The following is a 144,179-nucleotide window of genomic DNA, read 5'->3' as shown; positions in this document are numbered from 1 at the left end:
AGGGGGCGCTATTGAGCTGACTTGCCACTAGCCCCTCAAAAACACTGTTTGTCATGGCGAAGAATGCGTCGCCACGGCAATGGCCTTTCACGAAACAAAAAACTTTGAGTACGTTTTCATCACAAACGTCTTTAAATTGTACTAACCAAATTTGAAGTTGATTCGATTAATTCCCCAGTTCGTTAAATTACAGCGCCTGGAAATAACAAAAACGACACTAGAAATTCATTCAAAATTCAAAATGGCTGACTTACAGTTGGATTCAGAGCATGGTCCCCAGACACTTTTTTTAAGTCTTCATGTGATACATGTTTCTACCAAATTTCATACTGCGAGGGCTGCTTTGTCTAAATTTTGTAGGGGGCACTATCGAGCCTAATTTCCAATCTGAAGCAATAAAACTATACTACCTGACAGTTCAATTCAACCAGGTGACATGGAGGGGGGCCGTGTCGGAACCATGCATGCTAACTACGGGGGTTCCACAAAGTTCCGTTCTGGGCCCCCTTCTCTTCTCACTCTACACAACATCTCTGGGCTCTGTTATTCGCTCGCATGACTTCTCTTACCATTTTTATCACCCTGGACGACCAACTGTCTTCCGCAGCAAACATTGCATTGGTTACACGCTCCTGCAGAGTCCTTCTTTACAACATCAGGAGGATTCGCCCCTTCCTCACTGACGAGACGGCGCAGGTGCTCATTCAGGCTCTTGTCATCTCCTGGACTAGTGAAACTCACTACTTGCCTGAGCACCGGCGTCGGCCATCAGACCTCTGGAGCTTGTCCAGAAAGCTGCAGCTCGTCTGGTGTTCAATCGCAGTTCTCCCAAACAACTTCCCTTCTCCGTTCTCTACACTGGCTACCTGTAAGGGCTCGCATCCAGTTTAAGACTGGTGCTAGCCTACAGGGCAGTGAAAGGAACAGCTACTGCCCATCTCCAGGCCATGGTCAAGCCCTACACCCCCGCCCGACCACTTCACTCTGCTGCCTCGAGGCGATTGGTTGCCCCATCGCTCAGAGGTCCCTGCGGCCGATCGACCCAGTCACGGCTTTTTTCCGTCCTGGCCCCACAGTGGTGGAATGAACTCCCAACTGACGTGAGGACAGCAGAGTTGCTGCCCATCTTTTGGCGCAGGCTAAAAACTCGCCTCTTCAAGAAGTACTACCCTGAGCCTTCCACTTAGCACTTATTGTAGTCATATTAGTTTGTTTGTTGTTTCTGCACTGTACCTTTGCTCTGGTTTATGCTCTTTAAAAAGGAGATGCACTTATGACTTCTGGTGACAAAATTAGCATTAATAAGAAAAGGAAAGTCCTCCGTTTTGTGCCTGTCCTCCTCAAAGCCGCAAACCGTGACTTCAGACAGCCAATGGACACGCCGCTCGCTAATCGCTACAATAACAGCTGCTTCCTCCGCAAAAATGCAGACTTTAACTGGACAACAGCTGCTAGCAAAGACAACAAGGTCAGCAACACCTTTAATCAGTTGTCCATGTTAAATTAACCTGATAGTCGATCGATAATCAAGACTGTTGTTGTTTGTGATTTTCTGGGAAAGGGTCATGTGATGGGGCGTGACTAATCAAGGAAGGACACGTCGTGACTGCTAAGAACCAATCAAGTAGTGAACGCGGGTGTCATCGTTTCCAAATGTATCCATTTTTGACCGTCCACACGAAGAGGCAACCACGGAGTTTTGAAACTTATCCGTCCTTGGGAGCGTTTCAACGTTCAGTGTAAACGTAAAATGTTAATGGTCATAGAGAAGAAGGGTTTTGCTGATGCATTTGGCACCAGAAATCAGGTTTGGCTGAGAGAGCTAAGTAATTTCCCCATTTTGTAGTTGGAAGTGTTACAGGGGTATGTGAGATGAATTAGTTTTGAAAGTTGTTTATTTTTTGAGTTTGTGACTGTTATGATCTTGTTACTTAGCCTGCTCTCCTAAGACCTTCAACTAGATAAAATGCTTAAATCATGTGTTGTTAATCACAGTCCTAACTGTGAGTGGTACTGTATTTCTTAATTTGAAAAATAATTACTTTAAACAAAAAGTTAAAAGTTAAAATCATTATCACAAATGCTCAACGATTCAGTTTGATTATATCTTATGTATATTGTTCCAGTTCGTAGTTGGACTTGTGTTTGTGTAACCATATTGTGTAAACATATTACTGACAAAGAGACAGCAATTTACACTAGTAGTGTGAGAGAGATGACTCCTCCATAATAAACCTGGCAGAAGCTGCTGTTGCTTTAAATTTCCTCCATGTGTTGAAGGCATGTTGCAGAGTTGCAAACCAACAATCCTCTTCTTATTGCCACTCTATTGTAGTGGTTTAATCGCAAAAATAGAAAATACACAATCCCACCCCTGATATCAGACATTCACTGTGCCTGCTTACACATGTTTGTCAGACAGTCAGGCCTCCACTGATCTTATTAAGAAAGCAACTGGAGTCTTGCCACCGCTTGACTATCAGAATGCAAAGTGGACTGAAGGACAAAGGCAAGGAACACAAAGAGCAGAAGGCCATGCTTTAAGAACATTTGTATGTGTATGTGTGTGTTGGTGTGGGGGGTATGAAAATGAAACAGTCTCTCACAATCTTAGTATTCCCAGTATCCTCTCAATAACAAAATCTACCCCGGTGCTAAATCACTTCTTGCACTACAACAAAACAATAAAAATGTCCGTACTCGAGAGACATGATGATTAGGAGTAAAGAAACACAGACAATGAATTGAATTAGAAGAGATAGGGGGAAGTTGCTTTCTTTTTCTTTGCACAGCTTACAAGACACAGGGGAGATAGTTGGGATATGCAACTGTGTTTCTCAGAACTCACCAAAAGACATCTCCACATGTACTTAGTTTTCTGTAGTGGCCTGTTTTGTTTCAAGAAAAAATAATTTAGTTTACCCCCCCCCCCCCCAAAAAAAAAAGAATAAGAAAAAGTATAAGAAATTATATATCTAAAATACTGTTATAAGAGTTGGAATTCTTCTCAAAAAACTATTAGTTTTTTCAACAAGACCAGCATTTTTAGATATATTCACTCCTGAAAGGGTTATATAATAGCTACAGTAAGAGCAAAGATGTATAATATTCGATATAAAGAAAAAAATCATAATTGATGGAGCAGGAAAAAAGGTGATGGGGTGGGGAAGGCATCGTCAAGGATCTGCTGCAACTCCTGGGCTTTACGAACCCCGAAAACCACAAACCGGGCAGCCCTATTTGCTTACTACGCAAGCTGTGTAGGCCTCTGCAAGTTACGCAATGATTCTGCCTCCCCTTTGTGTCAAAGCGAGCGTCAATCTTTACAACTTTGATGAGAGGATGTAATGAAAAGAGAAAAGAAACATCTCTTGGTCTGTATTTGTCTTGCTGGCTTGCCAGTCAATTCCAGCGTTGTTCTGTGACTTTGTGTCCGACAAAAGTGGGAGTCAATTACTATTTATTACATTTGATGAATGCCAACGGGCAACGGTATTTATTAACTGCAGCGCGTGAACATGTGTTTCTGTGAACATGTGTTTCTATGTGCAAACACAAAATGAAACTCCAGCAACAGCCTCTGTAGGGGCCAATTCAGAAAATATTTGGGTGTGATGGCCTCATTTTAAAAGAAGAAAATGATTATCTACTGTCTTAGTCCAGGTATAGTTACAACTCTGGAATAATGCAAGATGGAAAGGAATGCATTGACATTTAAATTGTTGATTTGCTGGGCATACTGCAGTGCAATATGGGTGGATGCACATTTCTCAGTCAAAAATAATCATCAAGTAGCCTGTTCAGCCAAGCCATAGTATAAATACTATAATGTATAAAAGGAAATCAGGGGGAGGCTGTTTGAATGGGCCTGATGCAGCTGATAAAATAGTATTATTATTTATAATTTCCAGGTTCTATGCTTAAATTTGTCAGCAGAGGAGATGCTGGATTACCAGCCAGTACAACCACCGACTGAGTTGATCCACATCAAGCAGAGCCCTATCTAAGTGTCACATTTTATAATTTCATGCATTTCTAAATATTCTGTTCAATGTTTGTTTGTTTGGACCTCATTCTGTTCTATGTAGGTCTACGTATTCTTAGATCGAGAGATGGAGCTATCTGCTTTTAAAGGAGGGAGGATTGTAGTGGGACCACTGGGGTACTCTATAGCGTAAGTTCAGTCAGGAAGACTATACTCTTGCATGCCTAAGCCCGTAGTTTATTTCTCTGCAAATCCCTCCTCACGCATGCTCACTCATTATTTCCTTGCTGTTATTGTTTGGGGCTGTTGATCATGATATCAGCTGTTTAGATCAGCTGGTCTCTTCTATCCAACAGCACAACTAAACAATGACATCATTGGCCTATCATCTTGCTGCTGTCTCTCTTAAATATGATAGTCTGTCTACCTTCAGTACGTTCATGCCACTGTTACGCAACCCTCCACCTTCCCATCTCTGCCCAATCTTTGCAGATTCATCAGCTTCATCAGCCACCACCAGTGTCTGGACTCCACGGGGGGGGTTTATCTTGCTGTTGCTCAAAAGTCCAAGCGCCAAAGACTGTGAAGACTTTGTCATCACATATCATTTGTTGACAATAAACCATTATCTTTTATCTGAGTTGTCTCTCCTGATTGAAATATGTGTAACCCCATAAGGCAGAACACTTCGCTCTTCAACTGAACTGGCTAGAGCCATGGCCTAACCTTGCAGGAGTCAAAAAGACAAGCGGTAGACACCTCGCACCACACATTATAAGAGGCATCAAGGAGCACAGGGATATGTACAGGACTGTCTCAGAAAATTAGAATATTGTGATAAAGTTCTTTATTTTGTGTAATGCAATTAAAAAAACAAAAATGTCATGCATTCTGGATTCATTACAAATCAACTGAAATATTGCAAGCCTTTTATTCTTTTAATATTGCTGATTATGGCTTACAGCTTAAGAAAACTCAAATATCCTATCTCTAAATATTAGAATATCATGAAAAAGTATACTAGTAGGGTATTCAACTAATCACTTGAATCGTCTAATTAACTGGAAACACCTGCAAGGGTTTCCTGAGCCTTGAAAAACACTCAGCTTGGTTCAGTAAACTAAATCACACGTATGGGGATTATCACAATATTCTAATTTTCTGAGACAGTCCTGTATGTGTATCAAGCCCGGAGGGGAGGTCAACTTGTCCAAGAGATAAAACAGATAAGGCGTCAACCACAATGCGGCCGTGTATATATTTTTCACACTCACCCAATCAAACAAAGCCGCTGACACTGCCACACTGTGTGTAGAGAATGCATGGATCACAGGGGGAGGGTCTCTTCCCACCAGGCTTTTTTTGGCTAGGGCTTCATGGCCACACCATTCCCAAAGCACACAAACAGCTGTTTTGTGTATCTGATGGGGGCCATGCATTCAACATAACATGCAGTGGCGGCTGGCTAATAGAGGGCCATGGGGCGTGGCCCCACCTTGAGCGCCCCTCCTTGAGCCACAAAAATATGGAATGTACTTGTAAAATATGATATCTGCGCAAAATATATGCTTTTCCTTCATGTCCTCTCTGCCTGTCTGCGTGTCTCAGCAGCGCTGGGGCCATGGCGAATTGGCCCACGGGAGGCGGGTCTACGAAGCAGTTTAGCCAATTGCTGATTAAAGATATAAATGAGTGACATATAATTTAGCCAATCAGCGTCCTCAAATAGATTCAGCTTGGGGCCAAAGTCGTTTGGCCCCAAGCTTGTGCGTGCTTGTCAGGAGAAGTCTCTACAGGCGAGCGCCAGCGTGAGCACTACTCCTCCAAGACCCGTTCAAGAGGAGAACTTTGGCGGAGATTCTGCAGTTAAAGAGCTGATCCCAGATCAACCTGACCTCACAATCAGACAGCAGACTAGCGGGAAAGGGAAGCAGTACATGCAAAGCTTCTCTACTAGCTGTACACCAGACAGGTTTGGCTAGCTGGATGCAGTCATGCTAATAACTTATTTAGCTTTTTAAAACAATGGGGACAGATCCAGCACGGACAGTTAGGGAGTGAGGGATGAGGAGGTAAGGAAACATGAGAACACCAGGACAAGCTAGCCATATTAGGCAAAGTGAACATCTTTTCTTGTACATAGTTGTCCTCAGTCTCATCTGCTTAACTTGGTCATGGAGGCATCAACATTTAATAGAGATGGTAAATTAACAGTGAAAACTCATCATAGCTTAATTTAACATCAGTATACACTTCATGTACTTTTCCTGATCTTTACCTCCCTATAACAAGATCCATAGGGGCATCTCAATAAATAAACATGTTCTATTATATTATATTATATTTTATATATATATCGATATATGCTGTATATATATCTATATATATATGTGTGTTTTATATTATACTGAATATTATTATATATATATATATTATACTGAATTCCTGGTGAGGGTGACAAAAATATGATGTCCTGACATGTTTATCAAAGTGTTGTTTACTGCTTTTTTTGTATTGGAATAAATGTTAAATATTGAACTGCAAAGTAGTAATGTGTGTTTGATACCTTAATTTTTTGCATTAAATCATACTGGGATGTTTGCTGAAATTGATTGGATGGCCCTACCTAGAAAATCTTCCACCAGCCGCCACTGATAACATGCCAATGCACAAACTGTGCAAAGCAGGTGTAACTTAGCCTCCCTGTCCCCCGCATGTGGTGAAAGATAAAAAGCATTCAGCTTTATAACCCTCAACTTCAAAGAACGCCTTAGGTTCTTGTGAACAAGGCAGGGATTTGGTCTGAGTGTAGCCCAGTTATGGTCACTGCGAAGACACAAGCAACTGGGGTGCACCGACAGGGTGGTTAGTTCATATACTGTCATGGCACGATCTCTCAGAGAGGAGTGCTCTAGAGGCTCAAAGGGACCCTTCACCAAGGCCTCTTGCACTAATGGCAATTCCCACTGCGGGGAGGAGATACGCATCACCAGGCATTGCCTCCTGAGCTCTGCAAGAACCGTCTCACAAAAGGATGGTCAGAGACTGTTTTGTTGCCAAAACCTTCGTAGCAGGAAGAAATGGTTGCTGCATACGCTCAAACATTGGCACAAGACAGCCCTCTATCCACCAAAAACTGGAGAGAATAGACCTAACTGCACAGGACAGGGGATCTAGCCTCTTTTGATCGCACCAGTGCTATAACTATTTGGACCACCTGGCTTTGTAACAGGCAATGGTTGATCCCGGTCTAGATTCCTGGGTGGCTTGCACAACCTGTGCAGACAGACAGTAGATCGTCCTGCTGTGCCAGGGAGAACCATAGCAGACAGTTGGTGTTGTGCTGGTTGGCGAATAGACAGACACAGTCTGTTTCTGTAACAGGTCTTGGATCTCTGCTGAGAAGTAATCCATCTCCTTCTGGGAGGATAGATTTATGGGGTCATATCAGTCTCAATATTAATTATGGTACAGAGGGAGTCACAGGTGTATTTTGTGATTTTTCTTCACAAAAATATTTTCAATGCACACAAAAATAGTTATATAATATAAGTAAACAAAATGTACCCTTTCAATTTATGATGCACACACAAATGTCTTGTTTTAAATAATAATAGAAATTCACAAATAAGTATTTTACTTTTTTTTAAATCAAAAATATATTGGGATGTTGTTACATTCATATACAAACTGAACTTGCATTTACAAACTGCTTGTCATGTGTGAACTTGCAACAGGGAATTATCTGTTGCCGATCTGATGTACCCTCCATTTTCAACCAATCATATGAGCGCACCCCAACGAGGGTATACTCTTTCGTCATACTCAGGTAGGGAACAGAGTACAAAGTGAAAAATGGAAACATTGTTAGCTTTGGGGGGGTCCAAATATTTTACTTTTACACCCCAGCTAAGTGTTGAAACAATCAAACGTGGGTAGATAAGTCTGTAAGGATCCACAAAACAATCCAAACAGCGTGATACAGCAACTGGATTGAGGTTACATCCACGATTTTAAAGGAATAACTGTAAACCAGCACCCAGTATGTTAACGTTACTATTTGAGTTTGGCAACTAGCTAACTTACTTAACTTATTTAAAATTGTCGTAATGAATCAAGGCATTGCATGCAATTTTGATTTCACAATCAACTATATTGTCATAGAAGACTTGACCAGCCTGTATTAGTTTGATATATTAGTAATATGACAGCTGGCCAAGGCAAACTAGTGTTTAAGGCTAACGTTAGTTAAAGTTTTGGATTTGTGCTATTTTGCTATGAGTGCTATTGTGCTGCTACCCTCAACTTTGACTGAAACAAAAACAAAAAATCTGACTCATTCAGCTGACTAACCCCAAAATCACGTGCCAAACAAATATATAGCTAAGCTAACATTAGCCTATGTTTGAGACATTGGCCTATGTTTGCTAACGCTGGGTAAAGTGACAATATCAGCGTTAACGCACTTTTGCTCAGCTCAGTATTTTGTCAAAGACTACACAATCAGCCTGTATTAGTTTGATATGTTAGTAATATGACAGTGAAGGAAAGTGTGTTGACTCTTTCACAGGCTTGCCACTGTCCGTAATTACACTAGCTGTCACTCCACCATTATCGACTGTTGGCTAACATTAGCTTAGCTATATGTCATTTTTGCAAGATGATGCTTTTCCTTCAAATTTTGGTTGAAGACTTCAATCCGGTTGTATCTCTTTGTTTGCTTGTCTGGGGTGCACAAATCAGATGTTTGGACTATTTCGCCAAAGCTAGCTTGCATACGTATGTATGTCATACGTCTGTTCCATGTTTTGTCTGTCTCCCTGCATTTTGTTTTGTCTGTCTCTCTCCACGATGGCAGGAGCTATCATGCAAGGTGCGAACTGCCGGGGCTACCATACAAGGTGAGAACTGCATGGTAGCCCCTGCCATCGGTGTATGAATGGGTGTGAACACAACATTCATACACGGTTGGCACAGCTATGGGAGCAAATTGTGGTTAAGTGTCTTTCCCAAGTACACATCGACATGGATTGGTTAGGTTCTGTGGAAACCCTCAATGTGGAGTGAAGGTGTGCATCAGTGAGACGACTCCTGTGTGGGTTTTTGTTCATCTTCATCACAGAGAAAAGCTGCTCACACAGGTATGTGCTTCCAAACATGCAGAGCATTTGAGCAGCATGTACAGTAGGCGGAGTTAAGGCATCGTTTCGGGATGAAGCTTGGAAACTGTGCAGCGCCCACAGAGTCACACTTTGCCTTGAGTGTGTCATTACACTGGAGGCCTATCAGCTCCATTTGGATGTGCACAGGTGCTCTTTCCACGTCAACGAATTGCTGAGCAGTTCAAATTTAAATTTCTGAGCTGCAAAGTCGGCAAATTGCCGAATGACCTCCGTTCCAAGTCCTCCCAGTTTATCAGCAAAATGTTAATAATAATAATACTGAAATTCTTCACACTATTTTTGAATTCATTGAATTTTGCGCATAACTAAACGATTAAAAATTGTAATTGTTGCCTAGCAATAATTTATATGTATGTATATATACTGTATATCAGAGGCGGGCCGTGCATTTTATACCTGCCTTCAGTGCTGTCCGACTACAGTTCCATCTCTTAATAATCTCATTATTACGCCACAGCTACGGTTATTTGTTTCTAGGGGTGTAACAAATATACATATTCGTATTAAACCGTTCAGTACGCGGCTTACGAACCGAACAATACGTTTGAATAATACTAGTGAGTTTGGGAAATGCAGAAGCTTAAATTGTGGCCCACCACTGCTGTATATATACATTTATTTATTTATCAATGAATCTTTCTAGTAGAGAACAGAGCCTGGATACTTGCAATCCTAAGGCAGAGAAAATCAATCAAGACAGTTAACAAAAATAACAGCATCAAAACAAATGTCAGCAAACGTTAACTTGCAGTAACACATACATACTTTATATGTTTTCTATAAGTTCTCCCCTTTCTTTTGCTTGCAAGGCATTCACCCTCCCCTGCAGGCACATTTTCTCCAAAATTGTCCTAATCACATTGAGAAAATCCTGAAAAGTTACAGTTATCAATAATGTCCACACAAGGATGCAAACTTAGTAAATTTGTACACAGCAGAATATAAACAAATTCACATAGAATATTTTAACATTTGTATCTGTGATATACGAGTGAGTTGAAACCCAATACTTACATTTAAAAGTGAATGCTGCCACTTCTCCCGCTGCTGGTTCACTCGTCGCCATGTCGATTAAAATAAAATCTTCATCGGCACGGAATGAATCTTGGGATATGTTGGGCAGCGAACGATTCATCAGTTGTGTCCTCCAAATCTGGTAAAAGAAGGCTGCATTCGTCGGCTGCATTTGAAGGAGTCTTCGAAATGGGACAGCCTTGTCGCAGCTGCTGTGACCCAATCGGTCTACAAATGCAGCCTCCAAAGGATGCGGCTGCTGGATTGGGACACAATTTATATCTACCCTTGTTCTCCAGTCAATCATCGCCAGGTCGTTGAGTCTGCTACAGTGGTAGTATGCGCTCTTGGCCAAACTCCATGCTAATGCAAATACCATGCTACCATAATAACATTAGCATACCGCCATGCGACTGTTATTGGATGCTGTAAGTATAGTATAACAGATTTGATTCTTGCATTTTCTTTAAATATATATCTTTTATTTTTCTTTAATTTCTTGCATTGGAAACACAGGTCTATTTTAGCTCCTAGTATGCATATGAAAAACTGCATCTGGGACAATGGGAATTCAGTCTCTTATAACCTGTGTAAGCACATTAAGAATAAGCTTAAACAATATGCTATATATTTGAAAACACTGCTATATATTTGAAAACACTTTTATATATTTGTAAACAACTATGCTATATATTTGTAAACACTGCTATATATTTGAAAACACTTCTATATATTAGTAAACACATTTAGTGAAGCTTAAACCATATGCTATGTGCAGTAATCATAATATGTTTTTAAGTGTAAGTCACAGAGTGAGGCTGCAGTGTATCCCACCCACGCAGAGGCCCATCGTTAACTGACCAATAACAGAAACCAGGTACTCCCGGTCTTGCCACTGCTTGGTACAAAATAACAGTTTCAACAAAGAAAGAAGTTAAATGACCTTGGCCTCAGAACACACTCTCAAACACACACACACACACACTCAGAGCAGATTAAAGCAGAGTAAAGCAGAGGAAGACATTAAATCAATTAAAGTAGTCCTGATTGGGATTCTTGTCTTTGTTGTTTGTTTAGTTGCACTTGTAATTTGGATGTCAACTTTCAGTCATTGGTGTAAAGATTACAACATAAAAACATTAAAGCAAAGCGGTAATTCCTACAAAAAAAAAAAGAGAGAGAAAAAAAAAAGAGAGAGACAAGTTTTCAACATGACAGAATTCATTGATTATTTGACCAAGAGGGTCATAGACAAGACAGATGCGAGGGACAGAAAGGCAGATGAGAAAGTGTGGCAGAAAGTAAAGAACAGGTGGATTCAGAGTGGCTGGCTGCGCCCTGGCCCGAAAGTGCCATGTATGAAAGATGTGCAGGCAATGAGAGTGGAGCTGAATGACAGATTGGAAGAAACAGAAGCTGCACTGAAAGCTAAAAAGTGCACTGTTCAGCAAGGCTAAAGCAGACAAGGAAAAAGCTAAGGCTGAGAAGCAAGTGGGAGACAAAGGTGTCGATGAAATGGTTCGTCTCCTTGTGATCATGGTGACAAAAAGCAGAAAAGAGCAGTTTGATGAGAATCCTGCAAAATTGATGTTGCAAACTGACAAAGACAAAGAAAAAAACACAAAGGGCGGTGCCTCGCCTTACCCTCTCAAAGAGTTGGCAGAAGAGCTGGCCCGACAGAGCAAAACCACCTCCTTACTCTCCAACAGCCCCGCCCGAGGTGATGGCCCCAATGATGGAAGTAAAAGGCCAACTCCGAGTGACTGTAGACGCAGCGGCTCTGGAAGTGGAAATGCATGACTACGCTGACGACATTCAAGATCTCCGGAAAGACATAGCCAATGTGTCCCACCTGATGACACGCACGTTGTCGCGTGGCCCAACACCTGAACCACAACGTGACAATAACAGATCTGCTAGTGCGCCCTCTGGTGGCTGCCCAACAGCATCTCCTTTGGTTCCCCCTGGTGGTGACACAGCAGCTTCTCCTTTGGCTCCCCCTGCTGGCCCAACACAGACACTGATACCTGGGACATATGGCTCCCCCTACAGGCAGTCAGTCCTGTCAAGCAATCCATTTCATCCCCAGACTACACGCTACCATTCCACTTGGATGTTTCTGAACAAAATGCATTTGTAAATGCTGTTTTGTATCAGAAAAAGGGGGGGGGGAGGAACATACTGCTCTACCATTCTTCAAAACTCGACGCTGTAGAGACTGGCCAAACATCATGCGCCAGATATGTAGCAGCAGCAGCCTAGCAGTAATGAAATGCAAAGGACATGACAAGAACAAAACACGAATCAGCGCAGGAAACAATGCAGCGGACGCTGCAGCAAAAGAAGCTGGAGGCTATCACCCTCTCCAAATGATCCTGAAACCAGAAGAAAAGAAACAGACAGAACTAACACCTGACCACATCAAAGACCTGCAACTCAAAGCAGGAGCTTATGAATGGTCTGAATGGAAAAGGAAAGGAGCTAAAGAAAGACAAAGAAGGCCTATGGAGAGCACACGATGGACGACTGGTAGCACCGGCTGAACTACCAAACACCGATGGGGGCGTATCCAGTGCCAGCAGCTTGTTTCCAAGATATCAGTATAGATGTTACAGACATGGGAGCAGAGAATGTAGTACAAGGGAAAAGGTATGTGTTAGTAATGGTAGATAGGTTTTCTAGATAGGTAGAAGCTATACCTACGAGAAGAGAAGACGCACAGTCAGTTGTAAAGTGGCTACAAACAGAACTCATACCTAGGTATGGAGTACCAAGATGCATCAGATCCGACAACGGAACACATTTCCATAACAAGCTCCTTCAAAAGGTTGAACAGGCTCTGGGCATAACCCACGAGTTTGGGTCAGTGTATCATCCAGAATCACAGGGGTTAGTCGAGCGAGCTAACCAAACAATCAAGAGTAAAATTGCAAAGATGTGCGAAGGCACAAAGTTGACGTGGGTAGAGGCTCTTCCACTGGTGTTGATGACAATGAGGTCATCTCCAGGGGGAAGGACACACCTCTCACCACATGAGTTGTTGACTGGCCGAGCGATGCCAGGTCCACCCAGGGATGGAGGTCATATGCCACCCCTGGATGTACAAGAAATTGAAATAAGTAACTATGTGAAAGCACTAACTTCTCTTACTGCAGCTCTTTCTAACCAGGTTGTTCGAGCCCAGACGATCGATCCGGTGAATCCAGAGCTGCCCACGGTAAAAATAGGTGATTGGGTCAGGGTCGCAAACGCAAGTGGGCTGACCCCAGGTGGACTGGACTGTACGAAGTGAAGGAGGTTACATCACACTCGGTCCAGGTCAAAGGTAAATCAGGCGCACCTTGGCACCACCTGACACATTGTGCCCCAGCACCGACACCGACACGAACTCTGGCAGAGACCAGAACCAATTTGCAAAATGCAGCGAGCCCTTAGGCAATGCTTTGGGGACCCCGATGCTCTCAGAGTCCGTAGACTGCCTGTTGACTGGAAGGCACTGGGGTTCACCACTAGAGTAATGTGGGTCTTAGGGGTTCTCCTTACCATTTTTATCTGCTTACTGATTGGGGTTTAGAACACAGATACAGTGCCACACATAAACTAGAGACTTTGACTAATGCCTCCCACACCGAGTAAGAATATAGATCACATCAATTATGTCCATTACAATGTACTCAAATTGACCAATATGACCAGAGATTCCATAGAAGGAGTAGCGGAGCAATTGGCTCCTACTTCACTCATAGAATGGCCATTGACATGGTTCTAGCTGAAAATGGGGGTGTGTGTTCTATGTTTGGTGCCATGTGTTGTACCTTCATCCCCAATAACACAGCTCCAGATGGCTCCGTGACAAAGGCCCTCAACAATCTTAGAGCCCTCTCAGAAGAAATGCATGCAGCATCAGGTCGTCTGATCACCACAGCCATCACTAAAGAAAAACATCCTCCTCCCTACGAACAGTATCCCCTCCTGGAGTGTAACGTTGAAAATGAGGAACTATCATTTGTAGTAGAGGGCTGAATAGAGGTTTCACACCTATACAGGTGTGAAAAGGGGGATTTGTAAGCACATTAAGAATAAGCTTAAACAATATGCTATATATTTGAAAACACTGCTATATATTTGAAAACACTTATATATTTGTAAACAACTATGCTATATATTTGTAAACACTGCTATATATTTGAAAACACTTCTATATATTAGTAAACACATTTAGTGAAGCTTAAACCATATGCTATGTGCAGTAATCATAATATGTTTTTAAGTGTAAGTCACAGAGTGAGGCTGCAGTGTATCCCACCCGCGCAGAGGCCCATCGTTAACTGACCAATAACAGAAACCAGGTACTCCCGGTCTTGCCACTGCTTGGTACAAAATAACAGTTTCAACAAAGAAAGAAGTTAAACGACTTTGGCCTCAGAACACACTCTCAAACACACACACACACTCATCAGACTCACCGCGGGAGGAGCAGCTATCCGTGTGCCGGTAGGGACGGACGTCCTGTGCACCAATGAGGCTCTCAGAAAGTTTAAACCAAGAGCCGCCTCCAACAATAGTCAACCAATCACAAAAATGCCCTTAAGGAATATATAGTTTTGTGTTCTCGCTTGGGGAGCGCCTTTTTCTTTGCTGTCACAGATAGTTTTGATGAGGTCCGAGCTCGTATTGATCTGCTGCGTCAGAATACTCCTGTTATGAATAAACACTTTGTTTGATTTTAAGTATTTTCAGTTCAGTCTAGTCGGTGTCCTCTTTCACTAACACCTGAAATCAGATTTTAGTTGTGGTGTTGTGCATACATATTTTGGATTTTATAACATTGTGACAGTGCTCATTCCAGACAAGATTATTTAACACATAAGCATGCCAGGCAGACTAGAAACACAGGAGGGGTCATCACAGTTCCAACTGCAGAAGTCTGATTTATGGTTATCAGGGACATGACAGGCAATGTAAAGAGCTTGGTACAACATTATGGTGACAGACTAGTAAAAATTGGAAATAGCGGGGCAGGGTGGGAAATTGCTGCAGTGCAGATATCTCATTTGGGAGTGTCACATTTAATTTTGGAACGGGCATGGATGACAGGTACATATCATTAGCAATATAATGATGCTATTGTATTAAGCCATGGTAGCTCATGAATAAATGAAGGCGCAGTCTCCAGCTGTGTCCTCTTACCCATGATGCTAGGAGGACTACAAATTCAAGTAACGAGGAAACAGAACAGACTTGAATCCATATACATAACACACAGATATTTGGTTATTATTGGGGGATTTTCCCCCAGTATATGCCTATAGTGCCGACATGATCACAGGTTTTGGTCTCTGTACAGGCAAAACAGTACCAAACCTGGTAACCTTGCGGCAATGACAAGACCTAAGGAGTATTTCATGAGTGCTAAAGATATATTAATAAAAAACTATTATATGATATTTTGAGGGTTTTGATACCAAAAAGGTATACTCATCAGTTAAAAAGTGATTTGAAGAAACAAGAAGATCAAGCTCAAGAATTCATAATCTCTCATAGTCACAGTTTAAGATCAACAATAACACCACACAAAAGACCTGCACCTGGACAGATCTGAGCGTTTGCTGCAATGTACTTTTTAAGAGCCTGCTTGGCCATTTACATTAAAAGGATTCACAGGGTGCTCTCCATGCTCAGGCAATTGTTCCTCCTGAATTGAAAGGCCTTTTTTATTGATATGTCACTGCAGGGCAAACGCAGATATCATTAACAACATTAATTATGGTAGAGTGCATGCTGGCTCACTGGAATGGCTGTCCCACAGTACCATCATTTATTTGATCAATTACACCTGTGTTTATACTGCTATGATATATAAAAATGGCTGCTGCGATAAGACCCTATAGACTCACGTTGGCTTGTAACTTTTATAAAGTGGCTCATAGATTTGTCCACCACATCATGACAGAACATATTTACCATTTTTGAACCCCAGTTGGTTGGCAACTAAGCAATATTCTCTGCAAGTGTCCAGTTTGTACAACACTAGGGCCACTCACATCAGCAATGCAATGCATGTAATCATTCTGTTGTTTTGCTTGTATGCTAACACTCAGTCTTTTTTAGCCATTAACTATTAAATGTAGTTTTATAAACTTTGTTCAGGAACGGGACCACGCCCAGAACACGGCTCATTTCCCCCGCACAAGTATTTAAGCTCACCGAACCCGTTCACTTCCTCTTCGACTCTGTTCTCTCATGACGTATGACAGACGCTCTTTGACTCAGCAGACGAGCAACGCTCCATCCCTACCCCACATCCCATTTACCTTTCCCAACCAGACTCATACTCAAGTCCGTACGAAATAACCCGCAACTACTTAAGCTCTAGTTCAGCCAGCCGAACTCCCCGGCAAGATCCCCTGTTGCAGTCTCGGGCTCACCACCACTTTTCGCCATATCTTAGCCCGATCCAGAATATCCCCGAGTTTCAAGCTTCAAGCCAGGGATTTTCGATGACATCCTCAAGATACTTGGTCGTTGGTCTTCCCCCGCGTACCGCTCATAAGTTCATTCCAAACCGAACGACACCAGAAACGCCCATCGGCATCTGTCTTTATGGAGCTATCTTTTGGGGACTCTGCACCGCCAGAGCTTCCGAAGAGCTAGCCCCCACCCTACAGTCTCCGTTCTCCCTGTTCTTGCCAGCCACCGGACACCAACGGTCCCCCATCGATCGCCTAACCTCCTTTCTACAAACCCTCCTCATTTCTTCTTCCTTACATCCCTCAATTTCTTCATCCCTACCCTACATCCCTCTACCTCAACCCCTACCCTACATCCCTTCATCTCTGCATCCCTACCCTACATCCCTTCATCCCTCTACCCTACACCCCTTCATCCCTCTTCCTCGACCCCTACCCTACATCCCTCTACCTCAACCCCTACCCCACATCCCTTCATCTCTTCATCCCTACCCCACATCCCATCATCCCTCTACCCTACTCCCCTTCATCCCTCTACCCTTTACACCTTCCACTTCCTAATCTAACAATCATTCCGTTATGCAATAAACCTCTCGAAACTCATACTGTTATTGGCGTGGTCCTTGTTAGTGAACATAGTTTAAAAGATCAAAAGATGGAAATACATTTGATGGATATTTCACCATGGGCCATGGAACTTGATGATTAGTGTTTTGTATGGACAGATTTTATAGTGCCATTGAGTGGCCATTTATAAAGCACCTGATTTATCGCCAGAATCATTCTTCACCTTGGGAAGAATGGGAGTCAACTGAGAATCCCAAATTTCTGTCTTGGCCTTGGAAATAGTGGTTTGACAAAATGATCTAAAGTCGAGTTCCACCTACTACTTTTTTAGCATTAGACACATATATTTTGTCAAGCTATATCATGCAATGTTTCTTTTCTGTGAGTGACCTTCTCACATGACTTTGTCCATAGACTGTATATAGCAAGTGGACATAGTCGTGATGTCACCCATTAGTTTGTGGATTGCCGTTATGAAGCCTCGTGCTCGGTATTTCGGCCATTGCCACGTTAGATGCAATGATGGAGACACCGTATACAGCAAGAAATAAATGAAAGATAGAAATAGCTGGCAATATCTGAATGAATTGAAATGACAAAAATTACGTATTATGGAATGCCGAGTTCAGCTAGGACTGGGAAAAAATATCAAATACGAGGCATGAGTGAGCAGCAAGGTAGCCGTGAAGCCAGAATATCACCACCAGTGATAGATATGTAATTGAGAATCTGTGCAAGGCACATTTAGGGCCTGTGTCCAAAAAGCGCAGTCTTCTGCAGAATATATACATGGCTGCCCAGTCCATAATCCATCGCAGGGGTGTGAAGCCACTCCTCCGCTGTGGCGCAGATGCCAAGGTTCCTGACAACACCCCTCTTGCTGATACAGAATGGCACAGTCCAATTAGCCAGGCTGCCCTACTTAGAGAGGTGTGATGCAGCGGCTCAGTCTTTTGCCGGGATGGTCGGCTGTAACACACTGACAGGTAGTGATGGCGAGATGAAGCCTCATGAGGCATCGAACCACTTCAGCCAATTGGTTCGAGAAAGGGTTCATTACTCGAAGCTTCATGTGCACACGACACCACCTAGTGGCCAAAAGTATAATCACAGGCAGCTGTATCTGAACCACAATGTGATGCATTGAATTGTTGTGTCTGTTATGGCTGTTGGGAATGACTGAATTACAAAAATGTATGCCCAAATAATTTCTGTAAATAAATGATCACATATGTGCATAATAAAATATGTTTTGAATGTATCCTGTGTGTGAACATTTTCCCAAAATGGTAGTGTCGTATGGTAAGGCAGGTGGTGTAATAATGTTATTATGTCACTTTAGGGAAATGGCATGGGCTTAAGCAGGCAGGACAGTGAAAGTGCTTGTGGAACTAGGAAGAGAGGACTGAATATGCTTGTGGAACTTGGACAGTGATGTACAGGACAGGGGACATTTTATTCATTTTTATTCAGAAATAACAGTTTCTCAACAGTTTTTGGTTTTAAACGATTCCTTTTTTTGGACACAACCTCTCCGGCCTTTGAAAACACCCTTTCACAGGGTACAGAAGACGCTGGCGTGCACAAAAACGCAAGAGCTAGTCTATATAAATGTCGTTAAAGAAATTTTTGCCTCTCCCAGTACACCAGAGGGTTTTCCAGCCTGCTTATATTTGGCTCAGATAGGTAGCGCTGGACCTCCACAGTGGCATCTGCTGTTACATTTTGAGTTTTCTGTGCCTCCATGACGCTGGTGTCCAAACGATGCCACAGTTTGCTACCTAAGAAGAAACCACAGATCATGTTACGAAGTGTTTATCAGAATAATTAATCTCAAAATGTAAAATAATAGATTACCTCCTGTGACATCATGAGAGGTGGAAGCCTGGGGGATTTCCTCTCTGCTTTGTGTTGACCGTATTATGGCGGCACACTCGGAGGTCAGTCGTTTGATTGCTTCGTTTGCTTTTGTTTGGCTAAAAAATCCTATTACCTTAAATCGGGGGTCCAGGAGGGTAGCAAGAGACATTATGCTCATTGACTGCAAAGTGTACAGCTTCTCCCGGAGTTGCCTGAAGAGCTGGTTTCCCATTTCCAATGCGGCTGCAGGTGCTGGCTTTGTCATTTCCTCCTGAAGGGTGTGCTCCAGCATCTTCACGAGGGGAACAACTTTGGAGGCAGACACATTTTCCTCTGCCGACAGCTCTACAGTGGCATCAAAGAAGGGAGACAGCAAAGACAGGCACGCCCCAACAATGTTGAATTCTTCTGCTGTTAGGAAGGGGACGTCATGTTGTAAACCAGCTAACGCTGCTCCTACTGGCTCCCTTTGCTCCATCAAACGTTGGAGCATCAAATACGTGCTGTTCCATCTGGTCTCCACTTCTTGCATAAGCTTCATGTTAGCCATCCCCAGATGAAGTTGCACTTGTGTAAGCTTCTCCTTTAAAGATACAAATGAGTAGGCCATTAAATGACTGCAGTAGGAACACAGACAAACTATTAGTGTTATTAGAAATTGGAATAAAAGGAAAGAGCATACCTTAGCAGTGGTGCTGCTTCTAAAGAAGCCAACCAGCTTCCGTGCTTTGGCCCGGATGCCAGAGAGCACAGGCTGCTGGTCAAGTGCCTTCTTCACGATCAGATTGAGTGTGTGCGCAATGCAAATATGGTGCCGAAGCTTCAGCTCTCTCACACAGGCAACCATATTGGGAGCACCATCAGTGACCATGCATGTCACCTTATTAGTGATTCCCCATTCCTCCATCAAGGAGGCTTTCACACAAGCTATATTTTCAGCAGTGTGTGATTGGGGGAATGCCTGCACTCCTAACAGCACTGAACTGAGCTTGGTATTCTCACCCACAAAATGGCATGTTACTGCCAGGTAGGCATCCATATTGATGGATGTCCACATGTCAGACGTAAGGCTAACAGCAACCACCGTTTCCATTTTAGCCTTAGCCTTCTCCTTAGCCAACTCATACTTGGCCTCCACCATGGCCTTCAGAGCCTAAAAGAAAAAAAATATAGTGCTGAACTGTGAGACACAATAAAGTACTCTTGTTTCATGCATGCACCCACCCATACACACCTGCCTTGTAGGGATAACATAATTAGGATCCAGTTTGGACACAAATGCCCTGAATCCAACATCATCCACAACAGTGAAAGGCTGTGTGTCCTTCACTATCATGGAGACGAGGGCTTCATCCAGCTCTTGTTTTCTGGTGGCTGGTTAAAAGACAATACATACAGTGTCTGTTACCTGTCTTTATTTGCACAATAAACAAAAGTGAACAGGGACAAATTGTGATGGTGCATTTGTATTATTGTAATGACTTACCATGGCTGGGTGAAGCTCCAGTTTCCTCCTTATTCTCTTGCAAGGCACGGTAATGCCTTAGCATGGATGAGGTGTTGTTATTGTACCCCAACTCCCTGGAGCACAATAAACACCGCACCTTTAAATAAAATAAGAAACTGTGAAAAATACCGTTCTTGATAAGCAAACCTAATGAGTCTGAAATAGAGTTAGATTTAGCTTACCTTATTAGGAGTTATCAAATCAAAGTGTTCCCACACAGGGGAAATCCTCCTCTTCCTAGCTGGCTCCATCTTATCACCTATCCTTCTCACCTCACTCTCCTAACTCTCCGAACTATCTCTCTCTCCAAACTCTCAACCAACAACACACATTTTGAATGGAGCCTGAGGGGTTTATATTGCTGTCAAACCTCCCGGCAAAATCTGAACCGCTTGCCGAAGCAGTCACGTGGTACAGCCGGGTAGCGAGGCTTCGGACGTCATCATTTTTGGCTCCTCCCCTACATGAAGCAAGCCTCGATACGCGCTTCGAGGAAACGCCCCCTCCATTTCTCGACACACGCTTCGAAGCGTCGGCACATCTCGTAACAACACTACTGACAGGAAAGTTAACAACTCAACATTACTCCTATTTAGTTCATAACAGGTTTGGCTAGTTTGCAGCCGCCACATAATGTAATATCGACCAGAAAAAATTGTCTTTTTGAGCGGCACAAAATTGCTGATCAATAATCACCTTTGCCCAGCAGTTTTGCACGCTGTGCTGCTTCACATACATAAATCAATATATAAGGTGTGCATGGAGACACGTTACTATGCATGCGCCTACCACCTTGCACTTTGCATTTATTATTTAAATTATAACTGAGGGTGCAAAATATTAAACTTAGGGTTCAATGCATTCATTTGCATCCTTGCAACCGGGCCTGTCTCTTCCTCTCCATCAGGGCATTGCCATCCATTACCAAATAATAGCCATTAAGTGGTCCGAAATGGTAGCACCAATTGTGGCAAACAGAACAGTCAATACAAAATTTTCATCAGCGATTTATCTGTATGTTTTTTCTTTGTGGAACCAGTTATTCATCAGCGAGTCATGTTGCTTTTTAAAGCCAAGGTTTTCAGACCGGCTGTCAGCTCAGACATGTTGACTCAGACGTGCTGAGGTCTTTTTTTTTACAATGAGGCTGATTGAGGGCCTGGTGTCACAGCAAAGAGGTTAGTAATACACCCTGCTTCCTCACAGCTTAATTTCAAAGTGCTGCTGGAGTGAGGAGATTAGAATGAGTGGGGTGCTGAGAGGGAGGGGGCAGGGTGTGAGAGCGGGTCGCCGAACAACAGAGGTTGCTACAGAGCTCAGTAATCGTACGCTCAGGGGACTACTGTGATAAGACATAAAAGTCACCAGACTTAAGGAAAACCCTCACCAAATGAAAGAGAAGGAAGTGGTTACAAAAAAGATACTACATCTCACTTTCCTTTGTTGTCAGGGAAAATGAAATCTGTAAGGTTAATAAAAGATAAAATGTTATGAACTACAGCGGCCGAAAAAAACAGTTGGGGAGGAGAGACGGAGGGATCTAGCAATTTATTTCACATTTATTCTTCTGTCTGTTTCACACAGCTTAAGCACACTTACAAGCTGATATTATTCACCAATCATATCAATCTGTCTCCTGTAAGCTGATTCTAGAAGGTGCAATCCCCTCATTGTGCTTTCATTGTGACAGAGTTGAGTGTTTGACATAGCGGTACTCAGTGCACAATACCCCTGGGCACTACTGACATGTCACTGCATTCCTCATGGCACTTTCTGCTCTCAAGAGAGGTAACATTTGTTCAAACCAATAATAATCACCTTAAATGTTGTGCTGCTCCTGTGATGTGTGTGTGAGTACCTGGACAGCGAAGGGGGTTGTGTATTTAGCTCCTTCATTAGACCCTCCACCACACAGTGTCTATTAGTATCAGTTGTTCTAAGAGTAAGGAATTATTCAAACAGATCAAATTAATTACAAATCAAATTAAAGCTGCAAGCAGCATTGATCGGGCCCTCGCAACGTCACTCACGTCGAGGGTACCGGAAGGACTCTGGTTGACGCGGCCATGCATTTCTGTGACCATCATACACTGCGTGCACGAGTTAGATGATATTTCCTGCGTAGACCAGCAGCGTAGCAAGATCATGTTGCCAGGTCTTAAGCCTCAAATGTTTTGAGTTTACCGCTGATACAATCATAAATGTAAGCCTGTTAAGCTCATTAAGAAAATGAATGTGCGTGAATGCTCTTGTAAATTGCAAAAACGACACAAAAAATTCAAACAAAATTCAAAATGACTGACTTCCTGTTGGGTTTAGAGCTTAGACCTCGAAGACCTTTTTTAAGTCTACATGTGATACATCTGCTTACCAAATTTTTTACATCTAGGGGAAACGTACTGCGAGGGCTGCATCGTCAAAATATTGTAGGGGGCGCTATCGAGCCGACTTGCCACTCTGAAGCATTAAAATCACATTAGATAACTACATTCAGGATTTTAAATGTGTTTGACAAGTTTGGTTATGTTTTAGCCCCTCAAAAACACCTTAATTTTTCATGGCGAATAATACGTCGCCCCAGCAACGGCTTTTCACAAAACAACAAGCTTTGAGTAACTTTTCATCACAAAGTTAATTAGATTGTACGGACCAAATTTGAAGGTGATTCGATTATTTCCTTAGGAGTAGTTTGTTAAAGTGCAGCGCCTGGAAATGACTAACGACACTAGAAATTCACGAAAAATTCAAAGTGGCTGACTTCCGGTTGGGTTTAGAGCATGGTCCCAAGATACTTTCTTTTAAGTCCACATGTGATACATGTGCCTACCAAATGTTGTAAATCTATGTGAAACGTACTGCAAGGGCTGCTTCGTTGAAATTGTATAGGGGGCGCTATTGAGCCGATTTGCCACTCTGAAACAATAAAATCATATTATTTAACTACATTTTGGCCTTTAACTCTGTTTGCCATGTTTGCTTATGTTTCGAGCATTTTTAGCCTCTCAAAATTACCTTCGTTTTTCACGGCAACAACGTTCAACGAAACATCAAAAGCTTCATGAACTGGCATCATGAACTTTCTTACATTTGTGTGGAACTAATTTGATGTTGATCAGATTTACCTACAAAGAGAAACAAGCCAAAGTATAAAGACTTTAACTTCCTGTTACCAGTAGGTGGTGCTATGACTGATTCAAAATTGGCCTGCAGATGTCTTCAGGACTGGAGTCTAATCAAATATGTGAAATCTGGTAAAGATCTGTTGATGTGGAGTCGAGTTACATCAGTTTATTTGTTTATGGCGAAGGATCTAAATTCGCCAAGCCGCCACTTCTTGCAATCTTCACAATGAAGCATTATCAAGGTCTGAAGACTTTTCTGACAACATTTGAGAGGGATCTGATTAATCTGTGAGGAGCAGGATGTCAAAGTACGAAACTTACAATTGCCACTAGGTGGCGCTATTACTGATTCTAAATTGTCATATAGATGTGTTCTGAGTCAGGAAGTTATGAGAGATTTGGAGCAGATTAGACAATGTACGGCCGAGTTACAACTACTTCCTTTTTCATGGCGAATGGTGTTTTTTTGCCGCCACGCCACGGATACATAGTTTGATAACTTTTTGATCTTTGACTAACTTTTAAATGCCAAGGTCTCAAGAGCATACTGAAAAAATCTGAAGTTGATAGAGTTAAATCTCTAGTAGTTCGTTAAAGTAGGGCTCCTTGGAATGGTCCAAAAACGTCATAAAATTCAAAATGGCCAACTTCCTGTTCGGTTTAGTGAAAAATTCCAAGAGGATTTTTTGTACGTCCGGTCACGTTCCAAATACCTACCAAATTGCATACAGCTAGGTGAAACCCAATGTTGGGGCTACTCAATAGGGGGCACTATCGAGCCAATATTTCATCCCGCAGCTGGACACCCCAATCAGACTGCAATTTTTGCTTGCGAGCAAAGTTTTCCAGTATCCCAAGCACCTCCTTTTTGCGACGAAACACAAAACAATAATTAAGATAAGGTAAAATAATCCTTTATTAATCCCGCAGTGGGGAATTTTACAGGATCACAGAAGCAAAGTGGACAGTGCACACAAGATACATAGTTAAAACCAAGAGCAGCAGTAATATAAATAATAAACAGTAAAGAATATCAACTAAGTAAAACAATAATTCACAATAAACTCAAAAAAATTAAATAAAAATAAAGAATATTATATATACAGACAGTATTTGTTTGGTGTGGTACCTCTCCTTCACACACCGGGGGTGAATCAACCGGTGGCTGATGGAGCTGCACAGAGCTGCCAGGGCATCCCGCATGGGGTGGGAGGTGTTGCTCATCAGGGATGATAGCTTAGCCATCATCCTCCTGTCTCCCAGCTCCACTGTATCCAGTGGACACCCCAGCACACTGCTGGCCTTCTTAATAACTTTGTTGAGTCTGTTCCTGTCAGCCGTCGAGATGCTGCTGCCCCAGCAGACCACTCCATAAAAAATGGCTGATGCCACCACGGAGTCAAAGAAGCTCCTCAGGAGTAGGGATGGGTATCGTTTGGGTTTTTTCCGATACCGGTGCTAAAACGATACTTTTAAAACGATACCGGTGCCTAAACGGTGCCTGAACCGATACTTTTTTTATTGCCAAGTCAAATTTAACAATATATTTAACTGTTTAAAGTATACTATACATATTAGTGCTGGGCAACGATTACAATTTTTAATCGCATGGAATTTTTGCGATTAATCTCATTGTTATGGCAAAGTTCAATAATTAATTCAAAGGTAGTGTATTGTGCACTTTTATTTTAAAAGTACTGCTATATGAACAAAAGTGCAATAACATTTGGTTTGCAAACACTTTAAACAAATAAGGTTCTTTTTAACAGCAGTATTCCCTTTACACAGTAGCAGTTATATCTCTTCACTATCTGTGCTCAGTGTGTGACTTCATGTGAAACGTTCCACTGCTGTGCAACAGGAATACAATGTTTCAGCACGTTTCATCTAAATGTGTGTCGTCTTCATGACAGAGCATGTGAATGCAGCTCTACTGTTCATCAATATAATGCTGTAACTCAGAGGTGATGATGGTTACCCAGCGATCAAAGAATAAAGACACACTTACGCACAATGTAGGTGTATTTTCCCTTTAACTCACGAGATGCAGGTAGCATGTTTTATACTTAATGTGAATTTAATTCATACTTTGTTGGCATCTTATTCTGAAAACCGGATGTTCCTCTGAAGAAACCGGATGTTGTCTCACGTTAAATCTTTCTGCTAACTTTCAAAGTCCTTCGCTCGCTCCCGATCTGTGCCGTTTGAATGCGTTTACCGTGAATTTCAGCATATAGGTCACTAACATCTAAGTGTCTGCTGAGTTGACCACGGAGACCTGAGTGTCTGCTAACTTTACCACAGCGATGTCCAGTAGTCTCCATTCCTCCACCGCTGCCAGTGAGCAACGGACTTTCAAAATAAAAACAGCCACACTTTTGACCGTTTACCTTTCGGCATTTTCTCTGTTAAAAGGTTGATGGCTAGCTAGCTGCTGTAGCTATACAAACGGTAGCTATCGTTACCTGCTGCCAGGACGGAGTCATCAGAGTAGTGTTAAAAAAAAGTATTTCAATCGGCTCAGGCACCGAAAAGAAGCACCGAAATCTGCGTTGCGTTTCGGTCCGGTAGGTATCGGTCGTATAGGTACCGGTTCCATATTGGCACTGGGTTTCGGTACCCAACCCTAGTCAGGAGTGCTCCCTGCACTCCAAAAGACCTGAGTCTCCTCAGCAGATAGAGTCTGCTCTGACCCTTTTTATAAAGTGCATGTGTGTGATCAGTCCAGTCCAGTTTATTGTTCAAGTGAACACCCAGGTACTTATAAGATCTCATGATCTCAATGTCCTTTCCCTGGATGTTCACTAGTATCGGAGGAGAGCGTTTACCCCGGCGGAAGGCTCTCTTCCTGCTGACATCTTCAACCTGTCCTCAGGTCAAGTCCAGCCATGTTCAGACTGTTACATTCACTCATGCAACTGCAACTTTTACAGTTCAGTATTTATGATGCAATGTTTTGCTTTGGACTTTTAAGGAATCATGAACTTATCAACTCTGGTATTTTATTATTACCAGAGTTGATTTGGAGGCGGTTCTGCTGGCACCATTCTATAAAGTCCTGGTTCAGTTCTCTGTCATCATCGGCGGAAATGAGGCCGACGATTGCAAAGTCATTGGAGAACTTTTGCAGGTGGCAGATAGGAGAGTTGTGTGTGAAGTCTGAGGTGTAGATGGTGAAGAGGAATGGAGCTAAAACGGTTCCTTGTGGGGCCCCCGTGCTGCAGGACACCAGGTCACTCACACTCCTGTATCCACACATACTGTGGACGGTTGGTGAGGTAGTCCAGGATCCATGCAGTGAGGTGGTGGTCCAGCCCGGTCTGCTCCAGCTTGTCCCTCAGAAGCAAAGGCTGGATGGTGTTGAAGGCACTGGAGAAATAAAAAAACATGATTCTCACAGTGCTTCCAGCCTTTTCCAGGTGAGAAGCACCCCAAGGTTTCCGCAGAGTAATGGGACAGGCAGAACGAGCAGTTCTGACTGTAAAGAATCGACTGAAAAAGGCAGGAGACCCCTACCTAGCTCTGCTGGCCTTTAGAGCCACACCACTTCAGAGTGGATATAGCCCAGCTCAGCTACTCATGGGTAGACGTCTACGCACCACAGTGCCAACTCTTCCTTCTCAGCTGGACCCTGTACTGCCTGACAGCGCTACGTTTGCTTCGAAGGGGAAGGGAATATCAGATGCTAAGAACTACAATAGGCGTCACCATGTCAAAACTCTGTGTTTTGTCACCAGGAACAGGTTTGGGTAACTTATGCAAAGTTATCTGAAACTGTGCTTCAGAACCACTCCACTCAAAGATCATACTTGGTGGATCTACCTCAGGGGGTGGTGAGACGCAACCGCCAGCACCAGATACCTCTACACACATCTGCACGAGACAGAGGTTCTCCATCACAGCAACAAACTTTAGAGACTACTCCTGAGCAGACTCCTGTGTCACCTGCTGTGATACCCTGAGTCACACCTACAGAGACTCCTACACTCAGATCTAGGTCTGGGAGAGCCATAGTTAAACCCAGTAGGCTTAACCTGTGAACTTGTAAAAGAAAAAGAGAGTTTTGTGGTTGTTACGGGTTACTGTTTAAAGAAAAGACATCCAGCCTATGTTAATTTTCTAAAAGTGTAGTTTTGAGCACTTGTGAAATATAAGGAAATGTAAATGTAGGTTTGGTTGAATAATCCCGGTGGCTATGTTAACAATGTTCTTCCTTCCAGGATTTAGATAGGAACAAAGACAGGCAGAATAATCCTCTAAGGTCTGAGGAGACAAAGGCAGTCTACCCTTTGTTCTCTAGAAAGAGGAGATGTGGTATTTGTTATAAATGTATGTTGGTACATAGATGGATACAAGCAGCTGTACTTGTAGGGACTTAGGACCCAGGGGAATGTAGGTAAAGCATGGCAACCTGGGAGAGAGTCTGTATCGTGACAGTAACGTGCATGTGGATTTAGGAAATAAAGAGTTGAGTTAAGAGCAGTTTGTTCTCATGTGCATATGTTTATTTCAATCAAAACACGATAGAAAAGTTTTGATAAATCAGATAAATTATAGGCCCACCTACAAAAAAAATAAAACAATTAAAAAAGGAAAGTGAATAAAGATTTGTGTTCGCCAGGTTGGTCATATAAGGTAATTTAATGTAGGTATGGGAGTTTCCCTTTGTCTGTTGTGTTTTCAAATTCAGGGTGTATTTTATTATATGGTTTATCAGGAAATGAGTTGTGACTCTACCTCCTGTCTGTTATACTAGGTGCAGAGACCCTCCTCTGGCAGCCATGTCTGTCTACTCTACAGGACTGTCTCAGAAAATTAGAATATTGTGATAATCCCCATACGTGTGATTTAGTTTACTGAACCAAGCTGAGTGTTTTTCAAGGCTCAGGAAACCCTTGCAGGTGTTTCGTTTAATTAGACGATTCAAGTGATTAGTTGAATACCCTACTAGTATACTTTTTCATGATATTCTAATATTTAGAGATAGGATATTTGAGTTTTCTTAAGCTGTAAGCCATAATCAGCAATATTAAAAGAATAAAAGGCTTGCAATATTTCAGTTGATTTGTAATGAATCCAGAATGCATGACATTTTTGTTTTTTTAATTGCATTACACAAAATAAAGAACTTTATCACAATATTCTAATTTTCTGAGACAGTCCTGTATACCTAACCTTCTATATGGCTAGCTCTATAGCTTTGTGCTCGCTGATTTTCTACATAGTAAAGTCTTTTCTTAATTTAGGAATTTTTGCCATATTCGGATGATTTGCTTATATGAAGTACTTCTTTATTTGTTTCATTTCAATATATGATAGTTTTTTTGTTTGTTGACAATTTAGTTTGGTTTGATTGGGTTGGTGTTGTGCTCAAGATGGCGCCGCCGATGGCAGCCTCTGTACTTCGCTTTCTGGTACTTGTTTTTGTGTATTTGTTAGGGGTGGGAATCGCGAGAGATCCCGCGATATGATATTATCACGATACTGCGATATTATCACGATACTGCGATATGCTGAGGATTGTGATAACATATATTGCAATGTATTACCTTTTTTCAACTGCAAATGATGTCCCCAAAGGAAAACTGTGTCAACATGTTTTATCTAATAAGATAAAGTTTTCAGTCTCACTTCAATTATTTTTATTGCAGCAAAATGGGATTGTCAAGCAGACAGACTGACCAACACTGTCATAAATGTTGCATGCACCTGACGAACTTAACTGAATGCAAATGTGTCTATAACTTCTATAAGTACGATATAAGAGTTATATAACTGGTATAACTTGCGATGCGTGAACGTCGAGGGCAGAGAGCCAGTTATGCGCTGCACTCTCCCCATGAGCCTGGCTGCTGTTGGCAGATTTAACGCCCATTGTGAGGCCAGATTGAGTGGGTGAGCGAAACACTTCAAATGCAGCCAGGCACATGCACCATATGGCGCAAACAATGAAAAGACGCTGCCGTATTTACGTCTAGATGACGTTATGTTGAGTGTTGATGGAGCTGCTACAATGTTAGCATAGAATAGCACCGATCGATCCAAGCTCCATTGAGAAAACAAGTACAAATGGGCGTCATTACGTAGTTATTTCGGAGTCCCTTTTTGTCGGTTTATTTCCGTTAAATCACAGCCAAATCAGTTTATTTTGTGTTCATTCAGCTGTAGTAAACAGCAGACGTGTGGCGCACTAGACACAGTGAGCTCGATGAAATCCACGGAGCTCCTCCAGACTATGTTATGAACTCAGACATGACGGCGTTTAGTTCCTCGTGATATCTGGGACTTCCACAACACGTACTGAGCGGAAATAGGTTATTTTTTCCACGGTTGATGGTGGACAGTTGAACGGCTTTCAGATAAGCCCCCTCTCCGGCGCGTCCAGTGCGATTCATGCAAATGAACACAAATAGTCCCCGGCGAGACCGGCGGCGCGAATGATGCGATTAACGCGATTCGCGCCACGTTAATCTCTGTAGAGTTTGGGCACGGCTGTGTCGGTGAAAAAACGCCAGGACGGCCTTCCTTGTTAAATAAAAATCCAAATAAGTCCAGACATCTGATTCAAACGCGGACGGCGCACTTCTGATTTCTTTCTCCGATCGATGTCTCTCTTTGTTTTGAACTTCCTACCAATCTGACTGACCCATGACCTCTTCTGGCCTCACCAGAAAACAACTCAGCACCATCTAGTGGACTGAAAAAGCAATTGATTTTATTTTTCTAGTACCAAAAAGTTCATAGAATAAAAGATCGATACTTGGCTTCCGTGTATCGATGAAATATCGCGATACTATGTATCGATTTTTCCCCCACCCCTAGTATTTGTCTCATTTCCAGCTCTCTCTCTCTCTGATCACATTCAGCAGGGAGTAACTTTTATACATCCGACAATCCAGTAGTGAAACTTTTTTGCCGTTTTACGGCAGCTTGGTCAATGAATCTGCGCATATAATAATAATAATAATACATTTTATTCAAATAGTGCTTTAAAAGGCACTCAAAGACACTTTACATGGTGAAAACAGAAACAATAAAAGCATTCATAATAAGAACAAAATCAATGACATAACAGTAAGGAACACGAAAAGAAAAAAAGAAATAGAAGAAAACATACATAACTGACTTTACAGGGGAAAAGCAGATTTAACTAGAAAATTCATTTCCTGCTGAAAATGCGTTTGAATGCTGAAAGCTGAAATTAATTGCAAAAACATTGCTGAAAATACAGAAATGGGAGACTACCTGTCTGAAAAATGTTGAAGCGTAAAAGGATTTAAACTGCTGAAAACCCTTCTAGTTGAAATGTTTAACTATGGTGTCTGTAGCTGAAAGTATGAGGAAAGCGAAGGCTTTGAAAGTTGAAGAAGTTTAACAGGATTTGAAGATTTTCTCCATAGATATCTCATTCAAAAAAGATTGCAAAAAGCTTAATAATTCAAAAAGTTTAAAGATTACAAATATGAAAAGTCATATCACCCCTCTGCTCAAAGAGCTGAACATTTTAACGGTTTCTGTGGCTTAAAAAATGTCAGCAGTAGTGATATTTGTAGTAGTAGTAGTAGAAGTTGTAGTAGAAGTATTATAATTAGAAGTATTAGTAGCATTAGAATAAGTACTCGTAGCAGTAGTGATTTTTGTAGTAGTAAAAGTTGTAGTAGAAGTATTATTAGTAGTAGAAGTATTAGTAATTCGCAGTAGTTGTATCAGTAGTAGTAGTAGTAGTAGTAATGGCAGTGTTTGAAGTAGCATTAATAGCAGTAGTACTAGTAGCAGTCGTACTAATAGCTGTAGTAGTATTAGTACTGGTAGTAGCATGAATAGCAGTAGTAGTAGTAGCAATTGTAGTAAGTAATAGTGGTAGTAATAGCAGTAGTAGTTGTAGTAAGTAATAGTAGTGGTAGTAATAGTAGTAATAATATTTATGGAATGCTTAACAGCATTCCAACAATAAAGATTTGAAGAACAATACTTGGAATGCTAGATGAGTTTTAAGTACAGCTTTGAAAGTGGCGAGTGACGGAGAATGTCAGGTGTTTGGGGAGGGAGTTCCAGAGGGAGGGGGCAGCAATGGAGAAGGCCCTGTCCCACCAGGTCCGATGCTTGGACAGAGTAGTGGGAGTAAGGAGGTTGCCGTCGGCAGATCTGAGGTTGCGGTTGGGAGCGTGTTGATGCAGGAGGTCCAAAAGGTATGAAGGGGCTAGGTCAGGGGTCTCAAACTCATTTTCACTCTGGGCCACATCAGCATCACGGTTGCCCTGAAAGGGCCGGTTGTAAATGTAAGACTGTGTAAATGTAACTACTCCTAACAAATTGAAAACAACAAATTAAAATATTGTACATGCAGTTATATAAATGTAAAAAAATATTTAAGCACATTTCTGTTATTGTTGGAATGCTTTTAAGCATTGCGTACATATTTTGGCACTTATCTCCTTCCACATTTTTTAAGCTACAGAAACTGTTCAAATATCAAAATGTTCAGCTCTTTCAAATCATGTCTGCTATCTTTAAACTTGGACCCTAAGCCTTTTTTTTAGGCCTTTTCTCGAAAATTGTAACCCATACAAAAGAGACTACAATTCTGTAACTACAAGGTCTATTTTAAAAATGTTGATGCTTGAATAACACTAGGGATTGTGAGATTTGATGAGATGAGTAAATATTGTGTATATGTTACTGGTTAATAGTAGCTGAACACAGCAAACACAGCAAACATCATCTGAAGAAAAAGCACTGTAATTTATTAAATGAGGCCCTGGCTAGCCTAAAAACATTCCCAATTCATAGCACAAAGGGTGCAGGTGCCTCACAAAAAGAGTTTATCACTCATATTGTACAATCTATCCTAACAGAGCTGTTTGGCATCATTTTGGCATCATTCTGACCCATTTTGACCTCTCATATCTCTCCTGGATGTCTCTGTCTGTTTGTCTGGAGCCCATGCTCAGGCTCTGCCGGGCGGATCTTGTCATGAGACCACTTATTACAACCAGGTGCTCAAAACGAACACACTTGTGTGTTACATGAAGTGAATGACAGAATTTTCAGCCAATAAAACTCCAAAACCGTGCAGCGGTCAGCCCCCAAGCCCAAAGCCCCCTGTATGATTCGCCGCCGGCATTCTGACCACCATTTTGGCTCAGATGAATGGAGAAACTCCATTTTAAGTTCCAGACGTACCTACTTAGCAGACGAACACATTACTAATAAGGAATAATTGCGGATTTCACCGTTTTGGCCCTCAAAACCGACTCAAGGTATGATACAGTTATAATATTTTCGCAGTGTGGGAGTTGTGCTTTCTGTGGCTTGTTGGCTGTAACTCCTGAACACTTTGACGAAGAGTAATTTGGACGATACCGTTGAACTCTGTGTGGAATGCTAATGTTGTTAGCCGTGTCATATGCCGGGTTAGACACTATGCCCGAGATTAACGAAGCATTCTCTGAGTTGTTGTCTTGCCGGCTGTGGCGTAAAATGCATGATATTGTGGCGAATCTTCTAAGTTAGTTAGTAGAATAGTTTTTAATGGTGTTTGCAGTGTGTAAAATGGTTAACATGATTACATTAAGGAGACTTTTTTCGATAAAATAAAAAAAAAAATTTAATTTCTTTTTTAAATTTCTTTATGAACTTTGCTTTCTACGACGCTGTCTTCGGTTAAAAATCTCGCTCTGAACCCCAAATGGGGCTCGGGTCCAAGAGGTTTTAAATGGGATGTCTATGGAGAACATTTTCAAATCCTCTTAAACTTCTTAAACCCTTCTACTTCCTCATACTTTCAGCTACAGACACCATTTTAACTTTAAACTGTTGAGAAAATCCTGATCTATTGCCGCATAATTCAGCTTTTTGATATCTTTTATGATTTTTTCAATCCTTTTTGGACTTTATAATGGGTGTGAATTGTGCAGTTTAGAGTGCGTGATGTCACTGCTTGAGTGAAGAGCAGCTTCAGATTACGGTGAAAAAAATATTTGTCTTTTGCCTCTGGCTCCACAATTTTCAGCCTTCTAATTTTGGGATTTTATTGTAGCTAATCTTGTCCTTTTGTCTTAATAAAATGACGGTGGAATCCCACAGATTTACACATTTGGCTCAGGGAGCCACAGAGCGACATGAACTCCAACCAACTGCTCCATTAGACTCCATGCTAAATCTGACCACTCATTTCTCAAAGAAAGCAGATGGTACCAGTTTTGTATATTGCTCTGGAGCTCACATTTTTAACACCACAAACATAAAAACCACATTACCACGTTTGCCAGAGTCTTATGTCTCTCACGGTATCCATATTTTATTGATTAGTCTCATGGTTTTGGTATAAAGGGCATATGTTTGACAGGTAGTTTTGATGAAAATCACTGTACACTCTAATCTCTCACACAGGTGCTCCAATCACCAACCAGAGACACACATGCACCCAAGAACACAGGTGTTTATATGAGCTCATTAGTGATGTTGATAAACACAAACACACACACCTCCTCTCCCTCTCTCTCTGTGTGTGTTTCTCTCTCTCATACAGTCATTCAGGTCTTGGAGACTTTTAGAGGACTCCCCACCCCCCCCCCCCCTATTTTAAAATAAAAGCCTCACAGAATGAATTCTAACTGCCATGCTTGTGATGAAGCCTGTCATTTAATAACCCATTTGTGTTTATCTAACATTATGATTCTGTCACCTCTCCCCTTCTCCCCCCCCACACCCCATTTGAAAATAAAAGCCCCAGAGAATGAATTTTAACTGAAATGCTTGTGCCGAAGCCTGTCATTTAATAACCTGTTTATGTGTGTCATACATTGTGATTCTGTCTCCTCTCCTCCTTTCTCCCCCACCCTTTCAAAATAAAAGCCCCATGGATTAAGCCATTAATTGCCATTACTATTACTACTACTACTACTTTTTCTACTACTACTACTGTTATATTTAAATACTACGACCACTACTACAGCTATTACTACGACTACTGATACTACTACTTCTACTACTACTAATACTTCTACTACTACTGCTATTACAAATATCACTACTGCTACTACTAGTACTTATTCTAATGCTACTAATACTTCTACTGCTAATAATACTTCTACTACAACTACTACTACAAATATCACTACTGCTGACATTTTTTAGACTACAGAAACCGTTCGAATATTAAAATGTTCTGCTCTTTCAGGAGAGGGGTGAAATGGCTTTTCATATTTGTAATCTTTAAACTTTTTGAATTATTAAGCTTTTTGCAATCTTTTTTTAATTGGATGTCTATGGAGAAAATCTTCAAATTCTGTTAAACTTCAACTTTCAAAGCCTTCTTCTTTCTCATACTTTCAGCTACAGACACCATAGTTAAACATTTCAACTAAAAGGGTTTTCAGCAGTGCAGTTTAAATGCTTTCGGGCGTCAACATTTTTTAGGCAGGTGGTCTCCCATTTCTGTATTTTCAGCAATTCTATTGCAATTCATTTCAGCTTTCAGCATTCCAATGCATTTTCAGCAGGAAATGCATTTTCTAGTTCCTTTTTAATTTAGGGTTAAAAAACCCACATTACTCTCTCAAACTTTTAAAGAAAATAGCAAAGACAAATATCAAACAAGTTATTACAATAACTTTGTTCAATGCTTAAAATCCTTTCAAGGTTGAGTTTGCACAATCCCAGGTGAAGTATTTCATGTGTTGTAAAGCCACGTTTAAAGTAGTCTTCAATGTACTCACAATACATTTCCATGTCAAATGTAAGATAACCAGCCAAAGAGCTGCTTCTATGTGTGTTTAAGTATCTCATAATTTTAACTTTCTATCCCATAATTATGACTTTCTATCTCTTAATTTCGACTATGGGGATATTTTTATTCTCAAATCCAACTTTTAATTTTTTTTTTTATTATTTTACTTTTTTATTTTTTTTTTGATGGCGGATTCGCGGGCCACATAGAATGAAGTGGCAAGCCGGATTCGGCCCGTGGGCCTTGAGTTTGAGGCCCCTGGGCTAGGTTGTGAAGGGCTTTGTATGTAATGAGGAGAATCTTGAAGTGGATTCTTTCCTGTATGTGGAGCCAGTGGAGGTTTTGAAGGACTGGGGTGATGTGGTCTCTGATGCGGGAGTGGGAGAGCAGATGGGCAGCTGATTTCTGGATGTATTTTAGTTTGTTGATTTTGGTGGGTGAGCCGTACAGGAGGCTGTTGCAGTAGTCCAGTCAAGAGGTGATAAAGGCATGGATGAGTGTTTCAGCGGCTGTGGAGGAGAGAGAGAGGTGGAGACGGGCGATGTTTTTGAGATGAAAGAAGGCGGTTTTTGTGATGTGATTGACATGGCATTCAAAGGAGAGGGTTTGATCAAAAATGATACCACGGTTACGGACATGTGTGGAAGCAGGGATAGTGGTGCCATCAATGCAGAGGGAGAAGTTGTGGTGGGATTTGTTTAGTGATTTGGGGCCGATGATGGGGATATCTGATTTGTCGCTGTTGAGTTTGCTTGCATCCAAGTTTTTATATCTGTGAGGCCGTTGGTGATGGTGGAGTGGGTGGTGGGGGTGATGGTTTTGGTGGAGATGTAGAGCTCGGTTTCGTCAGCATAGCAGTGGAAATGGAGACCATGGTGGCGTATGATGTCGCCAAGGGGGAGCAGGTAGAGAATGAAGAGGAGGGGACCAAGCACTGAACCTTGGGGGACTGGGGTTGTGTCAGACTTGAATTTGTTGACGCTAATAAACTGTTCACGGTCGGAGAGGTATGATTTGAACCAGGAGAGGGCTGTGCCAGTTATGGGGAGGGAGGATTCGAGACGAGAAAGGAGGATGGTGTGGTTGATGGTGTCGAAGGCTGCACTGAGGTCCAGCAGTATCAGGATGTTGAGGAAGTGGTCATCAGAGGAGAGGAGGAGGTCGTTGGTGACTTTGATCAGGGCAGGTTCTGTGCTGTGATGAGATCTGAATCCAGATTGAAATGGTTCATACAGTTGGTTTGAGCCAAGGTGGGTTTTTAGTTGATGGGCAACAGTGCGTTCCAGTATTTTAGACAGAAAAGGGAGATTGGTGATGGGTCTGTAGTTGTTGTGGATGTGTCAAGGCCAGGTTTTTTGAGGATGGGTGTGACCGAGGCCAGTTTGAGGGCGGGAGGGACGGAGCCAGTAGACAGGGAGGAGTTGATGACAGAGAGAAGGTGTGGGCGGAGGGCCGGGAGACAAGCCATGACTAGAGTGGAAGGGATAGGATCTAGGTCACAGGTCGGAGTCTTCATGCCAGAAAGGGATTTATTAAGATCTGAGGGGGAGATCAGGGAGAATCGAGAGATTGACCGGTCAGTTATGGGGGGGATTTACAGATACAGGGTTGGACGTGGCGCGGCTGGAAATGGCCAGTCAATAAATGTTTGCTTTGTAGTATGACAGGAAGGAGTTACATCTCTCAGCTGTGGAGGAGTGGGGGGGATTGTCTATAGGTTTGAGGAGTTTGTTTCCTGTGAAGAGGACCTTGGGGTTGGTGGAACCAGAGTGGATGATGCCAGAGTAGTAGGTGGAGCAAGCAGTGTTGAGAGCCAGTTTGTATTGCTGTATGTATTCCTTGTAAGCCAGGGTGTGTACTGTGAGGCCGCTCTAGTCTGCGTTTCTGGGATTTCACGAGGCGGAGTTCAGGGGTGAACCAGGGAGCAGTGTGGGTGAAAGAGACAGTTCTGGTTTTGAGAGGGGCAAGCTGATCAAGGCAGGAGGATAGTGTGTTATTGTAGAGGTTGACCAGGTCTGAGGGGGAGGGGATAAGGGAGGGAGTGAGTATGGAGAATTTGTCAGTGAGACAGGCTGACAGGGATGAAGGGCAGACAGACTTGATATTACGGAGAGTGATGGTGAGCGGGCGTTTGGGTTCTGGGATGTCGATCTCCATGATGATAGCTAGGTGGTCAGAGACGGTGCGGTCAGAGCCGGATGGTGATTCCAGTGGAACAGACCAGGTCCAGGATGTGACCGCAGTTATGGGTGGGGAAGTCGATGTGTTGAGTGAAGCTGAAGCATCTAAGCATGTCCAGAAATTCTGTGGCTGTTTTACAGTCTGAGGAGTCGATGTGTATGTTGAAATCACCGAGCAGCAGGATGGAAGGTGAGATGGAGCAGAGCTGGGTAAGGAATTCAGATAGGTCAGAGAGGAAGGCAGGGTTGGGTTTGGGGGGGCGGTAGATAATTGAAATGACCAGAGGTTTAGGACCAGAGAGTTTGAATGTCAGCTGTTCAAATGACGATGGACTTTCAATGTTTGTCAGGCTGGTTTTTATGTATTGGCGGTAAAGAGCGGCAATTCCTCCACCGCCGCCATCAGGGCGTGGTTTGTCCAGGTAATGATATCCAGTAGGGGTGGTTAGGTTAAGTGCGTAGTAGTCCAGATGTTTTTGCCAAGTTTCAGTGAGACAGAGGATATCAAGGTTGCTGTCAGTGATGAATTCATTGATGATTGGGCTTTTGTTGCTTCGGGTGTTGAACAGAGCAAGTTTCATGGAGTGTTTTGTGATTGGTTGTGAGGATTTGGGGAGGGTTCTGAGGTTGGCTGGATTCACGTGCTGTTTGGTATGATAAGGTAAAGAGCAAGTGGTTGTACGCTGGTGCTGAGTCCACAGAGACGGGATGGATTTGACAGAAGTGGGGTTGTAGATGATGAACTTGTGCTGGCAACCGATATGAACATCACTAGGACGGATGCAGCAGAGGTTGTTTTTGTTTATGGCTTTATGAATGCGATGTGAACGTGGCAGCCTCTCTGTTACAATAGTCTGAATAGGGAGAGCTGCAGCTGAAGGGGTTGATGACAGGGAGGGCCAGTAGGGGGAGCAGTCATGGGAAACTGTGCTCTGAGGTGGCAGCGTAGAAGAAGAGGAAGGGGTGTGTGTGGAAAGTAAATAGTCAGTCACACAGACAAGATTGTACAGCATGCTGTAAATTAGCCACTAGCAGGCGGCTACCCAGCTTGTTAAGATGAATACCATCGTTCTTAAAAGGGGAAGAGCCGTCCCAAAACAGATTAAAATTGTCAATGAAGCTCACGTTGTTGGTCCTTCAGGCGGACTGGAGCCAAGTGTGGAGGCTGAGGACTCTGTTCAACCGCTGTGATCCACGGCCGAGTGTTGGAGTTGGACCACTGATAAAAGCAGACAGTCCACAACTGTTTAAAAAGTGTAACAGATTTTTAAAATCAATCTTGGTCAACTCCTTCTGTTAGTTTCGGAGGTGCAGGGCTGCTTTTAGTGGCAATAATAATTATGGATAAGAAAGTCAGTATTTAGTTATTTAGTACTTATTTTAACTTGCATCACATACATAACCTACTTAACTTACATATGTAACAAACAGATTTTACACTCTGCATCTTGATATTAATTTACATAAATAATTACAAACCAATTTACATTATTATGCACTTGAACAACTAGCATGACAATACTGAACACAAATTTTTCGGTTACTGGTAAATTCTCTAGCCTCATAATTCTTTCCTGTTAGAGGAAGAGCCTAATGATGATGATGGCTGACAGTCAGTCATCTGTCCCTCTCTCCAAAACTCTTGTCTTGAATAAGGTACACTTTTAAGGGAAACATTTCAAACATGCTGAACTGAATATTTTTTCCTCTTCCATTTTTCTCCCTGCAAACAAAAACAACAAGTTCATTGTCTATAAATGAAGAACAGTTAGCCAGCACAACACTGTCTTGGTCCAGTTGAAGAGCTTTAATGAACAGACAGTTACGCCAGTGTTACAGTTAACACACCAAGAGGCTGAGGGGAGTAAATGCCAATACAAATTTGTCACTAGTCTAATACTTCATACAGGTAGAATAAATTATACTATGGTAACATACACACATGCCAAACAGAAAGCAGAACAAAACAAGCAGAGAATGGACCAAGAGGAAAACAGGAGGGGTTGGGGTGAATGAGCACATCTTTACATTTAATCCATAATTTCCTCCTTGGTTTTCTGTGAGTGAAAAAATATATATACAAGGTAGAAGGTTAACACAGTCAAATACAGAACAAAAAAAGAAAGAAAGAACTAAATAAATAGTGTAAATGCACATTTTGTTTTATCAAGTTTTTTTTATGGAATGATGCAATGGGGAAATGATTCTCTGTATGTATGGTCTCTGTTTTTCCTCCAGTCCATTAACCATGAAGTGATTTTCACTGAAGACAACAAAACCAAGCTCGATATCATGGATCTTTACACAATTGTTGTTCCTCTCCTGACCAGTGTAGTTCCTGTGGAGAGCATGGAGGGGTAGATTGGCAAGGAGTGTTCAAATTGGTTAGTATGGGTGATTCTAGTGAGGAAGATCGAATTTCTGACAAACCTCTTTTTCTATGGCTGCACTTTATCCTTAAAGTAATCCTTTATGCAGGTGTAATTTGTATCAGGTTATAAATCTGTGAATTCTTTGACATGTCAAAGGGTAAATTTATCTTTAAATATATTCTGAGTGGTAAGTTGATTGGATCGATTATTTGACACAAATTCTATATACCAGATATTAAAGCTGGTATTAAAATAATTGCCAAATAAAAACACTGTTTCTACTGTTAAGACACTATAGTGTTATCACTCATAGTTTTCCACTACTGCAGTTTTTTTCATCACTGTTAAGCTACAGTAAATAAAACAACTCTTCCTTTAGATATTATTATTGTTATTATTATTATTATGATTATCGTCACATTAAGAGGTGAGAATTTTGCTATTTGCTGGAAGGTTTGAAAGATTTCTGCAGGGAGTAAACAAGACAAGGTTACGACATTGTAACCCTAGTTCTTTAAGCACAGGCGGAGCCCACTACTTGACTCTATGGGTCCCCATATGCCCCAACTGGGAGCATGTGTTCACCCACTGATAATTTGTATTAGTGTAGCCGGCCAATCAGGACGTGCCTACCCAAATACGTGCAAACCCTACAGTTTATAAGGCAGCACACATCGCTGCTTGACATCCTACACCTTCTTCAGCGTGCTACGTAGGAGCAGCTGGGCCCCCTTGGCATAGGGCTCCGCCTGTGCTTTTAGTTCTAGGGTAACAACCTTGTAACCTTTGTTCTAACTCACTCTGGATCTGCCCTCTAATGTAATCTATGGGTACAGTGGGTGGAACCCAATGCATGCCGTGACATACCATCGACCCAACCACACTGATCCTGACCGACTGCAGGTTAGTCACCGCAGCCAACCTTGCCCAAGAACACTTCAATATTCAGGCTGGAGGAGCCGGAAGACCTTCTCTACCTCTAGGCCACACCCTCCCCCCAGATGTTGAGTGTGCTGCCTTATATATTGTGGTAAGTATTCAGATTGGCATGTCCTGATTGGACGGTTATGCTAATTTTCAGTGGCCGATCACATGCTCGTAGTTGGGGGAGAGTATTACCCATAGAGTCCAGCAGAAGGCGGAGCTTGTGTGAGTTAGAACTCTACACTCATGCTTATCAGTGATCAAAAGAACAATGAAAGAGAGTTTATCAAGACAAGTGGATAAAGTGTTGAGTTTGCTTCAATTGCAAATTAAGACAAGAACAGATCAGAAAACAGGGGCGCTTCTTTTACTAAAATATGATGAAATATACTCATAGGGGAATAACAAAAAAAATGTGTCTCCAATGTAAGCCTGGTTCACTCTGTAGTCGAGGTTAAGTCTATTATTTGAGAACTTACTATAACTTCATTAACTGACACTCTTTATTGTATCTTAATTTACTGACACACTTTACTGATTTTATTAAATTCCCCGTTTTCCCCCTAGTTCCCTTAGAAAACCTCTGGATTTCAGAGATAGGCACTATCTAGGTGCAATCTGTATCCATTGTAAACCATACTTTAGTTGTCATGAGCAGATGACATGAAAACATGAATGGTTTGCTGTTGAAGAGAAACATTTTGTTGCACAACCCTGCTGTACAATGACCGTCAATAACCTTGTTTGTATGTATAATCTGCACACCATCACATTACCTCAAGGAACACATTCAGCAAGAATAAAAGGTACTTATGAAATTAAAAATATACTAGTCCAATTGTAATTATTATTATCCCGCCAGGAGATCATGTATTCGGTTGTGTATTCTTGTGTGTTAGTGTGTGTGTGTGTATCTCTGCCTGTGTCTGTCTGTCCATGGCTATTCTCGCATACTGCTGGACCCATGATTTGTACGATTAGGTAAGACAAATGTGTATCTATCGATTAGCAAAAGACAAACTGAACTGAACGTGCATGTTTTAATATGGTGGGAAAAGCGTTAGTTAGCTGTTAGCACCCGCTGGGCTGTATTGCAAATTTTGACAATTTATTTAGCTAATTAAATGCGGGGGGGAGTGGGAGAGACGGTGGGAATAAATAGCATGTAGAGCTAGCATAATTTCACATCTAAATGTGAATTAAGGGTTTATTTTGACCAAAGCAGTTGGTAATTGTTGGTACAGTGGAAAGACTTATCAAAACGCTTTTATTTTGTTTTCAGATGAGTTGACAATGCAATTAAGCTAGTCTTAGTTTGGTGAAAGGAAGAACAAACTCACACACTTCCACGAACATAGCAGCATCTGCCGGTTGCTGAGTTAGCCAATGAGAAAAAGCTAACAACGGGACTAATACAGCTTACAGAGCTAACAGCTAACGGAACTAAACACAGAGCAGAACTGACAGTTTCTGTTCAGAGGAAGCTAAAAATAGTCAACAGAAAGCAAACTGCAGTTTAGCTGCACGGAACTGGTGCACACAGCTGCATAGATTAAAATGAGAGTGTATCTGCTGCGTGAGATGTGCGAGTGAAAACCTCTTCTGATACACTTGCGGTCTAGAGGGGGGGTATTTGGTTTGTATTCAATCCATTATTACAGCAGTGGTCATGGCAGACATATCTGGTGGAGATCTGCACACCACTGAGTGAACTTTTCTAGTTGGAAAACTAAAAATTCATTACTTAAAGAGTCATTAAAGACAGTTGGCGAGTTATAGTACAACCCAGTCGTTGTGTCCTTAGGTAAATGTAAGTAGACATCAAATTAACCAGAATCAAACAAACTGAAATGAAGAACAAAACAGTGAATATTTGTACCAAGCTGCCGGGAGAAATGTCCAACTGCAATCAAGTGGGAATATATCGTCATACTGAATGTCAGCTGCTCAGTCAGGAGCTTGTTTGACCTCGAACTATTGCCAAAGCTCTTCAGGAGGTCTTGTTGTTGATAAGAGGGACTGAATCTCTTCAGGAATGGCTGAATTAGTCCATATCAGTCTGCTACAGCGGTGTTATCTCCCTCACATACTTCCACACATGCACACATGGGTTCCTGAAAGCTGACATATTTTCTTTTTAAGCTGCCAATATTTTGTGCTGATATTCAATATCTATAAAGATGACCAGTTTCAAGTAACAAATATGAAGTATTTAGGGTTGCCCTGGCATTTTATTCTTCTCAAGGTGAAAACATGTTCTAAACTTGGAATGCTAACTCAGCTAGGACCAATTCGTACGTTTGGGTATCGGTACCTGATACCTTTTAAGGTATAGACTGAAATAACCCAGTACCAAGTAGCGTCGAAACTTCCGTTAAACGATAATTGATCCTTTTTGTGCCCAGAGCTAGGAGAAAAATTACTAATTTGTATGGTTTTGCACGCAGTCAATCATAAAGTGGCATGCAATTGGCCCATTACCTAACCAATTTTACATAGTAGCAAAACGTTGGAATTCAAATTGTTGGGTCCTGCCAATGTAACCACAAATACTTTTTCCCATAGTCTTATATTGGGAAGGAGATGTCTGTAACTCAGTCAATCATTTTTTGGTGGGTAAATCAACGACCCAACACTTGATTAGCCCCTATTTAAATCATTATGTTGTAAAAGTTTTATAATGCACCAATAGCTGAATCCAGAGTTATTTTCCTTCCTCTGTTCATGTGAATGAGCCCGAGAACAAGGCTGGACCGAGGGCTGGAAGGCCCAGTTAAACAAAACGCTAGTGCGCATGATCTTTGGGCCACATAATGCAGAAGATTTCTATCAGAATTCTTGACTTTGAAGTTGAACTATTTTTGCTTCATGCGCCACTGAGCAACTTTCATGGAAATGAAAGGGATGCCGCCCCAAAGCTGTATCCAGTTCTCTTTATACTGTACATCCAAGCTCTTAAACTGGGAGATGTCTGATCCAGTGGATAGCAGATAACGGTGCTAACAGCGTGAACAGAACTAACAACTACAACAGTGTTGAGAGAGCTAACAGTTTTAACTTGCGGGGGGACCGGAGGATGGTTACTACGCTTCCGCGGCAACGCAGTCCCACCACAGTAGATCGGATGATGGCGGCCATTAACATGATTGGTATCAAATGAATTAATGCACTGATATTGGTACTACTTTAAGGGTATTGGTACTGTCATTATAATTTTGTTAACGATACCCGGCCGTACCAAACAGCCTATTTGGGTTGCAGTTTTTCAAGACAGCAGCTCACAATCTTGTTTTTGTTTACATTTTCACTACTCATCTGTGATGCGGTGTGGAGTACAACACACTTGATGTGAATGTTATTGATAATGAAGGTGAAACCGGACCGTGTTCTGTTAAGGTGTGTTCAGACTGAATTTTGAAAGGAGTTTTGGATGTGAACATTTTTATTTAATGTCAATTCAACGACACAATAGATGCAAATCGACGGGAATTCATTCTGGGTGCCATGAATTGAGACAAAAAAGAACATCATTATAGGATGACATAATACATAATTTAGTGTTTTGCTGACTCACATAAAAGCTGTTTTCATCAAATATATTTTAAATAGCAAGTAATAGATTAAACCTAGTCCAAAATACTTTGCTCAGGGTTCACAAAGTAATTGTTTATATCACTAGTTTATAGTTATCCAGTTGAGTTAGAATCCACCAATGTTGTGTACAAAATGTAGTGCAATAAAAACAACAAATAAAAAATATTTTTGTAACAGTGGAAATCCTTGCTGTGGATTTGGTTGGTCCCATGGGGAATGTTTAAAGCTTGGACAGCTGTATCATTCAATCCTTAACCACTGGAGAAACACTTACATGAAATAGAGTATAAAAAAGCTTATTATCAGCTCAATGCACTGTATAGTGACAGACACACACACACACACGGTCTCTGGGAGATTTGTATGGATGGTAACAGGAGGTGTGGGTTGTGCTGGTGACCAGGTGTCATGTTGCATGCATGTCTGGTGAGTACTAGTAGGCCTGGCCAGTCTCGACCTGCAGCAGTCCCAGTACAGCTGAGTGGTCGGCCAGCTTCATCCTGCGCTGACTGGACAGGCTGACGTTCTTCGCCAGGTAATCAACAGCAGCTGGAGAAGATCGGAGACAGGAGACAGAGTTAATGTCTATATATATGTCTATATATAGACATATATATCTCTTTATATACTACCACTAAAAAGTTTGGGGTTGCCAGCCACAAAAGCTGGATTCGTTACAGTCAAATGGCTAGAGGACTACTTATAATTGTTTTAATTGTCTTTCAGGCGTTTGAATTGTAGATTTTTTGTACTTGGTGAACAAAACACTGTACAATGTTAAACCAGACTGACAGTTGAATAAGAATGGAAAAAATCACCAGTCATTGGTAAAAGACGTGTGGAAATTTAAATCGTAATAAAGTCCTGTTCAATGTCAAGTGCACAATAATGCAGCCAGCATTAACAGAAGGGTTAAGCAACACTATTCTTCAAACTTCACAATAACGTCTGTGTAGGGTTAGCACTATTGGAATTGGATTAAAGAATATCAGCTAAACATACTTGGGACTGACAAATCACAGTTTAAACCTCTTCAGCCCCTGGTTTAATTAACTGGAAAATAGCAGGGTATTTGGGGGAAAATTGGACACAACAGTATTCTCTCCCAGCATGCAACACTGTGGGGACATCGACTAAATGTAAGATTTAATCATTTCATTCTTTTTCCTTTGGGGCCAAAACTATTTCAAATGTAAATAATACATTTGGAGTCTAAATTAAAATATTGTTGTCTCTCTCAAAATAGTTATTTTTGAAGGAAAGAAAGAAAATGTAAAAAAATTACAGGTGACCCCAAACTTCTGAGTTAGCAGCAGTGTGTGTGTGTGTGTGTGTGTGTGTGTGTGTGTGTGCTTGTATATTGTTCTAGGTCTTCATTGAAGCTATATGTTGTTTACACTGAGTGAAAAATGTATATTAATGCTTCTCCAAACTGACACCAAAAATGTCTCTGCTGAAAAATGAGACATGGAACCTAACTTTCATGGGAACGTCTGTTTTCAAATTTGTGTTTCAAATATGTATGACAAAATACACAGGTACACAATAATAATATATGATACTAAAATGATTGAATTATCCCTAATACCAACAGACAAATTGGTTGTGACTGAAGACATAGATCTTTGAAAACAGGTCACAAATATATAGTTCTCTACATGAACTTAGCTATTCCTGGATGGTAAAACTTTTTGCCAGTGAACATAATGCAGGCAACATTTATGTTTCAAAAACGTATCTGACAAAACAGATGAGTCGTAAACAAACATAATTTCTTGGAGGCAGACTGTTGTTTTGCTCTAGTGAGTATATGTGGCAGCAGTACCTTGTATGGGGGATTGAGTCCAAATAAACAGCAGTGTCTGTGTTCATGGAAACAATACAATGATGATGTGTTTACCTTTTGGATAACAATGGAGCTCTTTGGCACAGCGGAAGCAAATGAATCAGGCTGATTCACAAAATACTTCTTAGTAGTTACATTCTATTTTTGTTTGGCGCTGCTCAAGATTTGGTGACAACTTAGTGAACACTGAATGTCACTATACTTGAACATGCATTATATTGCAGCAGCATTGTTTGTTTTATGTCCAAGCATACTGACTGACAAGAGAACACTATGTTTGACAGACACACAAAAGGAGCCAACAGTTTGGCTCCACAAACAAAAAGACTGGCAGCCACCAGAATAACTGAGGTTCTTGCAAAGCTGGCATTAATGCTCAACATTTTTCTGTCTGAGTGGTGGATGTTGCCCCTCCCTGGTTTAGCTGGTGATAACTTCTGTTTTATAGGGCAGGAGAGAGGAGGGCTGACAGCAAATGTGATGTGAAATGGTGTGTTTGGGTGTGCATGTGTGTGGGGCTATCAGGGGAAGATAAGCAAGGCATTTCAGTTAGGATGCTAGCGTGCACAGAAAGGAAGCTGTCACTCTGTGCTGAAGGATGAGAGAAAGAAGAGCACCTATGGGTGGGCAGGTCTGTCTGCCAAGATGCCAGTCATCTCAACAGCAAGTGTGGGAGCAGCATGTGTGTGTGTGTTTGTGTGTGTTTCACAAGGGTTTAGTGGGGCCCTCTAAAGGAAGCTGTTTTTCCTGTCAACCAGCTTTATACCTTAAATCCCTGTTGAGCAGTCACGCTGAGAGTCCTTTGCCTCCAAGATTGAGCCTATCTGATAACACACACTTAACACGCATGAACGCATGCACAAACACAGGTGAACACACACACTCACACACCTCAGCTATTTTGACGGTATGTACTTTAATCTGTCAGGAGCTTCCTGCATTAGAACAAGAGAAGAGTCAAATGTCTGAAGTAAACTGTTAAATCTGTCTGCAGGAGGGAGAGGTGGGGGTGGAGGGCCACAGCCAAACCACAACCGTCACAGAGGATCAGTTGTAGCATCAGAGATATTTTCTTAAAAAAAACTGTTTTTAGTTTTAGCAATCGTACTGTTTATTAGACTCAGTTCGAAGGAAAATCTCAGCAATTACTTTGGCAAGAAGGATGTTTGGCAGCAACGAAGGATTGGACAATTCCACACCTCATGGTTTACATTCAATGCAAGTAGAGGTGTAGACTATAGGGACATTACACTGTGACATCAGGTTTTGTGAAGATGTGTGCCGACTAAAACATTCTGCACATACAACAGCAATAAGCCCTGGTTTACTGCAGAACTCGGACAGCTTCGTCAGGCCAAGGAGGAGGCCTACAGTAGTGGGGACACAATGACAAACACGTCAGTGGATGATGCAGTAAATGTGGGACTGCACTGCAACACCCTGACTCTGCAGGGACAGGAACCCTGATTGTGAACTTCAGCTTGGCATTCAATACTCTCATCCCAGAAATCCAAACCCACCTAACTAACTGTCCTAGCCTCCACCTGTCAATGTATCACAAACTTTCTGAGAGACAAGAGGCTGCATCTTGGATTACGGCCATCCCCATCTTGACTTTTTGCAACCAGTGAACGGAAATCATAATTGGACTGCGTAGGAGTGACGTAGATACGCTGTATACAGCTCTGTTGGATAGAAACCTGTCAATTACAAGGTAGCCCCGCCCTAAAGCGTACCCTGCTTTATGGTCTATTTCAGTGATTTTCAACCGCTGTGTCGCGGCACACCAGTGTGCCGTGAGAGACCGCCAGGTGTGCTGTGGGAAAATGTCCAATTTCACGAGTCCAAAAAAAATGTATTTAGTTGTTGCAAATATTTTGCCATTGTTGAGCGTCTGAGCTGCAATATAGTGGCTGGCTAAGTAATAATACTCTTCCATGCCAGTGGGGGGCAGTAGGTAGCGCAATAATGACTTTGTTAATTTAAGACAGTAGAATGAAATGACGCGTGGGAGAGGTTGTGGTGACGAGACGAACAGCGATGGAGAAATATTTGAAAAGGAAAAATGCAGACTCTGAACTGAACCCTGGACAAAATAACACAGATGAAAAGCCTCGTAAGCATCAACACATTGAGAGACATGTCATTAAATTGTCAGCATATATCGGGCCCTCGGTACGACGGCCCGCCAGAAAATATCATTGTTTATCATAACTCGCCCGCCACACCACAGAGCTCCGGGACGAAAAGTGGCGATGTGAGCTGGCTTTATGTGCAACATAACGAAGCATCTCACTGTGCTAAACCTCCAGGTTCAGGGACGGGGACGTGTGATCACAGACATGTGTGATGCAGTAAAAGTCTCCACCGCTGTGTTCCCGACTGCGCATTTTGCTGATAAAATTGGCGCACTTGGCACGGAGTTCACTCGGCGAAAATTTTAATTTTAACTGCTCAGCAATCCGTTTGCAGTTGAAGTGGAAAGAGCACCTGTGCACATACACATGGAGCTGATAGACCTCCAGTGTAATGACACTCTCAAGGCAAAGTTTGACTGCACAGTTTCCAAGCTTGATCCTCGAAACGATGCCTTAACTCCGCCTACTGTACATGCTGCTCAAATTCTCTGCATGTTTGGGAGCACATACCTGTGTGAGCAGCTTTTCTCTGTGATGAAGATTGTGAGACGAGGAGCGATTTAGTACAGATAATGATGATGATGGTTTATCTTAAGGTGAGCCATTTTACTGTGTAGACGGTAAGGACAGCATAAGAGTGAAGGAGTAAAGGAGATAGTAGATTGACCTGAGGATCGACTTCTATGAGATTCATTGAATGTAATGCCCTGGTCATAAAATTAGGTGTTAGATGCACCATAGAAAAACAATTAACAAAAAGACCAAAAACAAAGTAAATATACTTAAGGGTTATAGGGCTCTCTGTGGCTCTTAAAAGGCCAAGGGTATTAGTCTTAAGTGCAGATCAATAGACACACAGACCAGGAGAGGTCGCTGCACAGAAACAGGTCATGGAGTACAAGCTGCAGGTGTGGATCGAGGACGGAGTGATTAATTGGGTCCGTCTAGCTGGCGCCAGAGTAGTTGTCTGATGTACAACTTCATGACTTTTCTCCTTGGCACCTGCGTTGGACACCAGGGCCTCCGTAGGACATACGCTCACGTGTATATCATGCACTTACACATGTGCGTCTCCATACTGACACACACACACACACACACACACACACCCATATACATAGGATATACGCAAACTTGTTAAACACCTTTAACTCATTTATGTTAATTTACTATAATCATTATTGCTTAAGAATGCGACGCTGCCTCGCGGAAAGAGTACATATATTTCAAAGATTACTCTGGTATTTGCTCAACAATAATCTAGATTTCTAACCATATATCTATGAGTTGTTGTGATATCATTTATCACGGTTTGATGTGTTGTATCATGGAGTGATGTTTTGTAAATCATTTACTGATGTAACCTGATAAGAACCTACAATGATGTATTAAACGAAATGATGAATATTATTGTGACCAGTGAGGAGGTGTTCTTTACGGTTCGGAGTTCCACAGAGGTCGTTGGGTTAAGTTTAGAAGAAGGGGGGCCAGTGTAGGGGGCCATATATTTAGAAGAAGGGGGGCCAGTGCAGGTATGGCGTCTAAAAGTCTGAGGCTGTCACGTGTTTAAGACACGTGAGGGTTCACGCTTGTGTCCCTCTTTCTTAGCGCAACCTGCAATAAAAGACCTTGATTTTAGGCAGAAAACCAGTAGCAGTAGGAGTAGCAGCGGCAGTGACAGCAGTTAGATCTCTGAGTAGGGAAAATAAATGATCAAATAAAGAGCTTTTAGACGTCAACATAGATATAGAGGGTTCAGGAATTAACGATCAAGGTCAATGTTCTCAGGTTAAGAGGAATAAATTGAACCAAAACGTACTCGCGGTATTCTTATTTGATAAAATTGACAATCCGGAAAGGTTTCTCTTAGCGGAGGCTTAAGAGGCCAAGGTTGGGTGAGGCATCAGTGTGAGAGCCGTCTCCCAGTGCATAGCCAAGTGGTGTGCACAAGACACTCCTCCACACATTGCTCACTGTCAGGCCAGGTGGATAAATCATATAGAGACGGGCTAGTCCTCCGCTTCTCTCCCCCTTCTCACAGATTCCCTGTATCATTGAAACTCATGGAATTCCTTAAGTCAGAGACGGGGAAACGAGGGACAGGAATTAAGATTGTGTAGGGGCTTCTACAGGGGGCGACTGGTCATCGGGACCAGAAATCTAAGCCGTCATTTCTCTGAAGGCTAAGGGCCTGCTAATTGTGTCCCTTTGATCCTGATCACCCTGGCGGCAGACCACAGGGATTGAGTCTGTTTGTCGCCGGCGAGGCCCCTCAGTTTGCGCACACTTCTGGGGGTCCTCTTTGTTCGATTCTGTTTATAGAGCCTCGAAATTTTAGACCTTGTGGTTTGTACGCACGTAACAAGATGAACAAAAACCCACACAGGAGTCGTCTCACTGATGCACACCTTCACTCCACATTGAGGGTTTCCACAGAACATAACCCCAGATATTAATGAACTGGCAGCCAAGAGAACATGCCAAACATCTGGCTCTGGTACGTATGCATACCATAATGTAGCTACCTAAACATGTATTCTTTTTGCACTTTGTCCAATATCCCTTCTGTCCTGTTTATTAAATGGTGACTCTATTTGGCCCTCAACGTAGTCCTATTGTTAGTTTAGTCCCTCTCTGAGGTTGAGTTTGACACCATGGCATATATGCTGTATTATGCTAAAAGGTGTCATTTTGTAACATTTTTGGTTGTTGGTGTGCCGCGGGATCTTTTAAATGTAAAAAGTGTGCCACGGCTCAGAAAAGGTTGAAAAACACTGGTCTATTTGACTCTAAATGGGACCATAATTTACTAAATTAACATCATGCTGTATTGAAGAAGACTTGAAACTAGAAATTGAGAACATAAACTCATGTTTACAATGTTTACTGAGGTAATAAATCGAGAGAAAGTAGTCATTTTCTCATAGACTTCTATACAACCAGAGGAGTCCCCCACTGTTGGCCATTTGAAATAATACAAGTTTAAGACACTTCCCCATTGGCTTTACTTTTCAGTAACGGAGGTTGCCGCCTGGAAAAAACACATCCAGAGACCGGATCATCAGCACTGGCAACCCCCAGGGATGTGTGTTCTCCCCACTGATCTTCTCCCTCTACCCCAACGTCTGCACCTCAGGAGACCTGTCTGGTAAACTCCTCAAGTTTGCAGACGACATAATGGTCATTGGCATGATCCGGGATGGTGACAAGTCAGCATACAGATGGAAGGTTGAACAGTTGGCCCTCTGGTGTGGTCAGAACGGCCTGGAGTTAATGCTCTTAATTCAAATGGACTTCCAACAGACACCATCAGTAAAAAGACCCAGCAGAGTTCTGCTCCAGCTCAGGAAGTTCAACATGCCTCAGAAGCTGCTGACATATTTCTGCACCATCCAGTCTGCTCTCTGCTCTGTGTGGATCACTGTGTGGATTGGATCAGCCACCAAACATGACAGTCAATACAGCAGAAACAATCATTGATGTAACCCTGTCCTCCATCCAGGACTTATACAAGTCCAGAGTCAGAAAGGGGGCAGGAAAAATCACTGCAGACCCTTCAGCCCCTGTACACAACATTTTCAGGATCTTTTCTCCGGGAACCCTGTAGACCAAAACAACCAGACACAAGAACGGTTTCATCCAAAAGGCCATCTCTCTGATGAACAGTTAACATCAGTCATTAATAACCCTCAAACACCAAAATATCCAGTGCTGTTGTTATAGATTATATATCTTTATGTGCGTCTTTAATGCACACATTTTTTTATTATGTACATATATCTATCACTGTTAATATAAATTGTACATACTGTACATCATCATCCAGTCTTTGTACATCGATTAGGTATTTTATTTATTTGTTTTGTTTAAAATTTACAGAATATATATTGTGTAAAGACGTTATATTTCTTATTTTATTGTTGGTCATCGGTGCTTTTTATATATATTATGTAATACTTATATTTTCCCGTTTTCCACTACTAAGCCAATACAAATACCATACTTGGCCAAAAAAAAAATTATTCTTATCTATCTGATCAACCAACACAATTATCTGTCTCTGTTCAACCAACTAAATGATGTCTCTGTATCGGATCAACCAACTAAATGATGTCTCTGTATCGGATCAACCAACTAAATTATGTCTCTGTATCTGTTCAACCAACTAAATTATGTCTCTGTATCTGTTCAACCAACAAAATTATCTCTCTGTATCTGTTCAACCAACTAAATTATGTCTCTGTATCTGTTCAACCAACTAAATTATGTCTCTGTATCTGTTCAACCAACTAAATCATGTCTCTATCTGTTCAACCAACTAAATTATGTCTCTGTATCTGTTCAACCAACTAAATTATGTCTCTATCTGTTCAACCAACTAAATCATGTCTCTCTATCTGTTCAACCAACTAAATTATGTCTCTGTATCTGTTCCACCAACTAAATTATGTGTCTATAGCCGTTCAACCAACAAAATTATCTCTCTGTATCTGTTCCACCAACAAAATTATATGTCTCTGTATCTGTTCCAACTAAATCATGTCTCTGTATCTGTTCAACCAACTAAATTATGTCTCTGTATCTGTTCAACCAACTAAATTATGTCTCTGTAGCTGTTCAACCAAGTAAATTATCTGTCTCTGTGTCTATTCAATAAACCAAATGATGTGTCTCTATATCCGTTCAACCAACTAAATTATCTGTCTCTCTATCTGTTCAACCAACTAAATTATGTCTCGGTATCCGATCAACCAACTAAATTATCTGTCTCTGTATCTGTTCCTCCAACTAAATGATGTCTCTGTATCTGTTCAACCAACTAAATGATGTCTCTGTATCTGTTCAACCAACACAATTATCTGTCTCTGTATCTGTTCAACTGACTAAATCATGTCTCTGTATCTGTTCCACCAAGTCAATTATCAGACTCTGAATAGATACAGAGACAGATCATTTAGTTAGTTGAACAGATACAATCAACCAAATTATGTCTCTGTATCTGTTCCACCAACTAAATGATCTGTTTCACCAACTCTGTATTACTCTGGACAGGAAGACACGTTAAATTGGAAAGATTTTGTATTTCTAACCTAATATTCCATGGCAATGCAATTTTTCAAGGCATACATATACAACTACAGCTAAAAAGTATTTTGATTTTCAATGTATAGGTTGTCCATACATTTAATTTTTCAAGGCATACTTATACAACTACAGCTAGAAAATGTTTTGATTTTCAATGTATAGGTTGTCCAGGTTCAGCTGATTACATTCAGCTGTCACAGAGCAACTCTTTTTAGAAGAAATATCTGTTTCCATTATATTATTTGTGCTGTCCCGAATAACATATTCGGGTTTGGGTACATCCCTAATAACAACATTCAGTGGTAATGCAGAGAGTCATGTGCTCTTCATGTAGCGAAACAGAAAGAAGGGATGTGGTAAAATAGGAAAATATAGCACAAATAATTATATTTTTATTGGGTGAATCTGCAATGCATGATTTTTGTTCAGTGCAGTTAATGTTATATTTCTGTAACCAATCCCTATTCAAGTTGTAACAAACCAGAATAATGCATTTACCATTTTATATATTTGGAAATTAAAACCAAGGGTAACATCACAGTTTATAACAAACAATGTGGGTACACTGGCCCTCATTCTTACTTCCAAATAAGATGGCTGCAGATGCCAAAGCTTAAATCACAAAAGATAGCGTCATCCAGTAATGTCCTGCTTCTTTACATTTCACCTCGTTATGGTGCTTTAGACTGCAGCACACTTGAATCGTTTATCTCATCCCAAAGGGAATCGTGTTTATCTACTAGAGACAGGTTTCGACAGTTGGGCCCATCTGTTTTAGCAAAGGGCCCATGTGCATAATCTCTGGAATTATGCTGGTGTGTAGAGGACCAGGAACAGCCCTGGTCTTTGACTTGATTTTGGTCTACAGTTGTCTCAGTTGGAATTGCAGGTAATGTCACATACACTGTCCCAAACAGACTCAATCACAATTGTAAGAAAGATAATACATTTTCGGCACAAACACTCCAACAGTCCAATAAAAACAAAAGTTGTTGTTTTTTCTAACATTAATGTGTGCGGGGAGTCAGTAGGATGTCAGTCAGCTATAAGCCAGAGGAAGACCTTAACGTGCATGCTCACAACAGGCTTGGCTAGAGAAGGACTGTGCATGATCTATGGGCCCAAAATGTGCAAGTCTAGTCTGGGTGAGCCTGAAAAACATTTTTGATGTTTGTGCCCAATGAACAAGTTTCATAGGAGTGAATCTTGGTACATGCAACAACATACCCATGATGCTAACAGGTATATTCGCCAAAACTATGTCAATAAGACTGACTTTATAAAAAGACTAGATAATAGAATTTCGAGTTACACAAGTAACAAATGCAATAATGCTTAAATCTTTTCTGTGAAGGTTGTTTTTCCTGTACCTGGAGGAATACCTGAAGGGTATGTTTCGGGCAACAAGGTAAAACTGGCCCATAACTATTGAGCCTCGCTGTTCAGCAGAGTAGCAGTTCTCATGGTGTGGTTCCAAAAGACACACTGACGCCATATTTACCAAGAAAATGCTAAGGGCCACACTCTGACCAAGGGTTTCCGCCAGAAGAATAAGAAGAGATCCGGTGGAGAGTATCTTTTGACAGGGCAGGCGGCCAAGTGTCATTTTTGAGTGATTATATCTAAATTTCCAACCGATCCGCCCAACTTTCCAACTGTGGTTAAAAAAAACATCTTACAAATAATTCTGTGGTTCTGATGCAGGCCGCCAGGCTTACAATACACTGGTGGAAACCCTGCCTGATCTTCAGAACATTTGTAAAACATATGCAATGAGGAGAAAGCTGCTCTGTCCCAAATGACAGACAAACTGTGACTCCAGCCTAGTGCATCTGGTTGATAAAATAAGCAAACGTGAATGGGACAGAATGCGTTACATCTACACCTTAAAAACGGCATCAAAAGCTGCAGTAAATCTGGCTCAGAGTGCAGGCAGCACGCTTGTCAGGTGTGTCGTGCCCATTGCACCGAGGACCTGCATTTGGTATTTGGTATTTTTGTGCCAAAGCGCATGTGGGATGCACTTGCTGGTATAAAGTAGGATAAGGAAGAACCTACTGTGTGTGAATAAATTCAGTTTAGAAAGTCAGTTCAACCACTACATCATTTAAGCCACTAGTCTCTCACTAAATGGGATAATTGTGCTCTATCAGTTAGCAATAGAGAGTCTTGAAAAACATGTTCTATTTCAAAATGTTGCTGTTGTTTGTTTAGTCTGAACTCGCGGGACTCACTCTGGCCATACTGACTGTACTGGTAGCCGGCAGCAGCCACAGCTGGGTCCATGCTGTAGCTAGCCGTGCTGTATGTGGGGGGGCAGTAGGACTGGGATGATGAAAGGCTGTCCACAGTCTTAATGGAGGCCTCAGCTGAACGCTGGCTGCAGCTGGCTGAGATGGTGTTGGATGGAGAGGAGTCCAAGGCACTGTGGAGTGGTGAGATGGAGAAGTCGTGTTGTGGCTGTGAGGATACACCGCTGGGGTTGCTGAGGATGCTCATGACCTGCAAACACAGAAGAGAAAACTGCTGTCAGGCAAGTCTGACACTGGTACAGCGCAAGATATCCCTACAACTACTGGTCACATCACCATAAAATCTGCTCTGAATATTCATGACAATCATTTTTCATCATCTCGGTGACTAGCTTCCCTTTAGTGCCAAAATGGCAACATTGCTCTGAACTGATCTGACAATCTCCTCGCAAGATAATTAACTTTGTTGATCTTATGATCACATAGCTTTTTCTCAATTGCTACATTCAGGTCAAACTTCAAATTTTAGCCACACATCCAATCAAGATTTAAGAATAGTATTAAAGCTGCAAGCAGCATTGATCGGGCCCTCGCATATTCACGCATGTCGAGGATACTGGCATGACTCTGAGTGACATGCATTTCTGTGACCATCATACACTGTGTGCACGAGTTAAACGGTATTTCCTGTGTCGCCCAATGGCGTAGCCAGGTCATTTTGTCAGGTCTTAAGCCTCGAATGTTTTGAGTGTACCTCTGAATACAATCAAAACTGTCACCCTGTAAAAATCAACAAAAAACTGAATGTGTGTGAATGCGCTTCAGTGTTAGTAACATAACAGACTTTCAAAGTAAATGCAGGTCTCAAAACCGACTATTTGTTTGTGCAGGTAGCTCTGACAATCACTGCTGAGTGACTCAAAGCTGGAAGAGTCGAGGAAGAATAGAAGAATTTATAGTTTAAGTTTAAGCCAATAGGTGAGAAAAATGTAGAATAATCTATCATATAAATTAGGCTGGGTGCAGTTTGATTTTATTAAACAAACTTCACGTTGCATGAAGTTACTTTATATTACGGCCTGGCTCCAAAACGAACTAAAAAAATTACATTTACTCCACGTACAAGCGGGATTTTGAAACCTTTTTTATCCAATTTCTGCTCACCAAACATCTTAGTTTGCACATATTTAGATCAGAGAAGTGTTTTTCTGGGGTTGTGCCCACAAACCCTCTTAAGAAGTTCAGTGTTTGGGCCACTGTATTTATAGAATCCTGCTTACGACCATGGTTATCCGTAGGTGGCGCTATGACTATGAGTTAATATTAGCATGCAGAAGTCCTAAAGTCAGGACAGTCATCAAGCATGTCAAGTTTGGGACAGTTTTGACAAAGTACAGTCGAGTTACAACAGCTTGATGGATGATGGCGAACCATGTAAAATGGTCGCAACACCACGTCCATGTCGTTCGATGAAACCTCAAGCTTTCAGTAACTTTTAATCACAAAGGTCTTAAGATTGTTCTGACTAAATTCTAAGTTGATCTGATTAATTCACTAGGAAGAGTTCGTTAAAGTACAGCACCTGGAAATGGCAAAAACGACACTAGAAATTCATACAAAATTCAAAATGGCTGACTTCTGGTTGGCTCCTTTTTTTGTAAATCTATGTGAAACTTACTGCGAGTGCTGCTTCGTTGAAATTATGTAGGGGCCACTATCGAGCTGAATTGCCACTCTGAAGCATTGAAACCATAATATGTAACTACATTTTGGGCTTTAAATCTGTGTGCCAAGTTTGCTCATGTTTCGAGCATTTTTAGCCTCTCAATAGCACCTTCGTTTTTCACGGTGGACTGCGTCGCAACAGCGTTCGACGAAACATCAAAAGCGTTATGAACTGACATTATTAACTTCTTACATTTGTGTGGAACTAATGTGATGTTGATCTGATTTACGTAACAAGCCAAGTATAGAGACTTTAACTTCCTGTTACCAGGAGGTGGCACTGTGACTGTTATATAATTGGCCTGTATATTTCTTCAGGCCTGGAGTCTCATCAAACATGTAAAATCTGGAAAAGATCTGATGATGTGGAGTTGAGTTGATTCGTTCATGGCAAAAGATCGAAATTTGCCGACCCGCCATGTCGTCGCCCTTTAACAAATTCTTACAATCTTCACAATGAAGCATTATCAAGGTCTTAAGGTTTTTCTGACATTTGAGAGGGATCTGATTAATCTGTGAGGAGCAGGATGTCAAAGTACACAACCTATACCTTCCTGTTGCCACTAGGTGGCGCTATTACTATGATTCTAAATTGTCATGTAGATGTTTTCAAGGTCAGGATGTTATGACATATGAGAAATTTGGAGCAGATTAGACAATGGACGGCTGAGTTACAACAACTTCCTGTTAAGTGGCGAATGGTGTATTTTTGCCGCCACGCCACAGATACATGTTCGATAACTTTTTGATCTTTTAGTAACTTTTTACTGCCAAGGCCTCAAGAGCATACTAACCAAATATGATGTCAATCGGGTGAAATCTCTAGGAGGAGTTTGTTAAAGTACGAAGGCTTCAAATGGTCAAAAAATATCTTAAAATTAAAAATGGCTTACTTCCTGTTTGGTTTAGGGCATACTTAATACAATACAAGTTACACATACATACCAACTTTCATACAGCTATCAAGCCAATACCCTCGATCCAATCAGACTGCAATTTTCGCCACAACTGCCTTGCGTGCCAAATTTAAAAATCTTACCAGTATCCAGAGAAACCTCATTTTTGCAACGAAACACATATAATAATACTAAACATTAGAAGAACAATAGGTCCTACGCTCAGACTACCTCGGTGCTCGTGCCCTAAAAAATATTAATGGCACAGTTAATACTGTGGGATGTAGGGATACTTTTGGCTAATTTCTAAGGTCAAAGGGTGGGGCAAGAAATGGGCAGTCAGACTATCAGACAGATTGCACACAAACCATCTGTTTACAAAAACTTATTTCGAAGAGAAAATAAAGGTGAACAGTAAAATAATAACCCAAAGTCTGAACTGTTGATAAAAGTGTCTGTTTTAAACATCCATCAAAAGTTACAGATTCAGTTCCTGCTTCAAATTTGACCTACTGTGCTTCCTGCAGTGATGTGCTCACAGTTTTACTGGAATGGACTTGTTTAGTGCCTTTCTAGTCTTCCGACCACATTACATGTCATCATTCACCCATTCATACCCATTCATACACTGATGGCAGGGGCTACAATGCAAGGTGCAACATGCCCACCATTCACACCACATATACACCCAAGGCACAGCAATTTGTGCCTTGAGGTGTGTGTCTTGAGGTGACGACTTCTGATTGGAAGATGACTCGCTCTACCTCTGAGCCACAGCCGCTACTGTGCAATGAGTGTAGGGCTGCAACAACGAATCGATAAAATCGATAAAAATCGATTATTGAAATAGTTGGCAACGAATTGCATTATCGATTTGTTGTGTCGCGCGATTATTACGCCACCCAATAAGACGCGGAGATGTTTGAGTATAAAAAAGACCGCGGAGCGAAGCCGAACGAAGCGGAGCGAAGCGGAGCAAAAACAAAAGCGAAGAGCGGAAGGTAGAGGAAAGACCATCGGAGAGACCCGTAACGTTGTGCTGAAACAAATGGCGGAGGCAGTGAAATCAGTACGACCGAAGTCGTCCAAGGTGTGGGAGCATTTCACACTAAATAAGTCAAAAAAGTGTGTTAATTGCAAGATATGCAAAAACGAGATGGTATGGCACGGGAGCACCACGGTGATGATTCAGCACCTTAAACGCAAACATGTTGGACTCATCGATGAGGAGGATGGGAGTTCAACAGCAGGGTAAGTCTTTGTACTTTTTAATTTCATTTTAAAGTTCTTTTATAGCACTTGGTCATCTTAAACCTTACCTACTGTTTATATTTGATACCTAAACAGCTTGGTCCGGGTCAATTTTGACCCGGACCAAGAATTCCCTCATAGTAAGTGTCTATACCAAATTTTAAACTACAGATCTATTCAGAGTGTGTGTGTGTGTGTGTGTGTGTGTGTGTGTGTGTGTGTGTGTGTGTGTGTGTGTGTGTGTGTGTGTGTGTGTGTGTGTGTGTGTGTGTGTGTGTGTGTGTGTGTGTGTGTGTGTGTGTGTATCTGCTCTTTGGGTTACTTACCTTTACACAACTAGTAACTAAAACATGTATGTATGTAAGTATGTGTAGAGTTGATGTAAATTGTGCTATTACACATACTCATACTATCTTTTTGATTCCAGAAAAAAACAGCAAACCATGAGAGGCTTCTTGATGGGAAATGCATCATGTACACCACAGCAAGCCGCTGTCTTGACAGATAGTATCCTCAACATGCTCGTCACTGACATGAGGCCTCTGTCAATGGTTGAAGATGACGGCTTCACTAAAATGATCCACACCTTGAACCCTGGTTACACGCTGCCCTCCAGGACCCACTTCACAAAGCTCATGGAGAGAAAATATGAAGAGACATTCAAGGAAGTGAAGACTGCAATAAACACCAACAACAGCAAACTTGCTCTCACCACTGATGTATGGACAAGTGTAGCAACTGAAGCCTACCTCGGTGTTACATGCCACTACATCACAGATGACTGGGACATGCAGTCAATCTGCCTCACCACCATGCCACTGCAGGACAGACATACTGCATCTAACATTGCAGAGTGGTTGGAGCAGGTAGTGGCCAGATTTGAAATTCCTCCTAGCAAAATCATTGCCATAGTCCATGACAATGGTGCTAATATTGTGGCTGCGGCAAATATCCTGGAGGAGAAGCATGGGTGGTCCTCTGTCCGTTGCACTGGCCATACTTTGCAACTTGTGATCAATGCTGCGTTGAAGCATCCGAGCATTGAAAAAGCTGTCGGGGCTGCAAGATGTCTGGTAGAACATTTTAAGAAAAGCGAGCTAGCCAGCAGTAAGCTCAAAGAAAAACAACAACAAATGGCCACACCTGAGCACAGCCTCGTTCAAGACATAAGCACAAGGTGGAATAGCACATTCTATATGATAAGCCGACTGCTTGAGCAAAGGTGGCCTGTAACAGCAACACTGTCCGACAGCTCTGTCACCCAGAGAGGCAAAAGGTACCTGGATCTGAAACCAGACCAGTGGAGCCTGCTGGAAGAACTTTCAACAGTCCTCAAGCCTTTTGGATGTGTCACTGTGTTCATGAGTGGACAGAAATGTGCGACAATATCAGCAATACCTCCACTTGTGAAGGGGCTGTTGAAGTCCACCCAGAGTGCTGCCTACGAGTCAGCCCCGCTGCGGGGTTTCCAACTCACTGCTGTGCAGCAGTTGCAGGAGAGATGGAAAAGGGAGACTGCTTTCTCAGATAGAGCACCAAACACAGTCATTCTTGCGATGGTCCTTGACCCAAAGTTTAGGAAACTGAAGTGTCTTTCACCTGATGAAGTCCTACATGTTCAAACTAAAGTGCAAACAATGGCACTTGAAGAGAGAAGGAAGATGGATGTGGGGCAGCATGGCAGTTGCAGTGTTACCTCCACCGATACTACAGCTAGTGAATCAACACCTCTAGCCACTCTACTTGACTCACTCCTTGGTTCTGATGGTGAAGAAGAGGATGGAGCAGGCGATGCTGAGGATGCCCACATCCAAGTGAGGAACGAAGTCCTCACATACTTTGGAGAAAAGAGCCTTGCCAAGGAAGAAAACCCATTACTGTGGTGGAAGGCTAACAATGACAGATATCCCATGTTGGCCAGGCTAGCCAAGTCTTACCTGTGTATCCCTGCCACCTCAACACCATCTGAGCAGCTGTATTCTGCAGCAGGAAACAGCCTCCAAGAAAAGAGCGAGCCTGGGCCAGGAGCATGTGGACATGCTCACATTTTTGCATTGCAATGCAAAGTGTCTGAACAAAGAGAGTGAGAGAGAGTGAGTGCATGTGTGTGTGTCTGAGTGCGAGAGTTTGTGAGTGTGTGCGTCTGAGTGTAGTGTAGAGAACAAGTTCTGACGTTCAAACAAATCCTGTTAAGTTTTCTGATTTGTATTTTTCTTTATTTTTCATAAATGATTTATTGTTCTGACAGCTCAGGTCCCTTTAGTGCACTTTATTTAAAAAAAGCCTATATTTTTATTATTATTATATTATTATTATATATATATATATATTATTATTATTATTATTGTATATTTGGCAGATGTAAAGCATATATTTGTATGTTCTTTTTTTTATTACTGCTCAAAAATTATTACTGCTCAAGGATGTTCAAGGAGCAACTTACCTTTTACCTGTGCATTTTCTGGCACAGTTCTGTTGAATAAAGGGTTGGAAATTAATGCTTTTTTGTTTTTTTATCCGATTCATCGATTAATCGAACAAATAATCGACAGATTAATCGATTATTAAAATAATCGTTAGTTGCAGCCCTAAATGAGTGCTTCTTTTTTATTGATGTCACTGTGTTTCCAGATCTCATACACATTGCTTAGTTGAGTACAATGTTATCACAACAGCTACAAAATAATGACAAAACTAAAACCCCAAAATCATCAAACAAATTAGGTAAAATGGGTTTACTGGCAAAGTTGAGTTATTATCGACGGGCTGCTGCGACCTTCAAGTGACTGACTGGGGGAGCAGAGACCACTAATGAGGTATGTCTGCTAGCACATTTACTGATCATTGACCACCGTTGACTGCACAAGCAATGATCAGAATGTTATCAAATAGACTACACTGGCTAGGAATAGGAATTGGATTATTGAAAATGATTAAGGCACCCTCATATCTTAAGGAGCTTATAGTACCATATTATCCAACTAGAGAGCTGTGCTCCATTAATTCAGGGTTACTTGTGGTTCCTAGAGTCTTAAAAAGTAGAATGGGAGCCAGAGCCTTCAGTTATCAAGCTTCTGTTTTGTGGAACAAGCTTCCTGTTTCAGTCCGGGGGGGCAGACACACTCACCGCATTTAAGAGTAGGCTTAAGACTTTCCTTTTTGATAGTGCTTACAGTTAGGGCTGGCTCAGGTTTGCCTTGGACCAGCCCTTAGATAGGCTGGTATAGGCTTAGACTACAGGAGGACTTCCTAGGATATACTGAGCTCCTCTCTCCTCTTCTTCATCTCTGTCTGTATGAATTGATGTCCCATTAATGCTCATTACTAACTTTACTTCTTACAGAGTATCTGTGTTTTCTCGCCTCACAGGTTCCTGTGGATCTGGGTTATACCTGCACCTGGTCTTGCCTCCTGCCGTGGTTCTGTCATACATTCAATGTGTTGTAATTACATTGAGTGTGTTGTCATTCTGTTATGCTGTTCTACACATGACATCTATTGCACTTCTGTCCATCATGGGAGAGGGATCCCTCCTCTATTGCTCTCAGCAGGTCTCTTGCTCTTTTTTCCCCGTTAAAGGTTTTTTTTGGAGGAGTTTTTCCTGTTCCGATGTGAGGATGTCAAATGTGTACATATTGTAATGCCCTCTGAGGCAAATTTGTAATTTGTGATTTTGGGCTCTACAAAAATAAATTGAATTGAATTGAATTGAATTAACCAGAATGCCATTGAGATGTGCCTTCTTTATTATCTGATATTTCTCCAGCCAGACATTCTGAGCTGGTGGAAAAATCAACACACCAACTCATGAAAGAACCGGAGAATGATTTTGGAATAATAACATTGTAATACAAAATTTAGAAACATTGTGTTGATCCTAAAAGGTGGTTTTCATAATTGATTGACTAGAAGTATTGCATGATTGTAATTTGGAGGTGTTTTGCTCAAACCAGAAATGCTGCAGGCTGATTAACAAGCTTACTGAATTACTGAAATGTAGTCTTGCTAATTCTTCTGTCAATTTAAATGCCTTTATCAAGCTATGTCTGCTTCTATGACGAATGAGTAATAATTTCAGTTTTGGCCAATGGGTTTGACCCATGGGGAAGGACCACGGTTTTCGATTATTTTATTGGCTTAAAATTCTGCCTAACAACTCAAAGAACATATCACTACACTGCCCACACTCTTCCGGATTCAGATCTGTAAGAAATGCGCAAATCGGCCAATCACAGGCTGTGTGAGGTTCAATTGCATTCCGTAAAACTGAAATTCAGATGAAGATGAGCCATGTTTTACAGGTCTTTATATGGCCCAGGCTCTCATGATGCCAAACTGCTGTGTTAGATAGATTGAACACTATTAGTGATAAAAGAAGTGAAATATATAGTTATATAGTATATAAAAGTACAGTAAAACAGCTATATCGGCTGCTTCCAAAATCAGAATTGACGTTGGCTGACCTCAGCTGACCTGTACACCGGCCTTGATTTCTCAGGCATACTTCACTATATCAAAGCCAATTCTTTTTTTAAAAGGACTGCTGACGTGTTGTGATATGATTTGGGAGAGTTTAGGCCTGCATGTGCATCATTTCAAATCAATAAAAGTGCTTTTTAGGTGAAAATGTTCAATTTGAGCTGTGTGTAACATTCGTTTCAGCATTTACCAGTAACATATACAATGATATGTACACATATTAACAAAGCTCACATTTATTTGTGTTATTTTGAAATTTAAATTATTCAAATAGACCTTGTAGTTAGAGATTTACACTCTCTTTGGGTATGACATTTTCGAGCAGAGGTCTCAAAATAGGCCTAGGGTTTAAGAGGTTGAGGGGACAGTTTATGATGTAATGGACAGTAGTAAGTGTGTAATGTGATTGTTTGGTTTTCCAGCCCCATGCCAGATCTAAGCAATTTAACTCTAAGTAAAATACTGTTTGGTGACTGCCAAAGCTTAGAAAACAGACCCAGTCAGATGTTGTATATCTACATGTTTGCTACTTACACCAGATCAACCTGACCAGACATTGACCAAACATACAGCAAGAGTTAATCAGCAAAAATCTGAGCTTTTGTTGATACGTAATGAATTTGAGATAAGAGGATTTGCTGTATGTAAGTCAAGGTCACTCAAAGGATGAAAGGTAGTGGAGTATAACACAAACACATATAAGGTGATAAGCCTTCATTTCAAACAGTTTTGGAAATGATAGTGACTGATTCCAGCAACCAGCCACTCGGCTGGGTGCGGGAGAAGATCGTGTTTCTTACTTGCTTCAACAAAGAGATTCCAGGCTCTTTCACTTTTGGGTGAGGTTCCCTTTAATTAGAGTATACAGATAATGATATAAGTTATCTTCCTGGTCTCCCTCTGGTGTGTCTTGCTTGCGGTAAAAAACGTGTGATCTCCCCATCACCCATGCATCATTAGTTGTCGGTTGCACCTGTGCTCCCATATATCAATTACCTGCCACACTAATCCACACTGCCACCCGTGGTCATCCTGAGGTAGGCTCCAAATATATACAGATAATATATCCAGACCTAAACACCGGCCCCTAATTGTGAAGGTATGCACAACTACATTAAGCAAACAAGGAGTCATAAAAAACAAAAAGTCTAATTTCTTTTCTTCTTTCTTCTGCGTCAGGGGTTACCAATGCGTGATCCCATGTTAGGTCATGACCTTTACAGATGACATTCGCCATTAGGTCCCTTAGGACCTGTAGATCTTCTGAGGAAATGGGCTGTGGATTTAAGGGTCTTAGCCAATCCAACTCTGGCTTTCGAAGAAAGTCTGGGCCCAAAATCCACCTCCTACATGCTAGGAAGTTATCCACTGTCAGACCTCTGAAGTTCTTTGGTTTCATGCAGCGGTCCACTTTAAGCTCTGCCACCTTCTCCAGATCCAGTAGCCATCCTGTCCATTGTTGTGAGAATGTCTGGAGAACAGGGTCATCCCAGGACATGTTTTTTCTACACCTTTCTTGCAACAACAATTTTGGTAGCAATGTGAATGGTGAAAAGAATCCTAACGGGTCATAGATGGAACTGACGATTGAAAGAATACCACGTCTTGTATGTGGTCGTTTCTTCACTGTAGACTTGAATGTGAAAGTGTCACTTTGGGCACACAAATTCAATCCAAGAGCCATCTCTACAGGCAGGTTGTCTGTTCAAAGTGCAGTTGCCTGTTTGTTTTGGACCGCTTTGCTTCCGGAATAGAGGACAATACAGCCTGACTATTGCTTGTCCATTTTAACAGCTGAAATCCTCCCTTTGAGCATGTCAGTAAGGTCCATTACCAACTGCATTGCTTCTTCCTCTGTGGGCAAAGATTTTAGAAAGTCATCCACTTTGAAGGGTAAGTCCATGCAGTAATGACCTTCCTGCAAACACTTCTCCAAGATCTCCATTAACCTCAGGTCATCCATTGACATCTCCTGCTTCTCCTCCAGTGACTTTTCATTGAAATCCTGATTATACTGGGACACCAACAGCTCTTCCAGTCTGACAAAGAAATATCCTATTGGCATATATGGTTGAGCAGCTTTTCTGACAACAACCACTATTGCCCCTCAAAGGACCGTTGACAACCCACCCCAATAGTGTCCCCAAGGCATAAGGTCCATCATCTTGGCTGTTGATTATTTCCCAGGGTTCCATTCATTTTGGTGCATTAGTCCCGATCAAAATTTCAACATCAGCGTTCAATTCTGGGATACTGATTTCTTTCAGATATTCCCACCTTTCAATGTCTCATTGATTAGGGATGTTGCCTTTTGAGACTGGGATCGTTTCCTGTGTAAATGTCTCTGGGAGCTCAAAGAATTGGTTATCATCCAATTTAGACACCTTCAGTCCTGCAAGTATTGGCTTTCCACAACCTTTTCTTGACCCATAGTGCGCAACATGATGTTGGTCTTTGTACCCTGCAGATTCACTTTCTTCATAAGACGGTTAGTACAGAAAGTTGCTGTAATTCCAGGGTCCAGGAAGGCATAGGTCTGCAGCACCTTATCACCTTTCTTAGATTTCAACTGCACTGGGACAATCAAAAGAGTACAGTCTTGGTCTCGGGCCCCTGTAAAACCACATGCCTGAAGAGATACTAGTGCACTATTTACTGGGATTTCCTGCGGTTTGTGAATTTGGTCTTTGTCCTGGATATTTAGAATAGTTGGGTGTTTTAGATTGCATTCCTCACAGGTCAAACGACTGATGCACTCCTTGCTCATGTGGCCGGCATCTAGATAATGGATCCGACTCTTGACAATAAAGGCAGGATTCTGAGGATGACTCTTAAGCTGTTACAGGCGGCTTTGGTGTCTTGTGCACTGTGGGCTTAGTTTGGTTGGTAGCTGTGATGGTTGTTGTAAAGCTACTTCTTTTGATGTTATCCCTGGGTAGCGGTTTGCTCCTATTTATACCTGTTATTAAGGTGTTTGGTCGTGCATCGGAAATATCGCCGAAAAGTGGATAAGACAAGATTTTGACTTGCTTCCTGTTTGTGAGGTTCCATGCCGTTGTACTTGGTCCTGTAAATCTGTTTGTATATTTACTTTTGGTCGCACAACACGTGTAGATGAAAAGGGTGGCGCTTTTGAGTCTTGAACCACAGTCAGGCACTCAGAATTAGCATTTTCATAATCATCATCAACATCATCATCATTTGCATCGTCATTTGCATCATCATCAAGTAAAATTCCATTTCCCTTCAGCCATGTGGATATTTCTTCAATAAATATATCATTGACAGCTTTTTTTGAATGAAACCATGCTTCCTGCTTTCAGGATTTCAGCATTTGTTGTGATTTTTGTCTTTATTTTGCCTGCTTGTACAAAATTGCATTTCCTTTCCTTATGAAGCCTTTCCATCACCATTAATTCCTTTCAAAGTTAACTTTCTTGTTCTTTTTTCAGTGGCATCACATTTTATTTCTGTGGGTTCAGTTTCAACAGTATCAAAATGCATATCATCCATTTTCAACCAATTGTTTTATGAGAGGCGCTTCCACAAATGCTGCGCTATGTTGAGAGCGTGCGCACAGCCTGTGCACTTTGTTTGTCCACAAAACACACTCATGATCACATGACAAGTTGAGCTTTAATCTTTTCCTTCGATTTGCATGAAATCATAGAAAGGCCACATAATTGATAATGTCTTTGATAATCCTCGGAGCAGCCCACTACCGCGCGTACAGCGCAATGCCAATTCAAACAAGCAATGTCAAAGATCCATACAGGAGTCTGTACTAACCGGGGATCTCCTTTGCCCGGTGTCCGTGATTTTTCCTTCCTTTTCGTGGTGATGATCGATCCGCCCTCCTTCGGAAGTCAAGCGGATAGCCCCTGCAGCGTTGCCTTCCAGGTGTACGTGTGTTCCAAATGATTTCAATTCTCCAGGTGAGATCAGGTTTTTACTTGTATAGTGACTAATTCCAGCAACTAGCCACTCGGCTGGGTGTGGGAGAAGATCGTGTTTCTTACTCGCTTCAACAAAGAGATTCCAGGCTCTTTCACTTTTGGGTGAGGTTCCCGTTTAATTAGAGTATAGGCCCAATCCCAATCTCCACCCTTACAGACTTTGAGGCAGGCTCCCGCGAAGTCCGTGAGGGTTTAGGGATGTCACACTGTCAAATCATCGAGTGTTTGAGGGCTCTCTGGCAGACATTTTGAGCCCTTTATGAACGCTTTATGAACCCTTTCCATAAGTCAGCATGCTGACTTTGCCTAAGGGAATTACCCACAAATCATTGCAGTGTGACGTTAAACACGGGGTAACCAGTGGACGCATAGAGCAGTAAAAGAAAAGGTAAACAAAGAGGACGGCTCACTTGTGCTCAGCCTGTCATATTACATTCACTCAGAAACATTAAGGGTTAAAGATGGAACAAAAAATAAACTTGAAATCAGAGAATATTTATTTATTTATTCATCAAATATTTGATTTTGTCATTGAAGCCTTTTTGACAAAAACGAGTAAATAGATTATATGAAGTTACCTCATCTTGTGAGGAAAGAGCCTGGAAGATGTTCAAATCAGGGAGTACAAAGTATAAAATAAATACCCACAATTGTACATCATATTTGTTGTCGTTTTTATGGTAACGTGATATGATGCAGCAAAGTGCTGTCCCATTCCGATTTACACCATTTCAAGCCCTCACAGTTTCTCACAGTTTCTCACACTCACCCACTTACCAGGTGACGTCAGTTAGTCCTTGAGGGTTCATTGGGATTGGGCCTTACAGATAATGATATAACTTATCTTCCTGGTCTCTGTCTGGTGTGTTTTGCTTGCGGTAAAAACGTGTGATCTCCCCATCACCTATGCATCATTAGTTGTCGGTTGCACCTGTGCTCCATATATCAATTACCTGCCACACTAATCCACACTGCCACCCGTGGTCAACATGAGGTAGGCTCCCAATATATACAGATATAATATAACATAATATATAATATTTGTGCCACACCATCTCCTACATTCAGATCTGTTCCTCAGCCTTGTGCTACACTAATTTAAAACAGTATCCCCCACATCTGCTCATTTATTTATTCATTCAGCTTGGTCCTTGGTTCTGAGCTGAGTTTCAAAATACTGAGCTGAAAGATAATTTACGGATTTCAGGATGCTATAACAAAATCAGTATGTGGAAGATATATGTGCTTCAAACGAAGTGCTTATTGGATTATCAAACAACGTCTGAAACCTCCTCACTTCACGCCTGTCCAATTTCAGAATTGCTGGGAAATGTGTCCCACAATTATTATAATTTCTTTTACCTTTCCAAAACAGACAAGCTGACTGTAACGTGTTGCATGTACATGCATAAATAGAAGTTAAAGATAATTTAGAAACGTGACAGTGTTTGTCTACCATAGGGCAGGGACTAACTGATTTAATGTGTAAATGTCCCATTCATTCGCAAATATTTCACTTGCTTGTCTGTTTCGGGACAGCATGAAACATGACCAATACTAGCTGACACGACAGAACAATTCAAACTTGCTCAACTGAAAGAAATTCTTGAAGACCCCGCTCCCCTTTTCAAACGTACATGGTTTACATGGCCGAATCGATTACAGCCTGGCGGATTACAGCCACACCTAGCCTATATAACTACGGACCAAACTACACTGTAGCAGTTTATTTTTTGAAAATCAGTCATAATTTGCTTCATTATGATTTACCTCACAGTGTCAGGTTAAGCTTCTGTTGTGGGCGGATACAGCGACTGGAATTAAGGATGATGTTGGCGTCAGACAAATTTTATCACTATCTATTCCATGGAATTGTAGGTCAGACAGTAATTGCAAAGCACACAGAGCATATCAATGTAGAATGCAGAATATCTGATGCAATCAGTGGTTCTTATGCGATCAGCTTTTGCTATTTTATTGAAAGCAGAGGCCGTAATCCTGAAAATCCCAACTCTATCAGTGATAAAAAGAGGAATCAAATTCAATGTCATGAAGAAGAAATCTATAAATATACAGAGATACAATAAAAAAACAAGTGCATTCAGAACCTGATTGAACTGAAATAAATATTATATCTCATACCTTGAGTGGGGAAATAAAAAAAAACCAGCGACAAGTGACTTTGGTGTGTGACTGTGATGTTATCACAAGTGGTAAATAGTACCATCAAATATGGAATGTGGCACTGTCTTTGGACATGTTGAAGTACTCACTAATTCTGACATTTCAGGCTACAGCCACACTACTAGCTTTTCGTTTTAAAAGGCATATCTTTAGCTAGGTTTATGCCAGTGGTGGGCCATCAGGGCCAGCTAAGCCTTCTCTGCGGGCCTAAACAGAATCACAAAGTTATAGCTATTTTATAATTTAATAATTTTTTTTCCCATTAGCTTATTTTCTCATTGCACAGCTCCTGTCTTCCTCTGTTGCTCTGCTTCCAGCCTGCAGTGCTGCTTGCAGCACAGCTTGTTTTAAGGAGAGCTTTTATCCAATCAGATTCAGCCCCTATTTATCTATGTAAGAAGAGAGGCCCGATGCCCGCTAGAGAGCCTTTGCAGGTGAAGTAAATGGGGATGATATTGTTGATTGTCATAGTCTTCAACCAATCAGATCTTTAGTTTGACATGTTGGGCGTATTCTTTGACGTCCCAGTGGTACCGAGGTAGCCTCCTAAGTACGTCAGCATTAATGTGCGCCATGATTGGTCAGTGGGCCAGCGTGACTTTTGTCAAACAGAAAGCTAGCTAGCAGATCTTAGTATTTAGTAAGAGTTTAGGTTGAAACATATATAAGAGAAGTTAAGACATTTTTAGCGTTTTGCTTGGTGTAGATTTTTTTTTTTTTACCTAGTTTTGTTTTTTTAACACTCAATGGATGAAGGAGGAGGAGAAATGGATTTGGGAGTTACTGACTTTGTTAACAAAGAAAGGAGGATGGACTTTGTCTTTAAGTGAAGGCAGCTTTGGTAAGTCAACTGCTTTTGTTTTTTTACATCTGCAGCAGCGTTACTACTGTGTTCATTTGTCTATTGTGTCGTTTTTATGAATAATATGAATGGCTCGTGCTCTAGCGCTGCAGTGTTGCTGGATTGATTTGTCATGCTTGACATTTTATGTTGTCATATAAATATATGTGTGACTGGTTCTTGTCATTGTGTTAATTACATTGATTCTGACTTGAAGCATCCCGTCATCGCAGGGTTAGGTTCGGACATTTGATTCTCTGTTTGAATCAGTAGGGAACGGCTAACTGCTGTTGTTTCCCCGCTAAGCTAGTTTAGTTTAGCCTCCCCGAAGACACGTGTGGTGCCTCAGCTGTTTTTTGTTATTGTTCCGGGTTCAAAAGGTACACAGCCCATTGTCTCCTACGTGAGCGCAGTCCACCGAAAACATTATATTTCCCACAATTTAAGCTTATGCATTTTCCAAATGCACTAGTATTATTCAAACGTATTGTTCGGTTCATAAGCCTCGTACTGAACGATTTAATACAAATAGGTGTTTTGTTACAAATAGACCCACCAAACAAATAACCGTAGCTGTGGCGTCATAATGATGTTAATGTGTTGTTTGATTGTGATTAAATATGATAGGATTTTATAATCATTCCAGTGGCATCCTACAGACTTCATATTGTTGTACTGAGGGAATTAGTGCAGAGGAAATGTATCAATACATTACCATTACCTGCCACAGTAGAACAGCACAGAAGGCTCAGGTATAAAATGCACGGCCTACCACTGGTTTTTGCCTAGTATCCACACTACTCCAACAATTAATAGCCCGTAAAATTGAGACGTTTAAAATCTACTGATGCCGTTATATTTTTAAATTTGGGGGCTCTCGGGCTCAGAGGGGGTAGCATATACCGTCAAAGAAATTTACATATCGAGAGCAAAAAAAATGCATGTATACATGTTATATACCAGATTAAACAGCAACATCTGGGCAACACTATCATGTAAGTCACTTTTTACACACTGCAAACACAACTATACACAACTAATATAAGCAACTAGAAGATGTACCACAATATCACGTATTTGTCGCCACGAGTCAGCGAGCTATGCACTCCACTTCGATTTTCCATCACAAAGCTAGCGGCTACACGGCCGAGCAATAATAATAATAATTAATCAATTAAAAAAGCAATCATAATATAAATGAATAGATTTGCACTTAAGTGATGTATTTTAAAACTCAAAGTAAAAAAATATAAATAGATTAAATTAAATTTTAATTGTATTCATTGAAAAGATGAAGTTCAGCCAACAGAGCATTAGAAGAGTCGTAAAAAAAGAGCTGGCCAATCAGAGCTCCTTTTTCTTCTATAATCAATGTTTAGGTAGCACAAAGTTTACAAATCTTTACATTTAGAGAAAGCTGTCTTTACATTGAGTGCTTACAAAATTGAGACAGCAAATGTTAAATGTTAAAACCCATAAACCCTCTATTTATTTTGCAGTAAAAAAACAATTCTTTAAATACAAATAAAATTGTTATAATAATTGTTGTGAAGTTATAACAGCTTTCCATTTTTTAATTGGTTAATGTGTGGTGATTGTGATTAAATATGATAGTATTTTATAATCATTCCAGTGGCATCCTCTAGACTTCATATTGTTGTACTGAGGGAATTAGTGCAGAGGAAATGTATCAATACATTACCATTACCTCTGTGATTTTACCTGGGCACTTATTAGGCCTCTGTTTGAATATTACAGTCCCATTAACTAAATTATAACCTAAACCTTTTTTTGTAATGTAAATAAAAAGAGATGTGACTCTCAGCTGGACGCAGAGTGCTGCTGCAAAGAGCAGACAGCTGGGTCCTGAATGCATCGTAGGGAGACTGACAGTAACCAGCCTACAGGTAGACAGTGCAGTAGGAATATACAGTGTGTCTGTGGTGGTGGGAATACTTTCTTTGAAATATCTTTACCTTGTAGTAGCAGGGTGTATAATAATACAACTGTAAAATAGGTCTCACATCAGCACAGGAAACAGGGCCTCATGTTACCGTTTTATAAACATTTACCTTACATAGTTTCCTGTCTGAATCTATCCAGCCGATTGCAGCTCTTTTTTCTCTTTTTTCATGTGAATGTTCAAATATTCACACCCTCGGGCCAATCAGAAACAAGTATTCACTGTGGCCATGGCACAAGTGTTTGTACAAACTGATCACATAATTAAAACAGCAGATGTGTTTCAGGTTGTAGTGTGCTTCAGCCAGTCAACGCCTACATTTCATCAAAGCCACAGGAACTAAAGGGGCTTAACACTTTTCTACCCACTCATTCAGTCAGACAGCACCCTGGGCTCTGTTTAGTTTTCACTGAGGTAGGAGGAGAGGAGAGAGAACACTCGGAGTGATAAATAAAGAAAAAATATATCCTACAAACATTCCATCAGTGGGTATGATTTAAATTCCTCAGCTTTTCTGGCAGGTTTCTTGAGTAGGTCTTGTCTTTTATTTATTTATTTACTATAAAGCTCCTTGCTTTGCTTCTTGCCAAACTGAAGCAGCATCTGTTTTTCAGGCGTTTTCTAATTAACATCTACCCCCTACCCCCACTCTATTCCTCATTATAAGAGTGATGTAAATATATGTGCTCATCCTTTCTGATTTGTTGACATGGGAGCGCGCCAGTTGACAGCGTGCCCAGTCAAAGGGCTTAGTAATTTTAATAGCAGCTGAGACTAATATTAGGCGCCACACTCATTGACATTCAGGTGCAAAAAGCCGTGTCAACACACTGAATTGGGGGGCTGCAGGAGGAAGGGCACAGGAATGGGGGTACTTATATTTGTATCCCCTCTCTGCTCAGGCTTCTTGAGTATAATTCAACACATTTCCTCATTTTAAAATAGGTTGTTGTTAATGTCAATGGCAGTTTATGTGATAGTGGTGCAGTATGCAGGGGGCGCACGGAGGGTGTGTGTGTGTGTGTGTGTGTGTGTGTGTGTGGGGGGGGGGGGGGGGGGGGGGGGGGGGTTGAAGAGCCCCTCCTTATCTCAGGCCGACAGTTGTCAGGAATCACGGGCAGAGGCCTGAGTTAGCGAGGCAGGCAGGCCTGGGGATATGGATCAAAGAGACAGAGCTGGAGAACCAAAGCAGCTCTGATCCCCCAACACTGAAACCCACTCTATTCCATCCTTACTCGCCCGCCCGCCCGCCCGCTCTCTCTCTCTCTCTCTCTCTCTCTCTCTCTCTCTCTCTCTCTCTCTCTCTCTCTCTCTCTCTCTCTCTCTCTCTCTCTCTCTCTCTCTCTCTCACCCTGACATCAAATAGCAAGCTAGAGAACTCCACCATTCCAAAGCAGGCTAAATCTTCCTCTCACAACAAACCGGAGAAGAAATTAGAACGCAAGAGGAGAAATGTGTTCTTCTTTACTCGTGTGATGTGTTGATGTGTTGGGGTCGCTGTGGGAAGTAATAGTTTCATCTTCAGTGGCAAGTCACTAAGTTGTCTGACCTGACAAAAACGGATTAGTGGTCCAGCATACTGACTGTATCACTGAAGAAAAAAACTGGCTCTGAAGCAAAATAGATTTATGGGAATTTGTCAAAAAGTATGGTTGAAAAAAATAAATAAAAAGCTTTATTTTTGCAGGCTTTCTTAGGGGTGAGGGGGGTTGTAACAACTCTGATGGTGAAGCTGTGAAAAGGGTATCTATTTACAGGGCCATCACAGGGATGGAATTTCATACTGTCATTTTGTCTTTCTGTCAATAAGACTTGGAATTGGCTGCACACTCCATCTCCACATGAAAGTCAGCCACTAATTCTTTCCCATTCAATTTGAGAGGAGGAGGCGAAGAAATGGCTTGTGTGAATTACATTCCAAATGCAATATAGCTGTTTCAAATTGAATTATTGCCTGTCAGACGTACGGCATATGGTCTTCCTGTAATTTTGAAGTGCGATCTTAGGAAATCCATCCTACATTGTTATCTCATGTAAATGCCAGGGAGCAAGATGAAAGGGTCAATGGCTGTGAACCCATAATGGAAAAGCTTCAAAAGCTGAGACACAGAATGCAGCAGCATTCACTGAAGATGCATTTCAAGTCAGGAATGAATACTATTTCAATCAAATTACTTTACTGGAGCTGTTTTGATTTGATTTTGATGGGATTCCTTCCAGAGCTAACTCATATGTTGGTGCTCTCTCCTAACATATAACATGGATAGTAAAAGCAGTCTCGCTTTAAGCTCAGAAATACACCTGACATCTGTACAGGATAATGTAGCCATTTTAAATTCAGATTTTACTCTTTAAAATAAATCAACAGCAGGAAATTTGAAACTGAAACATATGATGAATGGTAATGTTAAGATTGAATGTACTCATAGAAGTTAGTACACATCATCAGTTTCATTTAAAGCAGCCACATTTTAATGTCTTCAAACCTGATTTTTTTAAAGTTATAGAAACCATCTTTTCCACAGTATGACAGTCTCATATATAAATAAACTGGTAAATAAACTTTTACTTCTCCCAATGATACAATTCTGCAATATATATATATGTACTTAGATATACTAATAGTCCACTATTTGGATAGTAGTTTTCCTTAATTTATTTTCTCCAAATCTAATCTGCCTGTTCTTAGGATCTTGTTGCTTGGGGTGTTCTACACGGTCCTGTGTTTGTGACTAATTGCATCTTCTTCTGCCAGTGATGTATATTGATATGAGTCAGTTGTCTATTCTACCACAGAAAACAATCCCTCCTGAGCACAAAAAGTCTAATTTAAAATGGTTATTGTTCAAGACACGAAGACAGGACACACAAACACATTGACTGCTGCCAACTCTTTGTGAATGAGACAAGCTGTGTTAACATCTAGCAATTGGTGATTTAAAGTGAAGATTCATGGCACTGCAGTCACACACTATCACTTCATGAAAACAGAACCCTATCGGTAGAAAAAATAATTTATATTAAATGATTCTTAAAGTGGTGTATATTTCACTCAATGACAATGTCTTTTATGTCCAAAATGTTCACTGTCTAATATTTTTGCATGACAAAAGCATTGGGTGTAAATCTTGAGGGACAAAATTGTCCAATATGTCGTACTTCCACAGACACTTTGAAATCGATGAAGGAAAACTACTCAAATCCACAACAGCACAGGGAAGTTTTTAGTCTGCTTTTAAACAATGTTGATACTGATCATCTCATACAATATGGCAAGATATTCCAGCTGGGACCACAAAAAACAAAAGCTGCTTCTTTGATTTAACCCTCAGAACAAGAAGACCGAAGCCAGAAGACCTACAGAGGCCTGTACTACAAAGCAGGATTTGGGGTTAGTGAGGTAACTTCAGGGTAACTCTGGTTTTCAGTTCCACGACAGAGGTTCACTTCTTACTGGGGTGTATCGACATGGTTATTTAATCTGAACATCAATCTGAGATTAGAGATCAACTCGCATAAAAGCACCGCCTACTGACCAATCACAGATCGGTATCTGGATTCTTAGATAATATTAGACAAGTACGAAGACGTTTAAGTCATAATTCAGACTGACAACAACACAGTTTAAATAGACAAATGCAGAAAGGACAGTTGGCAACAATCACTGACTGTGTGAATGTGTAAATGAACAGATTTATAATATCAATGCTTCATCTAGAGCACGATAGATCTGACTATAATTTCCTGTCGCCACTAGGTGGAGCTATTGCTGATTCTAAATTGTCATATAGATGTGTTCTGAGTCAGGATGTTATGACATATGAGAAATTTGGAGCAGATTAGACAATGTACGGCCAAGTTACAACAACTTCCTTTTTCGTGGCGAATGGTGGTTTTTTGCCGTCACACCACGGATACATAGTTTGATAACTTTTTGATCTTTGAGTAACATTTCACTGCCAAGGTCTCAAGAGCATACTGACCAAATCTAAAGTCAATCGGGTCAAATCTCTAGGAGGAGTTTGTTAAAGTACGGCGCCTTGAAACGGTCAAAAAACGTCATAAAATGAAAAATGGCCGACTTCCTGTGTGGTTTAGTGAATAACTCCAAGAGGATTTTTTGTACGTCCCATCACGTTACACATACCTACCAAATTTCATACAGCTAGGTGAAACCCAATGTTGGGGCTACTCAATAGGGGGCGCTATCGAGCCAATATTTCATACGCTGGACACCCCAATCAGACTGCAATTTTCGCAAAAACTGGCTTGCGTGCCAAATTAAAAAAAATTCCCAGTATCACAAGCACCTCATTTTTGCGATGAAACTGGCAAAGTAATAATAAACATTAGAATAACAATAGGTCCTCTGGATCAGAGCATATCTATTGCCTCCACATATCTCTCAATGTGGCAACTGCTGACCTTTAACAGACATGTATTTAAATGAAAATCTTCGACATCATTGCTTTTAAACAAGGTGCCATATAGTTTGAGCCTTCTAAGTCGAAAAACTAGAGCTGCAATATACCTTTGCACTTGCAAACTTAGATTTAAAAAAAAATGTAAAACTTTGACTAAAACAACTCTAAACCATTTTTGGCGACTTTTTCCAGATATGTATCAAGTGCACCTTGAGGCTGCATTTATTTGGCAATCAAAAGACATACATTATGAGTGGTGACTGCTTTTGACATTATTGATAATATTGTAAACCAGTTTTTTATTTCCAGAATGCAACACATATTGCCTCATATTATTTAGCTGTAATATTTGTTAACATGAAGCTTTGTGAAACACAGATAAGTCATAGCTTGTTGAGAGGATGGAGAGGGGGGGTTTACCGATGCCCACGGGTGAAGGCAAGATACAGGACAGCTAAAGACATTTCAGTGTCAGAAAGACAATAGCTTAAAATCCTGAATAAGTCTGCTGTCTGTAACGTCAAAGTGCCTGTTCAGTTTGAATGTCCAGCTTGAGTCTTAAAATGAAAAACAAAATGTTTTCTTCCTCAAAATTCATGAGAAGAGTCTGCAATAAGGTTAACATTTTCCTTTGTTAATCCAAGCTATTATGACCAACACTTGAATATAAGAATACATTACTGTATTGTTTTAACTCCACTTCAGCAAACGGGTATTGTGTCCCCAATTATGACTGCTACCTAACACCTCTGTAACAGCAAACACAGATCACAATGGTTAGTTGACCAATATTTACAGTCCAAAGTGGTTCCAGCCTGAACGGGACTTCTTCCAATCCTCCTGTTTACCATTCCACCACTGCAAGAATTGGCTGGCTAAAATCAGTAAAGTGATCCATTGAATTGAAATTGAAATGGAATGCCATAACTTACAGAAAGTTGATTGCAATCATTTTTTTTCAGCTCTGTGTAGCCATCCAGGTATATTTGGTCAAGTGAAAATCTAAACAAATTTGACTCAGGGGATCTATTTCACCACTGGTCTAAAAACCTGTTACTCTGTGTTCACAGAGAATATACATTCATTTGCAACAAACCAAATGTGAAACACAAACAGAAGGACTTCAGGATATGGAACTTATATCAGCTAAAATTCATTAGAGCAATGTCTATTAATTACAAAATGAAAGATGCTGTCTGAAATGAATGATCCCAGTCAGTAATCTTCTTCAGTCAGTAGATTATTTATTTTCCTTTTTCACCCCCTCAAGAGTATAAAGGATTTTCTCTCCAAATGTAATTCTTTGTGGACGAAAGTTCAAGCCAAAATCCTTTAGGAGCCATCTAGTCGAACAATGTAGTTAATAGCACAGACTGGGGAATGGGCGATAAAACTAATTGTAAAATGTTATTGTACCACTTCACCCAGAGGGGAGTGAGCAGTTAAAAGGAACAGTGTGTAAGATGTATTGGCATCTAGTGGTGAGGTTGCAAATTGCAACCAACTGAATACCCCTCTACTCACCGTGTCTGAGAACTACGTTGGCCATCAGGTTATGTAAAAATGTAAAAGACTGTCTCCAGAGTCGGTGTTTGGTTTGTTCATTCTGGCCTGCTGTAGAAATATATGGTGCTGCAACACGACAGACTCCGTGAAGAGGATCCGCTCACAATGTCGATATGAAGGACTCATTATTGTGCTCTTCTTTCAAAGAAGAAATACTCTCCTGTTCTGATATAACTGATGTTATTGCAGCATCTACGCTAATGTATTTTCCTTTTCTTATGTGGAGGCTAGCCACCTCTCCCCACCCTCAGCCCATGTGCAAAAGTAACACGTCCCAGATAAGTCACTGAACACACAAAGATGAAACTAGTATAGCTTGTCCATCCAACTCCCTGTAAGACACCAAACAAGCTGACCCACAAAAATGTCAGTGTAACAATTGTGCATTACAGCCCAACACTGGTGAGGTTGATCTTTAGTTTTATCTACTTTACTTTATTCACTGAGTTAATGTTACACATCCCTGTGCTTAAGTGTTACAGTAGTCCTGCAGGTCTTACCTGTGGGGAGAGTCCGTTACTGACAGGGTTGACGTGGTTGCTAGGTGCTGCAGAGCTCATAAAGGAGTCAGAGTAGCTGGAGAAGCCGTGGCGGTTTGAGGCAAGACCAAAGGCAGAGCTGCTGTCAGTGCTGGACAGACCGCTCTGGTGCATGGTGGATGGAGGCAACGGTTGGGGACGGTGAACTGTACCACTGCAATCTAAAGGGGAAAACACAGCACAGCACATAGCTGAGCACGTAAAGATACACTGGTCAAAACCTTCATTCCCCAGTCTACTGCTGGGTGCAACAACACAGATATATTTCTCCAATTGCTCAAGAGTATAAATAAGACAGGAGCTAGGCTAGCAGTTTCCCCCTGCTACCAGTCTGTGTGCTTAGCACAACCTGGATATATCTATAAACAGCAACGTCGACGGCATCGTTTTTAGGTGAGCAGGGGACCCATAGCTTTAGTAGGCTACATATGATGAAAAGCATATTGTGGATATATGTTGCAGGGAGAGGAGTACCATGTTAGTGTCCAGCACCTGAATAAATCACATGCTTTGCTTCATTTAAGGGTGCTTTACACCTAGTCTGTTTAGTTGTAACTCAGATCCGTTTCCCCAGTGTCCATTTGGGTAGAGCTGTCAGTTGACCTGCGGACCAAACAACCCAACTGAGACTGTTTGAGAAGGTGGGTCTTGGCCGACTGTGACTCCCCCTTTCTCATTAACAAAGAGCAGCAATGTAGGAAACATTCAGCTAGCAGCTTTTCATTTTTTTCCGGCTCAAACTGTCACTTTTGTAGCATAATATGACAAACGTGGCTGGTATCAGGTCATAGCCGTCGTGACTCATGGCACACAATACTTCTGTGAGTAACTTGATGACAGGCCAAGATCATTTGTGATTGTTAAATCTCTGCTCTGTAACACTTCTGTACAATCATTTTCATCTAATAGAGTGCTACGTCTCTTTAGCTCATCAAGTCACTTCAATTTCAGGAGTCTAAATTAAGGAAATAAACTTTGATTCATTTGAGACCAATCACGCAAGCTGATCAATTTCATAGTTTTAAACCAGAACCTTTGGTATTTGGACTAACTAAGTAGCTCGTAAAAATATGTCATGTTAAAAAACAGCTGTTGTTTTTACTGCAATGTATCATATTGGCTAGAAACACTTCATTTGTACACCCCTAATTTCTTTCCTTGGTCCAGACCAAATTAACAGAAATAAAGGTGGGAAAGAGCCCTGAGATAAAGCTTCATGGATACATTTTTGGACCTAAAGAGGAGGACCAAAAACAAGCTGGTCTCCACAAACTCCTGAGCACAGCTAGCTGTTTGACTTGCATCTTGATTTGCAAGTTGCTTTTTTGTCTTCCAACTCAAGATTGAAATGACATTCTCAACACAAACAGGTGCTGCCTGACAATCAAAGTTTTACAAGAGTATGGAGTTTATAACTTCACCGAATAAAAAAGGGAACGTAAAACTCTGCAGAGTTCAAATTTACAATGTATGCATAGGTGACAAACAAAAGGAAATACATGAATGAATGCGTTTAGAAACAGCAGATTGGTCCATACAGGTGAACAGGGCTCACTGAGTGGTTTGATGAGTATGACAATTATATATTTTGCTTTGACCTTTCAGTAAGTTTAAATGAAGTTGTGCGTGCATTTCTGTTTAGTGCACCTGTTTGTTTTGATTTTGAGTCACTTTGCACTTTGTCTGAGTTATCTCAAACAAAGTGCAAATAATGAAAAAAGAACCTATGTGAGATTGTGGAGCCACATGTTAAACAGTGCCCTCCACCACCATCATCACCTTAACACCCAAACAAATGAGGGATTTTTTCTTTTGGAAGAATGCTGTTCATTCCTCCAGGAGAGTTCCAAACTCCTGGAGAATCTATGACAAGCAGCACTGCTGCTGTTGTGGCTTGTAGTGGATCAGCACCTCACTAACACACTGCATCACTATCATCTGTCACCCATTTAAAAGTGTTGTCTTCTCTACCTTGGGACAGAGTGTTGGATGGGTAGCTGGACTCTGGCAGCTGGTACGTAGGAAGTGTTGGCATCCCTGTGGGAGGGAATCCACCCGGCAACAGGTGGTTGAAAGCCGCTAGCTGATTGGCTCCTGCTTGTTTTCGCCACCTGGCCCTTCGATTGCTGAACCAAACCTGGAAAGAAAAAGAGCGAAAACAAAATAAATCAGTTTCATTAACCTTATCTCAGACTCAGAGTTGGCTTTACTGTTGCATGTTAATACATTAGAATTGAGCTGGCAGCTGAAGTTGTGTCACATGCTATGTCTAAATCCACACTACTACGTTTTTGTTTAAAACTGAGGTTTTAGAACAAAAACGATCTCCGTCCACACGGGCACACAGCATTGTTTTCGTGATTTCTGTCCATACGAGCAAGCCTGAAACGAATATCACGTGACTATTCACGTACACTGGGCATGTGGGTGTCGGTGTAACAGGAAGTACATTGGTTACTTAGTTACAGAAAATACAACAGTTATTATAGTATAGTATAGTATTAGAGTAGTCATTAAAAAGAAAAGGTTGTGCTTGATACTTAAGATCTTCTTTTATTATCTTCCTCTATATACTGAAACAGACACATTTATGTGGAAAATAATCCATCCATCCATCCATTTTCCTCCGCTTATTCGGGGTCGGGTCGCGGTTGCAGCAGGCCAAGCAGGCTGATCCAGACTTCCCTCTCGCCCGCAACATTTTCCAGCTCATACTGTGGGATCCCGAGGCGTTCCCAGGCCAGCTGGGAGATATAATCCCTCCAGCATGTTCTGGGTCTTCCACGGGGTCTCCTCCCAGTTGGGCGTGCCCGGAAAACCTCCAATGGGAGGCGTCCAGGAGGCATCCTAATTAGATGCCCGAACCACCTCAGCTGACTCCTTTCGATGCGAAGGAGTAGCGGCTCGACTCCAAGTTCCCTCCTGATGTCCGAGCTCCTTACCCTATCTCTAAGGCTGAGCCCGGCCACCCTACGGAGGAAACTCATTTTGGCCGCTTGTACCCGCAACCTTGTCCTTTCGGTCACGGTTTCCGGCAGAGCACCATGGCCTCGGATTTGGAGGTGCTGACTCTCATCCCCGCCGCTTCACACTCGGCTGCAAACCGCCCCAGTGAATGCTGGAGGTCATGATCCGAGGAGGCCAACAGGACCACATAATCTGCAAACAGCAGAGAGGTGATCCCGAGACCCCCGAACCTGACGTTCTCCACCCCCCGGCTGCACCTAGAAATCCTGTCCATGAAAGTCACGAACAGGACCGGTGACAAAGGGCAGCCCTGGCGGAGGCCAACACCCACCGGGAACGTGTCTGACTTATTGCCGAGAATGCGGACACAGCTCCTACTGCAGTCGTACAGAGACCGGATCGCCCGTTGTAACGGGTCCGGCACCCCATACTCCCGCAGCACCCCCCACAAGAACCCCCGAGGGACCCGGTCGAAAGCCTTCTCCAAGTCCACAAAACACATGTAGACTGGTTGGGCAAACTCCCAGAATCCCTCCAGTAGTCTTGCGAGGGTGAAGAGCTGGTCCACTGTTCCACGGCCGGGACGGAATCCGCACTGCTCCTCTTGAATCCGAGGTTCGACAAACGGTCGGAGCCTCCTTTCCAGCACCCTGGCATAAGCTTTCCCCGGGAGGCTGAGTAGTGTGATACCCCGATAATTCGAGCACACTCTCCGGTCCCCCTTTTTGAAAATGGGAACCACCACCCTGGTCTGCCAGTCCATGGGCACTGATCCCGACCCCCATGCGACACTGAAGAGGTGTGTCAGCCAAGACAGCCCAACAGTGTCCAGCGCCTTCAGCATCTGAGGGCGGATCTCATCCACCCCCGGCGCCTTGCCACCAAGGAGCTTTTTGACTACCTTAGCGACCTCTGCCAGGGATATGGGTGAGCCCCCCAGGTCTTCAGGCGCTGCCTCCTCTGCAGAGGACATGTTGGTCGGGTTTAGGAGTTCCTCAAAGTGCTCTTTCCACCGCCCGACGATGTCCCCCGTCCGGGTCAACAGTTCCCCCCCCCTGCTGAGAACAGCCTGGGGTAGGCCCTGCTTTCCCTTCCTGAGCCGTCGGATGTTTTCCAGAACCTCCTTGAGGCCAACTGAAAGTCCTTCTCCATGGCCTCCCCGAACTCCTCCCATGCCCGAGTTTTAGCACCCGCGACCACCGCAGCTGCAGTCCTTCTGGCCTGCCGGTACCTGCTTCAGGAGACCCCTGGGCCAGACAGGCTCTGAACGCCTCCTTCTTCAGCTTGACGGCTTCCCTCTCCTCCGGTGTCCACCACCGGGTTCTCGGGTTGCCGCCACGACAGGCACCGATGACCTTCCGGCCACAGCTCCTAGCGGCCGCGTCCACAATAGAGGCTTTGAACATGGTCCATTCGGATTCCATGTTCCCAACCTCCCTCGGGATGTGTGAGAAGTTCTTCCGGAGGTGGGAGTTAAAGACCTCCCGGACAGTGTCCTCTGCCAGACGTTCCCAGTTCACCCTCACTATACGTTTGGGCTTGCCGGGTCTTTCCAACCGGTTCCCCTGCCATCTGATCCAACTCACCACCAGATGGTGATCAGTTGACAGCTCTGCTCCTCTCTTCACCCGAGTGTCCAAGACATACGGCCGCAGATCAGATGATACGATTACAAAGTCGATGATTGATCTCCGGCCTAAGGTGTTCTGGTACCAGGTACACTTATGAGCCACCTTATGTTCGAACATGGTGTTTGTTATGGCCAAACCATGGCTAGTACAGAAGTCCAATAATGAGACACCACTCGGGTTCAGATCGGGCAAGCCGTTCCTCCCAATCACCCCCCGCCAGGTTTCTCCGTCATTGCCCACGTGAGCGTTGAAGTCCCCCAGGAGAACTATGGAGTCGGCAGGCGGCGCCCTTTCCAGGACCCCTCCCACTGACTCCAAGAAGGCCGGATACTCCGAACTGCTGTTTGGTGCATAAGCACAAACCACAGTCAGAGCCTTGCTCCCCGCAACCCGTAGGCGCATGGAGGCGACCCTCTCGTTCTCCGGGGAGAACTCCAACACAGCGGCGCTCAGCCGGGGGCTCGTGAGTATCCCCACTCCTGCCCGGCGCCTCTCACCTTGGGCATCTCCGGAAAAGGACAAAGTCCAACCCTTCTCCAGGAGCTTGGTTCCAGAGCCAGTACTGTGTGTGGAGGTGAGTCCAACTATATCTAGCTGGTATAGCTCCACCTCCTGCACCAGCTCCGGCTCTTTCCCCGCTAGCGAGGTGACGTTCCACGTCCCTAGAGATAGTCTATGCTGCCGACGATCGGCTCGCCCAGGCCTCCGGACTGACCTGCCGCCCGGTCTGCATTGCACCCGACCCCGATGCTTGTCCACAGGGTGGTGGGTCCACAGGGTGGCTGCTCCATGTTGTTTCTTCGGGCTGAGCCGGACCGGGCCCCATGGGCGAAGGCCCGGCCACCAGACGCTCGCCGACGAGCTCCCCTCCTGGGTCTGGCTCCGGGAGGGTGCCCCGGTTTCCCTGGTCCGAGCGAGGTGGCTGAAGTCCGTGGGCTGCTTATCATTGGGGTTCTTTTGAACCGCTTAGTCTGGGCTCTCCCCTGAGACCTGTTTGCCTTGGGAGACCCTACCAGGGGCTACTGCCACGGACAACATAGCTCCCAGGATCACTGAGCCACTCAAACTCCTCCACCACGGTAAGGTGGCGATTCGCGGAGGAGGTGGAAAATAATATAAGTTTTATTTTTCAAACTTAGTTAAAAGGCTGCAGGACTTGCTCTATCTCTCTCTCATACACACACACACACACACACACACATTCAATTTACTTTCAAATGAACACATACAAATCAAAGTTTACTAGATTATGGGTCAATAAGTTTGGTCAACACACGTCTCTCACTCATTTCCTCTCGGTTTTGTTGTTCTCTGTTCTCACTCGTAGCTCTGCTGGGTGACTGAAGTCCTTGTTGCACAGGAGAGCAATTATTGCTGTTCATTTACAGTTTCTTTGTGAACTTTGCAATAGTTGTGCAGAACAAAATAAGGATTAATAAGAAAAGGAAAGTCCTCCATTTTGTGTCCCTCGCCATTCTCAAAGTCGCTAACCCTGACTTCGAGAGTCCGCTCCATAGGTCTAATAACACCGCCAGACACGCCACTCGTGAATCTCTTCAATGACAGCTTGCTTCCTCCGCATGTCGGCAGAATTGAACTGCACAACAGCTGCTAGTAAAGACAACAAGATCAGCAACGCCTATGTTGAATTGACCACTGGTAGTCGATCAGTAATCAAGGCGGATGTTGTTTCTTTTACGGTGTTATGACAAATCAGAGAAGGACATGTCATGACTGCTAAGAACCAATCAAGTAGCGAACGCAGGGGTGTCTACATCATTGTTTTTAAAAGTATACCTTTTCGCCTTCCACACTAGGAGGTAACCCCAGAGTTTTCAAACTTACCTGACTTCGGTAGAGTTTGTAAACTGTTTCGTTTTCGGATGCTCAGTGTCATCTTAGCAAAAGATTTGCGTTTTAAAACGGAAACGTAGTAGTGTGGATGTAGAGTATGTCATGTCATTGTCACAGTGGGGGGGAAACAGTCACAGCCAGCCCCACTGATGGGTGTGGTTGGATGTACTCAGTATGTGCTCTTTTGCAGGAAGTAGTGAACAGTCAGGAGACGAAGAGCTGCAGGTGACAGGCGACAGAGTAAGGCAGTGGTGGGCCGCCAGGGCACACTTGTAACAGGCACACTTCATATCCAGGAGGACGAGCAGAACACACTGCATCGAACTATAGCCTCCAAATTATTCTACTTTAAACCATTAGAAAGTTACTATTGATCTGCCACATATATCAACTCAGCCCATTATCTTCAACGCTCCGTACCTTTTAGATGTTTCCTGGATGACAATCGGCAAAAAAAAAAATGTATCGGTGCAGCCATTTGGCAGCAGTCTCTCTCCTTGTTCTGTGAAAGAAACGGAGTCTCTAGAGCAGTGGTCCCCAAACTACGGCCCGCGGGCCGGATGCGGCCCGCCTCCACATTTGGTCCGGCCCCCTGAACAATACCAGAGACGCATTATGATTTTTTGCAGTCTGCACAATTAGTCGAATTTTAATCGCGATCACGATTTTGGCTGCCACGATTAAATGAGCATGATCTTCTGCGATATTGACGTTTAAAGTCGAACGATATGTTCAGTGATGTGGCCCTCACAGGAAAAAGTTTGGTGACCCCTGCTCTAGAGCTTCTATGAAGAATGAGTTTTGGCCAATGGGTTTGACCCATGGGGGCGGATCACAGTTTTCGATTATTTTATTGGCTTAAAATTCTGTCAAACAACTCAAAGAAGGTATCACTACACTGCCCAGACTCTTCCGGAGTCAGATCTGTGAGAAATGCGCAAATCGGCCGATCACAGGTTGTGTTAGGTTCAATTGGATCACGTAAAACTGAAACTCTGACGAAAATGAGCCATGTTTTACAGGTTTTGATATGGCCCAGGCTCTCAAAATGATGCCAAACTGCTGTATTAGATAGATTGAACACTATTAGTGATAAAAGAAGTGAAATATATAGTTATATAGTATATAAAAGTACAATAAAATAGCTATATCTGCTCCATCCAAAATCAGAATTGACGTTGGCTGACCTCAGCTGACCTGTACACCGGCATTGATTTCTCAGGCATACTTCACTTTATCAAAGCCAATTTTAATTTTTTAAAGGACTGCTGACATGTGATAGGATTTGGGAGCGTTTAGGCCTTCGTGTGCATCATTTCAAATCAATAAAAGTGCTTTTTAGGCACAAAAAAAAAAGCTAACCTGAAAATTTTCAATTTGAGCTGTGTGTAACATTCATTTCAGCATTTACCAGTAACATATACAATGATATGTACACATATTAACAAAGCTCACATTTATTTGTTATTTTTCCATTTAAATTATTCAAATAGACCTTGTAGTTAGAGATTTACACTCTCTAGAGTTTGGGTATGACATTTTCGAGCAGAGGTCTCAAAATAGCCTTAGGGTTTAAACAGAGACTTTGTTTCCGTTCCTCGTCATTCCCCGACAAATGAGTAAATCATGGGTCTGACACACGTCTGGAGCTCCGGAGCTTCACTCTCATTCAATCAGTATGAAAGCGTCTTTTCCAGTAGTGGAATTGGAGCGCATTCACGAGACTACAAATTTTTGTGAACGGAAAAAAACACAACTAAGCAGCAGTTAAACTTAGTTTATCCTCTCCGTAGTGATGGATGCGATGTGTACACGGCATGTAATCACGGCAGGCACGTGATGCGGGTAAGCCCGCAGGTGGTCACGGTTTGGTCATGCACCTCCGAATTCAATCTGGCATGGGCCGTGCTTGTAATCAAATGAATATCACAAATAGTGCACTGATAAAACACTATTGAAATGTCTGGGGATTATAGGAGATGGGCCAATTCGTTTGAGATGCTTCAGAACAGCAGGGTTTTCATTTTGAGTAAATGTTTGGCAGCCAATTCCAATAGTTTACAGGATATTTAACCTTTGTTTCTGTATGATACATTTAATACTTGTACGTAGTCAACAGCTGATTATTAAATCAAGAAGTCGAAGGAATATGTCATGTAAAGTAAGGGATGCATTTATAGATTATATTACATAACCAAAGCTTTTAAGAACTTGCATCTTAAAAAGATAAAGTACCTAATTTTAGTAAATTAATGGAACTGTCTCGTCATGCAGCTTGAAAATTCAGTGCAAGCAGGGTGAAGTCATCGTATCTTTAGAGGATTGTGTGCAGCAACGTTATTTGTGGTTATTAAGCCACTTGGTTCAGCTCTATTCCTCTTTTTACATCATAGTTGGGCAGTGAAATCATGTGATATCTGATTATTGGGCTCGTAGCTGATATCTGTGCCTCTATTATTTTGGATTAAGTGGGTGCGTTTGATCAAAAGATTTTGCTTAGTGACACTTCAGCTGGCTGCTTTGAATAATCGTAATGGTCTCTGGACATATGAAACACACTGGGTTAAACTGCATGGGAGGAATGAACATTTAAGAGTATGTCCATATTGGTTAAGGCTGGTTAAATTGTCCACATTCGGTGTTTTGGAGAATGCCATGTGTAATGTCGCAACCCCGCTCCCATATATGACAAATACGGAAGGACAGAAGGGAGGATGGGATTTAAAGGTATTTATGATAACACAGTAAAGAACGGCTACCAATGGTGAAGTGTGTCAGTCAGTAACATCAGTAATGTAACGAGAATGCGTGCGTGATGAAGTGTGGGGCATGGTCAGCGGAAGTAAAAGACCAAATCCAAAGTTTAAACGGGCAGCACTGGCAGAGATGAGTTGATGTGCGCAGAAGAGAAACACTGGAGTAGGGCTGTTATTCCTCAAAGCTCCAGGACCAGGTGCTCTGCATCCAGTAATCTGCCACAACCGCGTTCTTGTGACTCCTTACGGGGACGGATAAGTGGCAAAACCATGCTTGGATATTTATACATAAAGTATAATTAGCTCCATTCAGGCTCATCCCCTAGGGTCGCGCTTTTCCTCTCCTGCTCGTTGGACATGGCATCTTCCTTGTCCTAAGATGCACAATTTACCTTGATGACAGGTGCCGCGCTGACCTGCGTGGCAGGTCACTGTGCGATCACTTGAATGGTGTAACATTCTACAAACAAGCTGGTGATTTTCGCTGATTCATTAAAACGTTGACGCGGATGCAGGCCATCTGTGGATTTTGGGGGGTTCTGTCAAGGCCTGTGGTTTGCTAGACACAAAAGGTAACTCAAACTCATTAAAGCCTTAAAATTGTGTACGATAAGTCATGCATATAACTGGTGGTGGTGTCATATTGACGTTTCTGGCATTATTGGCATGTCATTTCATTTGTCTAATAGCATTATCTCATTCATGCAAAATGTTCTTTATATTATCTCTAAAGCTACCTCTCGCATTCTATTGTTCAACTGGATCTTTGCGTATCACGGTATAATGCCATTGCACTCAAGTCTGTTGGACTCCCACTATTCTGGTCTAATGTAAATCCTGTTCCCCAGTTTCTGGTCTAACAGACCGTTTCTCCATCTTCTGGTCTAACATGACCGTTTGCTCAATTCCCAGGTGAACGTGACCTGGCTTAACGTGACGTTTTCTCATTTCCTAGGGGTATGTGACTTGGCTGGTAACTCATGGCTTAAACACTCCAAATGCGGAGGTGCTTGCACAGTAGTTGTGGCTTGGATAGACTCTGGATTTTGCCCTTTCAAATCCATGCTTAAGTTCCTCCGGTTAAGACCTATTAGTTAGTCCACTATTCTTACCCCAGGTAACGTTCCTTTATCTAAAACGTGATTAACTCTCATTTGGAGGTTATCCTCACGAGAATCAACTTATCCCCTCAGCTATACTCAGGGCACTCTTTTAGAATAGGGGCTGCTACTTTGGCGGCTAACCAAGGCATCTCCACTACTACCCTACAAAAATTGGGACGTTGGTCATCCTCTGCCTTCACGTCTTACATCCGTTCCGATCTCAACACCATACTTGATAATCAAAGATCATTGAAGTCTTAAAATCCGGTACGGAATGCATATAACTGGTGGTGGTGACATGTTCACGTCGATTGTTGTATCATTGGTAGGTCACATTATTATTATTATCTCAGAGCAGGGGATAGCATTATATCCTTCTTGAAATGTTCCTTATAATAACACTAAAGGTATGTATCACATTCTATTGTGCAAATGCATATCCTATCATCACTGTATAATACTGTGCTCTCCCGGCTCTGCGTTTACCTTACTCTATTTCGCTGGTGTAACTCGACCGTGTTCTCCATCTGACTGGTCTAGCACTGTTTCTCAATCTCCTGGTCTCACGTGACCTGGCTTAACGTGACTGTTTTTACTAGGTGAACGCAGTGGTGGGCCATCAGGGCCTGCAAAGCCTTCTCTGCTGGCCTAAACAGAATCACAAAGTTATAGCTATTTTATAATTTAATATTTTTTCTTAAATACATTTAATTTTTCTTATATGTATTATAATTTATACAAATATTTTTCCCATTATCTTATTTTCTCATTGCACAGCTACTGTGCTCCTCAGTTGCTCAGCTTCCAGTGCAGCTTGTTTTTAGTAGAGCTTTTATCCAATCAGATTTCACCTCTGTGTCTCTAGGTAGAAGAGAGGCCCCAGGCCTGCAGACTCACCAGTGAATCCATGTGCAGTTTAAGTGAATGGGGACGATGTTGTTGATTGTCATAGTGTTCAACTAATCAGATCTTTAGTTTGACATTCTTTGATGGCGCCAGAGCGGACTGCAGGTCTACAGCTACGTCAGCATTACTGCAGCTCAGTTTGCATGAGCAGCGCTGCAGTGAGGGGCAGTGTGTGCTGTGATTGATCAGTGGGCGAGCACGTGACTATTGTGAAGCGAAACTTAACTTGCCAGCAGAACTTAGTTGGAGGAGTAAGAGTTCAAATTGAAAGATATAGAAGAAATTATAATATATTTAGGGTTTTGCTTGGTGTAGTTTATTTATTTTTTTACCTAGCTTTGTTTTTTCAACATTCAACAGCTGAATAAGGAGGAGAAACGGATTTAGTGGTGGAGTTACTGAAAATTTCATGAAAAGCTGGGCATTAGTAAGAAATGGTCAGTCAACGCCACAGCTGGCAGCCTTGACTCAGGAGGAAAAGGATTTGTACGAACGGTGTTTCTTGCTGACAGCGTCGGAGAAGCGTTGCACATTTTATGGCTGGGTTTGGAGCTATGCTACGCTAACCTGAGGACACCATAGCATTTGAAAACTTTTGGAGAGACTCGAGTGGATCTACAACTCAACGAACACTTTCGCAGGGAAACAGCTCCACAACCGCGGCCCGACGTGCGGTCTGCGCCGGCCGGCGGAGGTGGGATCCCGGCCCCGCTGCCAACCTGCTGCAGCAGACCGGCGAAATACAACTGGGGAGGCTCGACTGGCTCCATGAATCGAGAAGGACTTCTTACTGGAAGTGAAACGATGTACTGGGATTAAACTCTTTAAGTTTCGGTAAGTGACAAACTGCGGGTTTTTTTTACATAGTAACGTTACTACTGTTCATTTGTCCATCGTGTCATTTTTATGAATAGTATTTGAATGGCTCGTGCTCTTGTGTGGTGGAATGCGTGGATCCGCTGCAGGTTTGCTGGATTGATGGGTCATAATGAGGTTATTAGGAGGTAATTCAACTGTAGTAGGACAGCACAGAAGGCCCAGGTATAAAATGCACGGCCCGCCACTGGGTGAACCTGACCTGGCTTATCGTGACCGTTTTCCATTCCCTAAAAGAAAGAAAGGGTCTGAGGTGCCCTATTTCTATCCTGGTCCGAATGACGCGAGACCTGTCAAAGATTGACATACTTTCTAATTTCCCGGGCGTGTGAACCTGGTCTAGTTGTGCTGAGGAAGTGAGACCCCCAACTATGCTGTACTGTGTTCACACTTGAACCCTCCTATTCTGTTCCGCAGTCTAAACGTGACCCCCGACTATCCTAAGCTATCGTGACCCAACCTATCCTTGTCTGCGGTCTAGCTTGACCCTCACCTATCCTGTCCCTCGCTCGGACCCTCCGCAGGGCTGACCCCTCTATATATTTCGGGATCTGTTGAAATCCTACAATACTTCACTATGGGCTATCTAGACCCGCACTATCCTGTTTCTGCGGTCTATCGAGACCCCGTATCCTAGACTGCAGACTCTCGTGACATTCCTCTATCCTTTGACTAAACTTGACGTCTTACCTCTGGTCTTACATCAACTCATTCACGTTCTACCCTTAACATTTTCTCTCGTGACTAATTTTCTATTTTCTTAGGAAATTCACCACAGCAGTAGGTAAGGTATATATGTATTGATATAAATACATTTATTTTGGGGGATTAGGCCTATTGGACCTCAGTATCCCTACCCTCGGTGATAGTGCTTCAGGATGGAGTCCAATCGCCAAAGACTTTGCACTTTTCATATTTGATGCATGTGTAATAAATCATTGTTAAACTATAAAACAAGTCTCTCCTGATTGAAATGTACATAGACATTCTTCTCTGCATAATTCTAACAAAGGAATTAGAAAAGCTGTGTTAGTTTTTGTGTTCTTACATAATGCATTTAGTGTGACTGATATTGGGAAAAGGATAAATATAGTTCTGGTCACCAAGAATCAGCTTTTGTCTCAGGACCACCGTTTTTCACTGCCTTTACTTTAAGTGTATTAGAATACCCCAATTACACACTGTTTGTCACAAATCATGAGATAAATTTAATGTTTTTCGGGTTTTTTAAACATACAGAAAATAATATTTATTTCAGCACCGAATAGTGTCCACAGGTCTGTCAGGTTGGCGAGGCTAAACCTAGGCCAAAAAAGTCCATAAAGCACGGCTGCTGTTTGAGTTGTTAACAGGATGTCAAGGTAACAGCTGAAGGCAACATAGGAGTGCACATGAATGTAATATAAACTCAAGTCCAACCAACAGTAGTTGACTCAGTGCTGTATGGTTTTACAGAGATGAGCTGATTACCTGTTCACATGATCACAGCTGACCATCTGCATATATGAAAAAATCACAAAAGACAATCCCCAAACATTTGCTAAACACTACAACCTCATATCATCAGTTGTCTAGAAATGTAGTGGTTTAAAAAGAAAAGGAAGAATGTCAAACACAGGCAGATTGTGAAATGACAAAGGGGTGTGTATTACCAAAAGCTAAATTGTCTTATTTTTCAACTCAGCAGGGCACTAATTTCCAAGTTCTTATTTTAAGCCAACAGAAAGACAGAAGCTCAGGGCAGGTATCAGCCTGTCGCTCTGCAGAAAACACACTCACAGCGCCTAGATCTGTCTCTTTCTCACACACACTGTCCTACATTAGAACACACAGGTACCGCATTTTTTGCATAAAACCATACCATACCACTCACATGCACACACGCACACACGCACACACACACACACACACACACCACACTCACTCACACTCACACATTCATATCCAGAGCAATAGCAGGAATCTATGTATTGCCTCCAGCTTTCCACCCGCCCATTTTCTCCAGGAATCCTCCTTTTTCATTTGGAGCAAATGGAAACATGCCTTTCAAGTGGAGAAGATAATTTGGACTCCTATTTCTGTAGAGGAGACTCAAATAATTAGAACAGGTGTTGTCCCCCTGAGGTACTACTGCAGAAGAAGTTGAGTCTGACAGATCAACTCAACAGTCCAAAGACTTGACTCTATATATTGAATATCTCAACCTCAACCTTTTCAAGAAGGTATTTGAAGGAATGAAAAGGGGAGGCTGTGTTCACACGGTCGAACAAGTCCTCCACCGGTGAAATACTTTTTTTTAGATTTGTTGACCTAACAGCTTGCTTCAAAATTGTGACAGTGTCGGACATTTAGAATCAAAATCCCACAGTAAGACTGCTGCTCCAATCCAAGTTTACAAAACAATCAATCACAATACGAAATGAAATGGTGCAGAAAACGCTGGTGACTAGGCAAAATGAACCCTGACCACAACAGGTACACACTCTCCTCTCTTTCTGATGCATAGAAGCACCAGCACTGTGACCAAAGCTTGTTTATTGTTTGTTACATATTTCAAAATATGAGTGCAGAGCAGACGAATGACGCAAGTTGATGACATGTGTCGGCTTGCATCATTTTTTTCTTTTAAATTTACATCAAAGAGCTGCAGTCATTGCACCATCTGACATGCTTCAAAACTGAAATAGTACAGTTTGACTCAGACTTTATTCGACCGGTCTCGCACAGTGTGAGAGTTTTGTTGAGGAGAATCTATGCCAAGAAGCATTGAAGCTCCTGTGTTTGTCATCCATCTGGAAATGAATTCTATGAATCAGCAGTACATAAAAATGTGCAAAATGGTGTCCTTCAATACATGCATACAATACAAATGTTCATTTGTTGACTTTGGAAACCACAGTTGACAACACTGGTTACAGCTCAAGGTCCCCTTACTTGCTTCCACTGGAGCTTTCCACAAAATCGTCCTTCAGCAGACTGAGTTTGCTCAGTTGCCACGGAACTACAGGTGGTTAAACTTAATGCATCTAAGCAATGAAAGACAGTCAACATGGATGAGGACCATGTGATACAGTCAAAAGCTCCACAACAAATGAGAAAGTGGACCTTGAGCTGCGATTACTACATTCACTGATACAGGTTTCAGTATAACTTAATGTACATACAAACCTGTATCAGTGAATGTAGTAAGACCAGTATCTGTCAAGTACATTACATTACAGTCATTTAGCAGACGCTTTTATCCAAAGCGACTTACATTCAGATTCTATCACACCGTAGGCAAAGCTACGGGAGCAATTTTGGGGCTAAGTGTTTTGCTCAAGGACACATCGACATGCGACTAGCGTTCCAGGGATCGAACGGCCCGGGGATCGAACCGACTGTGTCACTCTCAGTTTTCCTGGGTCTTGATTGATCCACGTTGCTGTTGTGCATTAAAGCTTCCGTGAGACAGCGCAGACCCTTCAGTGATCTGCTGTGCATTTTACATGAGGGGTGGTGGGAAAGTGGTGGGAATAACAGATTCCAGCCAAGATATCAGGGAGTGAGACATGGATGAGGAATGCAGCCCCCACCCCACTGTTCAGCACCTAACAGCTGTTGTTAGAGCTCCACAGTATTTTCTACAGCACTACTGGGACACTGGGGAGCTGTCAAAACCCAGACCAAAGACAGGTTCTGTAGCTGAGATGTGAACAGGTGGCAGAGTCTCTCGCATTATACTGTGTGTATGTGTAAAAGATAGTTGAACTCAGTGGGTAAATATGGAATTTGGTTCATTAACTATCACAATAATTTGACATCTTGTACAACAATCAAATCAATCCTATCATACAGGTTAACAAAACAGTTTGAGAAGAACTGTGTTGTGTGCATGTTTATCAGAGCAGAAAAGAAAGCAGAATAAAATGAAAAATGAAAACCAGTCTGGAGTGAAAGTAGCTTGGTACCACTAAAAGATCTCGGAATAATCGGACAATGTCGTTCCCAACTGGAAAATTCACCTGAACGCCCCCTCAGGTCAAAACAACAACTCAAAAACATGTTGTTTTAGCAACAAAATACAACACATTGTCTGTGTAGCATCTACATTGTTTCCACATTACAAGTTAAAGCTCATGCACACACCATACCACTTCCCAACTTGGGGAATGGGACCTTCTGAGGTGCATTGTCTGCACCATTGTCTGCGCACTCCGAGTGGCAAGTGCCCTTCTAGTTTTCTTGTAAATTGCTTCTAATAGATGGATGTTAGTGTATTACCTGAACCCTGGCCTCAGTAAGTTTGGTCCTCTGGGCCAGCTCCTCCCTGGTGTAGATGTCGGGATAGTGAGTTCTTTCGAAAGCCTTCTCCAGCTCCTCCAGCTGCTCCGCTGTGAACGTGGTCCGACTCCTGCGCTGTTTCCTCTTTAGGGGGAGGTCAGGCTCCGACTCCACGTCTGACACTTCATCCATCCGACTGCCTGGACAAACACATGGAGGGGACCCATTAGACGTCACTCATCTCAGCATGTTTCATAATGTAATGAGTGTAATGAGATGTACGTGTCTCAAATTAGCTCCCTGGTTGGTAGGAGACTGGATGCTAACTATGGTCTCCTGCTTTAAAGTCATCATTTTGCACAGTTGCACCAGTATGACAACTAGGGGTGCAACGGATCACAAACCTCACGGTTCGGATCGTACCGTGGTTTTTGAGTGGAGAAATATAACTTTGCTTTCCATTTATTAATTAAAGAACTTCAAGAACACGTTGGGCTATAGTCTTACATGAAAAACACAATATTTAAGATATTTATTTTCATAAAGATGAGAACATATCTACATTATCTGGGGAAAGGGTATCGCCAGATTTGTGGTGTGTGACTCTTACAGAGGGGGCATGTCTCTAGCACCAGACTTTAAATCTCCCACTCCACCATGGGTACTTCTCAAGTCTCTTATTTGCATCCCTGTTTCCCTCACTTGCGTCCTTTCCTTGCGTCTCCAGCTGTCAGTCGGCTTTAACAGCTGGAGAGACTTTTGAGAAGTTTGTGTCTGTTCACATGATCACTGTACTTAATAATAGTAACTAATAATACTAATAACTAATAAAGACACAGTTATCATCAGTGTAGAGGTGTTTTCTAACAGTCTGTTAACAAACTGTGTCTGTGTTCTGTTTATAAGCGCAGGATCGATTTCTACCAGCGGAATGCGATCGTCTTATTTATGAATTATTTGCGTCTGTACATTTTGAAATTGTGGTTCAGGTGCTTGAGCCAACTGCGCCTTTGAGAGAAGTCATTTCACACGACGTTCTCCAAAACAAGAAAAGTGGTCAGAGAGACCAGAGTTTTTAACCAAGAATGGACAGAATCTTATAAATTAATACTTCGCACGGACAGTTTAACACCGTTCAGAGACCGTGACGATTATTAAAAGCGGTAATATGAAGCGAGACAAAGCATAACTCTTTTGAGCAAACGCACCCACTCACATGAAATGAATTCACAGAAAATAAACCTAAGAGCCCAATATGATCAGAATCCTAACACATTAGTTCACTGTCCAATGATGTTAACAGAGAGAATAGAGCAGAAACAAGTGGTTTAATAACCACAGATAAAGTCTGTGCACAAAAATATTTGATTTGACAGTTGTTGACTACACAGAGACGTTGTTAATATATATATCTATATATATATAGATATATATAGATATATATGGCACTAAATAGCGCAAATTAGATATTATTGTAATGTTCCGGACCTTTGCCCGAGGAGATTTACTCAATCTGGACCGTTTGGGATTTTATTTGAATACCCCCGCACTACTGCTTTATATATTTTCACTGCAACTCTGCATAGCTATTTAGAGACATATTACCTGAAAAAGTATGAGTGGCAGTAAAACTTTATTTCACACTATGATGATTAAACTGTAAAAAAAATAATGCAATTAATCCGCTGTTCACATGTGTGAGGAACCGTGAGGGGTGATCCGTACACCACTAGTTTGTATGACATCACACTACGTCCCATAAAGATACTTACAATTAGCTGATTAAATCAAGCGGCTTTAAATAGTCAAAAGATGCTGATTGGCATTTGCTGGTCACCAGTGGCGGGCCGTCAGGGCTTGCAAAGCTGGCCTAAACAGAATCACAAAGTTATAGCTATTTTATAATTTAATATTTTTTCTTAAATACATTTAATTTTTTCTTATATGTATTATAATTTATACAAATATTTTTCCCATTATCTTTTTTTCTCATTGCACAGCTACTGTGCTCCTCAGTTGCTCTGCTTCCAGTGCAGCTTGTTTTAAGTAGAGCTTTTATCCAATCAGATTTCACCTCTGTGTCTCTAGGTAGAAGAGAGGCCCCAGGCCTGCAGACTCACCAGTGCCTCCATGTGCAGTTTAAGTGAATGGGGACGATATTGTTGATTGTTATAGTCTTCAACCAATCAGATCTTTAGTTTGAGATTCTTTGATGGCGCCAGAGCGGCCTGCAGGTCTACAGCTACGTCAGCATTACTGCAGCTCAGTTTGCATGAGCAGCGCTGCAGTGAGGGGCAGTGTGTGCTGTGATTGATCAGTGGGCGAGCACGTGACTATTGTGAAGCGAAACTTAACTTGCCAAACCTAACTCTTACTCCTCCTTAGTTGGAGGAGTAAGAGTTAAAATTGAAAGATATGGAAGAAATTATAATATATTTAGGGTTTTGCTTGGTGTAGTTTATATATTTTTTTACCTAGCTTTGTTTTTTCAAGACTCAACAGCTGAATAAGGAGGAGAAACGGATTTAGTGGCGGAGTTACTGAAAACGCCTTTCTCAAACAAGGAGGACATTTCATGAAAAGCTGGACATCAGTAAGAAATGGTCAGTCAACGCCACAGCTGGCAGCCCTGACTCAGCAGGAAAAGGATTTGTATGAACGGTGTTTCTTGCTGACAGCATCAGAGAAGCGTTGCACATTTTATGGCTGGGTTTGGAGCTATGCTACGCTAACCTGAGGACACCATAGCATTTGAAAACTTTTGGAGAGACTCGAGTGGATCTACAACTCAACGAACACTTTCGCAGGGAAACAGCTCCACAACCGCGGCCCGACGTGTGGTCTGCGCCGGCCGGCGGAGGTGGGATCCCGGCCCCGCTGCCAACCTGCCGCAGCAGACCGGCGAAATACAACTGGGGAGGCTCGACTGGCTCCATGAATCGAGAAGGACTTCTTACTGGAAGTGAAACGATGTACTGGGATTAAACTCTTTAAGTTTCGGTAAGTGACAAACTGCGGGGTTTTTTTACATAGTAACGTTACTACTGTTCATTTGTCCATCGTGTCATTTTTATGAATAGTATTTGAATGGCTCGTGCTCTTGTGTGGTGGAATGCGTGGATCCGCTGCAGGTTTGCTGGATTGATGCGTCATAATGAGCTTATTAGGAGGTAATTCAACTGTAGTAGAACAGCACAGAAGGCCCAGGTATAAAATGCATGGCCCAACACTGGTGGTCACATTGTTATTGGCGGAAAACTGTCACTTTCAAATGAGACATGTCATGACCAGTGGCGGGCCGTGCATTTTATACCTGGGCCTTCACTGCTGTCCTGCAGTTGAACCACCTAACCTCATTATGACGCCACAGCTACGGTTATTATTTGTTTCGTGTAAAAATGAAGCTCAACACCTATAGAGTGCAGATAACGTTACATGAATACGCGCACGGGATGCTGCGTCATTAACGGACAATGCATTAAAAAGTTAAAACACGCATTCCACCGCACACTGCTGAGCACGAGCCATTCAAATATTATTCACATCAGAGGGAACAATATACACCAGAGACACATGAACACAGTAGTAACGCTACGATCACTCCCTCCAGCAAATACACAAAACTGTAGTTCTTGTTACTGACGGATTTATTCGTCTGTCAACACTGAGAGGGAAAATGAGTCCACTTGAAAACACATGAATCTTCAAAGATGATCACTTAAACACTTTAACTTAAACTTAACTTTAACACTTTAACTTTAACACTTTGTGCGGAGTATATAGACTTCTGCTGCTTCACGTGTCTTCTTGTTGCTGTGCACCGACTAAATGTGTCCCCAGAGCAACATTGGACGTAACAATAGTTATTATATATATATATATATATATACATATAAAACCAAAAATAAAAATATATCTTATTTACAACAAGGAGTGTAGTCCATTTAGGGTGGCTGGATTTGATCCCAGCTGAATTGGGCGAAGGCAGGACTGGTGGACAAGTCGTCAGACTATCACAGGGCTGACACAATTACAAGGTTACAAGGATTTTATTGGTCATTGCAGGACAGGTTTCCACAACGAAATTCTATTTGTAGTCCCATTAGAGACAGACAACTAATCACGGTTACATTACAGGCAATTTAGCATCCTCCTTTAACCTAAGAAGCCGGAGAACCCAGAGACGCTGACACAAGGAAAACATGCAAAAGGACCGTCCAGCCCAGGATTGAACCTGTGCACTATTTGTTGTGAGGCCACAGTATTACCAGGGAAATGAAGTGAATGGCTTGTCAAAAACCTTTTGATTTTCGTTGCAAAACCACGAAAATATAAATTAATGGTCTTAATCTGGTGGTTATTCTTTGGTAAGTGACCAGGGTATAAGCGGGATAACCCCCCTTAGATGTGTCCAATATCAGGAATTAACAGATTTTGCATCGGTCTGTTCTGGCCTCCACGTCGCCCATTAATCCCTGATAATAGACATCTCGTGAGGCATTATAATGCAGATTACACAGTAAAAGGCATGTTCACAACTTCCTACAAATACAGAGAGAGGCAGGCAGAGGAAAGAGGGACAAATGATGCTTCATACAGCACGACCTCTGCTGTTTTCTCTGTGTGGTTATATGACAATACAATTTTCTTGTGCTTGGTAAGTACAATTCTATATCAAAACCTGCATATGCCAGCATCCCCCAGGGCACGGTGTTGAGAGTTACAGTGGAATGAGGGCTGCTAATCTCTCCAGACCACCTTGGTGATGTATGTAGCACCATTCTTTCACTGTGGGCCTCAGGGCAAGCCCAGACACTGGTAGGCTGAAAGTAGTCCCAAAATATTTATTGTACAGCTGATTTCACTCACACACAATGTGTCCATGCTACTGTTCAGAAGGAGCCATGGAAGATTATCTGACACATGCAGATATCCATTTTAAATGAGGCTGCCTACTTACCCAGACTGGAGAGCAGTTTTAATTATACATAGAGCTGCACTGTATGTGGACTGTAGAGGACTATGTTATGACATCACAGCTCAGGCGAGGACAGTTCAGATGTCATACGGGAGGTTGGCAAAGTGGCAAACAATATGGCTTTTTAAACTTTAACAAGATGAAAGAGAGCTCAAATCTGAACACAATGAACAGGACCATTGAGCACCCTTCACAGTGCCGGGTGCTGAAACTAATGACACTGAGGAATCTTTACTTGTTCTGTTTTGTAGGAGGAAAAGGTTTTTCTGAGAAAATATCACACACTTGATTAAAGGTGGATATTTTGGTAACAAAACACCTTAGAACAAGCAATATGTTCGTTATTAATTTAATCTAGCATTTATAGAGAGGCAGTTGCAGAAGCAAATACATTGTATGACCATGTTGGGGGGGAAACGCTGGCCATATGTAGCATCCAAATGAAAATCTTTAAGTTTATAAAGATCCCCCACTGTGATTTTAGTGATATGAGAATCACAAGAAAAAAGTCACAATTTTGGTTGTCACCACAAAACAATGGTCTTAGATCTCACTGCAAGGCCCAAAAAGCCCAAAAACGATTTTATGACTAAAATCCCGCAATACCACCCATACAAACTATTCAATCGAAATAAAGCATGCAATTCCACAAGTAGCCTACATCAATGCAACACTGTTATCATTATTTTTTAATTTAAAAAAAAACTGAAACAAAAAAGATGTGTTAAAATGAAGAGCATAGAGCAACTCAAGGCCCGCGGGCCGAAACCAGATGGCCCGCCACGTCATTTTATGTGGCCCGCGAATCCGCCAGCAAAAAAAAAAAATTAAAAGTTAGACTTGATAATAAAAATATCCCCATAGTCGAAATTATGAGATAGAAAGTCACAATTATGAGATAGAAAGTCGAAGTTATGAGAGCTATTTTCTTTAATAGTTTGATAGAGTAATGTGGGTTTCTTAACCCTAAATTAAAAGGATTTAAGTTATAATAACAGAAATGTGCTTAAATATATTTTTACATTTATATAACTGCATGTACAATATTTTTACACTTGAATAAATAATAATCAAATGCAGAGACAGTTATTTACCAATATGTTAGGAGTAGTTACATTTACACAGTCTTACATTTACAACCGGCCCTTTGAGGGCGACCGTGATGCTGATGTGGCCCAGAGTGAAGATGAGTTTGAGACATCTGGCATAGAGCATGTGAATGTCAACTCTATGGCTTTTTGATTTGATGCATTTCAAAATGTGAGGGCTGTGCAGATGGATGATGTGAGCTAATTACTTTTTTCCAACCTAAATAGATAATTCACCAGGCATTATATCACAATCTGACAGACTGAGACCAAGATTTTAGACAAATCTCACACACTGTAACACACAATGAACTTGGAAGACTCCTGTTGTCTCACCTAGGCTTCAGCTTTTGTTGAATCAGGTGTGTAAAATCAGTTAGAACAGTGAGGAGGTCTTCAGTGAAGCAGAGGTTTGCAAATGTGCAGGTCTATTTATCTGTTATAAATGTGTTCTATCTATTGTGGTGTAGTCAATTCTGGGTATTGACTGTAGAGAGTGGAGGGCAGGCATGGATATTATCTCACCGGTTTTTATTTGTTTGTATGAGTGTCTTCATTGTGTGCAGAAGTTGGTCATGTGCTGGTGCAGTAGGAAAGAAAAGGCCCATCAAACTGGTTTAGACAACTACGGGTTGGCTCTGTAGTTTAATTAAACAAGGAATTATGGGATTAGTGCAAGGCTCCCATTACAGGCCACTGGAAGAGTCTCAGGGAGAATATCTTTTTGTAGTCCCCCCTAGCTGCACCCCTTGAAAGCTCCCGCTAGAGAATTCTCAACGGATTACATGTAGCCGCAGGACATGCTGCTGCATTAATTAAATCAATTCTTTCACCATTTACTCCCTGCAAAGATTTGTTTTCTTTAAAACCAAGGTAAAAACATAGACATGCGCATATATCCATACACAGTATGTCTTGTTTGTAGCTGGTAGGTTGGTGTGTGTGTGTGTGTGTGTGTGTGTGTGTGTGTGTGGAGGGGGGGGTTGCTGCAAAGCAATTTGGCACTAACTCAGCGTGACAACACTTGAGGCCGCTGCAGTGGGCTGGGATCACTTTCCAAAAGGCACCTCCGAGTCCTCGGGGTGCTGCTGTGACAGGATGGACTCTATTTGTTTTCCCTCCACATGCTGCTGGATTTAGGGGAGGAGAGGGGCAGAGGTGGGAGAGAGGGAGGGATGTGATAGAAAATGAGGCTTCCTCGCCTCACAGTATTTTCTGTCTCTGACTCTTCCTCTCTGTCTCTGTCAGCCCACACTGTTTGGCATCCAAGCTAGAAAAACGTCCGTAAGGCTTGTTATGACTTGTTTACCTATTTCTTTCTTCTTTTGAATCACCTTGCTACCAAACCAGTCACTCTACTTTTCCTCCCAGAGTTTTAGGGGTGATGTTAGTCAACATTGACAGCACAGAAAGCAGATTCTGTGTAAAGCCAACACAAGTCTGAAACAGGTGCACAATTTTACAAGCTCTCAAGCTCTTGTTGATGTGTAAATTGCATGTAATGTGGGTCAATACATTTTAGAAATCAAAATAAAATCTGTATTATTTAAAAAAAAAAGAAAATGCAATATAAATATAAATTATAAATTAACATATATATTTAACATATATATATATAAATAACATATAAATTAACATATATATTTATTAGTGCTGTGCAAGTTAACTCGTTATCGCGTTAACGCATTCATTAATTGACGCCGACAATTATATTATCGCGAGTTAACGTTTTTTTAGAAGCGGACATTTTTAACACAAGAACGGGCAGCTAGTGGTGAACAGCTGTTTGTGTGGCGTCACTTCCTGCTGCTGCTGCCGTATTATAACAAATACCACACATATTAGGTAATCAGCGTTGCATATGTGTCTGACCAAAATACCAAAAAAAGAAATGATTCATTTAAATTATTTTTTTAGAGTTTTTAAAGTGTTTTTGTTTGGAATATGTATAATAAGCATATCATTTAGTTATCGCTACTGAAAATTTAACAAACATAAAAAAAAAGAAAAAACATGACGTAGATAGGTTTGCAGTTTTCAAGGTGTATATTTCAAATTGCATTTATTACACACATGAAGATAAAGTTGTGAACACCGGCTGAATATCTAGGATCAGAATCATTATAACTGTATTTTAACTGCTACTGTGTAAAGGGAATACTGCTGTTAACAAGAACCTTATTTGTTTAAAGTGTTTGCAAACCAAATGTTATTGCACTGTTGTTCATATAGCAGTACTTTTAAAATAAAAGTGCACTACTAATACACTACTTTTCAATTCATTATTGAATTTTAGCGCATAACAATGCGATTAATCGCGATTAAAAATTGTAATCGTTACCCAGCGCTAATATTCATGCCTCCACCCCAAAATCATAGAGCACAATAAGTAAATTGTGGAAAATGTTATAGTAAAGTGTCAAAAACGCAGGCAGCTGTTTTACCACCATTAATAATTAGGTAACATACTCTCATAGAATAAGCAGATGAGAATGAGGAACCCTCTACATGTCTGTTTTTTGCACTTGAATCATATGCATTTTGCCTTTAAGTTTGTCTTGCTAGAGTAGAGACTTTATAAAAACTGGGTCATCTGAGAGCAGATTTAAAAAAGCAGAGCTGAGAACGAAGCTCACAATAATTGAACATGTAAATGGCACAGTGTCGCCGGCAGTGTCCGGGTAGCTGTGCTGACAACCTGAACAGCATTGGTGGTTTGGTAATGCATGCTTGCAGGAGCTCCACGCTCAGTTTGCATGGCAGCACAATAAGGATCCCCAGGATGGAGGAGAATAAAGTTTGACAGGCCGGTGGTTCAGGAGGGTCAGCTCCTCTCTCCAGCTGATAATGGAAAGCAGAGATTATGGTAATGAGACAGACGCCTCGAGCCGATAGAGGGGCTAAACCTGGACTTCATCTTTGTCTCCACCAGATCCCTCGATTGGCATGCTATGTCTTATCGGGAGAATGGGAGCATGGTGCACACACACACTCAGGGTTTGCAATTGTGCTGCGGTATAAATAACAGCCTTGTTTTGTAACAGAGAGAATACGATTAGTATAGAAACACATCCATGCATTTATTTTCTATCAGATCACTGCCATGTGCAGCAACTACAATGCACACACACACACACACACACACACACACATCCACACAGTTTTATCAGTGAGGAGACTCATTGACATAATGCATACCCTAACCATCACAACTAAATGCTGAACACAGTACCCGAACCAAAACCTCATTCTAAACAGAACCTTAAAACCAAGTCTGAACCTGAGGCCTTTGACGAGGTGAGGACCTGCCAAAATGTCCTCAGTTTTCAAAAATGTCCTCACCTGAAGGTTTAAAACTCAAATTGGTCCTCACAAACATAGATATACAAGTACACACACAATTTCACACACACATACACACAAACACACACCCTCTTCCCCTGAAAATGAATCAAATTAAACAATTATGGTCCAATATAATCCAAAGCCAGTTATCCATTGTTTCGGAAAATTATACATTCTACTTATATTAATTAATATTAATAATTATAGCTGTAATTCCATATGTTCTAGGCAGAGCAATTTATCATCAAATTAATACCCAATTATGTTTTCAGAATGTGTGCTGTGTCCCTCTTAGCATTTGGATTTCAAATGTTGCTTTTCTTTTACTTTTCCAGTTCTGAAGTATCAATCTAAAATTGAATCCACTTGAGCAAAGTGTTTTTGTTTGGTTGGGATCAAATAGGTATGTTAGTACTGAATATAATGCCTCCCAGCAGTAGGAAGCAAATGCAGGAACTTAATTAGTTAATTATTTATTTTCTGTACAAATATTTCTTTGTATTTAATTTCCCATGATGAACCCTGTTTTTAAAGCCATCTCTGACTGGCATACAGTTCTGGGGGAAACACTGAATCCTTTTTCAAAACCTATCAGGGCATACAATACCCACCATGTGTTAGAGTATTAAAAGAACCGTGACCTCTGTCTACAGTTTTTCTGTAAGTGTTATTTACTGTTTTTAGTGATATCTATATACATTTGTCAGGCTGGTGAACAGCTTGTAAGATCGAAACCAGTTGGTGTTTTAAAATAAATGAAGGATTTTAATATTGTGTTTTTGGTCCTTTTTTTCCTTGAGACCCATCCTCATGAGCCACTTTAGGTTTAGTAACTTGTATGTGAAAGTGACTGAGGTCTTTCATGTGTTTGGAGGAGCATACTAGATTGTTTGGATGGTGTTTTGTTAGAGTGTAAAGGACAGGGACCCTTTGTTCATCAAGCTGCTCAATAGACAGATGACACAAGTCCTGTGCTGACTGACTTGTGTAAACAGTGGCTTCTGGTAGAGAATACTGACAATACTGTTCCGCACTTTGACCAAGACATGGGGACAATGACTGACAGAGCTCTGGAGAGCTGCATGAAACTAATTATGGGTGATTTTGAAAATCATATTAGTTCCAGTATAATTACACTCAGGATCTGCTTTCAGTTTAGCTCTATAGGCTCTGACCAGTCGAACAGACTACATTGGCTCAAGAACTGATGAATGTATTAGTGCAAAACCATTTCTTGCAAAATGGCATGTTGATGCTTCAGTTCTGTCCACAGCTGTGGTGTTTTTGTCTGTTAGAGATGAAAGAAGGAGAAAGTCTCAGTAAAAGTCTTTTCTAGTGTGCTGCCTCTGATAACGATCTCTTTCTCCACTATGTGCTCAGCCTTAGGGCAGGATTTAACCCACCTGCCTGCTCTCCTCACTGCTGACACTCTTCTTTTTCACACTATGAGCTGCCACACACCTTCTTTCTACATGACATATTCATATTGCCCAGAATCATAGACTAGAAGCTCACAAATCAGATACACCAGATTTTTTGATTAAAACCGTTGATGGTGAAAGAAAACTAAAAACTGTTCTACTGGTTCTGGTTGAACAGCATTCTCTAACAGAGGAACTGTTTTCCTGACAAATCGGAGTCGGATGAGTAGAAGATGGCTCAGTTTTATGTACCAGGACCCGTTTAGCCTCATTTAGCACAAACAGAAGCAGAAATCCTCTCTCCTGGTGGTGATGGTAAACATACTAAAAACTAAGCCAATAACATTTTCTAGTTTATTCACCAGTGAATTGTATTGCCAAAATCATTTTGGAGGAACATGTAATGGCTGTAAAACAAATGTTCCTGTCCAGGAAGTTTTACACTCAGAAAAGTGGTAGAGAGGAGATCTGGATGGAAGGGCGTACAAAAAGCAGGACCACAGATGGTTTGTGTACTGTGTGTGGTTAGCTTGAATTAAGAGAGTTGACTTTTTTTGGTGGGTGAATGGACACTTTAATCAACATGCTAGCTAATTCTTCCCAACATATTTACCATCCATTTCAAAGACCACATCTAACACAGCAATAACTAGAGATGGTACAAACTCCCAGCAGTAGGACTACAATCACAATGTCCACTTCAAGGCTTTTGCCTGTCCTCAGCAGCTGAGGAGCTTTTGCTGGAGACGTGTGAATAGATGTGGACAGAGGGAAGTGGAGAGGTGCCGGCTGTGGCTCTTTTAGCCGTCTTGTCTGTGAAGGTTCTTTGGACACCTCTTTCTGGTCAGCTGCCTCAGTGACAAAGTGGGCTCACCTTAAACAACAAAGGCCCGGGAGCCTCCCAGTGCCTTTCAGGACCAATAGATGCAGCACCTCAGGGGGCTGCTGGCCATGAAAGACCACGAGCAGCCCCACTGCACTCTGCAAGACTTCAGTAAACACTTCCAGACTGAGTCACTAAAGCTGAGCAGCCGAGCAAAGTGCCGCCTGCATATTTAAGAGTTAAAGAGGTCAAATGGTGCCGAGGCATGACATGGAACGGATAGATGGGGGAGGTTGTTGGAACATGAACCAGATTTTATTTTTGTATTTAGGTATGCATTAATAGCTCTCAGTTGCTTCTGAAAGTTTTTAGTCAATAAATATGTATTTTGTAACACAGCTTACTGTAATAACGGGTTCCTTTCATTTTTGCTGCAATGGCAAATTTTAGTTTGACTTGGAGATTTTTATGCCTGTACCAACAATGCAGGGCCTTGAATTGCAGGTCTGAACATTCAACTAATTGAGGCCAAAGCCAAAGTTTTAAAAATGTATTCAAAGAACACAAAAGAAAGTAAAGTAAAAATCTGCCAGTTGGCACCAGGAGCCGCTCCGTCAACAAAGGCCTCGAATTCAAGCCCAAGTGAGCAAAACTGAGCTGAAGCCGAGACCAGCACTGCCTCTGCACACGCTCCCATTCACACAGTTCAGCATTGTTCCTGCCTTTGTTCCAATACATCTCCAACACAATGGTATTTAGTCACAACAAATGCAGCAAACGTGTATAGTAAGCAGCAGGAGTGGAGTGTGTGCAACGTAGGCAGTTTTACGATGATGAGTAAAATATTTGCCAAAAGATTTATGAAGTCTGCACACTCTCTGTGCTGAAAAAATGAATGGAAAAATCCCAACTTTTTTTGTTTTACTATCAAAAAATACTTGACTGCAGCCACAAACGTATGGTGTCACAGAAAGCTATAGGATCTGTGAGAGGCAAGCTGTGTGCTCTTAGTAAACGCTACATAGAACTGGCACTGAACTCAATCCAGCCCACACAAAGATGCTGGCTTTATCAGGGCATTATGTCTTAGCAAACTGCTATTAATGCAAAGTCTTTATCTTCTTTCCTCCCCAGGCACTGGCATGCATGTGTCTTTATTTAGTAGATAAAAAATAGCCATAAACAAAAATTGCCGACTGTCAATATAAACACTGATAAAGATTAGAGCTGGGAGCAAATATAATAATAAGAGGCATTCCTAAGATATATTCGACACAGCAAAGCCCTCAGTGGACAGCTGCAGGCTTAAAGAAAGCAATTGCAGAAAGTTTTAAAGAGCAATAGAATAATCTTACTTTGGAAGAAAGTGGATTAACAATCAGAGCAGTGAAAAGAAAATGAAGTGATTTGTGCGTGTTGACTCCCTTCACAGATTCTGGTTAAAAAGCTTTGAAATGGACTCCGATACGTTTGTAAGAGATGGAGGGATCGGTGAGCTTCTCACCTGATGCTCGACACTCCAGGGGTAAAAAGCTATCCTTCCACTGATGTCTTTTCATGCCAATTTAGGCCAACCAAGCCTCGTCGGCCAGTTTATATACAGTATGTGTAATACACTGGGCATTATGTGATCATAAACCAGTCTAAATCACCTATGAAAAAACATAAGAGGGATCTGTAAATTCCTGGTGCTGTTTTGAATAATTCCACATTCAGACATTATAGTAGCTGAAAAATCTCTTTTAGAATTTGCTTTATATAGGGTTTTGATTGATTAACAATAAAGAACATAGTTCTAATTGTTTAGCCACAAGCAGCATGCTAGGTTAAATTTGACCAACATTTGACACAACTATGATATTCTAATCTAATACTTCTGGCGAGGCTTTGTTTGAGCGACTTGCGGTTTGAGGCTCAGTGCTATCGTGTTTTGGTTTTATCGGTTTGTGGTTAAAAGTAATTTCATGTGTCTTTCATGGGTGTATGTTTTATGTGAGCACCAAACCAAAGACAATGTTCTATCATTATGTGATAGACAATTATGTTTTTTAAATCTTGAGGACATAGGTCAAAAATATGATTCTAATTGTTTAAACTTTACCTCATGATTTTTTTATATTAAGGACGTTTAAAGCATTTTTTTTTTTTAAATCAATATTGTTAATGTGGTATTAGATTTGTCCATATCGCCACACCTTACAGTGCAACAATGCGATCAAAATTTAATATGGTTGTCAATAAAGGAGAAAGTTTTAAAGGTTAAGGCTAGTGTTATTCTATATTGTCTTGTTGTCAACAAATCCCATGTGCAGACCCAAACCAACAATGTGTTAATCAAGTTAAGTTTCTACTAAAGATGTGCATCTTTAAAACACCTCACAAATATATATTCATATTAATTTCTAAAGATAATCAATTTTTTAACGTAGCCCCCACCTATAGTTGATCTGAGGATTTAGAGTGCATCATAGCACAGAGACACAGGGCGGAGCATTTTAGCGAGGTGCTGAACAGGCCTCCACCAACAACACAGGCTAACTTGCAAGATGCAGAAGCAGATTTGGATATCAGCATTGAACCACCAACCAAAAATGAAATTACAATGGCAATTAAATCCTTAAAAAACAGGAAAACCCCTGGTCCAGATAACCTCAATGCAGAGCTCTTCAAGGCAGACACGAATCTGGCAGCTACAATTCTTCAACCACTTTTTACGTCTATATGGGAGAATAAGAAAATACCTGATGACTGGTCAGAGGGCATCATCATCAAAGTACTAAAGAAAGGTTCTCTAAGAAATTGTAACAACTGGCGTGGTATTACACTTCTGTCAATACCAAGTAAGATCATGGCAAAGATCATTTAATCGAATAGCAGATGCTGTAGACCAACATCTCCGAAAAGAACAGGCAGGTTTCAGAAAGGGTAGAGGTTGCAATGAACACATATTCACGTTACGTAACTTCATAGAGCAGTGCACAGAGTGGCAGAGGGAACTGTATATAAACTTTGTTGACATTGAAAAAGCGTTTGACTCCTTCACATGCAGGGTTGGAAACAGTCTCCAAAAATTCCAAGTGAAGACAGGTGTGAGACAAGGATGTGTGGTGTCAGCTTTGCTCTTCAATATTACTATTGACTGGGTAATGAGACAAACAACTGAAGACCAAAATAGAGGCATTCGATGGACACTCTTTTCATCACTTGAAGATCTAGACTATGCAGATGATCTTTCTCTTCTTTCACATACTCATCGGCACATGCAGGAGAAAACATGCCCCCCTCAGTGATTTTGGTCAGAAGATTGGCCTGAAGATCAGCAAAAAGAAAACAGAAGTGATGACTGAACATTCCAAATCCCTCACCAATTCAGGTTAAGGGAGAAGATCTTCCCAAAACTGACGAGACACAGCAGTACACCATCAAGACCAAACTCAAATTGTATCAGAACTATGTTTTATCCACCCTATTGTACAGTTCTGAATGCTGGAGAATGACACAAGAAGATCTCAACAGACTATCAACCTTCCACACCAAGAGTTTAAGGTGAATACGGCACATTTTCTGGCCAAACACCATTTCAAATAAAGAACTGTATGACAAATGCCAACAAGGATGCATGGAGACCATCCTAATGAGAAGAAGATGGAGATGGATAGGACATGTGTTGAGAAAAGACCCTGCTGATATTACAAGAACAGCGTTACATTGGACACCAGAAGAGAAAAGAAAAAGAGGCCGACCAAGAAACACATGAAGAAGAACTGTGGAGAAGGAGATGCAGAGCCTAAACCACTCATGGGGCTCCATCCAGCAACTCGCCCAGGACAGACGGGAGTGGAAGACTTTTGTTGCTGCCCTACATGCCAGGAGGCATAAAGGGCAATGATGATGATAGCACAGAGACAATTCAATTTATTTGCATTAGTCAGCATTGGTGAAATTTACAAATTACCTTCTAATTGCATCAGACAAGGGACTTGTGTCTGTTCTTGCTCTGTTAGATCTTTGTTCTATGTACGTAACATTTCAAAAATCAGGCACATCCTGCCTCAAAAGGATGCAGAGAAACTAGTCTATGCATGTGTTACTTCTCTGCTGGATTATTGCAATTCCTTATTATCAGGCTGCTCCAAAAATATCTTAAAGACTCTCCAGTTGATTCAGAATGCTGCAGCACTCTGAATCAACTGGATTCTGAGTGCTGCAGGTATGGCTTCATTTTCTTTAGTATCTTTCACACCTTTCAAAAGCTACAAAGACTCAAAATATTCATCTGTTTTCTCATTAATTAATAATTTCCTCCTCAACATTCTTTCTCCATCAAATTAATTCAAACCATTTCAACTTTAGGGAACATTATGCTACACTCAGTTCGGAAAAGAGCAACAAATAGAAACCTTCAGCAAAAGTATGTTGTCTTGAGTTCTCTTTTCTGTTCGCTAATTTCTCTAACAGTAGGAAGTGGCAAGCAGCAGGTGTCTTCCTGCAGGTGCCATATGAGGCACAAGGTTTTACTTCCACTCAAACAGCAGAAAAAAATGTGTAGTGAGTGGACCACAGCAAACCCTCCCACTGCAGATGTACATTCATTCAAAGCAAGAGCATTAGAAATGCCGATCAGCTTGGCAGCGCAGAGGAGAAGCTTTCCTTTCAGCGTTTTGCTGTTGTCTAGCTCAATCGTGTCACTTTGAGGGAGTCTATTCAAGGGTATTCATGCATCTGCCTTCAGGCCACAATGGCCGCCACTTTATAAACTGTCAGACTGCTTGCCACAAGCCTTTGGTTCATATTGTTTCCTTTTCTTTAATAAACTTGGAAGAGTTCATCAACTCCTTCAATGGCAAACGCAGGCATAAAATACCGCTGGGCCCCCTACTCCATTTTAGTTTTTTTTTCTCCTTTTTTTCTTGTTAGGAACTGTTTGTGTATCAGTAGACCACGCATGAATGCAGACACACTGGTTGTTTTGTGTCCACATGCTCAATGTCTCTGGCATCCTGAACAGGGCTAAAATGCTAAACAATGCTAACTTTAAGGCCAGCATTTGCGAAAAGGGTAAAATATTGTCTTCAAAGAAAGTCAAAGTATTTTCAGTTGTCAAATGTGAGCTTGTTATTGATTCCCAATAAAATCAGGCTGTATGATCACATCACCATCTCTAAGGACAGGAGCACCTTTCTCCCAGAAACAAATCATTTTGAAATGATAACCATTTCAAAATTAAAAGAGAGACAGACAAAACACATTTTGATATGTTTTTGATAAACATATCAAAATAACCACGATACCCCCAAACATTTTGAAGTTAACCCCATTAATCAGTTTTGATAAATTCAATGAATTTCAAGGTGTTTTGATAACTATGAATTGATTGAAAATCAACACATTATTTGTCCAAAGATCATGTTGTTTCAAAACAGTACTTTAGAAAAGATTGTTTTATTTTATAATGTATTGCACTGTTATGTTTCAAACATACCATTTTGTACATGATTTTGAAGTATATTGTCACACACAGCCCCATTTAAGTGATAAAATCTTGCAATCTGTTTCATACTAAGCATTAATCCTTGTAACTAGATTTATATCAGAGAGACACAGATGCCATATGGATTCTTTAGGTTATGTTCACTTTATTTAACTGCACCAAAGATATTAGAACAACATGCAGTGTGTATCAAGGATCTCTGAAATAAGTTTCATTGTCTGAGAGGGAAGAACTGTCTGATTTGTAAACTGTACACTGAGTAACTTGTAACTTGGTAAGTGTGGTGTTGGTGGACACTGTTGTACCACAATGCAGTGCACAACAGAAATGGAGGCCGAAATACTGTGGACTATTAAGTCTGAGATTACATCTCTGAATAAACTAGGAGAGAGCATTTGCACTATTGTGATTTCTGTGGTATAGTTTTTTGGAAAATAACACGGTTTATGAATACAATGATGACACAGGTCTGTCTGTTAAAATCCACCATATTACAAACCTGATAAAGAAAGATACTTTATCATATTGACACAAAAGAAACTGTAAATCCTTAATTTCCATGAAATTCGCATTGCTTCAAATGAGCTAAAACAACCAGAAATAAAATGATGAAAGATGTCAGTATAAACCGTATGACAAAAGCTCTGAGAGATAACCAATAATATATTATAAATTGTTTTACAGTGCAATTCCTCATTTAAACCAAGCATAAAAGAAATACATTATTGGAAAAAATGATTTGTTCATTTCATGTAGTGTTTCCAAATTTTTATTTGGCAGCAGTTTGATGTGACCTGTAAAATAACAAGAATAACTAGAGATCATATTGAGATGGGATCGCACAGCACTGCCAAATCAAGCCAGGGGCATAGAGTGGGGCGCCAATGGCCCCTTCCCTAGATCCTACCCTCTACTTCCAGCGTCCTTGAAAATATTTGGAGTCGTATCAGGATATAGGCTTAACCTCTCTGAAGGTATATTATTCACAATCAATATTCAAGCATGACAGTGTACAAAGAATTATCTCTTTACCATTTGCAATTTTAGATCAATTGAAATACCTTGGAATAGATATTATTCCTTTTCTCAACAAAATTCCTCAAAATGATATGACCAAACAATGGAATAATACCATTATAAAATCACATATTGAGATATCATGACACAAGATCTAAGTTGATAATAACAAGCACATACTAACTGAAAATCTGATGTGAAATATTTTGAGGGAATATCATTTGAAGTTTGCGGGGGGGGGGTTTCTACATCACACTTTACATTACCACTCAGTTCAATGCGATTAACAAATGTGTATATATATGGACATTTTTCTTTCTTTAGAAGTTCCCTTAAATGTGTTATGTTCATTTTGCACTAAAGTTCACATTTCTTTTTCTATGATCTCGTATTTAATTCACACAGGAGTACACAGACGTTGATGTGGTTATACCATATAGACTATTTAATTATTGAACTACCAGAAAACATGCTATATTGTGACATATATATTTAACTAGAAATGAGATGACTTATATTGTGATTTTGGCATATCGCCTATCGTCATCAATAAGTACTTTCTCAGAAATGTAAATCTGCATTATTTTAATATTTTTGGAACTAAATAAAAGACATTTTTCTGACACAGACTCTATGGGATTGCCTCACTTTTGTCTTTATAGTTGGTACCATTTGTTCCATATCATTTTGGTTCCACATACACAAGGGTGATTGCTCAATGCTCAGTGCTAACCTGGTTAACAGACTCTCTGACTCGACATTCAACAGATTTCTCCTACATTCCATTAACTACAATACAAATGTAATATACCTGACAGATTTTGTCAGATATCTGCAAGAGTTTAGTAAATAATCTAAAATGTATGGCTGGTGCAAAAAGACTACAGTCTGGAAGAGGAAATCATGGAAGATCGGTGGAGAAAAGCCCAAGAACACTTCCATTCCTCTTCTGTATGCACCAGACATGGAACCCATGCAGTTCAACATATTACACAGACTGTTACACTTTCCTACAGCAAATCCATCCTGTCATTGATGTGGACAGCACCGGCTTCATGAGCACACATGTTGTGGAACTGCCCAAGGATTGTTAATTATTGGACTAAAATATTCTCTTGTATATCTAATATATCTCTTTCCGAGGTTTAACAGAAGCGACTCGAACCAGACCCAGTTCCAGCAGTGTTTGGAGTGAAAGCAGTTAAGAGTTGTCAAATAACCAATATTCTGTATGATGATACATTTTGTGACATTGTCACCATGCATGAAGACTGATTTTATTAAATTGGAAACAGAAAAATCCATCAGCCCACTCTGCTGAAAGATGTGATGAAACATTTTTCACGAGAGGAAAGGTGAATATGTTCTATTTTATATGGCAACCATTTATAGTCTATTTCAATTAGATATATCCGTGACTGGTAATTGAAAACATGGTGTTATCTATAATGATATCTGTCCCATCCTTTCTTTTTTCTTTCATGATCTTTTTTTGGTTTCTCTCCCTTACACTAGTTTGCATATAACATTATGTTCACAAGTTATGTAATTGTAGTTTTAAAGCAATAAACAGGTAAAAATGCAGATGATAAAAATATATTTTCAGAAAAAAAGAGTTTATAAGAAAGTCTTTCAATAAAAATGTAAATTATCAGAAGGGAAAGCTACTGATTGTGCACCTCTAAGTTGTCAGGCAGGTTTTTCCAGAGTTGAGGTGTGCTGACAGCAAAAACTTGGCACCCTTTAGTCGAACACCTCGACATTGAAACTGCTAACAGGTTCCGGCCAGATGACCTCAGACTACGTGCAGGTTGATAAGGGCAAAGTAATTCAGAGATATAGTCTGGCTCCTTGACTTAAATTAAAAGAAATTATTAAAATCTCAGAATCTCAATAGACAGGTAGCTGGTGTAAAGACATTAACAAGGGAGTGTTATGATCTCTTTCCCTGTTAGTAGTAGTCTGGCGTCTGGCGTCTATGAAATGTTATCTAATTCATGCAAGTTAGCATTAAGACAGCGTTTATGTGCTGTGCAAGACAATAAACAATCATCATTTTGTCTACATGCCAAAACAGCACTGTCAGCACTGTCAACTGACACAGTGTGTATTTCATTGTATTGTTATATAATTAAGGACATGGGCGTGAGTCATTTAAGGTATGTAGCTTCTATACTATACATAGGTGAAAGACATGACCGAGGTCCAATCAAAATATATCATTCAATATAAGCATCTGAATGTAAAAACAGCCTCTAATTAAAGCAGCTGTCTGTCGGGTTTTCGCTGCATTATATACTGAAATTCAAAAAATCTATTGAACTCTTTTTCAAACCCTCTGTTTTTGTTTAAAACCCTTGGCTTCTAACTTTTAAGGACTTAATATCAAAATAATACTGATACTGTTATATGAGAATAATTATATTTGGTTGAGTACCTGAGTTTGTGTTTTCCTGCTCCTAAATTCTCCGTTACACTTCAGTGTGATTATTATTATTATTATTAATATTATTGTTGTTATTATTACTAAACTGATATACAGATGGTAAGAAGTGAAAAGAATAACCCCATGAAAGTGGTCTCTCCCTGGATTACAGAGCTCCCCTCCAGACGGCTCACTGAGTGGTTTGATGAATTATACGCTACGGCCTTCACAGTCAGCAAACATCGACCAAACTGAACGGCTATTTTAGATTTTGCAGTGACATGTTAGACCGTGCTCTCTACCACCACCACCACCATCATCATCAAAACAACAAATTAGGAAATATGTTTGGCTCCACACGCTTGAAGAATCTACGACAAGCAGCACTGAAGCTGTTCTGGAGGCTCATGGTGGAGCAACACCTCACACACTGCATGTTTCAACCAAAGGTATTTGTTCCAAATATTCCTATTCAATTCGGTACTGTCGAGGTCTAATTAAACACGCATTCTCATGATTGCAGACAATTACACAAAATACAATACAATACAATAGATCATTTCTTTTGTCATGAAATGTGACGAGAGCAAAAAAGCTGAACATTCTGTAAGATCAGCTCACACAGATCTAGCTACTGTACACAGTAGTACACTGTACACTGATCTATTTCCACAAGGACGCTGTGTGAACAATGCTCAGTTCCCATCAGAGCGTGTGTTAAATATGTGGCTCAAATCATTTTAATGCAGTGATGGAGAAATGGCCATTAATCCACTTTCATACCTTTCAGTAGCGTGAACATTTACTCTACCTCCCAAAATTGCCGGGCCTTTATAACCAGTAATCTCTGTATATTTAAGGTCATTTTCGAACCAATTACACTGGATGGTTGCATTCTGTGAATGTGATTTCCTCCATAGATTGATGGAGAATCCATGAATAAGCCATCTAATAGATCCAAGCACACAGCCCTCTGTATGGAAATTTCAAACAGGATTTTAGAGATGCATTTAGCCTAAAATAATTTCTTCAACCATTTCCTCAATACAGGCTCTTTACATTCCCTCACAATATGAATGCTAGTTATACACATTTTCCTTCTGTCTCTATGGACATATTTGGCCAATTTCTTTTTTGATAATAAATGGAAAGGTAATGACAGGATTAAAAAAAAATACAAAATCCAGTTTGTAAGTACATTAATTCTTTCCATACTTAATGTTAAATATGTTTATTAAGTCCATGACTGTAGGACATTGAGGTCATGTCCTCTGGTTTGTTTTCCTGTATATATGGGGGTATACTTATTGAAATATTTGTATTCATCAATTTCATCTTTTCTATTTTTGAAAGATCAAAGGCCACATTGTGTTGACCTATTTAAAAGACAGAATGTTCGTGCAACTCAACATTTAATCTACTGTAGATGTTAACAATATGCAGACATTATCCTGTATTTTATTTAAGAGGACTATACTTTTGTTTCTTGTGCTAAATGAAAGAATAAACCTGAAAGTAATGCAGTATTTTTATCAGTGAGCTGTGTCTTTAAAGCCAGCGGTTTGATCCTGCAGCTGAATGTTGTTTCTGTAGCGCTCTCTCTGCCCATGTTTAGCTGGGCAGCTAAATGAGCTGGATTAAAGCAGATGTCTCCATGCCAAATGCTGACATACTGGCAGATAACAAACAAATCAAGCACAACATATCATGTTAACCTCTTAAACCCTTGTTTCTTTTTTTCTTAAAACTTTCCTTGCATTTTTACAAATAAGAAATTCGTAAAATCTCCTAAAAAGCTCCATTCCATCAAATTGAAATATTCATAAATGATATAAACATTTCCTCAAATTGGAAACTTTGGGATCTCCAGTAACCCACTAAATGGCTTTGTTTAGAACGTATCAATATATGATGTCTATGTAACTTGACTGTAGAATAACAACATGCGTGATACACATTGAACATCAAACTGGAGCTGCACAGCTGCACTACATGAGCTGTCTGCGGGTTCTACAAAACAATCATCCAGGGCTCAGTTAGAGACCAGCCAAAGTGTTGACATTTTATTAATTTGTTGTTGCATATTGTTTGTGGTCTGTTTTGTAATTTCTCTGTTTGCCATTGTCTTGTTTGTATCCTTTGCAAATGGGCTGTTAATGGGATGCCCGAGGCCTCTGACTGCCCTCAACCCTGTTTTGCCTGTTTGCTCTTTGTGCAGCGCTCCTCTTTTGTTGGCTGATCAGCTTCCCATTGGGTCGCCAGACAAGATTCTTGGCATTTGTCGGCGAAATGAAAGGAGGATTAAGGGATGGCTACTGAACACTCCATGGCAAAGAAGTGGGCTGCTATTCTCCTATTCAAAGCCCCCTCCCAGTTCAGCAGCTCCCCTTTATATATATTGGTTTTCTCAAAGACATCACCGAGATGTCCAAAGTGCTACTAGAAATAAAGGAAAATCAACAAGTAGGTCAGCCCCGACAAAAATGCTAATGTTGCTGAAAAAGATAGACTACAATTAGCTGCATTCTAGGCTCTCTAATTACATGTGAATCTTATTTGATTAGATTAATTTATCAATAACCAAAAAAAAGATTGACCTCTAAAATCAAAAATAGTGGCAAAGACCCAATAATGTGATATGTCAAATGAATTAGTTTGTCTGTTTGAATAATCATGTCTGAGCAAAATGCTTGGTGTTTTTATTCAGAAACGATAGTTGATTATGAAAACCAGCCTTTTCATTTGTTATGTATTAAAGACTGTATGGATGTTTCTGTATTTATTAGATTGATGCTATTTTCCTCTACATTTCATACATTATTAGTATAATCATTATTACTAATAATAATTATTAATAATAATCATATTGTTGTTGTTATTTCAGATGGAGAGCGTCAATTCAGTATCATCATTAATCAACTTTCACATGCAATATAAAAAAACATGTGATATTGGAAATGAAATGTTGTCTTTCACATGTGAAAGATTACATTTCATGTGAAATGTCAAAAAAATTTCAAATTTTCATATGTGAAATGTGATAAATATGTGGAATGTGTTGCTCATGTGAAACTCGCATGTGTATTTTGGAATGGATTATTTTAAACCTGTTATACTATATAACCTACTTTTCTACATTCATTGACTCAATAATTCACCACCTTGTTTATTTTGTCATTATTTATTTGTTAATGTTTTTCTGCTGAAGTAATGGTAAAATTCTGTATGTTACACATATTACCGAATTATTATTATCATTATTTACATTCTACCTCCCACGTTCGAGGGTTGCTACTCCTTCGTGTTTGTTTCTTATATTTCTCATTCTGTGTGTATGTCTTCTATTACTTTGCTTCATCGTGTTCCTCTGTGCTGAAACAGTGACCCAGATCCCTTTGGGGATCAGAGTGGGATCATCTAGTGCCGTCCCTGCCAGCCTCCAGATCCAACCATTACCCCTTCATTGTATATAAGGAGAGGAAGATCTTAATACAGGGAAGTTTGACCGAAAGGGATGAAATATTCAAAACAATGATCAGTTGTACCTGGGAGCATTCATGCCGCAAGGTCCAGAGGGACATTTTAAGCATGCAAACATTTAAACTCTTTCCTTGTTTAAAGTGCCGTCCGAGTAAACCAAACAATTTCACTCCAATATTGTAAGGCGGGGGGGGGCAGAGGCCGAGACAGGTTCTGTTTTAAGCGGTAAATGGGCTTTAATTAACAGACAGGCAAGCCTGAAAGCAGCGCTGGCACCAGCTAATATGAAGAACTCTCATCGTGGCAGTGTCACCGCCAATGTTTCTGATAAGCAAAAGCGGCAGAGGATCAAAGCCTGTAAGCGGCTCACTTTGCTCTGTCTCAGGTCTGCCTCAGGTCAGCTCGCCAGGCTGCTGCATGAACACTAGAGCTCACCACGTCCATACTCCAATGCAACATCATTCTGTACGTGAACTACTCGCTATGGAATCCATGCTATATGTCACTGCTGTTATATTTACACAATATTCCTAGGGGGGGGGGGGGGTCACATTTCACAGTCATTCCACAAAAGCCCCCCCCCCCAAAGGGAAACAATCCCATTCACTAAAACCAAAACCTCTGAATCTACAGTCATGTTCCACCAAAACAACCAAAACCTGCTGATTTCCGCCACGTCTGATGACTTATTAGTGGCAAATGCTTCCAGAATGAATGAGTGGGTGAGAAGATTTGTTTTGTGGTGGTGGGACTACTGGCTACAAATGATTATTCTGTCCTCCTGAACAATTCTGAGTTGTAAGAACATGATGAAGATAACAATATGATGATACACACCATGTGTGGACATCAACTTGTCTATTGTTACGGATTTATACCAAGGTATCTGTCCCTTTAATATTTATGGGTGTGAGAAATGTTGCTAATGAATGATCAGATTTATGGCAATACTGGATGTTTGCATTAATGTGATAAAGTACCTTTACGTGTTGTCAGGTATGTTTTTACTGGATTTACTGATTTTTTTCAATTTGTTTTACTTTAGTCTAACACAATACTTTATTATAAAATAAAACAAAATAATATTTGAGTATTTTATCCAAAACATCCAATCCACTTCATACTGTTTCCAAATGACTTTGTTAATGCTCTGGTATGGATAATATTTGTCTTGATTTATTAAATAAATGTTTCTCTTAGGGCTGCAGTTAAAATGTACATTAATTACAGATTCATTCTGTGCATTTTAATTATTTGTTGAGTCATAATAAAGCTATTCAGTTAAAAGAGGGAAAAGCAGCAGATGCTCACATTGGAATGGAATCAGAAATCATTTGGGATTTTTACTTGATAAATGATTTCAATAATCATAGGAGATGAGTGCATTTCTTTCAACGCAATGATTATCATGATGACAATGACATCCATCATCGTTTTAGATACCATTCCTCTATGTTGCACATTGGCTTCCAGCCCCCTTGTCTTTTTTTTTCAATATGTCTCTTAAAAATGTGAATTTTTGGTGCAAGGCAGCGGGGGAGAAAGGGGAGGTTAATCCCAGTTTAATACACTGATGCATATCCCAGGACCGCGGCTGTGATGATTGTGTTATCTCCAGCCAACATTTGGGTCTCCCTCAATTTCAACCCGGCAAAATAGCTGGGAGAAAGTACAGATGGAGTGGAGGCCCGGGGAAAAGTGTATTAATAGCTGCAATAGAACTTCCCACAGCCTGTGCTCTCTGTAAAGCTGCCTCTCGTCACTTCCACTGGATTTGTTTGAAGTGCTCTCTCTATCCTCACTGTCAACCTTTTTTTTCTGTCAACCAGGCTTATTCTGGACTCCAAAATTGACACTGTTATTATTTTTTTCCTACAGGTTATGCATATATTTGGCAAACAGCACATTGACTAAATGCAGCCTTCAACTGCAGATGAAAAGTGTGCATCCGTCACTGTTAACGGGAGGCTCATCCCAGATTTTTATTGTTTGTCTGTAGCCACAAAGGTTACCCATTACACCTGCCTTATGAAGGAAATGTATTTCCTACTAGCTGAAACAGCTTTAACATGTTTACAATGTATTCTGGAAATGATCATACATATTTACACTCCAGCAATCTACTGAATATGATTATTTTGCAGCTTTTCATACAGTTTCCAAACATTAACATCTATCACAACTGAATATAATATAAATGATAACATATTTTGTCATACATCATCTTGTTGCAGAGATATGATGATATAGTCATGATATTATGCGTAAAATATGCATCTATGTGGAGTCATGTCCTATTATGCAAATGTCATGTGAGAAAATGCAAATTGCAGCGTAGAAAAGCATGCTATTCACTAATTACACGTTGTTTCAATATAAAGATTGAATTGAATAAATCTCACCATACATTGTTTCTTATGTGTGTTTGTAAAACAATCTTTGACTGGTTTGAACACTTCTACAGCTGCATTTAGTTGACTTCCTGCTGTATATCACATGGAAGAACAGTAGCTTCTCTGACGAAAAAGGAAAAATGTATATACAAGGCCTCCTCGTCCATGTTTCACACCTTCTTCATTCAGCCTAATACCTGCTGCTAAAATACACCCTGGCTCTCCCTGAGATTCTGCCAACATGCCACCAAAAACAATCCCATAAAAGCAAAAGAAATGAATATTTAAAAATACAATCTAAACAACACGAGTGGAAACCTTCAAATCTCATGAATTTGCGCCGCGGGCACCACACCACGAAGTGAGCTGCTGAAAGATGAAAGTGAAAAGAAATAAAAGGCTCAATTTAATCTGCTTTAAAGCCCTTCAACAGAATGCATGTGCCTGGAACTGTGAGAGTGAGGGCTGATAGGGGATAAATATATTTCTTACCATGCCTTCGAGCTATTACACCCCTCTCCAACATAGACGCCATTCACCAGACACCCATTTCATTACCAGCTGTAATAGGCTAAGTCTTCAAATTATTAAATGCCAGGCCCGGATGACAGAAAGACACATGCTGATCTTTTGAAGAACATGAAAAGGAGGACCGTTGATGGCGTTTGAAAAAAAATGTCACCAGTCAAACTAGTGGTCAGGAAACACTGGGAGGTACAGGCCTGAAGTGTAATTACCAGACAGCTGATCCAATCAAATAGCCTAAGACAAACAACAGGAAGGAGGTCATTCTGCTGTTCTTTAAGGGAGGCCACAGGAACTGACCCAGCACACTTTGTCTTACAATCTTTGGCAAAACAAACACAAATATAAAGTTCTGTCTACGGTGTAAAACTTAATAAATAAAAAAGTGTCTCATAATATATTAAGCTGCTAAATGTGTCTCAAATTTTAAATTGAAATCTGAGAGATTTTAACCTTATATTACGTCTAAATCATTATTGCTTCAAAATATGTATAGAATCGCTTTTGGCCTATCAACGATCAAATTTGATCGTTTTGCTAAAATGATTTGTTCTGAGCACGTTTCTTTAAAATATTGCTTGCTGTTGCAAGCAATATTTTAAAGAACAAATCATTTTAGCAAAAAAAAAATGTGTGAGTTTTAAGTTAAATCCATTTATGGATCTTCTCCAGCATTCAAATGTATGAATTAAATACACGTTTATATCGTCCGTTTATCGCATTTGTTATTTTGCTTTAATCACAATACACTTTTGGTTCGGTGCCGCTGCCGCAAATCGAACATTGTTTTCAGGTGAACTTGACACGCACACACTCGCGGGCCGCTGTGAGGTCGCAGGCCCCTGGCTCCCGTTAGTGAGGGGTGTCTCTGTCACGCCGCCTGTAATTGATATCGACTGGCACATCGGTCATCTGTCAGCATTGCTTTCAAGGGAGCGTTTAAGCAGCGCGACGGGAGCCCGATCCACTGCCCCGCTCCTCATAAATAATGAGCTGCTCCTGGGTCTGCTGGGAGAGCAGCTTAAAGGAGGAAACCCGACGCGACAAAGCGCTCATTTAGGCCCAATTTGTTGACAACTCGTGTAGACAGTAGTCCAACCTGCAGCTGTCCACGCACTCTTTCCCTGCCAATACGGCTGGCTGTGTGCTCTCTCTGGCCTACCTTTGTCGCCGAGGATGCCGTCGATGCTGTGTTTGGTTTTCTTCTCTCCGTCTTCATCCTTTTTATCACACTCGTCCTCATCGTCTTTTTTTCCAAATCGAGCTCGAAGTACACGGCTGATCGAACTCACTGCAAACAGAGGCAACTTCAGTCGGCAAAAAGCATAATATTATTATTGTTGTTGTTGTTGTTTTTATTATATTATTATTATTATTATTATTATTATTGTTGTTGTTGTTTTTATTATTATTATTATTATTATGACTATCGTTGGCCTCCATTTTCAACACAGTTTTACTATTAAGTTGAATCAGAAAATAGCGGAGAATGAAAGGTTTAATTAAATGCAGCTTACCAGAGGAGGCCTCACCTGAAGGGACTGTGCTTCTGTCACACACCCCGTCCTTCAGCAGCTTATCCCGGATCTCCCAGCTGAACATGCCGGGGTTGTCCCGCTTGTACTCCTCTATCCGTTTCTCCACGTCCGGTGTGGCTACCTGCTGCAGGTGGACCAGCGTGACCGAGGGACACATAACACACTATGTAATGAGTAGGAGTCGGCTACAGGCGGCTGAAATGTGTCCGGCCGTAAACATGTAGAAAATATGAAACGCTGTTATTAATAGGCTGCTCAAACACAATTATGGCTGAATATAAAATAAATAAATATAGGCTAGACTAATCTAATTTCTCATACAACATAACATGCATAATATAAGTAAATTAGTATTATTATAATTATAATTATAATAAAAATGATGATTATTATTATTATTATTATCCGGTTCTTCTCACCCTGGGCTTGCTGCCTCCTATCGCTCCGGGCCGGATGGACCCGGTCTCCTGGTAGCGGCAGAGGATTTTGGAGACACAGCCGTGAGAGACCCGCAGTTGTCGGGAGATGACGCATGGCCGGATCCCATGGTGGGCCATCTCCACTATCTTGTGTCGGATGTGGTTGGGTAGCGGCCGGCCGTTAATGAAGACCCCCCCAAGCTGATTGACCCGTCCCTGTCCCAGAGGAGTGGACACTGTGGGCGACACATGGTCACACTCAGCATGGAGCTTTAACATTTTATCATGAGAAACTTAAAGGAAAATAGTCCCGTTACAATGTTGTGTGGCCTGATTGGAATGAAATGTAGGCCTAAACATATTAATGTAGGCCTACAATTATTCTATCAGTTATTCAACTTACGTCCGAATAGTAGAAACAAATGAACATGTTCGTTAACAGATTGCATTAATGGATGGCACTTCACAGTTCCATCTGACTCTCAAGAGGAGGTGAAGAGCCCCTTCTATCCGTCTGCATTATTCACCATCACGTTTTTCAAATATTGATGTAATCCGCAGTTTCTCCTTGTCGTTTTCTATTTGAATGATTTGATTTCCAGACACAGGGCACTTAAAGAAATCCCACATTTTAGTTTTATTTAGGTTTTAGAAAATTGTATAAATGTGTTGACGAAATGGTCACTGGACTGGATTAATAAATGAAGTGCATTCTAGGACATTTTATAATTATCCAGTAAGCGAATAGTACAACTTATTATTACAATTTTAGTAAGACAACAAATACATATTTAATGTGTGGAAAAACGTTTTTAATACGAGTCCTTCATAGCAAAAAATAAAAGTTGAGGTAGACTACTGTAGTCTACTGCCATGTTAAAGTATTTCATGTTTAGCCTATATTTTAATTTTCAATTGGAGCTTTCAAGTCATGAGTCTCCTCACAACATCTCCTCTACGAGTCTAAAAGGCCGACCAGGCTGCTGTGAAGCCGGGTCCCCCAGCTGCTTCTCTGCAGAGGCCTACCTTCCAGAGGGAATCCAGTGCGGGGATAGTTCTGTCCGGGATTCGGGCGCATCATCCGCGGTACCGTTCCTGGCAAAGACGACATTGTACCATTAAAAAAAACAAGTTACAAAAGGAAAATAAAAACAAAAAAGACGGACACGTTTTAGATGTCCAGTTCAAGTGCAGACTTCTTGGTCACACGTGTTTTGAAGGTGGAAATGTGTGACGGATCCAGTGTGTGGCGGAGGAGAATAAAGAGATTTAATAAGCTGTATGAAATCCCCGAAGCAGTCAAGCTAGCAGGGCTCGTGGAGCAGGTTGAGATAATTCGGCGGCAAAGCGCAGCGCTGTGTGTGGAGCGGCAGGGAGCCCTACACTGGTAAAGTGCTCACAATATAGAAGTACTCTGTCTCTGACATTAGCTTATTTAACTGGTGTGAAGTCTGGACTACTTTGACGGTCTCCGGGAAAAGTGTGGACCAGGCGGGCTCGAGAGGGGGGGGACGGGTCGCGAGCACCGATAGGCTCTTGGAGCTTTCTCTTTTTCCAGAGATAAAAGCTCCAACAAGTTTCAGCAGCCAATGGGAACGAAGGGATGAAGATGCACACACACACATACCGCCAGCACACCAAACACAAACACGCTCACACTGAAAGTCTGCACATTAATGGGGTGGACAAAAAAAACGTGTCACCTGTCAAATATAATGCAATCCAATGCAATAAACAGCTACAGGCTCTGGATGAGACGGTGGCAGTACTGCTGTGTGCTGTTTGGCTTTCATTATATTATCTACAGCTGCAGGCAAACAAAAACGCCTTATGACAATGCTATTCAATATAACATGCTCTATTTCGATGCTTTTTAATGCACCCTGGCCCCCTATTTAGGCTACATTCAAACTACATGTCTTAATCACGGAAAATGTTCCTCAAAATAAAACTTGTGTTTACTTTCCAAATAAATTATGAGTTGGGATGTTAAAAATTGTAGTTGTTAGTAATTAGTATTAGTATTGAGTAGAAAGAGATACTTAACAACATTTCACTGTTTTCAAACTTTTGTCCATACATGTTGAATGAAAACAGTGAAATGCATTGATGTTATTGGAATTTTCAAAGGGTTTCCTTTCACTCACTCACACGTTTTCAGATCCAGTTTATGTGCACTGTTCAACTCTACGTCTCTCTTCTCTATCACTATCTGCTGTCAGAAATATCCCAAAACATTGAGTTGTTTTTTTCCACCTGGACCTATATGCTCTGCCATTTCTCCTCCCCAGCTAGCATTTTTTCGTTGAAAAGACATTCAAAATTTTGTTTAAAAGTGAAAGTTTTTTCAACGACTATTTGAAGACTGCAGATCCACATTTCTCAGTTGAAAGCCAATATTGCAAATCCTGGTGAAATCTGGTCTAAACATGAACGTTCAATCAACGTCTTTAAATAGTCAGTGAAAAAACTTTCACTCTTGACTTTTAACCGTCTTTTAAAGGTTGAAATGCTCACAGTTCAATATGTAGCAATTAAACACTTAGGCATAGTAACACATCATCAGTTTCCACTTACAGGACAAAGAAGACCAAGTGACACAGGCAACAATTCATTTGTATTTATGAAGCAATAAGATATATAACATAAACAATGTTCTTTATACACAACCATAATCTCCATTTCCTAAATGTCATTGTGAAAGCCACCAGGGAGCCTGTTCAGAAGGTCTGCCATATTTTCAAGGTGGACATCTGTAAATAAAATAAGTATTATAAAAAAATAGAAAATTCCGCAAGAAATGTTGACAGTGTGGCTGCTACTGCCCGAAGACGTTGCAATATATATATATATACACGCCAATATTACCGATAGTATCGTTGAGGTTCAATTGAGATATCGCTTCTGTCTTTCTGTATTTTAGATTCATACTCTTGGATTGAATCTTGTATTCGTGATGGACAGTCCACAAATGGCTCCTGTCATTTCTGCATTTGAACCGCAAGTAGTATCATTGAGGTTCAATTGAGATATCGCTTCTCTTATTTCTGCATTTTAGATTCATATTCTTGGATTGAATCTTGTATTTGTGATGGACAGTCTTGAACTTGAGAACCTGTGTGCTTGGGTGCAAGTGTGTCACTTGTTGCCATGTTGATTGGAACCCTGTGTGTTAGAGGCTAATTATGAGGGGTTAAACTATACAGGGTTTTTCAACAAAACTACCTGTCAAACCTCTGCCCCCTTTACCAAAACCATGAGTCCAATCAACAAGATATGGGTATCATGCGCGAGATAAGAGTCTGCCGAAAGCGTTGATGTGGTTTTTATGTTTGTGGTGTTATAAATGTGAGCTCCAGAGCAATATACAAAACTGGTACCGTCTGCTTTCTTTGAGAAATGAGTGGTCAGATTTAACATGGAGTCTAATGGAGCAGTTGGTTGGAGTTCATGTCGCTTTGCGGCTCTTTGAGCCAAATGTGTAAGTCTGTTGGATTCTATTGACACTTGTGTGCGAACAGCACAACGTTTCCAAGCTTTTTGACCAAAAATGGTGTATAAAGAGTAAAAGTTGTGGGACTCGAAGCAATTTGTTCGTAAAAATCACAGAAAACCTTTCATGCTCTGCTCCACTCTGACCGTGATGTCATCACTCTAGCACTTAACGAGCCATGCAATACACACCCATTATAAAATCTGAAATGGACCCAAAATGTTCCTGAAACTTAATCTGTGACTTCATGAAAACTGTGCTAGCTATCAAAATGCTCATTTGGCTCAATAAAGTCCAGCGTTTTGTCTACGTTTTAAACTTTGAATCATTGTTCTACGTTAAAGTATGGCTACTCAATATGGGCCCAAAGTTAAGTGTTTTTTTTGCTGTCTTCACGACGAAACCCCATTCAAGTGAATGGAGGAATCTTGCTCCGTCTTTTGCGATTTTTAGGTCATTCCCGATCAGGCCGCACATTTTGATGTATTTTTTGTGCAGGTGTTGGCAATGCTCCGGGACGAGAAGCGTGTCAAACTTTTGTACTTTTGCCCGGAAGAATAATAATACTAAGCATTACATTTAAATTACAGTCATTTAGCAGATGCTTTTATCCAAAGCGACTTACAATAAGTGTATTCAACATAGGTATTCAAGAGAACTACTAGTCACCAGAAGTCATAAGTGCATCTCCTTTTTTAAACAAGCATCTAAGAGCATAAACCAGAGCAAATGTACAGAAACAAACGAATACAATAAGTGCAACAAACTAATACGAATACAATAAGTGCTGAGTGGAAGGCTCAGGGTAGTACTTCTTGAAGAGGTAAGTTTTCAGCCTGATGAAAGATGGGCAGTGACTGGTGGAAAATGTTCTTGGTAGGGCTGTGCCACATCCAATCAATTTCAGCAAACATCCCAGAATGATTTAATGCAAAAAAGGTATCAAACGCGCATTACTACCTTGCAGTTAAATATTTAACATTTATTCCAACACAAAAAAAGCAGGAAATAACACTTTGACAAAACACATCAGGACATCTTATTTTTGTCCCCCTCACAGGCAATTCAGTATAATATATATATCATATAATATTCAGTATAAATATATATATCATATAGTATAAATATATATATATATATATATATACACAGTATACACAGTATACAGAATATAATATAATATAATATGATAGAACCTGTTTATTTATTGAGATGCCCCTATGAACCTTGTTTGTTGGGGAAACACCCAATCAGTGTGGTGAGGAAACCTGCATGTTTTTCTGACAGATTATTTGTAGAGGAATTTTGCTCTTCTGTCCTTCTGAGTGGCAAACCTCTCAATAACCTTCTTATTGAAGTCAGGAATGTCTCTGACAAGTTTCTTCTCCATGGAGAGCATAGCCAGAGCATTAAGGCGATCCTGTGTCATAGTGTTTCTAAGGAAGGTCTGGATCCTCTTCAAAGTAGAGAAACACCTCTCGGATTCAGCTGTTGTCATGGGTGTGGTGATGAGGATCCTGAGAAGACTGACAGTCTCTGTGAAGGTGCTCTGAAGGTTGTTCTCCCTGAAAAACTGGTACATAGGCACTGCACCACTGCAAGCCTGGAACTCACTGTTCTCGTAGATGAGGGACAGTTCTGTTTTGAGCTTGGCCTGGTTCAACATGGGGTAAGCCTCCACTGTGGTTTCAAGTGCTGAATCAGGGAATGTCACACTGTTGTGGGAACAACTCTCCATGCAACAGTATTGCGCTGATGAGGTGCTGGGTGAAGGAGAACCGCTGCTTGGCATGCATCAGGGTGGGATCACATACCTGTAAAAGATACATCATCAGCTTAAATTTGCAATAAAGCTATTTTGATGAAAGTGATTCTGATTGAACACATGGCTGTGTCCAAGTCAAGTATATGACTACTAAGGTTTTAACACCATTATTCCTAATTGCACATTACAGTATGTTTACTTCTCCTGATCTTTAACTCCTTATTGGTTTCCCCAACAAAACAATGTCTGCAGGGGATTGGTTAGATTCTGGCAAATGTTCTTTTGGAAAATATTTCTAAATATTATAACATACCACATAATCAGTTTTATAGATACTCGCAAATAATACGTTATTTAAAAAGTAAACAGATAAAAGACATACAGAATATTCATCCTCTTTTGAAATATGTCATGAACAATTACAATTCAAAAATACAATGTGTGTAAAATCTTACAAAGAACTTTAGATGATGGGAAATTATAACGACATCATCAAAATGTATCAGAAGGTCAGTTACCAGCTTGTCCTCCTTTTTTCAAGGAGACGGACGACTATATATTGTACTGAATATTTGAATGTAGTTTTATAAACTATGTTCAGGAACGGGACCACGCCCAGAACACGGCTCATTTCCCCAGGACAAGTATTTAAGCTCTACTAACCCGTTCACTTCCTCTTCGGATCTGTGCTCTCATGACGTACGACAGACGCTCTCTGACTCAGCTTCAAGCTTTCATACGACGCTAAACAGACGAGCAACGCTCTCTGACTCAGCTTCAAGCTTTCATACGACGCAAAACAGACGCGTTACGCTCTCTGACTCAGCTTTCATACGCTTCAACACGAGGCACGACAGACAAACAAACAACAAACTTCGACTCAACTTCAACACGATGTACGACAGACGAGCAACATCTTAAAACCGCTTACCTTTCACAAAGGCTCTCCTCAAACCATCAATATCCCAAAGCTCCTTCCTTTTCTCACCACGCTTCGTCGCTAGCAACTTCGGCTGCGTTTAGCCATCCACATTCCCCGCAGCTCTCGATAACCTTCCTCCGTCAACTCCGAAGCTGTCTTCCCCCGCCTCCCAACAGCCCGGTGGGGGGGGGGTCCCGATTTCGGAATCCCATTATTCGACCCTAATCCTCTCAATCCTTCACCCACGCCGCTCCCTCGACCCAGTTCCAGGCGCTCGAACGATCGGTGAAACCACCGCGACCCTCATTCACCATTTCGAGGCTCCGACAGTCTCCATATATCCCACTTCTCCGAGCGGACAGTCTCTTGAACGAAGAATTATCAATCGCAACTTCAGTCCGTTAGAAAGCGCAACTTTGCAAGCTATTCAAGCACCCGTGGCATAACAACTCTCGCTCTCCGAGCCTCCAGAGCACTTCCGGGTTCCCGGCGTCACGTCAGGCGCGCGCCGATGACGTCATGACGCATCACCCGGCAGAAGGAGCCCATCCATCCCACATCAGTCCCTCCAGAGGGCCAGGTTGTATACGCTAATCGTGAATCTTTAACCTGAGCTTAATTCGGCCAATAAGTACCCGCTTAGGGTAACGAGACCGGTACTAAGGCTATGAACCAATCCTCTTCAAGACGAGCCACAATTCAATATCTGCCAAACTGCATGCGGGAATCAGAGATACAGCTTTCAGTAGGAAACGATGTAGTAGCATAGTTAGGCTGCCGCTTCTAGTCAGTCGGCTGTTGGCCTCAACTTAAACATTATATTTACATTGCAGTCATTCAGCAGACGCTTTTATCCAAAGCGACGTACAATAAGCGTATTCAACATAGGTATTCAAGAGAACTAGTAGTCACCAGAAGTCATAAGTGCATCTCCTTTGGTCACGTACGTTTTTTAAATATTTTAAAATATCATTTCATTTGTTCTCAGAAGTGATTCGTACTACATGCGTGTACTCTCCGCCCCCCCCTCTAGCCCCCAGTCGGGCGGCTCTCAGGTGCAGAGGTTAAGTTGTCCCATGCCATACTGACTCGGGCCGTCAAGCTGCCAGAGACATCTCGTTACGTTTTTCCTCCCTAACTTCATGATTAACCCAGGCACACCCATCCCGGCATCCTTTCATGTTCTGTTACTTCTACCTTCCATGTTCCACTCACCTCGGCCAACTTCGGCTAACTCCTCCCACCTCTACCGGCTACCCCAGCTGCACAGACCGCTCCAACGCACCCACCCAGTTCAAAATCCATTTCCACCAGTCCGACGAAAAGCAAACTCTTCAAACTACTCACGGACGCTCAGCACTACACCTCCCTCGATCGCTGAGCCACCAGCATCAGGCGCTACGTCAATGACGTCACAACGCACAACACGGCCAGACAAGCCCAGCCCCACCAGGGGGCCAGTTCATATCGCACCCCCTCCTTACTCTCTCTGCATCAGGGATATCTCACCCTGCAGTCTCTTTTCCCCATCTGCACTTCCAACCCACACATGCATCCATTCATTCCAGCATCTTTTCCTCTTCCCTCGCATCTGCCTTCCCGTTCAATACAACACAGGCATCAACCACCGGTATCAACACGGACCTCACCCAATTATCCAGCCATCCACACCCAATCCCCACTTCTTCTGGGAATCGCTAAACAAGCTCGGCTGCTGCACTCAAACAGCCACTCCCCACCGGCGCAGACATCGCCAGGCTTCACCTAATTCCCAGCCCGGACTACTCCATAAGTACATAATCGATCACACCACGTCCCCCATCCGCCTAGCAGGCGAAGAAGCCGGTCGTCTAAAGCAGACATCACCAGCACCTCCTAAGTCCTTACCACCGAATCCGACGACCGGTACCTTTTCGTTTTCCTTCGGCAAGATGCGTATTATTCTGCCATGTGTCCGTCCAAGAGCAGCCCCAAAACGCGCTGCCCGAATCCGGACAAACGTCTTGTCACCGCACCTCTCCCGTGCATCACTTAATTTTATTGTCTTAAATTACCACGGCCATTATCGTGCTACCTACCGCCACCCTTTGGCACGTAAGAGTATTTAATTACGTAGCCAGTCACTCCATTTCAGGCTCAGATGCTCAACCATGGCTAGCTAAACTGACACCAGTTCCTCTCCTCTCGGAACGGCATCTCCTTCTTCCATGACGAACACATCACCAAACCAGAAGACGTCCAGCTTTTCACAGACGCAGCACCCTCCATCAGCTCTGACGGCCTCTACAGTGACAATCGGTCCCTGGCCGCTTGAATTCTCATCCCACACGCCTTCTTCCACGATCTACGAAACGTGTACCATAGTCATAGTAGCCATTATTTTGGGGCATTAATGGTCCAATAAAGACCATTGCCAGATTGCATCCTCGTCGTTGCCCCCAAGCACTCATCGTACCTCACCGGACGGAACTGCTTCAAAGCTTTCGCGCCTCCTTCAGCCTTTCATTCCCGTCACTCGACATCCTTAAACCCCACGAACATCAGTCACTTATCCATTTCCCTCCTTAAGGTCAAGCCCCACCGTACAAGTTTACATAAGCAGAATTACTTCTGCACAAAACCGTCCTCAGGGGTCTCCGTGCCCAGCCTCTACCCACTTGCACGTAACCATGCTACTCGAAGGTACGTAAAGCCAATTACGCTTAAACGGCTGCCCCTGACTTCGGACCTCCTTACCCGCGGCATCCTCACGCTCCGCTCAGGTTATCTGTCCCCCTTCATGGACAAGGCATAAATCCACATTCTTGCTGGCTTCTTTCACCACTCCGAGTTCACCGCCTTGAACTCCATCCGTCCCGACACGCCAACGCGTCAGACACTACGTCATCCTCCCGACACAGTAGCGTATCACCTCAAATGCCGCAAGTCCAACCAATGCGGTCCACCTCAACCATCTACCTTTCCCGACCAGACTCACACTCAAGTCCGTACGAACTCATCCGCAACTACTTAAGCTCTAGTTCAGCCAGCCGAACTCCCCGGCAAGATCCCCTGTTGCGGTCTCGGGCTCACCACCACTTTCGCCATACCGTAGCCCGATCCAGAATACCCCCCGAGTTTACTCGGCACCGCCTCCACTGCTTCAAGCCATGGACTTTCGATGATATCCTCAAGATACTTGGTCGTTGGTCTTCCCCCGCGTACCGCTCATAAGTTCGTTCCTACCGAATGACACCAGAAACGCCATCGGCATCTGTCTTATGGAGCTATCTTTGGGGACTCTGTACCGCCAGAGCTTCCGAAGAGATAGCCCCCATCCAACATCTCCGTTCCCCCTGTTCTTGCCAGCCACCGGACACCAACGGTCCCCCATCGATCACCTAACCTCCTTTCTACAAACCCTCATTTCTTCTTCCTTACATCCCTTCATCTCTGCATCCCTACCCTACATCCCTTCCGCTTCAACCTGAACGATATCAGAAACGCTCACCGGCATCTGTCTCCATGAAGGTATCTTTGGGGACTCTGCACCTCAAGCGCTTCCTAAGAGACGGCCCCCCATCCAACAGTCTCCGTTCCCTCCAGCCGCCGGACACCAACGGTCCCCTGCCACGTCCCTTCACCCCTCTACCTCTATCCCTAACCTACTTCTTTTCATCCCTCTACCTTGATCCCTACCCTACATCCCTTCATCCCTCTACCCCTACCCTTACCCTACATCCCTCTACCTCTACCCCTACATCCCTTCACTCCTACCCCGCATCCCTTCATCCCTGCAACCCTCTACCTCTTCCGCTTCCTCATCCAACAATCATTCCGTTATGCAATAAACCTGTCGAAACTCATACAGTTATGTGCGTGGTCCTTGTTAGTGAACTACTTCCTGTAATACGCTCGGGCTGTGCATACACACATCTGTGTGTGAGTGTATAACGTTTATATATATATTGACAACTACATCACAACTTACCTCTGTAGTCAACCTCTGTTGTTCTCCTGCTCCCAGCATCCTCCGTTGCTTTTTGGGCTGGTGCTGCTGGTCAGATGCACTGTCCCCACACAGAGAGGAAACGGAGGCTCTGGTCCAAAAAATTAAGTTTAAATTGCTAACTTGCCATCTTCAATAACAACTAGGCCTCTTCTAGAAATTGACCTGGTGGACACCTGAATAGGCCTGGTATTACATATTGTGTTTAATAACTACCTGCATTATTATACAAATATTTTAATTTTTAAAACATTTAAACAAATATCATTGTGATGTTCTCTATGATAATCATTCACTTTGATGACGGGGCACATTTAGGCTTCTACAGACTGTTGGAAGTGAGCAACTCATCCTTCTATCAACAAAAGCTTTATCAGCCAGTAGTAGATATAGTTATGTACCTGATTGTTAGAATGCTGTCTGTGAACCTCTGGACAAGTGCTTTAATGAAGACGGGGTTGATGTTCCTCTTCTACAGCTGGTTGAATAGCATGTCCACATTTGGCATGATCTTGTGGAACAATGCCAGGAAAAAACAGAAAGTCTCGTCTTCAAGCATTCTCACAAAGCCCCCTGCCTCTCTGACAGTTAGGGGATCAAAGTTCCCAGAATCTCTGATGGTCTGGAAACACTTTAGGAGGTCATCTTTGTGCTCGTACACAGTATTTACAGCGCGACTGTGGAAGTTCCACCATGTTGTAGAGGCTCTAGGAAGTCTAGGCTCTAGGAAGTCTGCGCAACCACTTGATCAAGCACGTGTGGTTCTCTTGGGTGACCTGGAGAAGAAGGCAGAAAATCCACCAAGGTCAGAAAAGAAGGTGCGGATCCTGGGGATGTGTGATGTTGCCTTCTGCGTGATGAGGTTCAGCTGATGCGCATAGCAGTGGACATAGTGAGCATTTTCATAGACATCCAGTATCTTACGCTGCACTCCGCCAGTGGCTCCCCTCATTACAGCAGCCCCGTCATAAGCTTGGGCAATAAGTTTGGCCTTTTGTCCATTTGGGAGTATGGTGCTTAGCCTCTCCATAAGCGCTGTAGCGATGGTGTCAGCGGTTGCGTTCTGGATGGTAATGTACTCGAAAAACCGCTCTTGGACGTTACTGTTGGCGTCGATGTAGCGTAGCACAAGCACCAGCTGGCAGTGGGTGGAAATGTCAGTCATCTCGTCTGCTTGAATGGCGATAAAATCAGCGCTCTTTACTTCCTCCAGAATGTAATCCTTCATAACCGACAGCATGCAGTCCAACAGCTCGTTTTGTACCGTCTTTGACGTGCCTTTAAAAATGCTAGCTGTCTTAAGGTGCTCCTCCAGCACACCGTCGAGGGAGGCAACAAAATCCACCAATCCCCTAAAAATGCCAGGGTTGTCCGAAGAGTCAGTCTCGTCATGCCCACACAAGCCAACTCAAAGGCCCCACAAAACTTCACACAATCAATTATTTTGGATAAAATGTGCCTGTTTTTATCCACCTCCTCGTGGTGTTTCCTCACTGCAATCCTGTGTCCGTCATCCAGCTGAGTAGCGATGTTCACTTTGCCTAATATGGCTAGCTTGACGGAGTTACCCATGTGTGTCCTGGTATTCTCATGTTTTCTTACTTTCTCAGTCATGTGTTTCATGTCCCTCACTCCCGTGTCTGTCCATGCTGGATCTGTCCCCGTTGTTTTAAAAAAGCAAGCATGGAAAGCAAAATACAGCATTAGCACGACTGCATCCAGCTAGCCAAACCTTCCTTGTGTACCAGTCTCTGGAGAAGCTTCGCGTGTACTGCTTCCCTTTGTCGCTAGTCTGCTGTCTTATTGTGAGGTCAGGATGATCTGGGCCCAGCTCCTTTACCTGCAGTTTCTCCGCCAAAGTTCTCCTCTCAAACGGGTCTTGGAGTAGAGATTTTACTGAGTTAGGGTTGAGTCTTGGAGAAGAAGTGTTAGTGCTCTCGCTCGCCATTGTCATGACGTTAAAATGGCGCCTGTAGAGACTTCTCCTGACGAGAACGTGCAGCTTGGGGCTGAATCTATTTGAGGACGCTGATTGGCTAAATTGTATGTCACTCATTTATATCTTTAATCAGCATTAAAGCATCATTGGCTAAACTGCTTCATAGACTTCTCTTTGTGGCAGTTTCGCCAGCGCCCCAGCCAGATGAGACGTGCACACGCGGAGAGGACGTGCAGGAAACGTATATATTTTACCCTTTGGCAGCAGAGTACATGTTATCTGTGTGTCTTCGGTGAAGCTGTTGTGTTGATGTTTGCCTCATACTACTGCCTGACCATCTCTTACCCAGCAGACCAAGGAGCAGCATTGGAGTTCTTGTAAAGGTAAAGAAGCAGGTTTAAATTTGATGCATGCTAATGTTTTCATTAGTGATAAACAAATACTAATAATATAATGTTTTATAATAATATAACAGGTGACAGGTGCCACACAGCATAATTAGTACTTGCACTGTAATTTTGCCATATTTAAGTACATTTTGCCTATAAAACCTACTTCTAAACTTTCACTTAGGTAACACTTTGAATCTGGTAGACTGGTAAATCTTCCACTGTGTACAGTAGATGCGGCCCATCAAGCACGGGGCTGTGACGAGAGCGAGTTCGGCCCTCCTTACGAACCCTCCCTAGTCAAGTTGATTTAGGAGACTTTGGAGGCGGGGATGGGATCATCATGCTCTGAATTTGTCCACGAGAAATTTTAACTTGCACACTTGAAAATATTTATCATATATGCAACTATTTTAGTGGCAGCCTGGAGCCCTGCATTGTTGCTTCTTAATAATGCACCCAGCTGTTGATTTTGACACACATGTGCTTTGGCTATGTTTCTGATTAATTCCTCTTCATCTTCATGTCAAGATGCAGCAACAGGCTTCAAATGTTGCACACCTACATCAACTTCAGAGCTTTTGTTAAGGTTTCTTTATGAAATAATAATGAAACAAGACTCAGCTAAGAAACCTTAGAGTAGCCAATCGTCAAATTGCTTTCTATTCCCTAAAAGTTGTATGGGCAATTTAGAGTCACCAGTTCATCTCAGCTCTTTGGAGATACAGGATACTCTGGAACACAGAGAACAGCCAAACTACAACCACAATATGCTCTGCGCAAATTCCCACCATTTTTCTACTTTTGTTGGTAATATATGAAAATAGTATATTTCAGTAGAGTCCACATTTTATGACTGAAGTTATTTGTTGTATTTCATTTGACAGATGCCTCTTCAAGATCAATCCAGACAAGGGATCAAAGGTGCAGAAGAATGCCTTCAGAAAGCAGGTGGTGGTCAGTCCAAAGGTCATTTTCCACTGAGAACAAACATTACGGACCAAGAACGGAGGCAGTAAAAAGACACATTTTTCAGACGAGAAAACACTGGAGTCCAATCTCCCTCCGTCGTTACATTCACAGTAATGTCAGTTACAGACTTTTCCAAAACAATCTCCTTACTATTTGAAGTTATTTTATTAACTAAAATTACTACTTACTGGTAGTGTAAAGGATGCATGGACCCTGAAGGCTGCGGATAGAGATATCACAGTGAGCCGATAGCTTGTCAGACATAAATGGAAAGCAGTAAATGTATCCTCTAATAAAGAAAGTTTTCAACTGTGAGGATTTCCTACTTTTTTGTGTACCAATATATTGCAGGGCTCCAGACTCACTTTTCCTCTCCACCACTTCTGGCCGCAGACTTGGTCTCCTGGAGCTGCCTCCTCCCGGTGGGGGGTCTTCTGGCCTCAGTAAGGACGACACGGAGGTGTTTGTCGTTTTCTCCTTTCCGCCACTTTGAATGTAATCCAATAAATATATACTACCAAAGTTTACACAGAACGCACAGCACTGGTTAGTGTTACAGTACACACAAAGATGGCTTATGTAAACTATAGGCCAACGGCCACACATGAAGATTATAGAAGAGCAGTGTTTTTTAACCGGCTCTCAGGGTTTCAGCAATTTGGTCGAATCTTGTGTGTTCTTGCCCTGCTGTTAATTAGGCTTTTTTTGAATGACTGTAAATTTAGATTGTATGGACCCAGTTAGTAGATGAAATGCTGTCTCTATTTCTTGGGAGCATGTGGCTAAACATTACACATTGCACCCTTTTTAAAATGTATTTGGCTTTTTTAAGTTTTACATACAAGAATGTTGCTTGAGTCTTTGGTCAACCGACTTACATAAATGTTGGGAACATTAAATAAGTGTGTACTGTACTGGTTTTTAAAAGCTGCCCATTGAATACCCATTAAAACACAAATTATCTTTTTACAATTACATTTCATTTTAGAACTTGGAAGTGGTCTTTCATTAATAGTATTTTTTAGTAATTATAAAATTCATTATCTGTGTTACAAAAGTGTTTTGAAGTGTTTTTGGTTGGGTTATGGTTTACACTGCATTTTGACATTTCTTTAAAGGTAAATGCATTTTTTTATGGTTGATTTAATATATTATTTCATTAAATATTGGTTGAATATACAAGATTTGTTTGACATTAAATTGTATAGTAAAATCTGCAATTGTAAACCAGATTTGTTGTATTATTAGCATGTGTTCTAACATATTTGTAGGTAATTTAATTGTTTTTGCAGGTTTACAGGTAATTTCCTTCATTAAACAGGAAAAACATATATCTTGTAAAAATAAAGGTAAAAACGGTATTTAAAAAAATACTGTAATTTTACAGTACAGTAATTTACCGTAGTTTAACGGTAATTTATTGTTTCCTCAGCTGCTGGAATATTACCGTTTTTTACTGCTTCACAAAATTCCCAAATATTGGGGCCTTTTTGCCCATCCATGACAAACTGTTCAAATTCCATATTTTTATTTGGAACTGCAGCCATATATTCTCCTATTCTCAATTTCAACATGCATTTTTCCCCACATAGGCCATACCACAGGACAAGTTATGATAGGGATAAGCATTACCAGCATCATGGCCAGGAACCGTCTGTTTATAGAATCACAACATTCCACTCAGGTTGACTCCTCTTTCCATTTCTTCATTGTTCTACAAATAAGCATTACCAGCAATATGAGCCTTGAAGGTTCATACTTAAACTTGGGAATAGCAGTTTGACAAAAAAATCTCACCACAACATCCACTTATTTGGTTGTGCTGCTTGGAGCTTTCAACCACATCTTATGACCTTCAGTGGGCTAGTCCATGCCCATGTGCCCTTGGGCAAGACACTTTACCCCAAATTGCTACCATAGGCTGTGTCTGCGGTGTATGAATGGAGTCCTGATGGGCAGGTGGCACCTTGCATGGTAGCCCCTGCCATCAGTGTGTCAATGGGTGAATGACGACATGTAGTGTTAAAGAACTTTGAGTGGTCGGAAGACTAGAAAAGCGCTATACAAGTACAGACCATTTACCATTTGAGTTTGGATGTGTAATTATAATCTTCTGAACACACAGAGACATTCTCATGGCTGCTCTGGCAATTAGGGTTTTCTCTCAGCTTGAGTTTAAATCCTTTTTTAGGAAGTCTGATATGGTTAATCATTTTAAAGTGAATAAGTCTCATGCTTGTGTCCCTTAACACTAGTGAGACATTCTTCTAAAGGTTGGGCCATTCATTATCTTAATGTTTTACATGGAGATTAAAAAGCAACTAATTTAATAGACTTCTTTCCAAAAATAATATTTAGATGTGGGGAACAAGATCCCTGAAGAGATGGTAAGATAAATGTGAGGGGTTACCAGATGATTGCCAGGATAATAAAACAGTTTACAAGTTTAATGCAAGAAATTATATAATTTATTCTGAAGTTCCTCTAATTATCTTTAATGGCTGGATAATGTGAGCTCTGTAGGGCTCTAGAATAGTAATAATCACCTTTCAGTTGACTTAACGTGGCCTCAGGTACTCCATCAAACTGGCAGAGCAGAATGCAGCTGAAACATTTGGCCCTGATGAGTTTGTGCCGACAGTAGTGTTTCATCTGTCCCCATGTCCTCCGCTGACCTCCATATCATGTGATAGGCTGGTTGATTGTTTTTGTATTAATCAGTTACATCAGACGCGTCTCACAAATGCCAAAAAGAAAAGAGTCTGTGTGAGCCAAATGAAAGTAGCAGCCCCCATTTACCACGCAGTGTGTCAATTGGTTTCACTTAATCGATCTTGTTGACCGAGCCATGAAGTGATCGTCTGATGCCCCACAATGCCCCAGTTCATCAAACAGCAAAAGTCAGGCCTGCCTGCTCCAAATAACATGGGGTTTGCCTCTGTTAGAAAAACATTCAAAACAATAACACTAAATACACAGTACACTATTTAGTGTTATTGTTAGATACACTTCTTAAAATATACCAGCTTTTCTGTCAAAACCATTCTTGAATGTGGTTCTGTGCATGTTCTTTAATATAATAATAATAATAATAATATAATAATATTTATGCTGCTATATATTTATATTCACACATCATTTAGGGTCAGGAGAAAATTGGGACCTAAAATTGCTGATTCATAATAACTAAGATTTATTTTATTTGCACATATTTAATAACTTGTAATGTAGCAGGATTTTAATTACTGGGAGAGGTTATCATGGCTCAATGAGCTGTTGGCCTCCGTTAACTCTGTGCACAGTGTGTGCTAATCTTGTGCTGGTGGACTAAATGATCTCCTGTGTAGTCATTTGATGAAATGCATTTACTCAGGAAAAGGCAACATATCAGTGCAAACCTGAAATAATAAAGATTTGATTGTGACACAGGGACCCGTGTCAAGTCAAGGCCTCAAGAGTAAGGATCCACTTTAGTGCTGCATTTTGCAAACACATTTTCAGTAAAATGTGTTTGTAGTTCAAACCGGTTGGAACACTGTAAAACCAGGGCCTCAACCTCTTTTCCCTGTTCTTCTTCTCTTCTCTGTATACATGTCCCAATGCTTACCAGGATGTCCCATACTTGGCTGCTAACCCTTTGCCTCTGCATCCGAAAGCATGGAGGTCTCACCAAACAAGGGAAACCCAAATGTTAGCTTAAACGCTAATCCAATTTCAAATGACATGAATTATTCCCCTACAATTCCAACATACTTTTTCCAGTTGTGTGTGTGTGTGTGTGTTATCACAGACAACATCCCATCAGGCCCTTAAGGCCCCCAGCAACATGACCATACACAGACGACAGCACTGGATCATTCTAAACACTGAGGTTCTGAGGATTGATGGAGACTGGAGGTGAATTTTAAATATGTTACAAGCTGTCTAAACCTAAATCAGCTATTAAAGTGGATAGCATTACTGAAGAGAAGAGATACAATCATATCAGTCATACTCTGCCCGGTGACAAATACAAAAATAAAGTCAAAGATTTCCAAAAGTGAAAGACGTCACTGGAAACATAGCTAATTTCTTATGGTCAGATATTTTTTACTGTTTGCTGGCGTGTTACGGCTCTGTCGAGAGCATCGCTAACTTGTTTTTTCACAGGCGATTACAGCAAGAACAAGACGGGCTCACAGGCCACAGAGCATGGGACCTTCATGAGGCTGAGAGCCACCTCTGGGATCAATGTTGCCATTTTGTTGATCAAGCAGCACAGATCCACCATGCAAGATGCATTTCTTTTGCTAAATAGCTGTCTGAAGTGCCTATTCATTGAGCAATTTTTCACAGGAGTAAAAGTGGATAGCATGATGATGCTGAGCGGTTGAATAACATCTCCAGTCTGCACGAGATCCATTTATTACATTTGGTACATTTGGTACAATGTTTGCATTATATGAATTAATGAATGAACTTAAAAGTTTTTCAATTTCTTTGTGACTAACTTGGAGCTGTGCTTATGTTAACTGAACATAATTATTATTACCATTCTAATTAATAATACAAATAATGATTAACCTTAGGGTTGTCCTTAAAGTAGAAACAATAATGAAAGGCAAACAGCTAACACAGAAAAGTAAGCAACAAATCAACATAACTAAATGAACAGGATAATAAAAGAGGCTAATAAGAACTACAAAGCTTTAAATATTCAACACTGTCATCCATTGTGACATAGTGTGGTCATTAATCTTTGTGTTTTTGATTTTTGACATTAGCCCTGGACCCTGTTCTGTGCATGTGGGTAACTGAACTGTCAGTTCTTTAAAGCACCTAAATCTTTAACTGAGCAGCAAGTCCTGTTTATTCACAGTTAAGTGAATGATGACCACAACTTTTCAAGATGAACCCAAAACATGAACACTTTTTCAGAAATCTCTTAAATGTGTTGGTGTGGATCAACAGTCAATTTCACAATAAAGAGAAAAAGATCTGTATATGACATAAAAAAAGGCTATAGACCGAAAATAAAATCAGATTCATGAATTAAAAAAGTAAATCCCAAATATAGTTTGGGATACTGTGAACAAAATAATTATACATATACACATAAACGTGGCAATAATGACATTTGGGGATTTCTGATTTAAAGATTAAAATGTACAAATTGTTGCATCATAACTTCTATACAGTTGGATCAATTACTCAACTCGTTTTGCTGGACATTTATCATACAATTTCATATCTAAAGTTGAATCTGCTAATGTTATAGTTGTAATATGTTTAAGGTGGTTCCTCAACATTAAAAGACCTCCCTGTAAAAATGTGTTTGCCACTCCAGTCAATCACATAATCATATGACCAGAACATGCTGCTAATCAAATATCGTTATTTCAAAATAAAAGCACACTCTTATTCAAGATGAACAAATCAAACCTGTGTTCAAAGGACCAAGTTATCAGGATGAGGATTAACATGATCATATATTTGTATTACATCTAGCAAAGCATGTACTGATCAAAGCATTGACTCATATAACATTCTGATTTATCAATAAGCGTCAGTCCTGAGAAAAATGACATGAGAGCTTAAACAGAGTGAGTGCCTTGAAAAAGCTTGTAATGTAACTGATCCAAGTCATCACAGTGTATTCTGATCCCCAAATCTTCCCGTATATGTGTGAATGAGGTTCTTTGTGAAGATATGAATGGGTAGAAGGGAGGTGGAGACCAATGAAAGCCTACTTATTGAGGACATTTTGTCTTGTCTTGTC

At 41.4% G+C, this 144,179-nt stretch overlaps 1 protein-coding gene across 2 annotated transcripts; it reads right to left on the bottom strand.

The window, feature by feature from the left end:
• Positions 1 to 44,942: 44,942 nt before the first annotated feature.
• LOC306704700 (paired box protein Pax-7-like) lies at positions 44,943 to 126,064 on the bottom strand (the record flags this gene model as incomplete). Of its 2 annotated transcripts, none has more annotated exons than XM_079171190.1 (9): positions 44,943 to 45,058; positions 55,813 to 56,080; positions 79,616 to 79,815; positions 81,626 to 81,791; positions 96,011 to 96,210; positions 124,159 to 124,287; positions 124,514 to 124,658; positions 124,954 to 125,189; positions 125,980 to 126,064. In XM_079171190.1, 9 exons carry the CDS (start codon positions 126,062 to 126,064, stop codon positions 44,943 to 44,945), a joined length of 1,545 nt encoding a protein of 514 aa, XP_079027316.1. The 2 variants fall into 2 exon arrangements, with proteins under 2 accessions (XP_079027316.1, XP_079027317.1); XM_079171191.1 differs by having other exon boundaries at positions 124,529 to 124,658.
• Positions 126,065 to 144,179: the final 18,115 nt, after the last annotated feature.

Source organism: Pholis gunnellus (assembly GCF_910591455.1).
Source record: "Pholis gunnellus genome assembly, chromosome: 2".
Taxonomy (NCBI): domain Eukaryota; kingdom Metazoa; phylum Chordata; class Actinopteri; order Perciformes; family Pholidae; genus Pholis; species Pholis gunnellus.
The sequence above is the reverse complement of the archived record's forward strand: the minus strand, read 5'-3'. Positions and strand labels throughout refer to the sequence as shown.